Raw genomic sequence first — 144,179 nt, 5'->3', positions numbered from 1 at the left:
GGTAACCTGAATAGCTCTATAATTATTAAAAAACTGAATTAAAAATTAAATTCTTCCTCCCCCAAAACTCTTCAGTCCAAGATGGTTTCACTAGAAATTTCAATCAAATATTTAAAGAAAATTAACACTAATTCTACACAATCTTTTCCAGCAAAAAAATAGAAATGAAGGAATACGTCCCAGCTCATTTTGTGTAACCAATATTACCATAATACCAAAACCAGATCAATTAATATACAAATAATGCAATTCCTATCAAAACCACAGAAAGATTTCCTCTAGATATAGAAAAGATTATTCTAACATTTATATAAAAAGGCAAAGGATTATAATGGCTGAAATCATTTTGTAAAAGTACTGTAAGGTGGAAGGAATCACCACACCTGACTCAAAGCCTGCTGTATAGACGTTGTAATCCCAATGCCATGGTGTGGTGGAGGGGCCAACACATAGGTAAATGGAACAAAACAGAGAACCTAGACACATATCACATAAGAACAGAAACCTGATTTTTGACAAAAACGCAGTAGAAAAATGGTAGCTTTTCAACACATGAAACTTAGCACTTAGTTATTAATATTAAAAAATTAAATTAGACTTAAATATCACACCTAATACAAAAACTGACTCAAAATAAGGCTGGTCCAGGTGGCCTAGAGGTTAGGTTTGTTGTGCTTTACTTCAGTGGCCTGAATTTAGTTCCCAGGCTCAGAACTACACCATTTGTCTGTCAGAGGCTAAGCTGTGGCAGCAGCTCAAATACAAAAAGAGAGAGATGGGCTGCAGATGTTAGCTCAGGCTGAATCTTCCTCAGCAAAACCCATAAATAAATAACTCAAAAGATATTATAGATTTGAATGTGAAACAAAATTATAGAACATCCAGAAGAAAACAGAAAAGCTCAAACTCATAGAGAAGAAATTTTAAATATAATACCATAAGGATGACTCATACAGAAAAATAATTGATAAATTGGCTTTTACACATGTATTCATAGCAAAAATTTTTTGAGCTCAAATCCTAGAAACAACCCAAATATCTATCATCAGGTGGATACACAAATTGAGGTTTATCTATACAATAAAATAATTTTTAGTCATAATAGGAACAATTGTTGATAGATTCAATAAAATATATCAGTGAAATAGTGCAAAAAAATAATGAGAGGCTTACTAGTTAGAAAGGTGGAAGTAAATTTTTATTCTTTTATTCTTTTTATTGTTATTATTTACTATGTTTATTAATGGAAGACATAATTATCTACGTTAAGTAATCTTTGTGATTTTAGTGTTTTCAATATTAAAATTTAGTACTCAAAATAGATTGTTTTACAGATTAGCAGTAAAAAATAGAAAATTAAATTTTAATTATATCATTTATAATTGAATCACCAATATATAAAATACTTATGAGTAATTTTTTACAAGCTGTACATAATCACTATGCTAAAACAGTATAAAAAATTGCTGATAGAATTTTAAGAGAACCATGCATTGGAAGAGAATTTCAATTTAACCATAGTCAATGTATATACTTGACACATCACAGTCTTAATCTCAGTATACTACTTTTAACAGAAATTAACAAAGTGAGTTTCATATTTGTTTTACACACACTCAGCAACTCCATCATGAAAATTAGTTTTTTCAACAAATGATGAAATAATGACAGTATAGTCAGATGGAAAGTTGAACCTTTACCTAATATACACAAAATTTAATTTGAGGTGAATCATGCAGCTAAATCCAAGAGTTAAACTGTAAACCTTTTGTAAAAGAATAGGAGAATAACCTAGAGTAAGAATATATTGCATAAACAGTTAACAGAAAATAGAACCATAAAAAGGTGATAAATTCATCTTTATTAGTATTTTAAAAAATTATAATCATCAAAAATTCCAATAGGCCGTAGCCTGGAAGAAAAATTTTTTCAGTGCAAATACCTGAGAAAGAATCTACTTTGAGAATATAGAAATAAACTTTTCAAACTTAACGGAAGACAAACTGTTGTATGAAAAATGGGTGAATGTCTTAGAAAGTCACTTAACCAATGAGATGAAGATATATGGATTGCCAGAAACCAAATGTAAAACATACTTTACACCGTTAGTCATTGGGGAGATACAAATTGAAAGCATATTGAGACATCAGTCCGCATCAATACTGAGTCTATTACAAAAAAAAGATAAAAAGATTGTCAAAATGTGGAACAACAAGGGCTTTCATGAATTTCTTTGATAAAGTTAAATATACAACCACTTTGAGAAATATTTCCCAATTTATTATAAAGTTAAATATATTCTTCCCTGTTGAGGAAGCCATATTACTCCTAGATATCCAAGAAAAATTAAATGAAAACATGTCCACGAACTAACTACAAAAAAGTCTTCATAGCAGATTCACTCACTAAACCCAACAACTGGAAAGAGCTCATCAACATGACAATGGATCAACTAATGTATTTATATGATAGAATATTGCTCACAAATAGGAAAATTTTGAGATTACACAACAAATTTTTCTTATTCCCTTCCTCTCAGTAAATTCCTTCTCTATAGGTCACAGTCAATTTATTTTATTTCTATCACCAACAATTAATTTTTTGTAGAGATATTAAAGAAACCATGAAATGTCAAAGACTAGAAGAACAGTCTGAAGCTGTTGGAGTAGCTCAAAGAGGAAATGAAGCTCCAAATTAAGCAGTCCTTATAGTACCTAAAAAAAGAGACTGATAGAGAACATATCATCAAGTGCTGGCTAATGCCTGAGTGAGCTCGACACACGAAAGATAGGTTCCTGCCAGGATTTCCACTCCTAAAAGAATCTTGTTGTTATCTAATATTTCCTGTTAGCACCACATGTTCTTTTGAGTTGTATACTTAAGAGCCCTTTACTCTGCCGTTTTCTTTGTTCACAAAGATCATGTACAGTGGCTAAGGAAGGTGAGATCAAGAAGGAAATTTTAGGCAAGAGATAAACTCTACCTGACACACGAATTCCTTTTACCAGATTATAGGCTGGTGATTAAAATAACATGGCCTTGGAGATCTCAAGATGGTGGGATAGGAACTTATTCCCTTCCATGAACATAACCAGGTTACAACTATTTTTGGAAAAATTACCCTGGATAGAAGACTGGAAACTGGATAAAAAGAAACCCCAGAACAAGGGACAGCCCTGACTGAGGTGGAAGGGGCAGAAGTTCCTGCTGGAGAGAAAAGGTCACCCTCGGGGCCAGCCGAGTTTCTCAGCTGGCCAGGTGGGAGCCACCCTAAGTTTTGCAGCCCTCCCTGTAGGAGTGAGGTCTGGAGCAGGGGCTGATACTGCTATAAGCATCCTTCAGACTCAGCAAAACTGAGATGAGGGTCTTACTGCCTGGCTTCTAAGTGCAGCGGGGGATACCCCAGAAAAGCTATTGGACAAAAGCCAAAATGGCCCAGGTGTTAAAGGGTCCATGCACAAAATCACCCATCTCAGCAACCTAAAATCACCAGATAGAAGGCTGACAGGCCTTTGGTGAAAAGAGATTCACCTGGCAGGCTCTGGGGGCATCTCAGTGAGAGGAGGGACCTCTCTGGAGATGGAGACATTGGTGGGGTCCATTGTTCTGACTTGGTCCAGGCATGCTGACACAGACCTTAGCAGATGCCATTGAGGTTCTTCCCCTGGCCTGTTGGCCCAGGGGGCTGCCACACTCACTAGAGTGCAGATTTAATCCAGTTCAGTCAGGGCAGGCAGCCCGCTACTCGTTGGTTTGCATCAAATGGGTGCCTTGAACCTCTACAGGCAGGTGAATGTGTTAACCTCTGTGGGGCAGTGGCTGTGTGAGGACCTGGGCAAATGTGGAAGGCATTGGTGGAGAGGTGGGGGCCTCAGCAGTTGGGCATCAGGGTAAACCGCAGAAGGTTGGGAAATGTGCAGAGACTAGGACAGTGTTGACGTGACAGTGGTCCTGTGGGGAGTGAGGCTTACCAGGGGCAGAAGACCCGTGGTTCACAAATAGCCATAAAAAGGATCAACCCCACCTTCCAAAGCCTGAAAAAATTGAGTGCTCCCACACCTAGGGCCAGCCCCACTCAGCTGCACTCCTAAGAGCACTGACAACAGCCTTGTAGGCCTGAGGCCTATAACAACTGTAAGACCCAGAGGATAGCAGCCAGCTACACTGGGTATCTACCAAATTAACAGGAAAGCTGCAATAGGAGTGTGCTGTTAGACCTTGTAGCCAATGGTGCTAAGGCTCCCCAAACCATATTTACAAACAGCTGGCCAGGGAAGGAAAGACTAGTCTCTCTGAGTACCTGCAGTAAGAGCAACCCTGCCAAAGCAGGAGGACACAAGTAGCCCACAAAGGGGTCATTCCTGGATCTTTTGGACTGGTGACAAGAGGGAAGCACACTACTGGGCCTCAAAAGGCATCTCTTACATAAGGGCATTTCGCCAAGATCAGGAGAGATAGCTGACTCACCTAATACATAGAAATAAACACAGAGAAAGAGGCATAATGAGGAGATAAAGTAATACATTCCAAGCAAGGGAACAGGACAAAATCCCAGAAAAAGGACTAAATGAAACAGAAATAAGCAACCTACCCAACAAAGAGTACAAACTAAATCTCATAAGGATGCTCACACATATTAGGAGAAGACTAGATGAACACAGTGACCTTGTCAACAAAGTACTGCAAAATATTAAAAAGAACCAATCAGAAATGAAGAATACAATCCTGGAAATGAGAAATTCACTAGAGGGACTCAATAGCAGAGTAGAGGATACAGAAGAACATATCAGCGCACTAGATGAAAGACTAGAGGAAATCACCCAAGCAGAACAGAAAAAAGAAAAAAGAATGAGATAGAATGAGAACAGTCTAAGGGAACTCTGAGACAATATCACGTGTGCTAACATTTGCATTATAGGTGTCTCAGAAGAGAAGAGAGAGACAAAGGGGCAGAAAATTTATTTGAAGAAATAATAGATGAAAATTTTCCTAATCTAAGGAAGGAAATAGACATTCAAGTACAGGAAGCACAGAGAGCTCCAAACAAGATAAACACAAAGAGGCCCACACCAAGACACATTATAGTTAAATTGTCCAAAATTAAACATAAAGTGAGAATCTTAAAAGCAGCAAGAGAAATGCCACAAGTGACATATAAAGGGAAGCCCATAAGGCTATCAGCAGACTTCTCAGCCAAAACTGTACAGGCCAGAAGAGAATGGCATGACATATTTAAAGTGCTAAAAGGAAAAAACCTACAGCCAAGAATATGCTATCCATCAAGGTTGTCATCCAGAATGGAAGGAGAGATAAAGAGCTTCTCAGACAAGCAAAAATTAAAGGAGTTTATCACAAAGAAACCAGTTCTATCAGAAATGCTTGTAGCAATGGGCACAAATAGGGATTAAATTTTTTTTTAAAAAAATAACCCCACCAGAAAGAAAAACAGGCAATAAAATCGCTGGTAAAGGTAAAAATATAGTAAAGGTAACAGATAAACCACACATGAAGATAAGATGAAGGTTAAAAGACAAAAGTACTAAAATGACCTATTTTAATGAGAATAGGGTAATGAATAGACACACACAAAACAAGAGATTATATAATATTTCAAAAACATAAAATGTAGGAGGAGGAGAGTGAAAAAGTAGAGCTGTTAGAAGGAGCTTAACCTAAAGAGTCTATCAACTTCATATAGGCTGTTATAAACAAAGAATATTATACAGGTTCCTCATGGTAATCACAAATCAGAAACCTATAATAAGTAAGCAAATAAGTAAGACCAACATATTACTAAAGAAAGGCATCAAACCACAAGGGAAGAGAGCAAGAGAAAAAGAAAGGAACAGAGAAGAACTACTAAAACACCCAGAAAAAAAGTAACAAAATAAAATGTCAGTAAATATATATATATATATATCTCAATAGATACTTTGAATGTCAATGGACTAAATGCTCCAATCAAATGCCATAGGGTGGCCAAGTAGATAAAAAACCAAGACCCACGCATATGCTCCATACAAGAGACACACTTCAGACCTAAAGACACTAACAAACTGAAAGTGAAAGGATAGAAAAAGATATTCCATGCAAATTGCAAAGAAAAGAAAGTGAGCATAGCACTACTTACATCACACAAAATAGATTTTAAAACAAAAACTGTAACAAGAGACAAGGAAGGGCATTATATAATGATAAAGGGAGCAATCCAACAAAGAGATATAACACTTGTAAATATCTATTCACCTAACATAGGAGTAAATAAATATATAAAGCAATTATTGAGAGATCTAAAACGAGAAATAGACAGTAACACAATAATAGAAGGGGAATTTAACAGTCCACTTGCACCATTGGATAGACCATCCAAACAGAAGATCAATAAGGAAACACTGGTCTTAAATGGAACATTGGACCAGATGGACTTAGTGGGCACATATAGAACATTCCATCCAAAAGCCACAGAATACGCATTCTTTTCAAATGCACATGACACATTCTCCAGGATTGATTACATATTAGCTCACAAACAAGTCTCAATAAATTTAAAAAGATAGAAATAATACCATGCATCTTTTCTGACCACAAAGGTATTAAACTAGAAATCAACTACCATGAGAAAACCAGAAAAGCCACAAAAATGTGGAGATTAAACAAAATGCTAATGAACAACGATTGGGTCAATGAAGAAATCAAGGGAGAAATAAAAAATCCCTGGAAACAAATGAAAATGAAAATACAACATGACAAAATCTATGGGCTGAAGCAAAAGCCATTCTAAGAGGAAAGTTTATAGAAATTCAGGCCTAGCTCAACAAAGGAGAAAAACCCTAAATAAACAGTCTAACAGCTTATCTAAGGGTACTGGAAAAAGAAGAATATGCAAATCTCAAAATCAGCAGAAGGAAGAAATAATACAAATCATCACACAAATAAACAAAACAGAGAGTAAAAATACGATAGAAAAAATTAAGGAAACCAAGAGCTGGTTCTTTGCAAAGATAAACAAAATTGATAAACCTGTAGCTAGAATCACCAAGAAAAAAAGAGAGAAGGCTCAAATAAATACAATCATAAATGGAAGAGGAGAAATTACAACCACCACCTCAGAAATACAAAAGATAATAAGAGAATACTATGAAAAGCTATACACCAACAAATTGGATAATAGAAGAAATGGTTAAATTCTTAGAAACGTACAACCTTCCAAAACTGGACCATGAAGGAATAGAGAATTTTAATAGACCAATCAGCAGTAAGGAGATCAAAACAGCCATCAAAAACCTCCCCAAAATAAAAGTCCAGGACCAGATAGCATCCCTGGTGAATTCTACCAAAACATTCAATGACTTAACACCCATCCTTCTCAAACTGTTCCAAAAAATTGAAGAGGAGGGGAGGCTTCCTAACTCATTCTAGAAAGCCAACATTCTCCTGATACCAAAACCAGACAAAGCCAACACAAAAAAAGAAGTTAAAAGCCAATGTCACTGATAAACATTGATGCAAAAATCCTCAACAAAATACTATCAAATCGAATACAACAAGACATTAAAAACATCATACATCATGACCAAGTGGGTTTCATTCCAGGGATACAGGGATGGCTCAACATCTGCAAATCTATCAATGTGATACACCACATTAACAAAATGAAGAATAAATATCACATGATCATCTCAATAGATGCTGAGAAGCCATTTGACAAGATACAGCAAAAATACATTTATGATAAAAAAACTTTGAATAAAATGAGTATAGAAGGAAAACACCTCAACATAATAAAGGCCATATATGACAAACCTACAGCAAATGTCATTCTAAGGAGAGAAAAAGTGAAAGCTATCCCTCTAAGAACAGGAACCATACAAGGATGCCCACTGTCACCACTCTTATTTAACGTGGTATTGGAAGTCCTAGTCAGAGCAGTCAGGCAAGAAAAAGAAATAAAAGTGATCCATATTGGAAAAGAAGAAGTGAAACTGTCACTATTTGCAGATGACATGATTTTATATATAGAAAACCCTGAAGAATCCACAAAAAAAGTTTTAGAAATAATAAATGAATACAGGCAAGTCACAGGATACAAAAATCAACATACAAAAGTTGGTGGCATTTCTATACAATAATGACGAAGTCATAGAAAGAGAAATTAAGAATACAATCTCATTTACAATTGCAACAAAAAGAATAAAATACCTAGGAATAAACTTAACCAAAGAGGTGAAAGATCTGTACACTGAAAACTACAAAACATTGTTGAAAGAAACCCAAGAAGACACAACTAAATGGAAAGATATCCCATGCTCTTGGATTGGAAGAATTAACATTGTTAACATGTCCATACTTCCTAAAGCAATCTATAGATTCAATGCAATCCCTACTAACGTTCCAACAACATTTTTCACAGAAATAGAACAAAGAAGCCTAAAATTTATATGGAACAAGAAAAGACCCCAAATAGCCAAAGGATTCCTGAGCAAAAACAACAAAGCTGGAGGCATCACACCGCCAGATTTCAAAATATACTACAAAGCCATATTAACCAAAACAGCATGGTACTGGAACAAAAACAGACACACAGATCATTGGAACAGAATTGAGGGCCCAGCAATGAACCCACACGTTTATGGACAGCTAATATTCGACAAGGGAGCCAAGAGCATATGATGGAGAAAGGAGAATCTCTTCAATAAATGGTGTTGGAAAACTGGACAGCCCCATGCAAAGGAATGAAAGTAGACCATTCCCTGATACCATGTACAAAAATCAACTCAAAATGGATTAAAGACTTGAATGTAAGACCCAAAACCATGAAACTTCTAGAAGAAAGCATCAGCAGTACACTCTTTGACATTGGTCTTAGCAGCATGTTTTCAAGTACCATGTCTAACCAGGCAAGGGAAACAAAAGAACAAATGAACAAATGGGACTACATCAAACTAAAAAGCTTCTGCACAGCGAAGGAAACCATCAAAAAAATGAAAAGACAGCCTAACAATTGGAAGAAGACATTTGCAAACCATATACCAGATAAGGGGTTAATATCCAAAATATACAAAGAACTCATACAGCTCAACAACAAAAACTCCAATTAAAAATTGAACAATTAAATTAAACAACCCAATTAAAAAATGGGTAAAAGATCTGAACAGAGATTTCTCCAAAGAGGATATATAGATGGCCAACAGGTATATGAAAAAATGCTCAACATCTTTACCTCTCTGGGAAATGCAAATCAAAACTACAATGAGGTATCACCTCCCTCTGGTCAGAATGGCTATAATTAACAAGACAGGAAACAACAAGTGTTGGAGAGGATGTGGAGAGAAGGGAACCCTTGTTCACTGCTGGTGGGAGTGCAAACTGGTGCAGCCACTATGGAAAGTGGTAAGCAGTATCCTCAGAAATTAAGAATAGATCTACCACATGATCCAGCTATCCCACTGATGGGTATTTATCCGAAGAACTTGAAAATACAAAGACATAAACGTACTTGCACCCCTATGTTCATTGCAACATTATTCACAATATCCAAAACTTGGAAGTACCAAGGTGCCCATCAAGGGACCTAATGGATAAAGAAGAAGTGGTATTTATACACCATGGAATACTACTCTGCCATAAAAAGTGATGAAATCTGGCCATTTGTGACAACATGAATGGACCTTGAGGGTATTATGGGAAGTTAAATAAGTCAGAGGGAGGAAGTCAAATACTGTATCATCTCACTCCTAAGTAGAAGATAATTAGAAGGACAAACAAACACTGGATTGGTGGTTACCATAGGGGAAGGGGGGGAGGGCAAAAGGTGTGATTAGGCTCACATATGAGGTGATGCACTATAATTAGTTTTTGGGTGGTGAACAAGATTAAATCTACATAGAATTCAAAATATATTACGATGTACATCTGAAAGATATATGATGTTATAATCCAATGTTACTGCAATAAAATAAAACAAGAAAAAAAAGCATGGTTTTGTGGAAATTGCAAAAATTATTTAATTTATTTTCACTTTTTAGAACTATATAATCAGAATTCAGTATGTATTTTAACATCAGATGGAATCCTTGATGGCTGAAAGAAATAATTCCTTACTGCTAGTGTTCAGAAAGTAAATCAGTTTCTCTTTGAGGAGGTGACATTTGAGTAGAGACCTAGTAAGTGAGGAAATAATACACACTACTGAGAGCATTTCAGGTAGATAAGAGAACAAATAGAAGTTCCTTGAGACATAATTTTGTACTTTTGAGGAAACTCCAGAAGCCAGTGTGGGAAGACAGGAGCATGCCAAAGGAGAGCAGCTCTGCATGGAGGTAGAAAGGAAGCTGGACTACCAGCCATTTGCGACATAATCGCTAAGGGAATGACCTTGGAGGTTTTCCCCAATGTGGTAGAAATGCACTGGACAGTAAGGAGCAAGGAAGCATGAAATCTGCATCAAAGGGAGGGCTCACCCACGTTTTTAATCTTTCTCTTGTAAGACTAGGAAGTGATACTGGATTTTAGTAAACCAGTCTAGGAAATGCTGTACTTAGTTGGGATTCTACTTCTCCTACATAAGAGATGTCTTTTTCTTTGTCCCTAGATTTTTAGGCAGAAGCAAAATCTTCATCTGTGTATGTTACTTCACTTTGATTTTATGAAATATAGTCAGAATTTGTTCGTGAATTCACGATTGCCATTGGATAAATATATGTTTTCCAGAATGTCATACAATTGGAATCATACAGGATATAGAATTTTTATGTTGGTTTCTTTCACTTACCAATATTATTTGCATTTTATCCACATCTTCCCAAGCCTTAATAGCTCATTTATTTTTATCACTGAATAATATTCCATTGTATAGATATACCACAGTTAATTTATCCATTCCTTTCTTGAAGGATATCTTGGCTGCTTCCAAGTTTTGGTAAATATAAAAAAATGCCATATATATGTGTATTCAGGTTTTTGTGTAGGCATAATTTTTCATTTCATTTGAGTAAATACAAAGGAATCTGATTGCTGGATCATGTGATAAAAATATATTTAGTTTGGTAAGGAACTGACAAACTGTCTTCCAAAGTGGCTGTACCATGTTGCATTTTCTCCAAGAATGAATAGAGTTCCTATTGCTACACATCCTCACCAGCATTTGTTGTATTTTGAATACTAACCATTCTGATATGTGTATAGTGAAATCTCATTGTTGTTTTAATTTTAAATTCTCTTTTTTTTTGAGGAAGATTAGCCATGAGCTGACATCTGCGGCCAATCCTCCTCTTTTTGCTGAGGAAGACTGGCCCTGAGATAACATCCTTGCCTATCTTCTTCTACTGTGTATGTGGGATGCCTACCACAACATGACTTGCCAAGCGGTGCCATGTCCGCACCCACAATCCAAACTGGTGAACTCTGGGCCGCCAAAGTGGAATGTGCACACTTAACCACTGTGCCACTGGGCCAGCCCCTAATTTGAAATTCTTTAAAGACATGATGTTGAACATCTTTTCATATGGTTACTTGTCATCTGTGTATCTTTTTTGGTGAGGTTTGTGTCCAGATCATGTGCCCATTTTTAACTGTCTTTTTTTTTTTTCTTATTGTTGAGTTTTAAGCGTTCTTTGTATATTTTGAATTCCAGTCCATTGTAAGATATATGTTTTGGAAAGATTTTCTCTCATCCTGTAGTTTGTCTTTTCATTCTCTTAGCATTATCATTTGCATAGCAGAAGTTCTTAATTTTAATGTTCAATTTGTCTATTTTTTTCATGAATTGAGCTCTTGATGTTGTATCAAAAATGTGATTACCAGATCAAGATTTTATCCGAGATCACCTAGATTTTATCCTATGTTATCTTCTAAGTTTTTTGTAGTTTTGTGTTTTACATTTAGATGTGTGATCCATTTTAAGGTAGTTTCTGTGATGCATGTGCAGTCTGTCTATATAGACACTTGAAGCTGCATTTCTGGTTTTATTAGTAGTAGTAGTAGTATTTCAATTTTATAGCTAAACAAACTATACTAATAAGCTATAAACTATATATAACTATGTAAACTAATGGAGTATATCACATTCTGGGGAAAATAAAACTATGGAGACAGTAAACAGGTGAGTGGTTGGCAAGGACTGGGGGAGGAGATATGGAGGGGTGAGAAGGTTCAGCACGGGAGATTTGTAGGGTAGTGATAGTATTCTTTACCACACGGTGATGACAGACACATACTATTTCACATTTTTCAAAACCCATAGAATGTACAACACGTACAGTGAACTCTAATGTAAACTATGGACTTTAGTTAATAATAACATATCAATATGTGTTCAGTAATTGTAATAAATAACCACAATATTATAAGATGTAAATAAGAGCACAAACTGTATGTGGGAGCAGAGGAAGTTCATGGTAACTCTTTGTGCTTTCCAATTGATTTTTCTGTACACCTATAACTTCCCTAAAAATAAAATCTATTAATTTACTTCTTTTTGAGGAAAATTATCCCTGAGCTAACTGCTGCCAATCCTCCTCTTTTTGCTGAGGAAGACTGGCCCTGAGCTAACATCCATACCCATCTTCCTCTACTTTATATGTGGGACGCCTACCACAGCATGGCTTTTGCCAAGCAGTGCCATGTCCACCCCTGGGACCTGAACCAGCGAACCCCAGGCTGCCAAAGCGGAATGTGCGCACTTAACTGCTGCAGCACCGGGCTGGCCCCTATTATTTTTTTAAAGTAAAGGAAAGATTCAGAGGAAAGTGTGAAAATATATACAGCTTTATGTGAGTATTAAATGAGATTTTTTTTAATCATGCTCTTAGCCCAGTGCCTAGCACTTAATGTATATCAAGATTGGAGCTCTTTGATGATGAATATAATAACAATGATAAAACAAAGAAGGATGTCCCTCGATCAGTGTGATAAATGCCAATTTATAAACAAAGAACTTCCCCCAAATCAGAAGAATAAATGAATTCTTCTATCAGGGTGGGGGACCGAGGACAACTATGTAAAAAGTTTCAACGGAAATATGTCATTTAATCTGAGATTTGAAGAATAGGGAAATCTTATTAGACAGAGCAGAAGATAAAGTGCTTTCTTAGAGAAGAGATGGCATTTGCAAAGCAATGGATATATTATGTAAACTGACAGATTTCAGAAACAGACTAGTAAATATGCCCAAAGCACTGGATACATGGCAAAAATAGGGACAAATTAGAAATCCAGTAGTTGTTTAATGGCAAGTTACAAATTATTACTTGATTTACATACTAAAAGTTTAAACAACGAGCCTTGGATTTCTTTTACGCCAGTTAGCTATTTGCTTTACACATTCAGATGAATAAGTTATTGAAGACGGTAGGTTCATGAAAATCCCTGATTTTAGATGTGATTTAGGATAAAGAAATTTAGGACTAATAGCAGCTAGAGATAAATTACTTTATAACTATTTAGCTAAGAACTTTAGGAAATTTTTATTGATTACTTGAACACAAAAAATAGTCATATATTATACCTTGCCCATTTTCTCCATCAAGAATTTTTCTGAGTGAGGATAAATGAGCTAAATTTTATTTTACTATTGTTGTTAATGTTAATTTATAGCATAATCACTGAAGAGGCAAAAATGGGCATATTTTGGATGGGTGAATGCAAAGCAATTACCGGAAAAATAACTTCCAAGGTTTACATAACAAAAGCACTTTCTATGTATACATGTATAATCAGAAACATTGAATAGATTTTTTCTGTATTACATCAAATATTTTCTTATATTTTCTACATGAATAAGTGATAAAAACCTTTCTTAATTATATTTTATGGACTGTGTGACATACAAATTTCTGACTATAAAAATGAATGTCGATCTAAGAAATCACTTTATAAAACTGAAATATGTTATAAATTTTTACTATGCTATTTAAAATGTATTTGCTTGACCTCATACTTTGTTATTAAAATGTATTTCTTATTTACTTGACTCTTGTTGATAGTTTCTTTATTATAATATATTTCTCTAAGTAAAATGTCATCAACTTCCAAAAAGAAGAATGAAGATTTCTTAGTTTGAACAATGCTATGTATTAAAATTAATTGCAGGTATTATCCCTAACAAATTCGTTGGTTATCCTATAAATTAGAACACATAAAAGATGTTTATTATTCCCACTATATTTAATATACTGGATAGAATGTTCAATGCTTTCAGGAAAGTAACTGAAATGATTTTGAAGATTAGAAGAATAAAGAAAATAATGTTCACTTAGTTGTGGTTGCCATAATTATTTATTTATAAAAAACGACTGAAATCACGAAAATTATTCAAGTTACTGAAGGAGTTCAGGAAAATTATTGGATCTACTTACAAAGATTTACTTTCATCAACAAATGACCATGAAAAACATTCAAAATAAGATAATATTCTCAAGAGCAAAAACAAACAAAATAACTTAAAAACTATAAGTTAAGCTAAACCTTTTTTTTAATAGAATGTGGAACATTAATGAAATCATAAAATATGGAGAGATACTGCTTACTCTTGGTAAAGATATCAATTCTAACACAAATTAGTACATAAATTTAATGAAAAACATTAAAATGTAGATTCAGAATCTTTGGGAAACTTGTTTGAACTTTGTGCAAAATTTATATAGTAAAAAATGATGACTATATAAATAAATGAAGGGTAGAGTGTAAAGAAATACTAGATATTAAGATTTTCTAACACATATTTGTAAACAAATTGAGGAAGTGATGTATAGGTGAAATCAGTCAACTTGAGTAGTGGAACATAGTAAAGAATTTAGAGAGAGATCAGTATACAGAAAGATTTAAAATGTAATGTGTAAGCCACAAATCAATGGTTAAGGCTCAGTTTCTTAGTGGTTGGTGTAAATATAAAGGAACAGCATGAGGAAGACCTTTGTAATGATGTAATAATTGTGTATTTTGACTGCAGTAGCTGTTCTAGAAATCTGCACATGTGATAAGATTATTTCGAACTATGGAACACACACACAGTAACACTGTTAATTTTCTGGTTTTGATATGGTGCTATGTTTATGTAAGATGGAACCACTGGAATTTTCAGTTTTGGCATGACTGTGTGAGGAATTTCACAGACCTGCTCCCCATTGAACCTGGTGAAAATTATCAAAAATGACAAAACAGTCAGAGTTTCTGGAAATGGCTCTGAAGGAATACAGCAAATAAAGAAATATTTAGTAGGAAATTTACTAAAACTCGGTAAAAAGTGTTAAAGTCTGTGGTATTTAACCAAGATGTGTGTCTTCTTGTCCCACTTCCAGTTTAGTGAGACAGAATCTCTGCTGCAGACAGGCACAGCTAAAAACGTGGGACTTCCTCTCTCTCCAGCTCTTTGTCAAAGAGATATCTTCCTGGGAGAAGGAGGAAGTCAGAAACCCTCATCCCACCCCTCAAGAAAAGTGTAAAAGGGGTTGGAGACTCTCTTTTTTCACCCCACACCCAAGCATGGGAAGGAGACTCTGCTGAAAATACTCAGGTCCCAATTTTTCTTGTCCAAGCTCATTAAGCAGAGGTTTCACACTGAGAGAGGCAAAATGAGCAGAACTGCTGTTTTCACCATCAAAAGAATGCTCAGTTTCTAAAGTAATGACATCATAGAGAAGTGTACCATTGTCCCCACACCAACTCCAGAGGATTTTTTCAGAGATTTTTTTCCCAGAGAAAGGAGCAGGAAATAGAACAGAGAGTTTCAAATCCCTCTCTGAAGGAACTGACAGCACTTGTAGCAGAATCTGTAGATGTTCAAGCATAAGGGCACTCTCAAGAACAATGAAAGTTATGATGAATGGCAATTGGAATGATAGTGATAGAATTATTGCAGGTATAAGCTAAACTGTAGAAAAGTCATGGTAAAAATGCTAAAAACAAAAGAGAAGGCAAAAAGCTTAAAAGCAACAGGAGAAAAATGGCCTGTCATTTACAAGTGAACCTCAATATGATTAACAGCTGAGGTCTCAAAAGAAGTAATGGAGACCAAAAAGCTATAGGATAACATATTCAAAGTGCGCAAAGAAAAATATCAACCAAGAATCCTATATCCAGCAAAGTTACTTTTCAAAAAGAAGGTGAAATGAAGACATTGTTGGGTTAAAAAAAATAAATTAACAGAGGTTGTTCCTAGGAGATATGTTTTAAGTGAAAAAGTAAAGGAAGTTTTGAGGTAAAAGCAAGTGACTACATATTTTGAATCCCCTAGAGAACTGGTAAAAAATAGTGGTAAATGAAAGTATTTAATTATAAAAGACAGTGTGAATACCCAGCTTGTGTTTTCTCCTCTTAACTGATAAAAAAATGAATTTTATAATACAATATGTATATATAAACTATTATTGGGCAAATATCATATTTAAATGTAATATATTTGACAACACCAGTGCAGAGGAGGTAACAGGTAACAAAGCTGTATGGGCAAAACAAATGACTCTAGATGCAAACCACAATAGACAGGAACAAAGAAAAAATGAGAAACTAGAAAATTAATATAAAAAAGCTTTAAATATATGCTTGTTCTCTGTTCTTATCTTAACTTCTTTAAAATACATAAATCTATGTGAAATAATAATTATAACTATGTATTCTTGGGTCTTTAATAGTCAAGATGTACTCTATGTGAAAATAATTCCACCAAAAAGGAGAAGAGAGAATAAAGGAATAATATTTCTACACCACACTGGAATTAAGTTAGTATAAATCTGAAACTATTTTGTAAAAGTAAAGATTAAAGGAACTAGAAAGCTACTTTAGAATATATTCACTTAATGCAAAAGAAAGGAGTAAATGAAAAATGGTACACGGGCAATATAGAAAAAAACCCCTGAAAGTTGCAAACATAAACCCATTTATATTCATTAATAGCAGTAAATGTGAATTTATTGAGGAATCCAATCAAAAGGCAGAGAATCTCAGCTGGGATTTTAAAAGGAAATCCAAATTTACTCTGTATACTACAGACACACTTTAAATTTGAGATACACCTATGTTTCACTTCAAGTGATGGAAAATAATTTATCACAGCAACCACAAGAAAATTGAAGCAGATGTACTAACGTAAGACAAAATAGATTTTATTTTTATTTATTTATTTTGTGAGGAAGATTGGCCCTGAGCTAACATCTGTTGCCAATCCTCCTCTTTTCGCTGAGGAAGATTGTTGCTGAGCTAACATTTGTGCCAATCTTCCTCTACTTTGTGTGGAATGCCACCACAGCATAGCTGGACAAGCAGTGATCGGTCCACATCTGGGATGTGAATCTATGAACCCAGGGCTGCAGGAACAGAGTGCATGAACTTAACCACTATGCCACTGGGCAGGCTCCCTAAAAGGTCTTTAAAACATAAAATAGGGGCCAGCCCTGTGGCAGAGCGGTTAAGTTCACACTCTCCATTTCAGCTGCCCAGGGTTTTGCTGTTTTGGATCCTGAGCATGGACTCAGCATCACTCATCAGGCCATGCTGAGGTGGTGTCCCACATAGCACAACTAGAAGGACCTGCAAGTAGAATATACAAGTATGTACTGCGGTGGGGGGCTTTGGGGACAAGAAGAAGAAGAAAAGGAAGAGGAAGAGGAAGAAGAGGAAGAAAGGTAGATTGGCAACAGATGTTAGCTCAGGTGTCAATCTTTAAAAAAAATAAAAAACAGAAAAGAAATGACTAGATATAAAAGGTACATTGGATAGTTATAAAAGGGTATATCCATGAGAAATATATAAAAAGTTATAAACATGTATGCACCTAACCTAGCATAATAGAACCCAAATATATGAAGCAAAAATATATACTAATTAATTTAAAAAGACAATTCAAACAAAAACGATTGAAGACCCAATGATCTTAGTTCAAAGGTGAATATAACAAGGCAGAAGGTCAAAAGAAAATAGAAGGCTGGAACAACACTATAAACCGACTATACCTAACAGATTAAACAAGAAAAAAAAGCATCCAAAACAGATAGGAAGAAACAATCTGCTTTTGTTTGCAGATGACATGTTTTTGTATATAGAAAACCCTAAATATTCCACAAAATAATCCATTGGAACTGATAAAATCAACAAAGTTGCAGAATACAATATCAATATGGAAAAATCAGTGGCATTTTTATACACCAACAATAAACTCTCTGAAAAGAAATTAAGAAAATAATCCCATTTAGAGTACCATAGTGAAAATAAAATTCTTAGGAGCAAGTACATCCTTGGATGTGAAATTTCTGTACACCAAAACTATAAGATATTGATTAAAGAAATCAAAAAAGACACAAAGAAATGGAAAGTTTTTCCATGTTCATGGATCAGAAGAATTAATATTGTTAAAATGTCCATACCACTCAAAGGAATCTACAGGTTCCATGCGATTGCTACCAAAATTCTAATGGACTTTTTCTCAACAAGAGAAAAAATACTAAAATTTTTGTGAAACTTAGAAAATACCTCAAATAGCCAGAGCAATCCTGAGAAAGAAGAACAATTCTTTAATTTCAAGCTATACTACAAAGTTATAGAAATCATAACATGATGATACTGCTCTGAAAACAGACACATATTCCAATGGAACAGAATAGAGAGCCAAAAATAAACCCAGGCATATAAGGTCAACTAATCTTTGACAAGGATATCAAGAATACCAAATGGGGAACAGACAGTCTCTTCAATAAGTGGTACAGGGAAAACTGGTTATCCATATGTAAAAGAATGAACTCAGATACTTATATTATACAAAAAAAATTAATTCAAAGCAGATTAAAGTATTAAATGAAAGACCTGAAACCATAAAACCCCTAGAAGAAAATATGGGGAAAATCTCCATGACACTGTTCTTGGCAATTGTTTTATGTAGAGGGAACTAAAAGCAAAGGCAACAAAAGCAGAAATCAACAAGTGGGACTACATCAACCTCAAAAGCTTCTGCATAATCAAAAACATGGGCAGGGAACCTATGGGAGGGAATAAAATATTTGCAAAGCATATAGCTTTGATAAGGGGTTAATATCCAAAATATATAAGGAACTCCTACAACTCAATAGCAAAAATCAAAAAACCCAATTAAAAAATTGTCAAAGTGTCTGAATAGACATTTTTCAAAATAAGATACATATATATCCCCCAGGCATGAGAAAGTTGTTCAAGACCAACCCCATGGCCAAATGTTTAAGTTCACATGCTCCATTTCAGCAGCCCAAGGTTTCACTGATTCAGATCCTGGGCAGACCTAGGACCACTCATCAAACCATGCTGAGGTGGCCTCTCACATAGCAAAACCAGAATGACCTACAACGAGACTATATGACTAGGTCCTGGGGGGCTTTGGGGAGGAGAAAGAAAGAAAAGAAATGATTGGCAACAAATGTTAGCTCAGATGCCAATCTTTAAAAAAAAAAACAAACAGCTGTCCAATATCACTAATAATCAGAGAAATAGAAATGAAAACAATGAGATTTTTATTTTACTCCTATTAGGATGGCTATTATCAAAAAACCCCCAAGACTTGTGTTAAAAATGATGTGGAGAAAAGAATATTCTTGTATACTGTTGGTGGGAATGTAAAGTGGTACACTCATTATGGAAAACAGTATGGAGGTTCCTCACAAAATTAAAAATAGGGTGCTCTCATGGCCCAGCAATTCCACTTCTTGGTATATATCAAAAGGAAAAAAAATCAAGATTTCAAAGAGATATCTGTAGATCCATATTCACTGCAACATTATTCACTATAGCCAAAATATGGAAACAACTTAAGCATCCATCAGTGGATGATTATGTCAAGAAAATGGGGTATACAAATATACAGTGGAATATTATTCAGTCATAACAAACAATAGAATATTGTCATTTGGAACAAAATGGAAAAACCTGGAGGACATTATCCTAAGTGGAATAATTAAGATAAAGAAAGATAAATATTGTAATACCTTATATCAGGATTCTAAAACAAGTCAAAACTGCAGAAGTAGAGCCCATAAGCTATAAAATTAAAATTATACAAAATTTATAATATATGAAAATATTTGAACACAGAAAAAGTGTATAAAAACAAAATTGTTGCAAAAGGGTATTAACAGAAACAAACCATGGTGGAAGAAATTTTCCTAAAATATTATTAATCATCTTACATGTAAGCAAATTCAAACATTGTTAACAAACGTACAGATTTTTAAAACACTCCAATCTAACAATATGTTGTTCACAAGAGTTGTGTTTCAAAACACAAACATATAAAACTATTTATTTATAAAAGATATGCACATTACATGTATTTTATGAAAAGTAACTGTTGTATGAAATTAATTTGAGAAAAAGGTATAAAATAGACAACTAATGGGGCCAGCCCCATAGCAGAGTGGTTAAGGTCACATGCTCTGCTTTGGCGGCCCGGGGCTCACTGGTTCAGATCCTGGGCACAGACCTAGCACTGCTCATCAGGCAATGCTGTGGCAGCATCTCACATAAAACAAGTAGAATGATCTAAGACTAGGAATACAGATATGTACTTTACATATCTTTACATACATATATGGGCTGTAGGGAGAAAGAAAAAAAATGAGGAAAAGTGAGACCAGATGTTAGCTCAGGGCCAATCTTCCATACCCACCCCCGCAACAAAATGCAATTAAAAATAAATCCAGGTAGTATTCAAGAAGATATGAAAATCAAGAATTTATGTATATCCACAGTAACCTTCAAAGTTTTATTTTAAAAATTCTCATTAATTAAAAAATATAATTAGGGCTGGCCTCATGGTGTAGTACTTACAGTTTGGCATGCTCCATGTTGGCAGCCTGGGTTCATAGGTTTGGATCCTGGGCACAGACCTACACAGCTCATTGAACATGCTGTTGCAGTGACCCATATACAAAATAGAGGAAGACTGGAACATAGGTTAGCTTAGGGTGAATATTCCTCTGCAAAAAGTTTTTACATATGTAATTAAAAAATTCACATGGATGGAAAATTTGACAGGTTAAGTGGACACAAAATAGTAAACATATTTTAGAAGTGCATGGTGAAGTAACAATGTTAGCAAAAATATATAAAATGAATAAGCAGAGTACATTTAAATTATTTTATGTTAAAAATTCAAATATCCAAAATTTGTAGAAGTACTAAATATCTAATAAGAACATTTCAGAAATTTTGAAATAATTGATAGCATACACTCACTTTATGATGACAATGTATTTAAAATCTACAATGAAAATGCTTAAACAGAAAAACTAAGTAATTTGAAATTCAAAGTACAATGCTTTATCATTCACATTTTTAAAAGAAAAATGGATTTATGAAGCACTTAAATATAAATAAAAACTAAACAAAGTATTTAGAAGGAACGGTAAAATGCATGTAAAAATGAAAGTTAATAAAATAGAAAACAGTAGATGAAATCAAGACTGTTAAAATACGGTTCTGGAAAATCTTAACCATAGAAGCAACTAGAAAAACTGACCTATAAATAAAAGAAAGACAAAAATATATATTAGGTGCAAGGAAAATGTCAAAATACAAAGGCTATAACACTTCAGAGAGAACATATCTTTGAAATTTTTCAGACAGTGTGACAAAATTTTTGTCCAAGAACTTAACACTAAGAAATGGTTAACTTAGAGCAGTGACATCAGCAACATGGCAGAGTGAGATGTTCTCTTGATCTCTCTCCCTTTGAACTACGACTAAATAGACATTCTTTAATCAGCTGAAGATACCCACACAGCACAACAGGATGCCTGAGAGACCCACGAAGCTATACATCTGAAGGGGGATGGACTGGGCCTCTGGGAAGTAGTGGAGATAGGTGAGCACTCTCTAACTCTTCCTTGAAGCTCTGTGAAAATGCTGTGAACACCATCTCAGCAGGGAGCACCCATGGTACTGCTGTGGAACAACAAGTGGGAATGCACCTCAATGCAACTGTAAGAAGAAGTACCAGTATCCCTGAGACCATGTGCAAACAATTTCCCAGCCAACAGGTGAACTCTCCATGCAGCTATGGTCCCAACAAGTTCCCCAGGCTTGGATGCCATGAAGAAGCCCTGTCCACCAAGCACATTGGCCAGCATGACTGTAATAAAAGGAGGCAGCAGATCTACATTCATACAAACTCTCTCTTAGCCAGTGGGATGGCCCATAGTGCCACTGCAGCCCCACAAGTGGGAACACATCTCAGCGTGATTGTAAGAAGAGGCAGCAGTAGCCCTGCGCCTCAGTGCAAACACTTTTCCAGCTGAGGGACTGCCCACCATATCCCAACAACATCCAGCAGATGTTGTAGGATCAGAAACACAGCTCCTGCTTCTCCTCAGCAGTAGCAGGTGGAATCTGCAACCTGATACTACCACAACGATGCTGCCAAAGGATTTGTTCACCAAACACCATGAGAAACTACAGCAACAATTCAGAGCAGAAGGATAATAAAAAGTCTCCAGAATCCAACCCTGACGTCACAGAAATTTACAATCTAAATGACAGAGAACTCAAAATAGCTATCATAAAGAAACTCAACAGGTTACAAGAAAACTCAGAAGGACAGTTCAATGAGCTCAGGATTAAAAATAATCAGAAGAGGGGCTGGCCCCGTGGCCGAGTGGTTAAGTTCGTGGGCTCCGCTGCAGGCGGCCCAGTGTTTTGTTGGTTAGAATCCTGGGCACGGACATGGCACTGCTCATCAAACCACGCTGAGGCAGCGTCCCACATACCACAACTAGAAGAACCCCCAACAAGAAATATACAACTATGTACTGGGGGGCTTTGGGGAGAAAAAGGAAAAAATAAAATCTTTAAAAAAAAATAATCAGAAGAAGTAATACTTCACCAAAGAGATTGAAACTTTAAAAAAATCAAAGCAGAAATTCTAGATATGAAGAACACAATTAATGTGTTAAAAAAAATAATCTAGAATCCTTAAAAAAGTGACATTATGAAGTAAAGAATTAGTGACTTGGAGGCTAAAAATATAAAAATGTGTCAGGCGGAGAAGGAGAAATAAGTAAGTGTTTTTTTAAATGAAGGAACTCTTTGAGAAATATCCAGGTAAATTAGGAAAAGCAACATAAGGATTAAAGGCATTCCAGAGGGAGAAGAGGGGGAGAAAGGAGCAGAGAGCTTCTTCGAAGAAATAATAGCTAGACCTTCCCAAACCTGGGGAAAGAACCAGACTTACAAATACATGAAGCCAATAGAACTCCTAATTACATTAATACTAAAAGACCTTGTCCAAGGCACATAACAGTAAAACTGATAAAAGTAAATGACAGAGAAAAAATATTAAGGGCAGCAAGGCAGAAGAAAATAACCTAGAAAGGAACCCAGATAGGATCAGGCTATCAGCAGATTTCTTGGCAGAAACTTTACAGGCCAGAAGAGAAAGAAATGATATATTCAAAATACTGAAAGACAAAAATTTTCAGCAAAGAATACTCTATCCAGTGAAACTCTGCTTCAGATATGATGGAGAAATATAAGCTTTTCCATATAAACAAAAGTTGTGGGAATTCACTCCCACTAGTCCTCCCCTAAAAGAAATCGTCAAGGATGCCTTCATACCTGAAACAGAAAGGCAAAAGTCTATAAAGATTTGAGTAAGGAGATAAATAAACAGATAAGGTCAGAAAATTGCAGCTCTCTTTCAGAACATGATAGCAAATACTTAATTATAACGAGAAAGATAAAGGAGAAGAAAGCATCAAAAGTAACGATAAACACTTCAAATTACTCACAAACTGACAACACAAAATAGAATAATTTGTGACAACAATAACTCAGAGGGAGAAGGGGATAGGGATGGAACCTGCTTAAGCTAGTGGAGATAAGATGCTTTCAGAAAATGGACTATCTCATCTATGGAGATCTTTTATACAAACCTCATAGTAACCACTGAACAAAAAATCAGAGCAGAGCTACAATTTATAAGAAAAGAGAAACCGCCACATAAAACCAACAAAATTAAATGGAAGTCAGAAATACAAGGGAAGAGAAATGATGGAAATATAGAACAACCAGAAAACAAAAGAGAAATGGCAGTATTAAGCCCTCGTATATAAATAACCATTCTAAATGTAAATGGACTGAATTCTCCAATCAAAAGACACAGAGTAGGGGCCAGCCTGGTGGTGCAGCGGTTAAGTTCACATGTTCCACTTCTCGGCGGCCCTGGGTGTCCTGGTTCGCATCCCGGGTGTGGACATGGCACTGCTTGGCAGAAGCCGTGCTGTGGTAGGCGTCCCACATATAAAGCAGAGGAAGATGGGCATGGATGTTGGCTCAGGGCCAGTCTTCCTCAGCAAAAAGAGGAGGATTGGTATTAGTTAGCTCAGTGCTAATCTTCCTCAAAAAAAAAAAGACACAGAGTAGCTGGATGAATTAAAAAACAAGATATAACAATATGCTGCCTCCAGGAAACACATCTCAGCTATAAAGATAAACATAGGCACAGTGTGAAGGGATGGAAGACAATACTCCAAGAAAATAGCAAGCAAAAGAAAGGAGGTGTTGCCATACTAGTATCAGACAGAGCAGAGTTCAGGATAAAAAAGACAATGAGAGACAAAGAGGGGCAATATATAACGATAAAAGGGACTTTCCACCAAGAGGACATAATACCTATGAATATATGTACGCTTAGCACAGGAGTACCAAAATATATAAAGCAACTATTAAAAGACCTAAAGGGGGAAGTTAACAGCAACATGATAACAGTATGGGACCTCAACACTTCACTTACATCAATGGATAGATCATCCAGACAGAAATTCAACAAGGAAATAGTGGATTTAAATGAAAAATTGATCAGACGGACTTAATATACAGAGCACATTCTATCCAAAAACAGCAGAATACACATTCTTCTCAAGTCATATGGAACATTCTCAAAGATAGACCATATGCTGGGAAATAAGGCAAGTCTCAATAAATTTAAGAAGATTGAAATCATATCAAACACCTTTTCCAACCAGAACGCTATGACACTAGAAATCAACTACAAGCAAAAAACTGGGAAAGTCACAAACATGTGGAGAATAAACAACGTGCAACTGAATGACCATTGGTTCAATGAAGAAATCAAAGGAGAAATTAAAAAGTACCTGGATATAAATGAAAATGAAAATGCAACATATCAACGCTTATGGGATGCAGCAAAATAAGTTATATGAGAGAAATTCATAGCAATACAGGCCCACGTCGACAAACAATAAAAATCTCAAGTAAGTAATCTTAAATGACACCTAACAGAGCTAGAAAAAGAAGAACAAAGCCCAAAGTCATAAGATGGAGGGAAATAATACAAATTCTAGAAGAAATAAATGAAATACAGACTAAAAAAACTGTAGAAGTAATCAATGAGAAACCAAAAGCATCTTCTTTGAGAAGATAAACAAAATTGACAAACGCTTAGCCAGACTCACTAAGAGAACAAGAGAGAAGCCTCAACTAAATAAAATTAGAAATGAAAGAGGAGAAATTACAATGGATATTGCAGAAAAACAAAGAGTTACAAGAGAATAGCATGAAAAACTATATGCCCACAAATTGTATAACCTAGAACAAATGGATAAATTCTTAGACCCATACAACCTTCCAAAAATGAACCAAGACGAAATAGAGAATCTGAATAGATCATCACAAGTAAAGAGATTGAAACATTAATCAAAACCTCCCAAAAAGCAAAACTCAAGGATGAGATGGCTTCTCTGGAGAACTCTAACAAACATTCAAAAAGATTTAAGGGGATGGCCCAGTGGCCACGTGGTTAAGTTCACGCACTCTGCTTCGGTGGCCCAGGGTTTTACTGGTTCAGATCCTGGGTGTGGACATGGCACCACTCATCAGGCCACATTGAGGCAGCATCCCACATTTTAGAACTAGAAGGACCCACAACTAAAGTACACAATGATGTACTGGGAGGATTTGGGAGAAAAAGGAGGGGAAAAAAAGGATTGGCCACAGTTAGCTCAGGCACCAATCTTTAAAAAAGTAAATAAAATAAATAAAAATTAAAAAAAAAGACTTAATACCTATCCTTCTCAAACTCTTCTATAAAATTCGAGAAGATAGTAGGCTCCCAAACTCATTTTGTGAGGCCAAATTATCCTGATAACAAAACCAGGCAACGGCAGCACAAAGAAAAAAAATTACAGGACAACATTGCTGATAAACATAGATGCAAAAATCCTCAACAAAATATTGGCAAACCAAATACAGCAGTACATTAAAAGGATCATACACCACAATCAAGTGGATTATATACCAGGGATGTAGGGAAATTTCCACATCCGCAAATCAACTAATGTGATACACCACATTAACAAATGTGAATAAAAATCACATGATGATCTCAATAGATGCAGAGATCTCAATAAAACAGGAATAGAAGGAAAGTACCTCAATACAATAAAGGCCATAGATGACAAACTCATAGCCAAAGTCAAACTTCATGGTGAAAAACTAAAAGCCATCCCTCTGAGTAACAGTAAAGAGGGAAGAGCCCATTCTCACCACTCCTATTCAATATAGCACTGGGGGTTTTGGCCAGGACAGCTAGTCAAGAAAAAGAAATAAAAGGAATTCAAATTGGAAAGAAAGAATGAAACTCTCGCTGTTTGCAGATAACATAGTTCTATATATAGAAAACCTTAAAAATGCAACAGAAAACTGTTAGAAATAATCAACAACTACAGTAAAGTTGCAGGGCACAAAATCAACTTACAAAATTCAGTTGCATTTCTGTACACTAATAACGAATTAGCAGAAAGAGAAGTCAAGAAGACAATCCCATTTACAATTGCAGCAAAATGAATAAAACTTTTCAGAACAAATTTGACTAAAGAGGTGAAAGACCTATACACTGAAAATTCTAAGGCATTATTGAAAGAAATTGAAGAAGATATAATGAAATGAAGAGATATTCCATGCTCTCGAATTGGAAGAATAAACATGGTTTAAATGTCCGTATTTCCTAGAGCAATCCAGAGATTCCATGCAATCCCAATAAAAATCCTAATGACATTCTTCACAGAAATAGAATAAATGTTTCTAAAATTTATATAAAACAACAAAAGATCTTGAATAGCCAAAGTAATTCTAAGAAAAAGAAAAAAGCTGGAGGCATCACAATCCCTGATTTCAAAATATACTAGAAAGCTATAGTAATTAAAACAGCATGGGGCCGGCCCAGTGGTGCAGAGGTTATGTTTGCGCGTTCCGCTTTGGCAGCCCAGGATATGCTGGTTCGTATCTGGGTACGGACATGGCACCGCTTGGCAAGCCATACTGTGGAAGACATCCCACATATAAAGTAGAGGAAGATGGTCACAGATGTTAGCTCAGGGCCAGTCTTCCTCAGCAAAAAGAGGAGGATAAGCAGCAGATGTTAGCTCAGGGCTAATCTTCCTCAATAACAAAAAAAAAAAAAAAAACCCAGCATGGTACTGGCACAAAAACAGACACACAGATCAATGGAACAGAATTGAAAGCCCAGAAGTAAAACCACAAAACCACACACACACCTATTGAAGGTTAATCTTTGACAAAGGAGCCAAGAACATACACTGGGGAATGGAAAGTCAAAAATGGTGCTGGGAAAACAGGACAGCAACTTGCAAAAGAGTGAAAGTTGACCGTTATCTTGCACCATACACAAAAATTAACTCAAAATGGATTAAAGACTTGAAACCATAAAACTCCTAAGAGACAATATAGGCAGTAGACTCTTTGCATTCAGTCTTAGAAGCATCTTTTTGAATACCCTGTCTACTCAGGCAAGGGAAACAAAAAAATAAATAAACAAATGGGACTACATCAGACTAAAAAGCTTCTTCAAGGCAAAGGAAACCACGAACAAAATGAAAAGACAACCCATCGACTGAGAAAAAAAAATTTGCAAATCATATATCCAACAAGGGGTTAATTTCCAAAATATATAAAGAACTCATACAACTCAACAACAAAACAACCAAGAACCCAATAAAAAACGGGCAGAGGATATGAACTGACATTTTTCCGAAGAAGGTATACAGATGGCCCACAGACACATTAAAAGATATCAACATCACTAATTATTAGGGAAATTCAAATCAAAACTACAATGAGATATCACCTTACACCTGTCAGAATGGCTATAATTACCAAGATAAAAATAAACAAATGTTGGAACAGATTTGGAGAAAGGGGAACACTCATACTCTGCTGGTGGGCATGTAAACTGGTGCAGCCAGGTTGGATGACAGGATGGAGGTTTCTCAAAAAATTAAAAATAGAGATACCATATGACCCAGCCATCCCACTACTGGGTGTTTATACAAAGAACTTGAAATCAACAATCCAAAGAGATTTATGGACCCCTATGTTCATTGAAACATTATTCACAATAGCCTGGACATAGAAGCAACCCAAGTGCCCAGCAACTGATGAGTGGATGAAGAAGATGGGGTATATATAAACAACAGAATACTACTCAGCCATGAAAGAGGACAAAACCATCCCATTTAGAAGAACTCAGATGGACCTTGAGGGTATGATGTTAAGCGAGATAACTCAGACAGAGAAAGACAAATACTGCATGGCTTCACTCATATGTGGAAGATAAACAAACACATGGATAAAGATAACAGATTAATGATTACCAGAGAGGAAGGGGGCTTCAGCTGGGTGAAAGGGATAAAGGGGCGCATATGTATGGTGATGGATAAAAATTAGACTATGGGTGGTGAGCACGATGCAGCCTATACAGAAACTAATAAATAATAATGTACAGCTGAAATTACACAATGTTATAAACCATTATGATCTCAATAAAATAATTGAAAAAATGGTTAACTTATTTAAAATAAGAATTATGAATTTACTTCGGATAAAGGGGAAAACATAGATTAACCAATCAATTTTTAAAATATTCTGAATAAATGTACATAACTTAAAATTTGTAATGTAAACCATTTTTAAATGTACAGTACAGTCAGATTAGGTTTATTCACATTGTTGTGAAATAATCATCAATATCCATCTCCAAAACCTTTCATCATCCTAAACTATACCTCTGGACCCATTAAGCAATAACTCTTCATTGCTCTATTTCTCTAGCGCCCCTGGAGACCACTATTCTACTTTCTATGAATTTGAATATTCTAGGTGCCTCATATAAATGTCTTCTGTGACTAGCTAATTTCACATAACACAATGTATCCTAGGGTCATCCACGGTGCAGCGTTTACTAGAATTTCATGGCTTCTAAGGCTGAATAATATTTCATTGCATGTATATACTGCATACTGTTTACTCATTCATCCATTGATGGATACTTGGGTTGTTTGCACCTCTTAGTTATTGTGAATAATGTTGGTATGAACATGGGCATAGTAATATATTTTTAAATCATTGATTTCAATTATTTTGTTGTATATAACCAGACTTGAAATTTCTGAATCATAAAGTAATTCTATGTTTATTTTTTCAAGGAATGGCACCAGCAATGCACAAAGTATCCAGTTTCTTCACATTCTCATTAAGGCATTGTTTCCTGTGTTAGTTTTTTTTAATAGTAGCCATCTTAAAATGTGTGAAGTGATATGTCACTGAGGTTTGACTTGCATTTCCCTAGTGATTAGTGATGTAGAGCATCTTTTCACATGCTTGTTGTCTTTCATTTATTTGCTTTGGAAAGAATGTCTATGCAAGTCCTGTGTCCATAATTTAATTGAGTTGTTTTTGTTGTTGTTGGGGTATAGGGTTTTACAATATATTCTGGATATTAATACCTTATCAGATATCTGATTTGCAAACATTTTCTCCGATTTTCTGAGTTACCTTCTCACTGTTTTGATAGTGCCCTTTGATTCACAAAAATTTTTAACTTGGTGAAGTCCAATTTATCTCTCCTTTTGTAAGTTGCCTGTGCTTTTGGTGTCATATCCAAGAAACCGTCACCAAATCTCATTCACTGAAGATTTCCCCTATGTTTTCTTCTAAAATTTTTATAATTTTGGCTCTTAGAGTATTTGATTCATATTTGGTAAATTGTTGTGCATAGTGTAAGGTAAGTGTCCACTTTCATGCTTTTGCATGTGGACATCCAGTTTTCCCAGCAACATTGGTTGAAAAACTGTTTTTTCCCCATTTGATGGTTGACAGTCTTGTCAAAATTTATTTGATCATATACGTGAAGGTGATTTCTGGATTCTCTAGTCTATTCTGTTGCTCTACTTGCCTGATTTATGATGTGTATTTTGATTACTGTAGCTTTCTTGTAAGTTTTGAAATCAGGGTTGCTTTGGCAATTTGGAGATAATTGAGATCCTATACGAACTTCAGAATGGAATTTTCCATTTATGCAAAAAAAGTCATTGCTACTTTGATATGATTTGCTTTGAATTTATATATATATTTTTTCTTTTTAATAGTATTGACATCATAATATTATTAAGTTTTCCAATCTATTAAAAGGGAATGTATTTACATTTATGTGTCTTCTTTAATTTCTTTCAACAATATTTTTAAAAAATTTCACTGTACAAGTCTTTCATTATCTTCATTAAGTTTATATCTAGGTAATTTGTTCTTTCTATGCTATTCTAAGTGGAATTGTTTACTTAATTTTTTTTCTAGTTTTTTATTGTTAGTGTACAGAAAACCAACTGTTTTATGTGTGTTGACTTTATATTCTGACAGTATTGCATTTTCCTAGTGATTAGTGACGTAGAGCATCTTTACACATGCCTCTTGGCCCTCATTTATATTCTTTGAAAAGTTATTAGTTCTAATAGATTTTTTGAGGATTCTTTAGGGTTTTCTACACATAAATTCATGTCATCTGAAGAGACAGAAAACTTTTCTTTTTGCTTTCTGTTTTTAAACATGTATCAATTTACTAAGAAACAATGTGATGTTATTATCTGCCTGATCTTAAATCCTCCTTTTGGAAGATGATTTTTTTCTTTTTTAATAGAAACATTAGTTCATCTACTTTATTAGCCACATCAGAATCTGTATTATTACTTTTCATTTTGGAAATCTAATTGCTTGAGCCCTTCTCTAAAGGAACCAAGTAGCAGTGTGAAGACTCACCATGCAGTGGCAACTGAAAACCCAAACATCCAAAACCCAACATCACACAGACTTGTATTGGGCATGTCCAAAAATTTACACAGACAGCTACCTTGTAGGTAGCAACAGGAAATAAAAGAGCTGCAAACCCCCACTGTTTACAGGTGACATGATCCTATATATAGAAAACCCTACAGAATCCATCAGAAAACTATTAGAAATAAATAAAAACTACAGTAAAGTTGTGGGGTACAAAATCAACTTACAAAGATCAGTTGTATTTCTGTACTCTAATAATTAACTTACAGAAAGAGAACTCAAGAATACAATTCCATTTACAATCGCAAAAAAAGGACAAAATATCTAGGAATAAATTTAACCAAGGAGGTGAAGGATTTATACAATGAAAACTATAGGACATAACATAGTTAAAATGTCCATACTAGTCAAAGCAATCTAAAGATTCAATGAAATCCCAATCAGAATCCCGACATCATTCTTCATGGAAATAGAACAAAGACTCTTAAAATTTGTATGGGGTAACCAAAGACCCTATATTGCTAAAGCAATGCTGAGAAAAAAGAACAAAGCTGGAGGCATCACAATCCCTGACTTCAAAATGTACTACAAAGCCAAGGTGATCAAAACAGCATGGTACTGGCACAAAAACAGACACACAGATCAATGGCACAGAACAGAAAACCCAGAAATAAAACTGCACATCTACAGACAGCTATTCTTTGATAAAGGTGCCAAAAACATACAATGGAGAAAGGAAAGCTTCTTCAATAAATGGTGCTGGGAAAACTGGACAGCCACATGCAAAGGAATAAAAGTAGACCCTTATCTTTCTCCACACACAAAAACAGACCCAAAATGGATCAAAGACTTGAAGGTAAGACCAGAAACCATAAAACTTCTGGAAGAATATATGGGAAGTATGCTCTTTAACATCAGCCTTAAAAGGATCTTTACAAACACAGTGTCCACTCAGACAAGGGAAACAAAAGAAAAAATAAACAAGTGGGACTTCATCAGACTAAAGAGCTTCTGGAAGGCAAAAGAAACCAAGATCAAAATGAAAAAGCAACCCATCAACTGGGAGAAAATATTTGAAACTCATATATCTGATATGGGGTTAATCACCATAATATATAAAGAGTTAACACAGCCGAGCTACTAAAAATGAAACAACCCAATCAACAAGTGGGCAGAGGACATGAACATTTTTCCCAAGAAGATATACAGATGGGCAATAGGCACAAGAAAAGATGCTCAACGTAACTAATCATCAGGGAGATGAAAATCAAAACTACACTTAGATATAATCTTACACCCATTAGAATGGCTATAATTACCAAGACAAAAAGTAATAAAAGTTGGAGTGGTTGTGGAGAAAAGAGAACCCTCATCCACTCCTGCTGGGAATGCAAACTGGTGCAGCCACTTTGGAAAACAGTATGGAGATTTCTCAAAAAACTAAAAATAGAATTACAATATGACCCAGCTATCTCACTACTGGGTGTTTATCCAAAGAACTTGAAATCAACAATACAAAGAGGCTTATGTACCCCTATGTTCATTGCAGCATGATTCCCCTAGCCAAGATGTGGAAGCAACCCAAGTGCCCACTGACTGATGATTGGATAAAGAAGGTGTGGTGGTGTGGTATATATATATATATATATATATATACACACAATGGAATACTACTCAGCCAGAAAAAAAACACATAATTGTCCCATTTGCAACCACACGCATGGACCTTGAGGATATCATGTTAAGTGAAATAAGCAAGACACAGAAAGACAAACACCATATGATTTCACTCATATGTAGAATATAAACAAACTTCCAGTCCATGAGAAAAATTTAGTGGTTACCAGGGGGAAGGTGGGGAGAGTGGGCACAAGGGGTGCCGGGGCACATTTATATGGCATTTGACAAATATTAATGTACAAGTGAAATTTCACAATGTTATAAATTGTTTAGACCACAATAAAAAATTTGCAAAAAATTTGTAGTGTTAAGCTTATCGAAGGCATTAAACTTTGTCATGCCATCCCAGCCAAAAATAAACTAAAACTCCAAACCTGTCGCATAACCAGATGTGACATCTGCAGAGCCAGCCTGTAGAAATAAACAATAATTACAGGATGAACAAGCAGCACAGCAGGTGTGGTCAGTCAGGATGAGCTTTTGACACAAACTGATGACATGTTTACTTCTGGAACAATCAGAGGTATGTCCTTATGTTACGTGTTCAATCCTTTCTGTAAAACATATTTTTTAATAACAGTATAAGATCTAACCATGGTTTATTACACTATCTCTGGGGGTGGGGCTTACTTTCTTTCACCATCTAAATGTCCCTAAATAAAGAATCTGCCTGGAGGTGTGCATGTCTCCAAATTATGTGTGAAATTTCCTTTCAAGAGAACCCAACTTCTTTAGAAAATTTTCAATCCTGCATAAGGACAGTCATTTTGATTTTCAATATTTCACAATTTTTAGAAGACGGCAAAGTCTTTAAACCCTTTTGGCAAGACCTGGATATTTTAATGACAATGTGAAGAAGACAAGTCTTCACGCAAAGCATGTGGAAAGACATCTCTAGTTTACAAAACCTTCTCTGCCCTCCATATCTTATGCAGGTGTGTGCACTTGGCCACACTTAGGTCATATTGAAACCTTAGGTTCAGGGTCATCTGGAAAGTGTAATTTTTAATTGTCCAGCCTCTATAAAACAGGAAGTCCATGTGAGAATAGACTGGAGTGAGTATTGATGAGTCTTCAGTACACTCAGTTTGTGAAAAACTAAACAAATATCCCCAAGTTCTATCCATGTGACAAAGTTAATTAAACCTTTTCTAACGTTGCTGTTTCTATGCAAAGACATGGGTATTGTTCTGGTTTCCTTAGAAACTACTGAAAGCAACTGTACCATTTAGTTTTTTATGTTGTGTATATAACAGAAAACCAACTCAGATCTACTGGCTTGCAATACTGAAAGGTCCAAAGGCGAAGCTTGATCCACTTGTACTTATGTGATCAGAACCTCCAGTTTCTTTTCTTTCTTCTGTTTCACGAACTCTGCTTCTGTGGCATTGGTCCCTTTTTGATCACAGCATGTTTTTCAGCAGCTCAAGCCCCACATCCTCATGCTCTCAAGTCCAGAGCAGGGGAAGGAGCGTGCTTCTGCAGAAGCTGAAGGCAGGGCTCTTGACCATTTCTGCTTTGTAGACCCCATCAGAGTCTGAAGCCTATAGGACCCCTTTTCTGAGTAATATTTTAAATAAAATACATAACACTACAGAGAAAACCAGTCATATTAAAATATAGGTATCAAATATTTTTAAAAATTATAAGATAATATGTGCATATTTATTAAGTAATAATATTTAGTGTGGGTCTAATAATTTCCAAGTAGTGATGAACATTATCACTACTTGGAGGTGTTGTCTGCAATCAATGGCCGTGTGATAGAAAAATGCCTGTGATTTCTACTGGTGAAAAAGTGACAGATATTGCTAATATTATTGTATTCTGTTGACTGAATTCACAATAGAAGGAAATGCTAAATTTCAGTCACAGGGTAGTGAAAGTAAGTAGATAACTTTTTCCTCCTCACCTGAGTTTACCGACACTCCAAATTTTATACCTAAACTCCGTGGGGGGATGAGTTGAGCCTCAGCTTAAGAACAATTGCTGGAAGAGAATTTCTCTTCCCTGAAGGCCCAGCAAAAGTCATCTTTATCTCCTTGACTTTGGGTTATATTGACATTTCTGAACCAACCACTAAGCCAAATAAGAATATGCTAATTGGTTAGCCAGCTGGGTCTACCAGTGGAACTGGGGTCATTGCTACCCAAAGAGCATGATGGAGAGGAGTGGATGCCCAAGGGAACTTCAGGGGCTCCTGGATGCTGAGCAGCAAGTAGCAGATGTTCATCATGTCGTCCCTTGTCCACCCCCTCTCTTTTGCTCTCAGAGTCAACTGATCACCAGATTTTAGTGAATCGTTCATATGGATTTGTCTTTTCCTGATCAGTCTCTCTGCTAACATCCTAGGCCTCCAATGTGGAGTGCGTGCCATGGTTCACTGGACTGCAAGAAGAAAAATATTGGAATAACTTGTTTATTTTTCTCATCCTTTTAGTATTTATTTTTGTGTATGTTTTATTCTGTACATAAAATATATTAGTGCAGTGGTACATGTATATATGTAAAACATAAATATTTGCATATTTATGGGTACATGTTGAAACTGTGTTAAGTTATGGTGACTGGAAGAGTCAGAGAAGTTGAGAGAGCCATAGAGCAATGCTGTTCAAAACAAATATAAGGCAAGTTACATGTAATTTAAAATTTGCTAGTTAGTCACATCAAAAAAAGTAAAAAGAAACAGCTGAAAATAATGTTAATATGCTATTTAACACAATATATCCCAAACACGATTTCAGTATGCAATCAGTATAAAAAGTTATTCAGATAGTTTATATTCTTTTTTTCATGTAAAACCTTTGAAATTTGATGTGCATTTTACAGTTAAATCTCATTTCAGTTCAGAGGTGGTATTTCAGGTGCTCCAAAGCTGCATGTGGCTAGTGGCTTTTGTATTAGCATGGATTTAGACCCACGATCATTCTGAGTTTAGATTTCTGTCACTGTCTTGGTGATAGTTTTCATAAATCCATTACCGGCTCCCTTCCATCTTTCTGTACATTTTCCAGGTTACTCGGACAAAAGTTCCACTGGGATGCTGCTCTCCTGCACTAGGTTTCTGTGGCATCACGTTTAAAAGGAGCTTTTCAGACTTTCCTAAGGCCGACTATCCGATCCCTCCCTCTCGCGTGTCTCTGGGTCTGCCTGCAGCAAACCTGGTGCTCAATCAGGCAGTTTCCTCAGTCCTCCCCTTTGCATTTCTCCAAATAGAATCGTCCATTTTAAGAAGCCTGTTCCCACAAAACCTCCATGGACTCACCAGTCGGTCTGCGTTCTTTCCATTTCCCGAACACCGAGTACGTTGAGTCTTCAGCCGCTTATCGCTCCAGCGCTTCAGTGCAGACCATTGTTTATTGCTGTCTAACGGTTTCCTGTGTGTTGGTTTTATCTCCCCTACTAAATTCTAAGCCTTATGTCTATGTCCCAAAATTGTAGACACATAATTAAAGGCTTAGCCTTTTCCCCTTATCTTTAGGGACATACTTGGGCTATTTACATTTGCAGCTTTAAGTTTTTTGAAATTCTGTTTCGTTTTTGACTCTGCTGGTTAACAGACACCTTTCAGCAGATTCAGTTGTATGAATTTGTGCATTAAAGTGTTCATTTGCTTGAAAATTAAGACCTTTAATTTTGTTTGTAGTCTATTTGAAGCTGTAAAATGACTCTTGGAACTACTATAGGGAATTATTGACTAGCTGGAGTTTCTGGAGATGAAAGCTGAGTTTGAGAAGGAAGTCTCCGAGGACACATTTGCTTTACTGTCCAGGGACGAGGAGAGGCAAACTGGTTTCCAAAGCAGAGTGAGCGATTTTACTTCACGTTCAGCGTCGGGGTTACCGTCTGGAGGGCTTCCGTACCCTCTCCACGCCCTGCACTCTAGCCCTGGGGGAGGTTCTCTGGTTCAGGCAGTCTGCTGGATGCAGGGCTCCACCATCATCACGGGATTTCAGCGCCCTTGGGATACGGCTGAGAGGACTATGAAAAGGGATCCTGAAAGTAAGTCCAAAGAAGGCACATAGCTTTATGCTTCAAGAATGCTTTCATTCGGCATTTCCTTTGCCTGTGTTTTATTTAACATGTTATGTGGTTAACTTGATGAAATAGCTATACACCAACGTTTTTAACTTGTGAAGTTTCAAAGCCTGTTTAATTATTATTCATTTAATTTAAAAAATGCAGTATGCTTTATATGTCAGATATTATGGTAAGTGCATTAGTTAACTTCTGTCACCTTTTCTTTTAGCACTATTTTACAGCTCTTGTATATTCTTTGGCAAGTAGCAGTCTAATTAAGAATTTATTCCTTTGTCTTATTATCATTTAACACCTTGTGGGTTTTTCCTCCCTTTTTGGCAAATATTAATAATATTTGTTATTAAAGTCCAAATACATACTGACTTCTCTGGAAAGTTCCCTTTTTTGTTTTATTATCAGGAGGTTGTAACTTTTCCTCAAATTAAAACATAAGTTTACATTCTAGTTGCATATATTTTTAAGACTATTGTATAAAATATTTTTACACTTAAAAATACAGTATAAAACATTTTAGAACTACTGCTTTTTTAAAAAAATTGATGATCTTGAAATTTGAGTGTAAACTTTAGCCATATTAGTTATAGTTTTATTTCTGAATCTAAAAACAAGTTACTTTATTCTCTCTCTTTATTTGACCTAGGGGCTTAGCCTCTGTATTACAAATGTTCTCAATTACCTAGAAGTGTTCTTGGGTATTGTGGAGGACTGGAATTGGCCACTCCAAGATACCTCTCTTTGGCCCGAGGATTATTTTGGGCTGGCTACTTTTAAAAGCTGCAGACATGAGAGAAACTCTGAAAAGCAGAATTTAACCCTTTGTAAGAGACATTTACATTGTAAAGGAAATCTCCATCTGTAAAGGTGTCTCCCTCTGTGTACCAGGAAGAAGGGGGGTGACCTTATCTCTAGAAACTCTCATCAATGTGGAAGGCAAGGACTTAGATCTGCATAATAAACTGACTCTTATTTACTGGATTTGTCTGGCAATCTCCCATAACTGATTCTCCCCACCCCCAGCATCCTCCTTTGTCTTTAGCTGAGGGTGGTATTTAAGGTGAAAGTGTCTGCCATTTTGGCGAGTCGCTCAGTTTGCCTGAGCCATGTATACATGCTGTAAAGCTTTGTTTAATTTTCTCCTCTTATTCTGTCTCATGTGAATTTAATTCGTTGTCCAACCAGAAGGACCCAGAATGGGTAGAGCAAACGTCTTCCTCCTCTACAGTATATTACCAAAAAACTACTTGATTTTTACTGTAGATGTTATCTTGTTTTCTTTTGTGAATCTACTTTTTATATCCTACTTGAATTCTAATTATCCTATTTTAGTAGAGAATGAGGAGTTGTAAAACTTCTTTTACGAATTGTTCCTTTATGAATGTCTCATGGATTTCCCCTGCTTTTAAGCCTCATAAAAGAAGGGGAGCATGCCTATTTAAAGATATCATTAGTCTTGGAGATTAAACTCTGCTTACCAACTCATTTGTTGAACTTAAATATTACAGTTTCATTTTATTAGATGTCTTTTCATGTGTCTCCAGGGTTTGGAAGAACGTCCTTCACTAAACACTTAATGAATCTTTCTCTTGTTTAGTGGCTCTGATTTAAACACATGTTACTTCTTGACCACAGTCATGTAATCCAGTGGGAATTCTTGTTAAAACTCTTGAGATTTTGGCTTCTTGGGTGAGTCCTTTAAGGACTAGTCTGACAGTTACTAGTCTTTGTTTCCTGTAGAATCCAGTAAAAATGTGTTAGAATCAAATTTTAGTAACCCTTGTTTTATGTTTATGCTGTTTATTTAGTACTCTTGGAGAATACTATAGGAAATTAGTTTGATTAGTCCCTTTTTTCCCTTCCAAATTCATAATTTAGAAGTTAGGAGAAAATTAATCTTTATCTTTTCTTTCAAAAAATAATGAGCCTAATTTCCCACCTTTCTACTTGCAAAGGATGTTATCTTTATTGGTTTATTAAAGTAACAACACCACTATTCTTGAAGATTCAATGTGAATTCAATGTAATGTTCTCGGCAGGTACAAACCTAGTATTTTTTCCCCTTTAGAAGAAAATCATGTCAAGCTTTCATTAGTGAACCTCAGTGTAATTATTCAGTTTTCTTTAAGAAATATGCCATTTGTATTGTGTGCTTATAGAATAGACATCTTTTCAGAGAAACAAAGCTTCGTTAATTTTATTTCCTTGTGCATTGTGTTTGTTTCTAAACTGTTAGTGTTCAGTGTATTCACCAGATGTTAACTCTGCCTTCTTTGAGCCTTCTGCTTTTGAGTGTTCATTTGGTACATATTGCAAAAATTCCACTTTGTAGGATAATGCAAAGAACTGTATTGAGAAATGCAGTCTTTACCCTCAGGAGCATTTACTTTGAAGGGGTTCATGGTTATTGTCCATGCCTACTGTGTTCCAGAGGCCCCAAATGAAATTTCCACACTAGTTACCAGGAATTTCGAAAGGATTGGTGGTTTTGTTTGTAACCCCCCAACCCTATTAGAAACAATTTGATGTTTGTACTGTTATCAGCCAGAGGATGTAGGTGATGTCTCCTTTCTGGGTTTAAACATTTGTATTCTCACTTCAGACCTTGGCTGTGATTGAGGCGGGTCAGTAGATGGCTGGCGGCCTCTAGCCCATGATGCACAGAGACGTCCTCCAGCATTGGAGTGGGAAGTAAGGCTTTCTCACCAAATTACATTTTAAAAGTGAAAATACAAAGTTTTATGGATATTTCTAAAATGAATTTTTTAATTTTCTTCAATTTACTTATCATTACATAGAAATAAGTGTGTGAAAATTGAATATAAAACATATACACTAATAATACAAAAAATACATGTATCTGTAGGCCAAGTCTTGGGCAGCTGACACAAAATTAAATGGCCTGTTTAAAAGTAGATAGATTTCCAGTAACTTTTGGTTACATTGTTTATACCATGAAAAAGATAACAGAGTTTAAAAATGCAAATTTTAAAATAGCGTCAAGAAAAGAAAACTATCTAAGGTCAATTTTATAAATTTCTCAGAAATTCTCATTTTATTTCAACTTATAATCTGATTCACAGACTTTCATGTTACCATTTGTAACTCTTCCAGCAAGAAAGATCCTTTTGTATGATTGCTTCAGCTAATCAGAGAAAAGCTTTGTTGGCCTTTTGATTTATCTAGCTCTTTTTGTTTGTTCTCCATTAAAAGAAGATAATGAGAAATTAAAAGAAATATAGTACATATGTCTAGCAGTAGAATGATCCCAGTGCTTCTCTTTTTGGTTAAAATGTTTTCTTGCCTTTTTCCCTCGAAGGAAGAATTCTGAGCACTCTCCTTACTCTTTTCTCCCTTCCAGTGCTTCTTTATTCTTTTGTCACTATTTGTTTCTCGTGGTTCTTATAATCAGCTCAGTGTGGGATCGTCTTGAAACTAAAGCCGATATATAGGTCTTCAAAGCATTAAAATCTTCATATGCCAAAATTTAAAGAAAAATTAAATGGAATATTTAATAGGGTTAAAGAACATTTATCTTTTGAGTAGCTAACATGTTCACATGGTTCAAAATGCAAAAGGTGTAAAAAATGGTGTTTTCTTCTGTCTTCTGTCCCTCGGGCACAATTTTCCAGTCATTCGAGGCAACCAATTCTATTCTTCCTACATTAAAAAACATATATAGTAGCATATTCTCCATACTGTCATCTTGCCTTTTTTCTTGCTTTTTCCTTAGATGTCTGTATATGAAGCGTGTATTAGTGATAGAAAACCTAAATGAACATTGGCTTAAACCACAGTTTTTCCTTCTATAAAAGTTCAGATAGGTGATCTAGGGCTGGGATAGCACTTGTGGTGTTTCTCTCTCTCTGTTTTGAGGCATAATGAGTATAATAAAACGTACAAATATTAAGCGGACCGTTGGAGGAGTCTTGCCAATTGTACGTGTATAAAAACGCTGCTGTCAAGAGACAGCGCCTTCTAGCCCAGCTTCGCTCCTCCCTGCTTTTTTCTGACTGCCTGGCTCTGTCTGTCCTATTACTGCTGCACCCTGTGTTGCCCTCGCCCTCTGACCTAGCTGGATCTCCAGCTACTGCAGCCCATTCTAAGCTTCAGGATGCAAGAAGGGGCAAAAGTTACACACCAGCCTTTTTACAGGAAGATTTCTAGAAGCTGCTGCTTCCCAACACTTACAGTCATTTCATTATCTAGAACTTAGTGTCACGGCGGCATCTGAAGGCAAGGGAGGTTGAGAAATGGAGTCTTTACTATCTTTTTCTGCTAGAAACAATGCTGCAGTGCATAACCTTGTTCATAGGTCATCTTGTGGGATAAATTCCTAGAAGTGGACCTGCTGGGTCAAAGAATATTCACAGTTTGAGAGTACGCCTGTGTCTCACATCCTGGGTGACACGGTTTTTGTATCTACTAATCTCATCTGTAGAACTCCATGATAGAGGATAGCTCTAATATGCCTGATAGGACATGTAGGTGGACAGAGAAACTACTTCCACCCCAGCGTATGATGCTCTGAACAAGGAATGCATGGCCAGCTAATGTGACACTAAGTTGCATGACGCATAGCACACCATGTGTTAGTTTCATTTAGGGCAGTCCTAGGAGGAGATGGATGGTCAAAGTTAGAAGAGAAACCCTGCTGCCCATAAACACTTCACAGCAAACTGACAGGAGGGCACACAGTCAGATGTTCTTAGGAGTCGCTCTCTTAGTTAAAAAGTAGATTAGGGCATAAGGTTAAAATGCGTTATTTTTTTTTTTGTCCTCTGTTTTCTTTTATGTACATTCCTTAAAATGCAGAAACGTGTTTTCATCTAAAGTCCCCTCAAACCTAATTGGGGAAAAAGAAAGTAATCAACAAATATGTCTCATTTGGTTTGTTGAATATAATATTTCTTGTTCTGGTTTTCTTAACTTTCTAAAGTTTTATTCTCCAGTTACTAAGTGGGCTCAGATAAATTACATAAAATATATACTATGAAAAATGCATGGTAATTTCCCATGCATCCTGGTGGTATCACGAGCTGCAGCTCCTTTTGAAGCAGGAAGCAGCGTAGAGGGGGGTGCATGTGCACATTGCCACGTGGTGTGGTGAGCTGTGGGAGGGCAGAGACTTCTTACTCAGCTGCCAAAGCACACGACACAGCGCCTTGCACATGGTCGATTGCATTTTTTCTCTAATTGAAGTGAATCTTGGGAAAGTGGTAGAAAAAGTATTAGACTCCAAGTAGCAAGCTGTTGGCCCTTCAGGGGACGAGGGGAGAAGGTATTAATATAACGTCATTGCTGGTACTTTTCAAATGATCACCTATTTAGTGGAGAAACTTAATAAGGGGCTGATAGGTACGCTCTAAAGATAGCGACTTGGAGGCACTTTCAGTATAGCATCCTACCACTTTATCTGACGATCATATTTCTGTAAATCTCCACTGCTTTTCTTTTTAAGGAATGAAGGTCCAATAAGCCAAAGAACAGGAAAAAAGTATTTCTTCTACTAAATGAATGGGCTTTGTAGTCACGCTCTAGCTCCTTCCTGAGGTCTTCATGGTTTAGAATACAAAGTGGTGCCTGTCATTTCTTTTCTTGTTCTTGGCGTGGGAAGTGGTGCCTAGCACATGGTTGGTATTCAGGAAACATTTGCTGAATAAATGTTTATAAATAGATTTCTTCTATTTGGTTTTGTTAGCACAGGTATTTTTGGGGAAAGGGAGACGTTTTTAAGAAAGTAAGAGCAATAGCTGTTATTTGACTATATTTGACTAATAGCTATTGACAATAGCTATTAATTGTTTTTTATTGAGTTCATAATAATTTGCATCATTATGAAATTTCAGTTGTACATTATTTCTTGCCCATCACCATATAAGTGTCCCCCTTCACCCCCTGTGCCCAGCCCCCACCTCCCTTCCCCTGGTAACCACTGAACTGTGTTCTTTGTCCATAGCTTGTTTATATTCCACATATGAGTGAAATCATCTGGTGTTTGTCTTTCTCTATCTGGCTTATTTCACTTAACATGATGCCCTCATGGTCTATCCATTTGGCTGTGAATGGGACAATTTCACCTTTTTTTTTGTTATGGCTGAGTAGTATTCCATTGCATATATATACCACATCTTCTTTATCCAATCATCTGTCAATGGGCGGTTAAGTTGCTTCCTTGTCTTGGCTATCGTGAATAGTGCTGCAAAGAACATATGAGTACATATGTTACTTTGGATTGTTGATTTCAATTTCTTTGGCTAAACACCCATTAGTGGGATAGCTGGGTCATATGGTATTTCTACTTTTAGTATTTTGAGAAATCTCCATACTATTTTCCATAGTGGCTGCACGAGGTTGTATTCCCACCAGCAGTGTATGAGGGTTCCCTTTTCTCTACACCCTCTCCAACAATTCTTATTTTTACTCTTAGTGATTATAGCCATTTTAACAGGGGTAAGGTGGTATATTAGTGTAGTTTTGATTTGCATTTCCCTGATGATTAATGATGCTGAACATCTTTTCATGTGTTTGTTGGCCATCTGTATATCTTCTTTGGAAAAATGTCTGTTCATATCCTCTGCCAATTATTTGATCAGGCTGTTTGTTTTTTTGTTGCCCAGTTGTATGAGTTTGTTATATTATGGAGACTAACCCCTTGTGGGATATGTGATTTGCAAAAATGTTCTGCCAATTGGTGGGTTGTCTTTTGGTTTTGATCCTAGTTTCTTTTGCCTTGGAGAAGCTCTTTAGCCTGATGAGGTCTCACTTGTTTATTTTTTATTTTGTTTCCCTTGTCTGAGAAGACATGGTATTTGAAATGCTCTTTTTAAATTCTATGTCAAAGGGTGTACGACCTATATGATCGTCCAGGAATTTTATGGTTTCAGGACTTATCCTCAATTGATTCATTTTGAGTTTATTTTTGTGTATGCTGTAAGATAATGGTCTACTTTCATTCATTGGCAAGTGGTAGTCCAGATTTCCCAACACATTTGTAGAGGAGATTATCTTTTCTCCCTTGTATGTACTTGGATCCTTTGTCAAAGATTAGCTGTACGTAGATATGCGGTTTTATTTCTGCAATTTCAGTTCTGTTCCATTGATCTGTGTGCCTGTTTGTGGACCAGTACCATGCTGTTTTGATCACTATGGCTTTTTAGTACATCTTGAAGTCAGGGATTATGATGCCTCTAGCTTTGCTCTTTTTTTCTTCAGGATTTCTGTAGCAATTCGGAGTCTTTAGTTGGCCTCATATGAATTTTAAGAGTCTTTGTTCTATTTCCATGAAGAATGTCATTGGGATTCTGATTGGGATTGCATTGAATCTGTAGATTGTTTTGGGTAGTATGGACATTTTAACTATGCTTATTCCTGCAATCCATGTGCATGGAATCTCTTTCCATCTCTTTATGTCATCATCTATATCTTTCAATAATGTCTTATAGTTTTAATTGCATAAGCTCTTCACCTCCTTGGTTTAATTTATTCCTAGATACTTTATTCTTTTTGTTGCAATTATAAATGGAATTATATTCTTGATTTCTCTTTCCATAAGTTCGTTATTAGAGTATAGAAATGCAAACAAGTTTTGTAAGTTTTGTATCCCGCAACTCTACTGTAGTTGCTAATTATTTCTATTAGTTTCCCGACGGATCCTTTAGGGTTTTCTATATATAAGATCATGTCACCTGGAAACAGCAAGAGGTTCAATTCCTCACTCCCTGTTTGGATTCCTTTCATTCCTTTCTCTTGCCTAATTGCTCTGGCCAAAACCTCCAGTACTATGTTGAATAAGAGTGGTGATAGTAGGCATCCTTGCCTTCTTCCTGTTCTCAGGGGGATGGTGTTCAGTTTTTGGCCATTGAGTATGATGTTGGCTATGTGTTTGTCATAAATGACCTTTATTATGTTGAGGTAATTTCCTTCTATCCCCATTTTCTTAAGAGTTTTTATCATAAGTGACTGTTGGGTCTTGTCAAATGCTTTCTCTGCATCTATTGAAATGATCATGTGGTTTTTATTCCTCAGTGTTGACGTGGTGTATCACATTAATTGATTGTGGATGTTGAACCATCCCTGTGTCCCTGATATGAATCCCACTTGATCGTGATGTATGATCCTTTAGATGTATTGCTGAATTCGGTTGCCAATATTTTGTTGAGGATTTTTGCATTTATGTTCTTCAATGATATTGGCCTGTAGTTTTCCTTTTTTGTGCTGTCCTTGTCAGGCTTTGGTATCAGAGTGATGTTGGCCTCATGGAATATGTTAGGAAGAGTTCCATCCTCCTTATTATTTGGAATAGCTTGAGAAGGATAGGTATTAAATCCTCTCTGAATGTTTGGTAGAATTCCCCAGGGAAGCTTCTCATCCTGGGCTTTTATTCTTTGGGATGCTTTTGATTACAGTTTCAATCTCTTTCCTTGTGATTGGTCTATTCAGATTATCAATTTCTTCCTAATTCAGCTTTGGGAGGTTGTAAGAGTTGAAGAATTTATCCATTTCCTCTATGTTGTCCATTTTGTTGGCATATAGCTTTTCATATTATCTTATAATCAGTTTGGTTTCCATGGTATCTGTTATTATTTCTCCTCGTTCATTTCCAATTTTATTTATCTGAGCTTTCTCTCTTTTTTTCATTGTAAGTCTGGCTAGGGGTTTGTCAATTTTGTTTATCTTCTCAAAGAACCAGTTCTTTGTTTCATTGATTCTTTCTACTGCCTTCTTTGTTTCAATAGCATTTATTTCTGCTCTGATTTTTATTATTTCTCTCCTTCTGATGACTTTGGGCTTTGTCAGTTCTTCTTTTTTCTGATTCACTTAGGATTACTTTGAGATTACTTAGTTGAGATTTTTCTTGTTTGTTACAGCAAGCCTGTAGTGTGATGAATTTCCCTCTTAATATGGCTTTTGCTGCATGCCATATGAGTTGATATGGTATGTTTTCATTTCCATTTGCCTCCAGATGTTTTTTTTATTTTTCCCATAATTTCTTCAATGATACATTGGTTGTTCAATAGCCTGTTGTGTAGTCTCCACATCTTTGTCCCTTTCTCAGACTTTTTCTTGTAATTAATTTCTAGCTTTATAGCATTGTGATCAGAAAAGATGCTTGTTATTATTTCAATTTTCTTAATTTATTGAGGCTCGTCTTTGTTTCCCATCATATGGTCTGTCCTTGCGCATGTTCCATGTGCAGTTGAGAAGAATATGTATTCTACTGTTTTTGGATGGAGTGTTCCATATATGTCTATTAAATCCAACTGGTCTAGCTTTTCCTTTAATTCCACGGTTTCCTTGTTGATTTTCTGTCTGGGTGATCTATTGATTTATATGAGTGTAGTGTTGAGGTCCCCTACTATTATTGTGTTATTATTAATATCTTCTTTTATGTTTGTTAATAGTTGCTTTATCTACTTTGGTGGCACCTCTCTATGGGCCATAGATATTTATAAGTGTCATATTGCCTTGGTGAAGTGTCACATTAGTCATTATATACTGCCCTCTTTTGTCTCTCTTTACCTGCCTTATCTTGAAGTCTTCTTTGTCTGATTTAAGTATGGCAACACCTGCTTTCTTTTGCTTGCCATTAGCTTGGAATATCATGTTCCATCCCTCCAGTCTGAACCTGTGTTTGTCATTTGAGCTGAGATCTGTTTCCTGGAGGCAGCATATTGTTGGGTCATGTTCTTTAATCCATCTCACCACTCTGTCTTTTTATTGGAGAATTCAATCCATTTACATTTAGGGTGATTATTGATATATGAGGGCTTAATGCTGCCATTTTATCACTCATTTATCAGGTCTCCTGCATTTCCTTTGTTTCTTGTCCTGTGTAATTTGGCCTACCAATTGAGTTATGTAGTTTTTTATGTTGTGTTTTTTTGTTTTCTTCTGATTTATTATTTGTGTCTCCATTCTGCTTTTTTGTTTCATTGTTACCATGAATTTTGTATTCAAAACCTCATAGATAAGATAGTCCATTTTCTCATTGCCTCTTATTTCATTAGACTAAACTGATTCAGTCCATTTCATCTTCCCCTCCTAAATTGTTTTTCTCACAACTTATTCCATCTTGTGTTGTGAGTTTGTGATTAAAATGACAAGATTATCTTTGGTTTTGGTGTTTTCTCTCTCTTCATCTTTAATGTTATACTTGAGTATTTGCCATCCTGTTCTGATGTATAGCTACAATTTTCTGATTTTGTCTACGTGTTTATCTCCTTACTCTGTGCTTTGTAACCCTTTTCTCCCTTTTTTTTAGGTATGGACCTTCCTGAGGATGTCTTGTAGAGGGAATCTCATGGGTATAAACTCTGTTAGCTTTTTTTTTTATCTGGGAATGTTTTTTATTTCTCCATGATATCTGAAGGATATTTTTGCTGGAAAGAGTATTCTTGGCTGAAAGTTTTTGTCCTCCAAAGATTTGAAATCGTCATTCCAGGCTGTCCTAGCCTATAAGGTTTCTTCAGAGAAATCCACTGAAAGCCTGGTAGGAGTTCCTTTTTAGGTTATTTTTTCTACCTTGCTGCCTTTAGTATTTTTTCTTTGTCATTCTCTTTTGCTAGTTTCACTACTATATGCCTTGCAGTAGATCTTTTTACATTGACATATTTAGGAGATCTGGTAGCCTCTTTCACATGGATTTCCATCTCCTTCCCTAGGTTTGGGATGTTCTCTGCTATTATTTCTTTGAACAAGATTTCTGCTCCATTCTCTTTCTCTTCTCTCTCTTGAATACCTGTAATTCTTATGTTGCATTTCCTAATTGAGATGGACATTTCTCAGAGACTTTCTTCATTTCTTTTAAGTCTTAGTTTTCTCTCCTCCTCTGTTTGGAGCATTATGTCTATCCACAATTCTGCTGATTCGTTCCTCTATGATGTCCACCTGAGCATTCAGGGAATCCATATTTTGTTTTATCTCTTCCATTGTGTCTTTCATCTCTATTATTTCTTATTGATTCTCCTTCATAGTTTCAATCTCTTTTGTGAAGTAGCTCCTGAACACACTGAAATATTTCTCTACGTTCTCTTTTAACTTGTTAAGTTTTTTGATGACAGTTATTTTGAATTCTCTGTCATTTAGATTACATATTTCTTTGTCCTTAGGACTGATTTCTGGATACTTGTCATGAAGAAAACTGATATTCCATGTCTAGAGTGAAGGAACTAAAATTAATCTAGAAAATTAAAAAAATTAAAGTTTCACATAATAATTGTATATTCTAAGGCATCATTTTTGTTTATCTTTGTGAACCTCTCTTTTCAGCAATACTAAAGGAATGGGTTTTCCACTAACTCGTGGGCAAAGGGGCTTAACTAACATGTATAAATGAAAATGGAAAATGCATAAACATGATGCCATTCAGCATACCAGTTCTACAATTCTTTATCTCTCATAATTAGTAAATTAAGACCAAAGAACAATAAATGACTTAGGATGGACCCGATCTAATTGGAACCAAATGTTTTACTTATTTGTATAATAATTTACATTTTTTTACCCTTATTGAATGTAATTGACTAATAAAATTGTAGTGTTTTAAGTTGTGCAGTAGGATGATTCGATATACATATCCATTGTGAAACCATCACCACAGTCAAGCTAACTGACATATCCACAACCTTACATAGTTAATGTTTGTTGTTGAGAACAGCTAAGACCTAGTTGCTTAGCAAATTTCAGGTATATAATTCAGCACCATTAACTATAGTCACCCTATTCTGCATTAGAGCTCCAGAACTTTTTATCCTGCATATCTGAAGTTATATATCCTTTGACTAAATTTCCCCATTTCTGACATAGTCCATCCTCTGGTAAACATCATTTCACCCTCTGCTTCTAAGAGTTTGACTTTTTTATATTTCACATATAAGTGAGAACATGCAGTATTTTTCTTCCTGTGTCTTCCTTATATCACTTAGCATAACATCCTTCAGGTTCGTCCATGTTGTCACAGTGAGTGACAAGATTTCCTTCTTTTCTAAGGCAGAATAACATTTCACTGTATTTATATTTACCACATTTTCTTTATCCATTCATCCATCCATAACCACTTAGATTGTTTCCATGTGTTGGTTTTTATGAACAATGGTACAATGAACATGGGCATGCAGATACCTCTTCAAGCCAATGACTTCATTACCTTTGGATATACACACAAAAGTGAAATTTCTGGGCCATATGGTGGGTCTATTTTAAATTTTTTGAGGAACCTTAACTGATTTTCATAATGACTATGTCAATTTGCATTCCATCAACAGTGGGAGAGATTCGAATAGATGATATAACTTTTGACATTTTATATGCATGTCAATTAAGCATTTACTAGAACACTAAATTATTAGAAGTTTGACTTGTAGAATAGTAATTGGCTATAACTTGCTTCTCTCCAAATTTAAATTAAGTGGAATTATTTCTTCACAAGGAACAGGGTGAAAATGTCATAATAATGTGATAAAACGAGATTGTTGCTTGTTGTTGAAAGATTTACTTCATCCAACTTAACTACATGCTTCTAGAATTTGGGGAAATTTGAAAAATATTTAAAAATATACAAAAATATTAAAAAGACAATTGTTGCTTAAGACCAGTGACCAAACACTTACTAAGCACTTCACACATTGTGAGGGACATTCAGTCATATTTCAGACTAAATGGTGAGCCAATGACAAATGCAAGTTAGCATAAGCCTTTTGTTCTTGCATTACAATAAACCAATCAGTCATAAAATTTTCTAAATGTTTTCTACTTGAACATTTTTAAGATCTCTCTTCTTCAATTCCTGTTATCACTGCCTTACTCTAGGTACTCCTTCTCTCTTTACTAGACTATTTCCTAGCAAGATTTTCTAACTGAATTAAAATGGAGTTTGGAATCGAATACTATTAGCTAGGGTTCTTAAGCGGAAAAAGAGAAATAAATTCAGTCCAACATAAACTGATAATATAACACTAAAAATGATTGAAAGACTTATAGAATCTTCAGAAATAGAGGTGCATCTTGTCTAAAGACTGCAACCATGAAGAACGTCCAATATGAGCCTGAGGATGAGCCCTGTGATGATACCTCTGTTGTCCCATCTGGGTGCCATTGACAGCCTCAGAAACATGCGACGAGCTCCTCTAGAAACTTCATGAGTTTATTTCTGTTGCATCCATATTCCCTTAGAGGCTGTGCACTTGCCCTGGTTCTTTGAATGACCCATTCCCAAGTCAAATCCTGCAGATAAAGAATCTAATGCATAGTGTAGAAATATGTCTTGGCCATAGCTGTACATCAAGTAAGGAAGCAAGCATTTAGGTTCTATCATAGATATGGAAGTGTTTGCTTTGTAAGACATCTCAAACGAGCTCAGATAAAAAATGATGATAAATGATTTCTAGACTTTCTGCTTAACCAGAATTCCTGTGGCTCTTCATTTATCTATTTACATGAGCCGTGACAAGTGAGATATAGGGATATGTGAGGAATTTGTCTTAGTTACAATGTCTGGGGAAATAAATATGAGAGATTGGAAAAATAGAAAGGATTCAATCTCTACTTCCTGATTAATTCTCAAACACTTCCTATGACTCTATTTGGGTAGACACAGTGAATGGTCACAGAGAGATAGTACCTATCATGAAGTTTGTGAAATTCATATGTGACTATTGGTGCCTCTAAAGACTGGTGATCTAATGTGACTCAGAGCTGTGTAGAAAGGCCATATCTACATTTCAGTAGTGAATGTAATACGGTGGCAACAATACAGGAAGTTCTCTTACTTCCTTTGGTATCTCAAAGCTCCTGCATCTTTCATATTTTCCAGAATGGTGTCTTCTTGGGGAGGATCCCAATAACCATTCTCATAAGCTAAGAGAATCTAGAGATGATTGTGTTATTATGACTGCAGTCTCCCAGCACAAGCCTGTTTTTCTTCTATCTCCCTTTCAATCCTGACTGGCTTGAATTTCTCCTAGAATTTCTTAGCTACAATATATATTGATCATGTTAATCTCCTTAGTATGGTAAGTAATTATCTCCTTTAGCTTGTAAACCCCCTCATTTGCAGCAACATACAGTACAATGTCCTACCTAAAACTTTATCTTGTCTTCATGCTAAATTGAATGGAGTTCTCTGAAATGTTTTGACAAGTCAGAATTGCATCAGGTATACAATGGCCTGTATCCTCAATATATTATCCACTATCCTCACAAAAAGCTCTGTGACTGGATAATTCTTATTTCTCACTGATCTCAAGTTTCAGATCAAGAGTCATTTACACAAGGAAGCTGTATCCTTCCTCTCTGCTTGCATAGATCCCAATATCCTACAAATAAAACATGCCATCATCATATTGGAATCATCTTTTTCACTATCCTTCCATGGACCATTAACTGTTATTTTTCTTCTTTAAAGGCATTCTTAAAATATGATTTACAAACACTTGGTAGATTTTCATAAATAGGAAACACTGAAACAGGCATCCTGACTGGTGAGCAGACATGTCCCAGAACCTCACCAGCTACCCCTGTGCTTTCATTATCTATCACTCAAAGAGTAGTCCATTTTACAACTTCTGATTGCATAGATTAATTTTGTCGTGTAAATGTTTTATTCATATATCATGTGCCTTTTTGTTTCTGTCTTCTTTTCCTTCACATTATGTCTGTTAAATTCATTCCAGTCATTTGTGCATCTGTAGATTATTAATTCACATTGCTACTGAATACTCCATTTGGTAACTATCTTCTATTTACTTACTCAGTTTTGTTAACAGACATATGTGAATATTGTAGGATTTAACTATTACAAGTGTTGCTGCTATGAATATTTTGTACGTGTCCTTTGGAGACTTTATTAAAAAATTCTGTTGGAAAAGACCTAGGAGTGGAAGTTCTCAGTCATTGGACATGCTTATGTTCACCTTTTTTCATCAGCTTTATTAAAGTACAATTGGCAAATAGAAATTGTATATATTTATGATGCGCCACATGATTTGATATATATGAGCCATTAACTGTTAACCGTGAATGGCTTGCTTTTTTCTTTTCCATACGCCCAGCCCTTCTTACTGAGTATTTGTTCTACCTTCAAAATATTTGCACATCAAAGCATGTCTCAGTTATTCTTAGCCCAATGCATTTCCACATAATTACTAGAATTATTTTATAAATTTGCACCAAAAAATTGGGATTTTGAATGAGATTGCATACCATTTGGATGATAATTTGTGGAAAGAAAAAATCTTTTCCAAGATTACTCAATTTATTAAAAAAAACTCACCATATATATGTCAATTTATAAAGGCTTGAAACATCCATATTCTATTAAATTAGTATAGAAATTTTTTTCTTTTATGATTTTGTAGATATTTTCAAACAATTTTATGAAAATATTTGTCATCTGAATCTTGCATTTTTCAGAAAGGGGCTTCTTTTTCAAAATATATAAATTTGATTATTCATTTAAGAGCTGTGTGATTTTATGAACAATTTAACTCGACTGAATACAGAAATTAAAAAAAAAAGAGCTGAGGAGTTTATTTATGTTTCACACTCTTCTTTCTTCTCTTAACATAAACCAGATGCCATGGTAAAAAAATAGAGAGAGAGAAATGTACCAAACAGAAATTCTAGAACTGAAGAACAGTAGTACTGAACTGAAAAAACCACTGGAGAGTGTGAACACTAGACTTAATCAAACAAAAGACAGAGTCAGTGAGCTCAAAGACAGGTCATCTGAAATTACCCAGTCAGCAGAACAAAAATAAAAAAGAGTGAAAAAGGGCTACAGAACTTACAGGATTCCACAAGTACACCAATATATGCATTGTGGGAATCCGAGAAGGAGCAGATGAAGAGAAAGGGGCAGAAAGCTTATTTAAAGAAATAATGACAAAAAACTTTCCAAATCTGAGGGAAAAGAACATCCAGATCCATGAAGCCCAAAGAACTCAAAACAGAATGAACATACAGAAGTCTTCACTGAGACACTGTATAATCAAAACTTCGAATATTTTAAAAACAATTTTAACCAGGCCAATATTATTCCTTCCCAAGTAAAAGATGTAATTAACTTGGTTACTAGAAATCATGAGAAATATAAGAACAATTAGGCTATTTTCTTCAATAGCATTGTTTTATTAAATAGTTTGCAAATATAAATATACCAATGAGTATTATCATTATTTTCATTATTAAGTTGAACTGTTCATAGTTTAATGGGTTTTTCCAACAGAATGGAAATAATTGGAAAATATGTAGTAACTAAAATAAATTAAATATAACTCACATATGTGTGATACATTAAGAAGTTTTATGTATACATTTTTATTAAACTAAATTTCATTTAATTAATACATTTGTAGGCCAATATAATCAAAACTGGGAAATAATATATGCAGACACATCTTTACTGTGCACCTACTGAACAACAATGTATGAAATATATGATCCATAAAACTTTAGAGATGTAATAATATTGGAAGAATGTGAATAAATATATTTGTTTTTTTCCCCACTGAATTTACCCTTAACACACCTGTGGAAACATCTAAAGAAGTTATCAGAACTCCTTCTCCAAACGTGGCTTACAGCCATCCTGGGCAATTAGTGACTTAGCTTACATTTTCCAAGCGTCAGAGAACATACCCAAGTGAATACCAAAAAAAAAAAAAAAAAAAAAAAAAAAATGAGCATTAGACTAAATCTCCAGGTAAAGAAGCCCTACAATCATTGTTGCTGCTAAGTTTCATTGGGGGTACCTAAAATTTCAAGTATAGAGATGAAAGTCTAATATGTATGTTTGTTTGGAAAATAGTCAAGGAAATTTACAGAAAATGACTTTGTTCATTTTATGACAGTTGGACTGCTGCCAGCTAACCAAGCCAGTGAGTTTGTGAAAGTGTGGAGATAAAGGTATTAATCTTAATTGTGTGTTTATCTTTATTAGCCACTTAAGAGGAACTCTTCAGTAAGTGCTTAAGAGAGATTTATTCAGAATTAAGTACTTCTGTTTATAATAAGCCATGGATACATTCAGGCATCTCATTAACCAGGGAACTCCAAAAAGAAAATTCCATTTGAATATAGTGGGTTTGAATACGATATATAAATATTTTATCCTTAAATATAAGAAATGGATGGGCTGCTTGAACACTTGTTCACATTTTTTTCAGATATGAGTTCTTTGTAAACCTAAAATGTGGTATTATACACTTCTCAGAACTGATCTATTTGTGAACAATTGATCATGAAATGACAATAAAATATGGTAAAATTGACAGAAAGGCAGATGATGATATTGTCTATGAACTACCGTTCTGGAACTATGGTGAATAATACATGGGCCTAGATGCAACAATACCATATTCTGAAATATAATTGAAAATACTTATGATACTCTATGATACAATATACAATAAAAGTTTATATGAATTTAAGTGATATTTCAAATGTGAGAAGAGTTTATTTGGCCATAATTGGCCCGAGACATTTATAGAAAACATGAATTTGCAGGATAAAGAATATTCACTGAAGAAGAGAGGATGCATTGTGTCCACAGTCTGTGATGTATCCTCTGGAAATAGGGAAGACTGAAGCCAAGTCAAAACTGCTTGACAGCAGTGTAGGGAACATGAATTACATTCTTCAGATGTAGAAGTGCTGTCATTCAAGGACATTATGTGATCACAAAAGTATCGATTTCAATGTTAGCCACTTTGGCAGTGTTGGTTACCATTTGTATTGAAATCACTTAGAATTTAAGGTGGTGGCAGTTTAGAAATGAGTGATGTAATCCATGTAAGAGTTTTAAGTTAGGGGGCCGGCCCGGTGGCACAGCGGTTAAGTTCGCATGTTCCGCTTCTCGGCGGCCCGGGGTTCGCTGGTTCGGATCCCGGGTGCGGACATGGCACTGCTTGGCAGCCATGCTGTGGTAGGCGTCCCACGTATAAACTAGAGGAAGATGGGCACGGATGTTAGCTCAGAGCCAGGCTTCCTCAGCAAAAAGAGGAGGACTGGCAGTAGTTAGCTGAGGGCTAATCTTCCTCCAAAAAAAAAAAAAAAAAACAAAAATATGGTTAAAAAAAAAAAAAAAAAAGAGTTTTAAGTTAGGAAGCAAAAGATCTGAAATGCAGTTTGAGGTTGAGCGAGTGGCTGCACGTTTTCGATGCTGTTCAGAAGGAATTGTAGAGTATGAAATTGACAACAGAAAGTGGTTTTGGAGCTGATCCATAAATGTGCTCTCTAGATGCAAAGTGAGATGAGGGTCATGAGAAGAGGTAGGGACTACTCACATTGGAGTGTGCTTTGGATGTGCTCAAGTGAAACTTGAAGAATAAACCTAACACTTAATGGTCCACATCCTTAATAAAGATTGCAATGGATAGCCTTTTCTAGTTCCTGCTCTTTTATTATATTTTTTCCCATGAAAGAAGAGTGGTTACATGGCACCCAGGGTAATCTTAATGTTGCTTCCTACTTGCTCTTTTACTCTCCACTCTTTTTAAATTTTAATTTTTAAATTAATTTTCTGTTGTTGAGTTGTAGGAGTTCTTTACATATTCCCTGTAACAATCCCTTATCAGATGTATATTTTGCAAATATTTTTCCATCTGTGGGTTGCTGATTCACTCTGCTGATAAAATTCTTAGATGCACAGGAATTTTCTATTTTGATGAAGTCCAGTTTATCTATATTTCTACTGTTTTACATGCTTTGGCATCATAGTCAATAAAGCACAGGTAAATCCAATATCATGAAATGTTTCCTCTGTTTTCTTCTAAGAGTTTATACTTTTAGCTCTATATTTAGCTCTTCTGTTCCTTTAATTTTTGTGAATAGTGTAAAGTAATGGTACAATTTCGTTATTTGCATCTAGATATCCAGTTTTCTCACCACTATTTGTTGAAAAGATGTCTCCATTGAATGGTTTTGAGATCCTTGTCAAAAATTTGACATTTGACCGCACATGTGAGGATTTTTTTCTGGTATCTCTATTTTATTGGTTTATGCTTGTCTTTATGCCAATACTACACTATTTTTATTATAATAGCTTTTTAGTAAGTTTTCAATGAGAAAATAATGAGTTCTTCAATTCTTTTTATGGTTATTTTGGCTATTCAGAGCATCTTGAGATTTCATATGCATTTTAGGATACATTTTTCCACTTCTGTAAATAATCTCACTGGGATTACGACAGGCATTTCATTGAATCTGAAGTTACTTATGGTAGTATCGACATCCTAATAATATTAAGTTTTCCATTCCATGAACGCAGGATGCATTTCTGTTTATTTGTCTCTTCTTCAGTTTCTTTCAGGATCTTTTATGATTTTCAGTGCACATATTTTTTGCTTTCATTGTTAAGTTTATTTCTAAGTATTTTATTCTTTTTGATGATATTATAAATGTAATTGTTTTCTTATATTCTTCTTAGGATTGTATGCTATTAGTGTATGGAAATACAACTGAATTTGTATCTTGCAACTTTGCTGAACTTATTAGTTCTAACAGATTTTTATTTGTGGACAGTTTAGAATGGAAACCTTCCTGCTCTGCATGCCACCCACTTCCACCTCTTTTTCCATTTCCCATCCTTTCAACATAGTTACATACCGCTTTGGGTCTGTGGGGCAAAGTTGACAGCGTTGTTTCATCTTCCAGCATATATTGCTAAAATATGAAAATATAAACTACAATAAAATCTAATGATAATTTAGTTACTATTTCTTTGTATAGTTCTTTTCATTATTATGACTATTTACTCCGTCAAGGCACTTTTCAGGTCATAAATTTATCAGCAATGTTGACAATTTTCAGAAAGTATTTTCAAGAAGACATTTAGCTTTTTCAAGAAAATATCTTTCAATAAAATATTTCTCATTTACTTTTCTGTGTTCTGTTCATGATGTTTGAATATGGTGGATCATATATATCAATTCTGAAAAATGTTTTTTTGATAATATGAACTCCATTATTATTTTGCTAATTGCATTTCTAGGAATAACAAGCATACACTGGTTTCCCTGTATTAACTGTCTAATTATCCTAACTTTTCAAAATGGCAATCTTTTTATTTTGTTGTTGCTGTATTCTTTTAATTGTGGTAGATTTTTTCACTTTGTCTTTGAAACTTTCACTTAATCATTTGATCAATTATTATGTATTTTTTAATTTGCAAACCCTTTCTTATTATCTGACACTTTTTAAATTAATCTAATAATATATCGTGGAATAATAATGTTTCATACTTCTTTAAAGATATGAATCCTGATTTTTAAAAATGTGTTGTCTTTCTGAATGTTCCCAATCACGTGTAACTCACTTTATATTTGAGTGGGGTGTGTGTGAATACACATGTGTGTTTGTGTGTGTATGTGTGCACATTTGTGTATCTTCCTCTTTCATGTTGGAAACTTCCTTAAAAGTCTGGGAACATTGGGCTCTAAAATAATATTTAAGACTAAAACATCGCACACTGTGTGGAGCTTGTTCAATTCTGACGTCTCTGGAGGAGAATCCTCCTCCTGCCTCCGTGAAGACTGTCAAGGTGCCAAGTCCTTTTGCTCCATTTGAGTAACTGAACATTTCTCTATCCAAATTCCTTCTTTCAAAGAATCCTGAACTGTTTCATTTCTCATTGTGCCTTTTGCTCACCTGCTGTCTTTTAATTTATAACACATCCAGTTGTTTATCATCATAATAATTGGGTTTTAAAAGAGAGAAATGGTAAGTATATATGCTTAAATTCACACACTTATCTAGAACTGCAGATAATTTTAAATACAAAAAAAGGGAAAAATGAATAAGACAAAGTGTCATAAATCAATGTATAATGTTATATACATGTTAGAGAAGCAGAGAGATGGAAAACATGCTCTTGGGGAGATCTTGAGCAGAGTCATGACAGCCACAATGAGCATGTGTATAGATGTTTGAGTAAAGGGTCTTCTTTAACTGCAGCATTCAGAACCTGAGAGAGGAGGCAGAAGAGAATGACTTTGCATAAGTGGAACTTGACAATAACGATTTATGTTATATTTCAGAAGAAATGAACCAAATGATAATACCTGTCTTCAGGAAAACTTGACTTGGTATTATTGTGAAAAGAAGATGTAAGAAAGACATAAATCTCCTCAAACATGAGCTGATAGACTACTTCAATTTTAGAGGCAAGTTTTAGGGAAAAATATGAAAGAAAAGTCATCCCTTAAGGGTCATAAACATTTATTGATACTAGAACTCTATAATATATGGGTTTTCATAAATTTTGCACTTATGAATTTTGAATGCAACAACTGATTTTAATGATATCTGAGTTTGTGTAGGGCAGTAAAACATATTTATCCTAAGGAGGTCAAAATAGAAATCTTGTTTTTAAAATATTTTAATAGTTTCTTAGAAAACACTTTGGCCACAAATGTTCGCATTTTCACATTTTAATCTCTGGATCAGAAAAGAAAGTTTGTTTCTCCCAAAATAGATAAGTTCAGTTCTTCATTTAAGAGCTATAAAATTTTAAATAATACACAGTCTAAAATATTAAGTTAAAAAGAGCTTATAGTTTTATACTCAAATCACTTACTCTTGTGTCTGTCTTTAGGAAAAATCATATTAACGCTCCATGGAAAATTATAACCTAACATCAACTGATTTTATTTTATTGGGGTTGTTTCCACTGTCAAAAATTGGCCTGTTCTTCTTCATTCTCATTGTTCTCATTTTCCTAACAGCTCTGTTTGGCAACCTGTGCATGATTCTCCTCATATTCCTGGACACCCAGCTCCACACACCCATGTATTTTTTACTTACTCAGTTCTCCATCATTGACTTGAATTACATCTCCACAATTGTCCCCAAAATGATTTCTAATTTTCTCTTTGGAAACAAATCTATCTCCTTCATTGGATGTGGGGTTCAGAGCTTCTTTTTCTTGACTTTAGCAGGTGTGGAAGCGCTGCTCTTGACATCAATGGCATATGATCGTTATATAGCTATTTGCTTTCCTCTCCACTATCCCATTCGTATGAGAAAAAGAATGTGTGTGCTGATGATAATAGGATCTTGGATAATGGGCTCTGTCAACTCTTGTGCCCACACCACATACACGCCTTCCCTATCCCTTACTGTCAATCCAGGGCCATCAACCATATCTTCTGTGATGTCCTGGCCATGTTGACCCTGGCCTGCATGGATACCTGGGTTTATGAGTACACAGTGTTTGTGAGCACCACCCTCTTCCTCGTGTTTCCTTTCATTGGCATCGCATATTCTTATGGCCGAGTTCTCCTTGCTGTCCACTGCATGCACTCAGCAGAAGGGAGGAAGAAGGCCTATTCCACCTGCAGCACCCACTTGACTGTGGTGACTTTCTATTATGCTCCACTTGTTTACACTTATCTACACCCAAGATCCCTAAGATCTCCAACAAAGGACAAGGTTCTGGCTGTCTTCTACACCATCTTGACCCCAATGCTCAACCCCATCATCTACAGCCTGAGAAACAGAGAGGTTATGGGGGCCCTCAGAAGAGTGATTCAGAGAATGTGCACTGTGAAAATGGAGACAGAGCTTTTTGCATGTGTAGCCAGGACTTGGATATAAGTTCATTCATCAGTGTACAGAATTAAATATATTATTTTATGCTTAGGGTGCAAGGACCACAATTAATCTAGATAAGAAGATTATCACTTAGGTCTGGACAAAATTGTCTTGTAAATATACGTGCATGTGAGTATATATAAAATTCTAAGCCTTATCTTTTTTCTTCATGATGCTTTTTCCCATCAATTTCAAATTAATTTCCAAATTAATTAATTTTTTCCTGATATGATGTTGATGATAATTGTTTGTCATGCAGCAACGAAAGTAGAAACTAACTGAAGTTGTATTTCAGCAAACCAGTGCTACTATTTTCAAAAATATCTAAAACAAAAATAAATTTTTCCTGAATGTCAAGATCTAATTGAAAGTCAGAGGACTTCTTGTTATTCTCATAGCAAACCTGTAATTTACCATACCAGTTAGTCTTTCTTTTAATTTAAAGAAACTTATCATTACAGGTATTTAGCTGAGACTTCAAGAATTCATCAGGGGTTCAGAATTCCTTATACTACTCTGAGTGGACTATGACAGGTTTATGTCTCTAATAGGGTGATGAATCCTAAGGAAATGATTTAATTTCAGGTATACCTCAGGATCAACAATAAAAACGTGGAGGTGCTAACAGAGGTCAAGGAAATTGTGCAATTAATTATAAGATGAGTGGGTCAAAGGTTTAGTCAAATTAGTGGGGATTAATTAGTCAAGGACATTCCCACACCTATCCCTGGTTTTCTACATATACTGTTTGCATCCTAAGTAATGTTAAGAAACAAATTCAACTGAGTAAGTTTTAATGGTTGTATTGGTTTTATTGAATGAATCAGGCAGCATCCCATCTAGTAAACAGAAGGGAGCTCTGAAGAGCTTAACACAATGAAACACTCTTATAGGCAGAAGGAGGCAGGGCAAGAAAGTTACTCTTGCAAAGAGCTGATTGTTTCAGGCAACATCACCCTCCCTTGAGGGATGGCAGGGGTCCATTAGGTAGATTACCTCACTGGTGCTGATGGAGTAATGCCAGATTGACTGGTTTGAGACTCCAACCCTGGGGAAGGTTGAAATTGTAATTAAGTTTGGTATCAATTCTCAGTTTTGTGATTTGGGCTTAGCGCAAACGACTCCATTCTGAACCTGTTGTCTCTTTTTTAACAGTAGCCACTGCTACTTGTAGCATTAGATAATGTCTCTCAGATGAGATTTTATTCCCCATTACTGCATCTCATAGTTCTACTGAAATATGTTGAGAGTAGCCAACATCTATGGATCAATTTTACTCATTGATATTATGGCTCAGTCACTATCACAAACAGATCCCACCATTACATCCCATAAAAATACATCAGCTCAAGGAAACTCCCTGGGTGAAATGCTCATCAGTGATGAGTGCAGACATGCTCTTTACCCTCTCAGGCATGGCAGGAGGGGAAGGGTCATACTCCACAGAATTTGAAGGGCACAGCACAAAATGAAAATACGAAGCTTCTTGTTCAAAAAGCAGGAAAGACTACCACTATTGGTGCTAAAATATAAAGTTTCTTCCTTCAAAATTAATTTATCAGCTATAAAATGAAATACAAATTACAAACAATATTTCTGTATTATAATTTTATATATAATCAATAGATATACTTTACTATGTAATATCAATATTGGTCATAAGAGTTTTCTGGAACTCTTTTCTCCAAATTTATTTTCATCAAAATTTATAGTTTTAGGAACTTTGTTTGTTGTCAATATAATTGAAAATATTGTCAGTCACTGGTGGCAAATGCTAAGTTGCAATTAAGTTTTGGTGATTTTTAATTTTGAGAAGGATCTGCTTAAGATATCAGAGATATTAGGAGTGTTTGTGGGTTGTGCAAATTTGAACTGAATTTCTGATACCTTATAGAAAAATATAAATTACAGTAAAGATAGAGCTAATGATGCTCAAGGAGAACTTTTCATTAAAAAATTTCTCTTATGAATAAATTTCAACCTATCCATATAAGTCAATTTCATGTAAATCTGAATTTAATTTTAAATATAAATCTAATAAATGGCATTTTAATAATTGCAAATTTCTGGTAACTTGTGGACTTTGTATAAGAAAACAAAAGTGGCTTCATGTTTCAAATGCTTATTTATTCATTTTCTCCTTATATTTTCAATTACAGACTACATCGATGCTATTTTTATCCTTTTTGTTAATAATTGGTTTCTGAAACTTCATAGGAAAAGAACTTTCTATTCTATGAATAATCTTTCATATTAAATTTTAAATCTTCAAATTATCTTTAAATTTTATTTCTATTTCTGATCCTGTGGATATTTGTTTTGCAACGTTGCAGCAGCTTTGAAAACCATAAATTCTGGATTCTGATGATTTCTGATAACCCCTTTATATGCTTTAGTGCGATGACCATGTGTACACTTTCATTTAAAATAATTTACTGACCAAGTTTACTTCCTAAGCTACTAGGCTTTCCTGTCCTGACACTCAAGTGAGACAGTTAATAATGTTTTAGATGACACAGGGATGGACTCTGGACTGAAGGCTAAGTCAACCCCTGCCGCCATCATGGGCCATTGCTCCTGCCAGGCAGAGATCCTCCTCTCTAGAGGGCAGTAGCCACCTCCACCACTGTTGCTGCACCTGCAGCTGCTGCTGGCATCACTGCCACTAGTTTAGTTCCAGGTCCCAACCCAGCCACTCCCCCTGGGTCCTGTGGTGCTTTGAACAGTTGTGTGTGTGCGCATGGGGAGGCCAGGCCCGTTGTTCCTTGTGCGTGCTGCCTGAGCCCACTTGTGCAAGTATTGTTGCTGGACCAAAGCCACATGCTAATGCTGCTGCTCAGCATAGCTCCTCCACTCCCTTGCTTTCTCAGTGATAAAATTATTAAGAATTGTAAGATTTCAACAACAGAGTATTAAACAAAGCAAGGATCCTTTCTGAGTGTGAGATCCTGTGCGAGCACACAGGCCACATACCTACAAGACCAGCCCCACGAAGAGTAGAATGAGTGAGTAGGAAGGGAATGGTGTCATGCCAATCAGGAAAGTGATGAAAATGTCTGCTGTTTTCATTGTTATCATTAGAAATAATCTTAGGGAGTGTAGAATTGAGCAGAGACACCAACTTCAGACTTCTTACCCATTTCAGGTAGTAAATAATGGAGATAATCAAGAGATCTGTATCTATTTTTGGCCCTGGCACACCAGGATCTAGGGGAAACCACGCCATGTCTTTGGATTTAGTTTGCTGAAAAGCAAGATGGAGGCATTTTACCCTATAGTGTCAGTAAATAGTGTAGGAGAGGAAAAATAACTTGTCCTCTACCCTTCTAGATTTTTGGTAAAGACATCTCCTGTAATAAAAGACAGATCAACAGGGAAAAAAAAAAACCACCAAAGTTTCACAACATATATACTCATATCTACACGGGAGAGACCCAAGAAAACCAGCTTCCTGAAATGGCCCAAGTCTTCACCTTAAATGTCATCTTCAGCTAAAGACAAAGAGGTTGGGGGAATGGGAAGACCGTTATTGGAGGTTACCAGGAAAGGCACAGTAAACTAGGACATGGTTGTAATACAGTTTTAAGTTGCTGCCTTCCCCATGGATAAGAGTTTCTAGAAATTTGGTCATTCTCCACTTCCTGGTACAGAGAGGGAGACACCCTTACAAATGAAAATTTCCCTGATAAATGTAAATGTCTTTTACACAAGGGTAACTTCTACTCCAGTTTTCAGAACTCGTCCTATGTCCTTTAACTCCTAAAAATAACCAGCATAAAATAATCTTTATGCCAAAGAGGCATATTTTAGGGTGGCAAATTTTGCTCCTTTTTAATGGCATCATTGAAGTCACTTTTAATGACATTCCTACAAAAGCAAGAATAATTAAATTTTTCATGCCAACAGCTCTGAAAATGGGGAGAAAGAGATCACCAGCAAATACTGAGCACTCCATGCTACCAGAAATGACCTTCTTGAAATCTTTTATTCCAGTAGACTCACGACTCAGGAAAGCAGGAAGTTAATTTCCACCGATATTGTGTCTGCACCCACAGGCCATTCCTTCTCCAGAAAAGCTCTTAACATTAGGATGAGCAAAACAGAAATAAGACAAATTTCTCAAATATTCTACCATTTTCTGCATTTTTTATGAGACTCTACTTCAGATAATTTTCAAAATTGGAAAATGATGACTCTGAAGCTTACAATTACCCTAGTTTTCCTCCTCTCACAGGGTCACTGCTCCCTTTTCGTTACATCTCCTTTCAGCCATTCTTATTATCATCCAGTTAGTAACTAGTAATTATTATCTTGCACTTCTCATTCATTCTTTAATTGGTTCATGGCAAGAAGATGAAATTTTTAAAGCACATGGTCTCTATTTGGATGCTTTTATAATGCACACTGTGTTCCGTTAGTGTTTTATTATGTAGTAAATTATCAAAGTTTGATTTACAGAAAGGGAAATGAATATTTTTTTCCATTCTTATTTTGAGAGATGAGTATCTTTCCCACACAATGGAGTGTAGATCAATCGTGTGATAATATGGAATAAAATAATGATTCCTTTCTTGTAAAAATTAGTTCAACCCCACTACTCACTTTGTTGCATGTAAAATCTGGAGGAAAAAAGACAGCTGCTGCTTGGACCACAACTTATTAGTCATTAAATACTTACTGAGTACTTACTACATTGTAGAAAAAACAAAGGTGGATGTGTCACACAAATGGGGAGCCAATTTGACATTTAAGCCTTATTCTCAACACTTTTATCTCATTTCCACAAGACGAACAATTATGAAATCCTCTTAATTCTGTCTCCTAAATATTTTTAAATACATTTTTCCTCCTCCATCCTTGTAATCATTGCCCTTACTTTCCATCATGTTTTCTGTTTAAGCTGAAACTGGCTTAACCAGAATTTAATTGGCATTTGGAGTCTGATTCTATCAGCCAGGGTTCTAAATTGAAAGCAAAAGGAAAAAATGTGTCCCAATTGAAACAAAAAAAAATATATTAAAAAAGATTCAGTGGCTTCCAGAATCTTCAGAAACACAGAATAATTAGACTTGGTGCATGCACACTATACACAAAACCCAGTAAGTGTCTGAAAATGAATTCTGTGAAGACACTCCTGAGACAAAGTGTGAATAAAGGGTATCATCCCCCCACTGAGGATTAGCAGATTAAGTGACCTTAAACCCATATGCATGGTTTAAAGGAGGCCTTGCGAGGAGACAGGCTTGAGAATTAGGTCCTGGAAAGAACAAGGCATGTGACTGATGGCTCAGAACTGGCCAGAGGGAAAAACATTGGAAAAGATGAGAGTGTTTTCCGTAGCGGCTGCAACAGTTTGCACTCCCACCACCAGTGTATGAGAGTTTCCTTCTCTCCAAATCCTCTGCAACACTGTTTCCTGTCTTGTTAATTATAGCCATTCTGATGGATGTAAGGTGATATCTCATTGAAGTTTTGACTTGCATTTCCCTGATAATTAGTGATGTTGAACATCTTTTCATGCATGTGCCTATTGGCCATCTGTGTATCTTCTTTGGAGAAATTTCTGTTCAGATCTTTTGCCCTTTTTTTAATTGGGTTGTTAGATTTTTTTGTTGATGAGATGTATCAGTTCTTTATCTATTTTGGATAGTAACCCCATGTCTGATGCATGGTTTGCAAATATCTTCCCCCAGTTGTTAGGTTGTCTTTTCATTTTGTTGATGGTTTCCTTTGCTGTGCAGAAGCGTTTTAGTTTGCTGTAGTCCAATTTGTTTATTTTTTCTATTGTTTCCGTTGCCAGGTCAGACATACTTGAAAATATGCTGCTAAGATTGATGTCGAACAGCATACTGCCTAAGTTTTTCTTCTAGAAGTTTAATGGTTTCAGATTTACATTCAGGTCTGTGATCCATTTTTAGTTGATTTTTGTGCATCGTGTAAGATAGTGGTCTAGTTTCATTCTTTTGCGTGTGTCTGTCTGGTTTTCCCAATACCATTTATTGAAGAGATTTTTCCTTTCTCCGTTGTATGTTCTTGACTCCCTTGCCAAAAATTAGCTGTCCATAGATGTGTGGGTTTATTTCCAGGCTCTCGATTCTGTTCCATTGATCTATGTGTCTGTTTTTGTGCCAGTACCATGCCGTTTTGGTTACCATGTCTTTGTAGTGTATTTTGAAATCAGGGAGTGTGATACCTCCAGCTTTGTTTTTTTTTTCAGAATTCCTTTGGCTGTTTGGTTTTTATATATACATTTTATGATTCTTTGTTCTATTTCTGTGAAAAACGTCATTGGAACTTTGATAGGGATTTCATTGAATCTGTACATTGCTTTAGGAAGTATGGACATTTTAACTATGTTAATTCTTCCAATCCAAGAGCACAGGATATCTTTCCCCTTCTTTGTTTCTTCTTCAATTTCTTTCAACAATGTTTTATAATTTTCAGTGTACAGATCATTCACCGCTTTGGTTAAGTTTATTCCTAGATATTTTATTCTTTTTTGTTGCAATTGTAAATGGGATTGTATTCTTAATTTCTCTTTCTGCCACTTATATATATAAGTATATAGAAATGCAACTTATTTTTGTATGTTGATTTTCTATCCTGCAACTTGAGCATATTTATTTATTATTTTTAAAAGTTTTTTAGTGGATTCTTTAGCATTTTCTATAGATAAAATCATGTAATCTGCAAATAGTGACAGTTTCACTTCTTCCTTTCCAATTTGGATCCATTTTATTTCTTTTTCTGGACTGATAGCTCTGGCTAAGACTTCCAATACTATGTTAAATAACAATGGTGAAAGTATGGCGATTCCTCAAAAAGGTAAAAATAGATCTATCATATGATTCAGCTATTCCACTGCTGGGTATTTATCCGAAGAACATGATAACATGAATGCATAAAGATAAATGCACCTCTATGTACATTGCAGCATTATTCACAATAGCCAATACTAGGCAGCAACATAGGTACACATCAAGAGATTAATGGGTAAAGAAGACGTGATATATATACACAGTGGAATACTACTCAGGCATAAGAAATGATGAAATCTGGCCATTTGTGACAACATGGATGGAACTTGAGGGCATTATGCTAAGTGAAATACATCAGAAGGAGAAAGGTAAATATCATATGATCTCACTCACAAGTAGAAGGTAAAAACAATGACAAACAAACACATAGAAACAGAGATTGGATTGGTGGTTACCAGAGGGGAAGGGGGAAGGGAGGAGTATGAAAGGGGTGTTTAGGCACAAGTGTATGGTGATGGACTGTAATTAGTCTTTGGATGGTGAACATGATGTACTCTGCAGAGAATTCAAAATATATAACCATGTACACCTGAAATTTATATAATGTTATAAATCCCTGCTACTACAATAAAAAAATTAAAAAAAATTAAAATAGAAAAGATGTGAATGTAATAATACATAAGCCACTAATCCAATATGTTAGGCTTGTGATGGTAAAGCTGTGCGCTCTTTGAAAAGCAGGCAATAGGAACTGCTGAGAGCCAATTAGGCAGAGACCCCAGCAGCCACTTTAGATGTATCATGAGTGGTAACAGACAAGGAAAGATCTCCTGGAGGGTACAATCAGGGAACACGGACAATGTTGGGTCAAGGGATTTGTCCCAAAGACCAACATCCAAAACCAGAGCAAGAAATCACATCTAAGCCTGAAGGAGAGGACAAGAAACTACCCAGAGATCATGTGATTTTCTCAGGTGTCGTGGTTTGGTGGAACTTTGGGGTGTCTTTCTTAGTGGGTAGATGAATGTAATTTGATTGGTAAGAAGAAGTTTTCATACGGATAATTGGTACCAGAATGGCTCAGTGTCACACACTGTGGCAAAGACCACTTTGATTTACCAGCAATTAACAATCCTATTTATAGAGATTAGAACTGTTATTGGAAAAGTTGATTAGTCAGGAAGACCAATTTCAACCCTTGCTTCCAGAGTAGATGTGTGAACCCTTCCTTCCCCCACACCAGATTTCCAGGACTCTAGAATAAAATCCAATTCTTCTCTTTGACCCCTGAGAGAAAACCTAAGCAATATATGACTATGTTAAGAAACAAAATTTCACAGATGTTTTGTCACTGCAACAAGTAGTGGCTGATTTTCTTTCAATACACATTATGAATTTCACAACTTTTAGCTATCTAGTGAAGTTAGAAATGACAATTACAAAACTGTAATGATACTTTCCTGGTGTTAAAACTTAACTCATGAAAATAGCAACCAAAAATCAGATGTCAAATATTGACTAAATAATCTTCATTGAAAGTAAATGAATTCAAGGACCTATAGTTTGCAGAAGAAATCATTAAGCTCTGAAGAGTAGGAAGTGCTTACTTTCTCACAGACAAAACTGTTTGATGCTTATTTAAAATGCAAGTAGAAATTTAACTATGCTACTAATTTTTAAATATTTGGAGTTTATGCTCTGATTAATATCTCATAAGTTTTAAGTTTTAAATGGTCTAGCCCTATTTTTCCTAGAATTGATGTCTTCCCAATATGCAGTTTTACCATAAAAAAGTTTTTTGAATACACATATATATCATGCTGTGGCAGAACTGTTTACTTTTACATGTTATCAACTTTACAGAGAAAGACTGTGGTCAGGCCAAGTCAGTTTTGAAAACTGGACACGCGTCCTTAAGTCTGTACGCAGTTTGTTAAGTCAAGTGATCAAGTGTCTAACTGCAGTGAGGACGGCAGCTTATTCTACTTTATCTATTCGATCTTGGTTCTAACCAGTTTGTTAGTGCATGACATTCAGACATAGTATCTCCTAGGCAGCTACTATTACAATTAGAAAAATTTTTATTTATAAGATACACCTAAACAATTATTCATATAATTCAAAATGGACTGAAAAGTAGAATTATAGTTGAATTAGATCAACTTGAAATACACCTGCAAAATCCCTTCCGTTTTGACAGAACCAAATCATGACGTGCTAACCAGTCATAATCAAACTAAAAGAAGGAGATTATGCTAGGACATGGGTCATTATGGTCTATCTTTGAATTCTGATTACATTGAATCAGAAACTCTGTAACATACAGCATTCTTCTCTTTTCTGTAATGTTCATTACTGACCTACAGTTCCAGTGTGTCCCTAAAATCGGCTTTGTTAATTTAAGATGTTTATGTATATGTTGACATAAAATTTGGGTGATTTTATTGCTTTTATTTTCAGTATTTCAATTTTGGAGAATGCGTGAAGAGTTTCAGATTTAGATGACTGGTAGTTTCTTATGGAAACGCGAAACTTAGGTTTTGAACCAGATTGGGTACCAGTGACAGATGCAGACAGATGACCAATTTGACAAGAGAAGTGTGTGTAATCATCCACATCTTGAACTGGAGGTCCAATTCACTCCCATTTGCTTGGTGATACTGGCAGCCATGCTAATAACCCTTAGAGGAGATATTGAAATTTTCTCTTCATAGAAGCTGGTCAGCACAAGAAAAGAGATCCACAGGCCCTAATGTTTCAAATTTTTCACAATCAAATAGTGTCCCCACTTGAAACATATATTGGCTATATTTCAAAAAATCTTCCCTCTCGTCAGAACTTCCATTGAGTGGCTAACTCATACATATGGACAGAGAAGAATCATCAGATATATGAGGAAATCACCCTTCATGAAATACAGGCCAAAATAAAGAAAACAATGAAACTTGAAAGGAAAATACAGAGGGTATGAAGAAGAATTAACCTTAGAGAAATTACTTTTAAAAAATATAAAAGAAGATATAAACTGAAACTAAAATGGGACATAGAGAAATATTCATTCTAAAACCAAAGTATATTTTTTCTAGTTAAAATTATGAGCAATTTTGGGCCAGCGGTTAACTTTGGCGTGCTCCACTTTGGGGGCCTACGTTTGGTTCTTAAGTGCGGACCTACGCCACTCGTCTGTCAGAAATATAAAGGAACCCTAAAGGAATCATGAATAACTACAAAAACATCCAGAAAAATTAACAAAATGACAATAAGTACATATCCGTCAATAATTATTTTACTGTAAATGGATTAAATGCTCAAATCAAAAGACATAGGGTGGCTGACTGGGTTAAATACAGGACCCATGTAGCCAATTACAAGGCTCACTTCAGATCTATAGATACACACAGGCTGAAAGTGAAGGAATGGAAAAATATGTTTCATGCAAACGGAAACAAAAAGAAAGCTGGGGTAGCAATCGCTGATCTTAAGAAATAGACAGCCAGTTCATTCCTCAGCAAAATGGGTTTATTTGCCTCAAGGTGTATAACTACAGTGATCAATGTGGAACCTCCTAGCAGCAAAGGTGAGGAGAAATTCTTTTATAGAGGGGAAGGAGAAGTTGGGAGGACTTTTATAAATAAAGTGTCTATTGGAGGAATTGAGGGGTTGATGTCTGGTGGCTTTCCATTGGCTGACTTGTCGCGGTGTCTCATTGGCTCAGCTTCTTGTCAGTCAAGAAGATGAAGTCCTGTTGGGCTCCACTATCAATGTAGGATGTGACAGTTCCCTCTTTGGCCTCCTGTTGATTAATTTTCATATTTTCCCATTTTGATCAGGATCTTTCTCTGAAAGCACCACTGCTCAAGAGTCAGAGTTTTCCAGTTTCATCAAACATTTGTCCACTGATGCCAGGAAGGAGTTTTCTGCGTGTCATCTCCAACATTGGAGGGAAAGTGCACTGATTGGAAACCTCTTGTGGCCACATTTGAGTAACAAATATGGGATAGGAAGGATAACCTTCAGGCCCTTTTTTCTAAAGTACATCTGTCAAGATCATAGGCATTGGAGATCATCTGAAGTGCTATGTTGTCACCAAAGGTTTGGCAGACAAGCTTCCAAAGGCTTTATCTGGGCATCTTGGGAAAGCTGTCTCATCAGATGTCATCTGCTTCAATTCCAGAAATCTTTACTTTCAGGTCGCCAGATGACGTGCAGGTCCAGTTAGCATTTGGTGTTTCTGTAGGTGTGTCACAACCCAAGAGTCTATTCCCTGGAGTTTCGTGGCACAAGGGTCAGCTAACCGCACCATTTCAATGAGAGGCCTTTCTAGTGAGGTTGAAGAGAGTCTTTCTGCAGGTGTCTTTTCCAATAGACAGAATCTCCTGGTTACATGGCATATTGAGTAAGGTGACAGCCTAGACTTGAGAACAACATAGGTGCCTATGAATGAATAAAGAAGATGTGAAAGAGTACATTTGTTGGTGATAGATGGAAACTAGACTTTTGGTGGTGAAAACGATGTGGTCTCTAAAGAAGTCAAAATATAATGATGTACACTTCAAATTAAAAAGAAATACTTCCAAGATAGTCTATTGATCATTGCTGATGCACGTGTGTCTGGATGGTTCTCATACTGTTCTAAAAAACTTGGGACAGTCAGCAATGCCATGCTTTCTAGTCAGGCAGGAAAGAAAAGGAAGGATGTAGAGATGGAATTTCTCTCATTCAGACTTTCTGAAATGTTTACCCATTACATGGATCACAATGATTATTTCATTTTTATTATTCACTTTTACAAATTCACTTTTACAAATATTTTACAAATATTAACATGAGCAAAAATTTATATCCCACTTTCACCATCCTACAACAAAGCCAAAAGTAACAAAAAACATTCTCTTAGCAAAATGTGGCTACTATTTCTTCCTATCTATTCGTTCACTTAACAATTATTGAATAGCTTTTCTGTTCCTGATAATGTTCTGGGTGCTGGGGTAAACTTCTGATCAAGATTGACAGGGTTTGTAAATTTGTGAAGTTTGCGTAATGTGGGTGCTGGTGACAATGAACGACAAAGAATAAAGCTATCAGTTAGTGATAGATGCTGTAAATAAAATAAAATATACTAATATTATGGAAAGTAACCATGGAGTTGGGAAAGCATTAGATAGGATGTTCTAGAAAAGTCTCTGGTAAAATAATATTTTACTTGCTCCTTAATGATTTAAAGAAAAACCTGCACAAATCACTCCAGGAGAAGGGATGCCATGTTCAAACTTCCTCAAATGGCAGTGAGCTTGGCATGCGTGGAGATCATAAATACAGCCATTGTTACTAAAGTGAAGTTCTAGGGAGAAAAGAATTGGAGCTGCCATCAGAAAGGGAAAAAAGTCCTGCGTAAGGATGGTATTGTAAAGCCATGTTAAAGAGTAGAAACTCCAAGTGCAAGCATAAAAAAACGTTTGTTAGATAATGTGATGTACAGTCTTACATGTCCACTTCATCTGCTGTTCAGAGAATGGATATTATGGGACAAAAGTGGAAGCAAAAGAGCCTACGGTAGTAAATGATGGTTTGCATTAAAGAATTATCAGTGAAAGGGAACATTTGTAAGTCAGGGCAGGTTTTAGAGATCAAGCCAAGAGTATTTTCTAATGGAACTTGTGGGATGAGAAAAGATTAAAATCAAGAATAATTCCTAGGTTCGTAATTTGAGCAATTAGATAGTTACTCAAAATGGGCTCAAACCTAGCACTGTTCATCAAGCCATGCTGTGGCAGCATCCTACATAAAGTGGAGGAAGTTTGCACAGATTAGCTTGTGGCCAATCTTCCCCAACAACAAAAAATTAATATTTAGAAATCAGGCAGAGGAAGAGACGAGCAAAACATTTTAGAATGGGCAGTGTGGAAATTGTTTGCAAAGATGACTGTTAACAGTTTCTCCCATTCTATGTATATATGCTGCTTCTTCCATCCAGAAACAAGCCCTTCAATATGCTCTGGCCATGTGACTTGCTTTGGTCAACAGAGTGTGGCAATTGTCATACGGTACCAATTCTGGGCCCAGGTCATCAGAGGCCTTGAAGCTACTATTTTTGTTCTCTTGGGCTCTAGGCTTCATGTAAAGAATTTCAGACCACAATGTCGAATGATGACAGATGACATAGAGAGAGATAGGTCTCACCAAAACCCAGTCATTCCAGCCTCCAGCATTGTGAATGAGGTCATCCTGCCAGAGCCAAACACCCGGCAAATGCAGCTTTGCACGTGGAACTTACAGCCAGAACATGGAGCAGAGATTAGCTCTTCCTGCAAAGCCCTGTCAAAATTTCAGACTCATGAATTGCAACAGCAATATTGTAGTTACTCTATGCCACTGGACTTTGGGGTGGTTTGATTTGCAGTAATAAATAACAATCAACAAGTGAAATAAAAGGAAAATCAAGAGTTTTTTGTGTTTTTCAAACCAAGCTCTAGATAGTGTCATCAACTATTTGGAATGCTGCTAAGAAACATACAGGAGGATGAAGTCAGCAACATGGCACAGTGAGCTGTTCCCTTCATCATTCTCCCTTTTGAACTACAACCAAATAGACATTCACTGACCAATGGAAGAAACCCACAAAGCACAACAGAATGCCTGAGAGACACACGCAGCTGTACATCTGAGGGTGGGTGGATTGGCCACTGGGGAAGTGAGATGGGTGAGCACACCCTGCTCTCCCCTGGTAGCCCTGTGCATGCACACAAACACTTTCCTACCTGGGGCAAGCACCCGACAGTGGGAGCACACACCAGGGTGACCATAGGAGGAGCCAGCTGTAACTCTTAGCCTGTGCTTGTTTTCACTCTCCTGGTGGGGAGAGGGAGCCCACCATGCCCCTGTGCCACCAAGGGGCAGCAATAGCTCAGGTCCCAGCGAGGAAGCCCCATCCACCAAGCACAACAGTCCAATGGACTGTAAACAGAGATAGCAGCAGATCTACGTGTTGGGGCAAATGCTTCCCAGACATGCAGATGAGGGCTCACAGTGCTGCTGAGCCCCCAAATAGAGAACATGTCCTGGGCAGCTGTGGGAAGAGGCAGCAGCAGCTTTGAGCCCACTGGCGATCACTTTCTGGTAGAGATGGGGAGCTCAGAGTGCCCCTGAAGCACCAAAGCGTGGCCCATCCCAGCAAGGAAGCCCCGCCTGCCAACGACAGTCCACACAAGTGTCTGAATTCACCCCAGGCTGGGGCAAGCACCTGTAATAGGTCCACAGCTTCCAGCAGATGGGGTGGGGCCAGAAACGCTGCTCCTGCTTCCCCCTAGTGGTAACAGGGGGAATCTGCATCCTAAGAATACCACAAATGCCCTGACAAAAGATTAGCTCATCAAACACCATGAGAAAACGGCTGCAACAATTCAGACCAGAAGGAAAATGACAATTCTCCAGAAACCAACACTGAAGACAGAGAAATACAGAACCTAAATGATAGAGAATTCAAAATAGCCATGATAAGAAACTCAATGACTTACTAGAAAACACAGAAAGACAATTCAAGGAAACCAGCAATAAAATGAATCTCTTCACCAAAGAGATTGAAACTTTAAAAAATCAAGCAGAAATTCTGGATGTGAAAAACACAATTAATGAAATAAAAAATAATCTAGAATCATTAAGAAATAGAACTGATGTTATGGAGTAAATAGTCTTCTAGAGGAGAAAAATGTAGAAATGCTACAAGTGGAGGAGGAGACAGAGCTAAATTTTTAAATAGGAAGGAATTCTGCAAGAAATATATCACTCAATTAAGAAAAGCAACGTAAGGATTATAGGTATTGCAGTGGGAGAAGAGAGGGAGAAAGGAGCCGAGAACTCGTTCAAAGAAATAATTGCTGGGAACTTCCTAAAGCTGGGGATGGTTTCAGATTTACAGATAAATGAAGCTAATTGAATGCCCAACTTCATCAATGCTAAAAGACCTTCTCCAAGGCATATAATAGTAAAAACGGCCAAATTTAATGATAAAGACAAAATACTAGGAGCAGCGAGGCAGAAGAAAACCTACCAATGAAACCCTACCAGGCTTTCAGCAGATTTCTCAGGACAAACCCTACAGGCTAAGAGAGTATGGAATGATATATTCAAAATAATGAAAGACAAAAACTTTCAGCCAAGAATACTCTATCCAATGAACTTTCTTTCAGATACAATGGAGAAGTAACAGCTTTCCCAGATAAGCAAAAGCTGAGGGAGTTCATCACCACTAGACCTCCTTGACAAGAAATAATTAAAGATGCCGTCACACCAGAAACAAAAATGCAAAGGTCTACACAGCTCTGAGCAGGAGATAAATAGACAGAAACGATCAGAAACCTGTGGCTCTCCACCAGATTAGGGAGGCAAAGGCTCAATTACAACTTAAAAGAGAATATCTTTCATACAATCCTCACGATAACCACTAAACAAAAAATCAGAGTACAGCCACAATTCAAAAAAAAGAGAAAACTGAGAAATCTACCTCAGAAAACAACCAAAATGAAATGGCAGTCAGAAATACAAAGGAAGAGAAATGATGGAAACAGAGAACAGCCAGAAAACAAGAATTAAAATGGCAGCATTAAGTCCCCACATAACAATCACCACTTTAAATGTAAATGGATTAAATTCTCCAATCAAAGAACACTCACAAATAAATAGCCTTAAATCTCAGTAGAAAAATGGATAAATGGCAAGAATAAATAGTTTTACAGGAAAGAAAACATGAATTGCAATTGAGTGAGTGAAATGATATTTAACCTCATTAGAAAATCAGCAAATACAAATTATGTGTAAAACGTGATTTTCTCCATTGTCAAGAGATTGGTAAAACTGAAAGTTTGTCAATTTCAAGCTTTGGTTAGAATGTAGAATACTACATAATTTCATACACCTCACATAACTTGTTAATTTGTGATGGATAAATGCTAAAATTAGAGATTCCTAATCCTGCAGGTGTAGTTGTGAGCAGCAGTACTCACAGTGCTTTCTGTTGACATTTCGAGCAGGTTGGAGCATCTTGTCTGTGTGCTTTGTTTAGCAGCGAAGACCATGGGCCATTAAAGTCTCCCTCCCACTTTTATTCATTGAAACAGTCATGGGTCCTTCATCCATTTTTGAGGACCTTTAAAGGAGTATACTCTCACCTAAATACAAGTTATTTCATGGGTCATTGGTCCCTTAATTACTTAACTTTTTTCCTTTCTGTGTTTTGACTTCTGCTTATTGGGTCCTGGGTCATCCTGTTTTAGAGAGCTCGTGTAGGTTGCCTACAGTCTGTCAACAGATCTTAGAAGAGTATTTTTCATTTGCCTCATCTTTCCTTTCCTTCCATTCAGACCAATTTTGGCCTTGTGAGACCAAGTCCTCACATTGCTCTCCCAGTTGGGTTCAGACAATGAACAGGTCAAAATATCTTCACGTGTTGACCCCCTCCAGAGTCTGGCAACCTTAGCAATGAAAACACATCCTTTAACCCTACCAACCCAATTTCCAGTGCATCTCAGATGGTTGTTGTGTTCTATGCAGTGGCATCTCATGTTCCAAACATTCCTCCTCATACCTGAGGTCAAATAGGGTCAGATGGTACCATGGTTCCACATGAGGAATACAGGAAAGTGAGTTGTATGCCTACAAGGCCTGTGCACTAGTTACTTACTCTCTTACCAGATTCACTTTAAAGCTGATGCATTTTGAGACATAGTTAGATGAATCTTCTCCAAAAGTTAAATTTTCCCAAAGTTAAATATATAACTCTCACAAAAATTTGAAATAAATGAATGTCTATTCAAAGTTAAACTTATCCATGAGGGGACAAAGAGGGTGTTACAGCTCGTGCAAAAAGTGTTTGAGTTGAACAGGGCTTTTTATAGACCTGTGAGAAGGCCACACTGAAAAAAAAAATGCTATTTGTTATTTTCACTTTTTCTTGTTGTTTTATAACATAAGAATAATTGATCTTTGTCCTAGGTTCTTGGCACAGAACTCCTAAAAACCTTGGAACTTCCAGAGTGGTAAATGTGATAGGGCTCCTTTTTGTTCTGAGGAGACTCTTGGTGGGCCCCTATATAGCTTGACTATGGGACCTGGTTGCCAGAAGACCAAGCCGTGATTAGAAGTTTGGAACTTTTGGTCCCATTCCCCAACCTCCAGAGAAGAGAGAAAAACTGTAAATTTAGTTAATCACCAATGGCTACAATCATGAGTATGTAATTAAACCTCCATAAAACTCCTAAATGACAGTGTTCAGAGAGTTTCTGTGCACAAACACTGATTGGGAGGATGGTGCAATCCAACTCCACGAGAATAGAAGCTCCTGCACTCAAGAGCCTTCCGAAGCTCACCCATGAACCGCTTTATCTGGTTGTCCATTTTTATCCTTTATAATAAGCTGTAATCATTATAATAGCATTGTTTTGACTGTTGTGAGTCATTCTAGAAAATTACAGAACCTGAGGAGAGGGTCCTAGGAGCTCTTTGTAGCCAAGTTGGACAGAAGCATCAAAACCTGACAATTGTGATGAGCACCTGAAGGAGGCAGTCTATGGGACTGAGCCCTGCACTGACTCCAGGTAGTGTCAGATTTGATTAAATTGTAGGCTCTGTGGTTGATGTCAGAGTGTTGGAAAAGAGGTATTGGAAGACACCACACATTTGGTGTCAGGAGGAAAAAACCTTCTCACTGCTTGAGTTTTTGTTTTTTGGCTAAGTTGGTTGATTTCTTACTTTATTACCAGACATAAATTATTTGCATCTGTACTGGAACCAAATATATACACTAATATGCAAGTTCACAGATTCTTGGCCCTGATTATTAATAAATAGTAAGCCAAACACAGTTGCATTCACCCAGAGAACTAAATAATCTTTGAGCAGTCCTGTTAAACAATGACCAAGTATAACACTGAAAGGACAGACTGCTCTCCCTTTGCTTATTTACTTTTTTAGATAATTTTTCATAACACTTGGGCCAGAATCAACATAAGCCCTGCTTTCAAGACACTTTTTCCCCCATTGGAAACAATCATGGTGATGATAAAAATGAACGTTTATACCGGATTTACAAAGGGCCAGATACTCTTCCAAATAATTTACAAATATTTTATTTAATCCTTCTAATAATGTTACAAAGTAAGCAAGGTTATTAGGCATATTTTATAGAAGAGGAAGAGGAAGCTCACTTATAATGCTAATCCAAGATCATGAAATACATAAGGAATAGAAAAAGGGTTTAAAAAATTGGAAATCAATGAGTTTAGAGGCTATCAAAGCACTGAAGACCAGTTAAGGATAGAGTCAAAATTCAACTTTACATGACTTATTTAAGGACATATTTCTCAACGTGTAACTAACCATCCCTCTGAGTGATTCAAATGCTCCCTAAAGTTTGAGAACCACACACTGAGGTGACTTAAACAAAATTCCTCCATTCTGCTACCTCAGGACAATTAAATATAGGTATGGCACTTAAAAATATTAACATTGTTTGCATTCTGGTAAAATGCAGAAGTTCATAGATCAAACGGCTGTTTTAAAGATTAAATAAAATGTTTGAAATATATGTAAAATGCTGAGCATATTTGATTAATAAATAAAATCCATCATTATCATCAGTCAGTAAAATGAACAATCTATATTTCAGGCAATTAAGTCACATTTGTTCAGTTCAAGGAGTGGAACTTCTGTTTTGCCTTTGAAAAGGCCTTGCATTCGCTGTTATCCTTAGAGTGCCTCATCTCTTCACCTTCCCATTCGGGGTTATTTTGCCTTTAGGAAAACCCGGGTGTTAAATTAGTTCATTGCATCACTTACTCTTGAGCAACCGTTAAATCTGTGTTCCCCTACCAAAGGTGACTTGTCTTCGAAAGTGTCGTTGCCCCGGGGAAGGTATTTTATAAGTGTAGGAAACTTTAAGTGGTCACTTAGGACTTCGAAATAAGTACGGCCTGAGGCCAGGAGGAGAAAGCAGTGCCCTCAACACTGCTGTTAACGCGCATTTGTAGTCAACCTATTAAAAAGACCCAGCACCATATGGATGTCTCACGGATTACAACTCTACAATAGTGGTGAGTCTAATTTGAGAATTATTTTTCCTTTATATTAGTAAGTAATTTCAAGTGATTCGTATTTATGAAGTGTTTAGTATTCTACATCTGAATTTTGAGTTGCAGAGTAACCGTTGTAAGACTTTATTCACAAATGATACAAAATAAAAGTCTCCCCATTGTCCACATATATTCTGAAGACGTAAATTGTGGGCTGGTCCACCCAAAACCAGTAGGCTAATAGATCTTCTTGAATAAGCAATCAATTCATTCAAATTACTGAGCTCATAAAATAGTGGATTGTTTCAATGAACTGTGTGGCTGTTTCAAGAAATTAACCATGTTATATCAATATCTTCTGGACATAGAGGCACTTTCTTTGTTGAGGGCAGAATGGCAGAAGGAAGAGAAAAGGAGATTGTGGAAGGAAACTCCAACAGTTTATGACAATGATCTCTACTAGAGCTTACAAGTCAGTGCAATGTGGAGGAGACTGTAATCAATTTCCCTACGAGCTTCAGAAAGGGTGTGATTTTGGGATTAATAGACACAGAATTCCTCAAACATTCTCTAAATAAAGGGCCTAGAATAAATAAGAAAAATTCTGGCGGCAAACTATTTTATTACTTTAAGAATAATGAAGAACAGTTTCCCTTTCTTTCTCTGAAGGATGTGATCATGTACACCTGGAAAACTATCCATAACCTATTCCTGGAGGGGAAGTATTTCTCTCACTTCACAAAAATATATAAGTACATTTAAAAAAAAGACTTTGCTCAATTTCAGTCACCTTATTTAATAGCCTAACATTAATTTGGTCCACAATTGATGTAAAGAAGAAATACTTATAATATTCTCATAATTTGCTGAGTTAATATGGACTTTCAGTTAAAGGCTAAATGTTTCACTTAGCAAGTGAATTCATTTATATAGCCATAAAGCCAATAAATTCTTTATTAAAAATTCTATGTATGATATTTAGTGAAAAAGATCAAGCTGCATTAGTTATGTACAAGAAATTAATATATTTATATTGACCTTCCTATTAAATTATCTATTATAGTATGTTGAAAAGCCTAATTTACTAAAATACCATACATCACAATTTTTCACAATAGAGGAAGATATCACAGAGTTACTTATTTATTTACTACATTTTCATTTTAAAGAGTCATGGTTCCAAATTTACTGTTATTGATTAGAGACACACGTGTGTGTGTGTGTCCATGTGTGTATCTCTCTATCATCTATCTATTTCATCCTCACATTTCCAGAGCATTCAGTTAAATGATCAAATTGACATTTTGTGCTATGGCTTTCTAGCTATTGTTTATGTGGGAAAAAATAGCAACTAATGATATAGACCAACAAATAAAATTGAAATTAATAATTTTCTTTCAATGTGCAAAATGACTTGGGAAATTACTTCAAAATTCATTCATGCACAAAATATCTTAATTATTTTAGTAATCTGTTAAGAAACTTTGTAATTTAAAACATATAAATGCAGCAAGGTTAAGTAACTGACTCCTCATCACGTATATAGAAAGTAAACGAAATGATTCTCAAACCAGGAGTTCTGTATCTTGAGCCCAGAGTTCTTTATCCATACATCCCCACATCGATAAGATCAGTCTGAGGGTGGTTTAAAGTTATAATGGAGGTTGAGAGAGCCTGCAGGCAAGGAATCAGGGTCTGTGGCAATAAGAGGAGAAAGATATCTTAAATAATATATAAAACAAGGAGCTGAATGCACTAGATAGGAGGTAGTGCAAATCACCAAGGCTTGGCAAGGCCTCGATTAGGTAGACTGCTTATGTGTCTGGTATCAGTGGTTAAACAAGCCATCGCAAAGGTGCTGGTGTTCCTTTGTGTTGTTGTGTCTGTTCAAACGTGAATGTTCACGTGGTGGAGGTAGCAATTTAACGAGCCATTAGAACTGACTTTCCACAGGTCTCTTAAAGAGACTGCCTATGTGTTAGATGGCTCTGCAAGACATGGGTTCTGTCTGCCGCCTAATTTTTATAGCATTAGAGTATTCACAAAATCAAACCCTTCGGGTTATAAAGCATCATCACTATCTCTGTCTCTGTGGTAATCAATTACCAATCAATTGCCAGACAATTCCAGAAAACAGGCTCAGAGATTACTGTGTCTCTAAGGCTTCGGATGAAATATTTTTGGACTGTCCATGTCAGAAATAAAGAGGTCTGCAAACCCGTCCATAAACAGAAGTGGCAAATTTGTGCATTTTTCTGCTAAGGAAAAAGGAGAATTGGCTCCATGCACCTATATGCTCTTCTGCTCTTTATGAATTTACAAGTTTTGTTCTTAGTATGGAGTTTAAAAAATGTCAAACACTAAAAAATCTTACTTATGTTCAGTGTATAACAGCTCTCAACCTGTGAACCCTTCCTCAAAAGGCCGTGCTCATTTCTGTGGGCTCAGTCATTTTGTTTGTGTCTCCTAAGAAAATAGATCTGTTTTGCTAAATATTAAGCAACTGTCCTCAGAAGACAGGCCAAATATATAATTTAAGCATTTTAAAAATATTTTTCCTCTCAGATATATTTATACTTCACCTGTGACTGATAATTATGCCTCATGTAATAAGGTTGTTTTAAAACTGCTTCCTTTTCTTTTTAATCACCTTTTTAATCACGAGTACGTCGTTATAGTTATTGCTATGCTCTCCAAGCATTTACTGACATCAAAGATCCTCTCATGCTTGCCTTTCATACTCACCTGATCATTGCAAGTCTCCATGACGGTACATTGTGTCGTGAAACAATGCATAGGGCATGGCTCCAAGTCCTAGGAAGCTGCGGAAAGAAATGTGCATTTTATTACAAGTGTGATGGAAACAGACTGAAGGTTTCAGAGCAGAGAGTGATGAACTAGCATAGCCGCACTTTAAAATCAGGTAATAAAAATAGTTATTTAACGAGAGGAAGTAACATTTTCATCAATTATTAGGGATATTATGTTCCTTCAGTGGGGAAACTTTGTTATACTCATCTGTTCCCTTCTGTGGCCCTTGTAACCCGCAGTGAAACAGCTGTAATTTTTTGTTTATTAAAAAAGTAACTAATTTGAGTATGTTAAAATTTCCAAAATTTGAAAAGAATTCATCTAAGACTCAAAGAAATATAAATAGTAAATGTTTAAATAAGTGTTTATTTTCTAAAATGTTTAATTTTGGTTTCAGTACACGTAAGGAAAGCACAATATTAATAATTATTAAATAATATAATAGAAGCCAAATTATTTACAATTTTATAATCTTGACAGTTTTTTTCTACTTTTGATTCATTTTGATCTATTATACCAACCAATATATCATTGTGTGAAATATATAGACTAACGTTATTTAAAACATTAAAAGGCTGAGTTACAGAGAAGTGGAATAATAGGTCAAGCAGAAGCATCTTAACTGGGATGTAGGGCTTTGAGTCAGGACCTTGGATTCCATAGCCAGCACATGTGCAGAAGTTATGAAGCCAAACTAAGGTTTGTAGATGATGAAAGTCCCTTCCTTCTCTATTTTTCCATTTGCAGAATCACACCAGAAGAAATCATGGAGAAGAGAAACACAACATCAGACTTCATTCTTCTAGGACTCTTTAAACATACAAGACCCCACCTCTTTCTCTTCATGGTGGTGCTGACAATGGCCATTGCTTCTCTTATGGGCAATGTCGTCATGCTTCTCCTGATTTACTGGGACCCCCGGCTCCACATACCCATGCATTTCCTACTGAGCCAACTCTCCCTCATGGATGTGATGCTGATTGCCACCATCGTGCCCAAAATGGCTGCTGACTACTTGACTGGCAAGAAGTCCATCTCCCCTGCTGGTTGTGGGCTGCAGATCTTTTTTCACTCACACTGGGTGGTGGGGAGAGTTTCCTTTTAAAGTCATGTCCTATGACCGCTACATGGCTGTTTGCCATCCACTGAGATATCCTGTCCTCATGAGCCAGCAATTATGCCTGAGAATGACTTTGGGGTCTTGGTTCCTGGGGGCAGCTGATGGGCTCATGCAGGCTGTTGCTACCCTGAGCTTCCCATTTTGTGGCTCGTGTGAGATCAATGATTTCTTCTGTGAGGCCCCCATGCTGCTGCGCTTGGCTCGTGCTGACACATCAGTCTTCGAAAATGTAATGTACATCTGCTGTGTGTTAATTCTTCTGGTCCCCTTTTCCCTCATCCTGACCTCCTACAGTTTTATCGTCACAGCTGTTCTCCAGATGCGTTCTAGAGAAGCCTGCAAGAAGGCTTTTGTCACCTGCTCCTCACATTTGGCTGTGGTGGGACTCTTTAATGGAGCTGCCGTTTTCACCTACATGAGACCCAAATCCTACAGGTCAGCTGACCTTGATAAGGTCGTGTCAGCATTCTACACTATCTTCACCCCTGTACTGAACCCCCTCATCTACAGTCTGAGGAACAGCCAGGTCAAGGGGGCCCTGAGAAAGGTGGCTGGGGAAATGTGTAAATTTAAAATGACAGCAAACTTAGTCTCATTCTTCAAATTATTCAAAGAGTCTAATTTCCTGAAGTTGTTAACATTTAAACATATGGCAATTCTCTCTCCTTTAATAATGCTTGAAGAGAAAGTTAAATTCTTTGATCAGTATAATAGGAAGTAGCTAAGAATTACGTGAGACTACTGTACTAAGAGAGGCTATTTCTTGAGCACTTACTGTTTGCTATGCTCCACACCAAGCAATTTTTATACATTATTTTGCATCCTATTAACAGCTATATGATATAAGTACTTTGACACCCATCTTCTAAGTGAGAAAATGGAGGCATGGAAAACTAATATTGTTCTCAATATCACACAGCAAATAAATGTTAAAATGTGACTCCGAAGCTTGTCCTTTAAGCTGGTATATTTATTTCTGTCCAGGAATTTATTTTAAACACTATGTTCTATGTTTTTGCTCTGTGCATGTTATATTTTCACTGTTTTCGTAAGCAGTCTTTCAAAATCTGTTTTATCTGGAGCTTGAAGGCAAACCATTTTAATTCATGTAACTTTTTGTTTAAGTAATGTATATCTTTCCCCGGGCTCTCGTAATTGCAGTGGCCAATCTGTTTTAAAGTACACCACGACTAAATTCTTTCTTGGAATTAATTTTGTCCATGATGCTTAAATGTTATGTTGATTTATGATGGACATGGGGTCCATGGATATGAATTCAGATACATAAACATACTTAGCCTTAATAGAACACTTGATGATAATGAGTGAGCAAACCTGAGAAAGTCAGCCGCCTGTTTCTTATAAGTTATATGGATCACCTCACATCTGCAAATATCCAGGTAACTAGAATTATTTCTCATGCAAAATATGGGCACTCCTCCAGGGTTGGGGGCTTTGAAAAGAGAATAAATAAGACTATGTCTCTATCTGTTGGAGGAAGATGCAAGCCAGAGAAGATACAGACAGACACGGTAGAAAGATGTGGTCATCAGAGCCAAATTACAACCAGAAACTGCATAATAAGTTGGCTTAGAGAATTTTCTTATGGAGGCTAAATTTTGTATGTTTGTAACAAATTTAAGAAATAAATGAAATTTTAAACATACATAGAAAAATGAATCCAGAAAGAACTTCCAGGGAAAATAAATCTGCAATATGAGTTTCTGAGAGTTAAAATGGCATTTCAAGTCCACCTCAATTCCAACATGAAAATTTTAGAGCGACATAGGAAATTTCCAGCTTCGTGTAGTGATGCAAGTACCAATACCGTGTGCATATTTGTGGTGGTACCTTAACAGATGCATGTAGATCCTGGGTCCATGTCTAGAGAGATTATTCAGGAAACTCTACACTTTGAGAAGGAATTGAAGATGTCGGAAGAGAGTAGCCCTCTGCTCAAGACTAAGAGTTTGCTTGCCTTGTTTATCATTCTTCTCACCCAGTGTTAGGATGAAAAAAAGGAACATAATTGCTAATATTCTGTCAATTATGCCATCAATATTTTTTGTTTTCTTACAATGAACGAAATTGACACAAATAAACGCAGTCATGAAAATGTCATTATTTGTGCCAGATTCATTTGCCATCAGAAAAATAGATTTTAAAACATATGGATTTGAAAATCATATAAGTCCGTAAAATTTGGTAAGAATAAAATATTTCAACAAGACAACTGTTCAGCCTGACCTATAGGAAGAAACTCAAGCAAACAAAAGAAAATAACAGAATGGCATTATCTCCAAGCAAACACAGACATTAATAAAAGTTGACCAGATGCCTGTAAAAATAACAATACAATTCAGAGAAATAATATAGACCTGTTATCTGATCATAATGAAATTAAATACGAAATCAAAATTGAAAAGAAAATTTCAAAATAGTTTTGGAAATTCTATGTCTTTCTCTTTATTTTTTTGATTGCTTTTCAGAGTTTATACCCTTAGTTTTTAAATAAATGTTTCCGTAGAAAATTTTCAAAAGGCACTACTGATGTGTTTTTTATCGATGTCTAAAAACAGAGGAACATCATGCAGAGGCCACATGTACAAAAGCAGGAACTGTAAGAAAATCTGAAGTGGGGAGTTACCTTGAACATATCATCTTCAAGGCATAATTCACTTACAGCTGATACAGTTTTTGGTTAATGCAGTTAATACAAATCTCAAGCATACAGCTTACAAATTTTACATATGTATATGCTTATGTAACTACAACAAAGATCAAGATTTAGAATATTTCATGCTTCTAGTACTCTTGGAGTCTTCCTTTTGCTTTTTCCTAATCAAAAACTCCAAGAAGCTAATCATTATTTGAACATATCATCAATTACGCCATGCTTCTTGCACTCAATACTGTATTTTGGAGATTCATCCATATTGCTTTTTGAGATTCCACATGTAAGTGAGATATGGTATTTTTCTTACTCTGATTTTCCATTTAGCATAGTACCTACAAAGTCAATCAGTGTGTCACAAATGCCTGGGTTTCCTTCTTTATTGTGGCTTAGTAATATTCCATTGTGTGTGTGTGTGTATACACACACACATATACTTAATACACATATACATATGAAACAAGTTGTTTGCAGGTGTTTGCTATTGTGAATAATGCTACAATGAACATGGATGTACAGATATCTCTTTGAGATTCTGATTTCATTTTATTTGGATATATACCCATAAGTTGGGTTGTTGGATCTCATGCTAGTTCTATTTTTAATTATTTGAGGAATCTCCATACAGTTTTCCATAGTAGCTGTACCAATTTACATTACCAACAACAGTGCGCAAGACTCCCTTTTATTCACACCCTCAGCAACATTGTTATCTCTGGTCTTTTTCATGATTGATGTGAGGTGACCCCATTGTGGTTTTGATATGCATTTCCCTGATGATTAGTGACATTAAGCATCTGCTCGTGTATTTTTTGGTCATTCGTAAATCTTTATTGGAATAATGTCTATCCAGGTCCTTTGTCCATTTTTTCAACCAGGTTATTTGTATTTTTGCTATTAAGTTGTAGGAGTTCCATATGCATTTTGGCTATTAACCTCTCATCACATATTTGAAAATATTTTATATGTTTAGTATGTTGCCTTTTCATTTTGTTGATTATTTTATTGTAAAGAAGGCTTTTAGTTTAATGCCATCCTATTTGTTGATTTTTGCTATTTTTGCATGTCCAAAAATATCAATCTCAAAACCTACATTGAGGTCTTCTAAGACCTTGTCGTCTGAGAGTTTTATGGTTTCAGTTGTTCCATTAAATTATTTCATCCATTTCCAGTTAATTTTTGTGAGTGGTGTAAGATAGGTGTCCAATTTTATTTAATTGTGTGTGAATATCCTAGTTCAAATACTGTTTCTTGAAGAGACAATCCTTTTCTCATCAAGCATTCTTGGCTCCTTTGTCAAATATTGCTGGACCATATATGCATGAGTCTGTATCTTGGTTCTCAATTCTGTTCCATTGTTGTATATGTTTATTTTTATATCAGTACCATCTAGTTTTGATTAGCATGGATTTGTAAGATTGTGTAAAATCAAAAAATGATTTCCGTTGCTTCCAGCTATGTTATTTTTTCTCAAGATTGCTTTGAATATTCAGCATCTTTTGTGATCCCCATACAAATTGTGAGATATTTTTTCTATTTCTGTGAAAAATGTTATTGGAATTTTCATAGTGATTGCATTGAATATATAGATGGCTTTGGATAAGTATTGACATTTTAATATCGACTCACTGATCCATCATTATGGGATATGTTTCCATTTGTTTGTGTCTTCTTCAAATTTTTCTTATAGTTTATAGTGTATAGACTCCCCACTTTGCTTGAATTTATTCCTAAGTATTTTCTTGATGGTATTATAAATAAAATTGGTTTTTTAAATACCTTTTTCATATATTTTGGTGTTAGTGCAAAGAAATAAAATTGACTTATTTAAGTTGTTGATTTTGCACCCAACAGCTTTACTGAATTAATTTATGCTAAGAATTTCTTGGTTGAGTCTTTAAGATTTTCATACATAAAATTATGTTACCTCCAAACAGAAAAAAAATTTACTTTAACTTTCTGATTTTGGTGCCTTTATTTCTTTTTCTCAGTGAACTGCTCTGGCTAGGACTTCCAATACTGTGTTGAATTAGAGTGATGAAGATGTGCATCTTTCACTTTTTCATGATTTAGATGAAAAGCTCTCAAACTTTCATTATTGGGATGATGTTAATCACGGACCTTACATATATGAACTTTATTATGTTCAAGTACATTATTTCTTTACACAATTAGTTGAGAGCTTTTATTATAAAAGAAGGTTAAATTTTTTCAAGTAATTTTTCTGCATCATTGAAAGAAGAATAAGATTTTTACCCTTTATTTTACAAATGCGGTGTATCACACTTATTGATTTGCGTATGTTGAGCCATTTTTGTATCCCAGAGACAAGTGCCACCTCGTAGTGATGTGTGATCCTTTAAGTGTGCTACCGAGTTCAGCTTGGTAGTATTTTGCTGAGAATTTTTGCAACTGTATTTGTCAAAGTCATTGGCCTGAACTTACATTTTAGTGTACTTATCTGGCTTTAGTGTCATAGTAGTGCTAGCTGAGTAAAATAAATTCGAGAGTTTTCTTTCTTTTACAAATTTTTGGAAAGTTTCTAGAGGGATTGATGTTAATTCATCTTTACTTGTGAGGTAGAATTCACCAGTGACACAATCTGATCTTGGCCTTTTCTTTGCTGGGCTGTTTGATCACAGCTTCTACTGCCTTAGTCGTTATAAGTCTGCTCACATCTTCTGTTTCTTTATGATTCTGTCTTGGTAGGTATATATTTCTAGGACTTTATCCATTTCTTCTATGCTGTCCAATTTGTTGGAGTATAATTGTTTACAATAGTTTCTTTTGATCTGTGTATTTTTTTAAAGATTTTATTTTTTCCTTTTTCTCCCCAAAGCCCCACAGTACATAGTCGTATATTCTTCGTTGTGGGTCCTTCTAGTTGTGGCATATGGGACGCTGCCTCAGCGTGGTTTGATGAGCAGTGCCATGTCCGCACCCAGGATTCGAACCAACGAAACCCTGGGCAGCCTGCAGCGGACTTAACCACTCGGCCACGGGGCCAGCCCCTGATCTTTGTATTTTAATGGCATCATTTGTAATGTCTTCTCTTCTAATTATATTTATTGGGGTCCTCGTTTTTTTCTTGTTAATTTTGCTAAAGTTTTGTCACTTCTGCTAATCGTTTAAAAAAAACTCTTACTTTTGTTCATATTTTAAATTGTTTTCCTATTTTCTATTTCATTAACTTCTGCTCTATTTTTTAATACGTCCTTCCTTCTGCTAACTTTAGGCTTAGTTTTTGCTTCTTTTTCTAGTTCCTTGAGTAGTAATGTTATGTTGTTCATTTGATATCTTTTCTTATGTTTGTGTTTATATTTTTAAACTTGCCTCTTGGTATTGCTTTTGCTGCAATCCATAAATTTTGGTGAGCTGTGTTTGCATTTTTCACCAAGATATTTTTTGTGATTTCCATTTTCACTTCTTCTTTGATTTTTTTAGTTATTCAAGAATGTGTTGTTTAATTTCCATACTTTTGTAAATTTTCTTATTTTCCTGCTTTTATTGATTTCTAGGTTCGTACTATTGTGGTTGGAAAAGATACTTAATATAATTTCTATCTTCTTGACTTTGAGGAGATCTGTTTTTTGGTGTATTTGATTTACTCTGGAGAATGTTCTGAGTACATATGTGAAAAATGTATATTCTACTGTAGTTGGATGAAATGTTCTGTGTAAATATTTTAGAACATTTTTCTAGACTGTTGTTCAAGTATTTGCTTATTGATTTTATATCAGCATGTCTCTCCATTGATGAGAGTGGGATATTAAAATCCTCTACTATTATTATATTGCTGATTATTTCTCCATTTAGTTTTGTTAGTGTTTGCTATATATATTTCTATATGTAGATGCTCATATCTTCTTGATGAATTCACTTCTTTATCATTATACAATAACCTTATTTATCTCTTTGGCAATGTTTAGCTTAATATCTGATTGGTCTGATATGAGTATATCTACACTTGTTCTATTTTGCTTACCATTTACTTGAAATATCTTTTTGCGTCCCTACCCTTTCAGTCTCTGTGTATCCTTAAAGTTAAACTGTGTCTCTTGTACATAGCATATCGTTAAATCTTGTTTTCTTTATATATTCAGCCATTTTATGTTTTGAGTTTTTTTGAGGAAGATTAGCCACGAGCTAACATCTGTCCCCATCTTCCTCTACTTCATATGTGGCACTCCTGCCACAGCATGGCTTGATAGGTGGTGCATAGTTCCACACCTGGGATCCGAACCAGCAAACTCCGGGCCACCCAAGCAGAGCACAGGAGCTTAATGCCACCAGCACGACCCCACATTTTATGTTTTTTCAGTGGAGAATTTAATCTATTTATCATTAAAGTAATGTTGATAAGTAAGGGTTCACTATCACCATCTTGTTAGTTATTTTCCAACTGTTTTGGATTTCTTTGTCATTTAGATTGTAAAGTTCTATGATTTCAAGATAGGTTTCTGGAGACTTGGCAACCCAGGGATAAACCCCCGTTGATCACAGTAACTGATCCTTTCGATGTGTTCTTGAGTTCAGTTTGCTAATACTTTCTTGAGACTTTTTACATCTATATTCATCAAAGATACTGGTCTATTGTGTCATTATCTGGCTTTGGTATCAAGGTAAACCTGGCCTTTTTAAATGATGTTGGGAGTGTCCCCTCTCCTTCAAGTTTTTGGAAGAGCTTGAGAAGGATTGATGTTAACTCTTTAAATGTTTGGTGGAGTTCACCAATGCAGCCAGCTATCCCGGACTTTTCTGTGCTGGGAGGTTTTTGTTTACTGATTCAATCACCTTGCTACTTATTGATCTGTTCAGATTTCCTATTTCTTCCTAATTCATTCTTAGCAGGTTTTGTGTGTCTAGGTATTCATCCATTTCTTTAAGGTTATCTGAATTTTTGGCATAATTATTCATAGAAGTGTCTTATGATCCTAAGTATTTTTGTTTCTTTTTTTTTTTATTAATGTTATGATGGATTACAAGCTTGTGAAATTTCAGTTGTACATTTTTGTTAGTCATGTTGTGGGTACACCACTTCCCCCTCCGTACCCTCCCCCCACCCCCCCTTTTCCCTGGTAACCACCGATCAGATCTCCTTCTCAATATACTAATTTCCACCTATGAGTGGAGTCATATAGAGTTCGTCTTTCTCTGACTGACTTATTTCGCTTAACATAATGCCCTCGAGGTCCATTCACATTGTTGTGAATGGGCCAATTTCGTCTTTTTTTATTGCTGAGTAGTATTCCATTGTGTATATATACCACATCTTCTTTATCCAATCATCAGTTTCTGGGCATGTAGGCTGGTTCCACGTCTTGGCTATTGTAAATAATGCTGCGATGAACATAGGGGTGCAACGGACTCTTGAGATATCTGATATCAGGTTCTTAGGATAGATACCCAGTAATGGGATGGCTGGGTCATAGGGTATTTCTATTTTTAACTTTTTGAGAAATCTCCATACTGTTTTCCATAGTGGCTGTACCAGTTTGCATTCCCACCAACAGTGTATGAGGGTTCCTCTTTCTCCACAACCTCTCCAACATTTGTTGCTATTAGTTTTAGATATTTTTGTCATTCTAACGGGTGTAAGGTGATATCTTAGTGTAGTTTTGATTTGCATTTCCCTGATGATCAGCAATGATGAGCATCTTTTCATGTGCCTATTGGCCATCAGTATATCTTCTTTGGAGAAATGTCTGTTCATGTCTCCAGCCCATTTTTTGATTGGGTTGTTTGATGTTTTGTGATTGAGTTGTGAGAGTTCTTTATATATTAAGGATATTAAGCCTTTGTCAGATATATGACTTGCAAATATTTTTTCCCAGTTAGTGGGTTGTTTTTCTGTTTCAATCCTGTTTTCATTTGCCTTGAAGAAGCTCTTTAATCTGATGAAGTCCCATTTGTTTATTCTTTCTATTGTTTCCCTTCACTGAGAAGGCATGGTGTCTGAAAAGATCCTTTTAATACTGATGTCAAAGAGTGTACTGCCTACGTTTTCTTCCAGAAGCCTTATGGTTTCAGGTCTCACCTTTAGGTCTTTAATTCATTTTGAGTTTATTTTGGTGAATGGTGAAAAAGAATGGTCAATTTTCATTCTTTTACATGTGGCTTTCCAGTTTTCCCAGCACCATTTGTTGAAAAGAGTTTCTTTTCTCCATTGTATGCCCTCAGCTCCTTTGTCAAAGATAAGCTGTCCATAGATGTGTGGTTTTATTTCTGGGCTTTCAATTTTGTTCCATTGATCTGTGCACCTGTTTTTGTACCAGTGCCATGCTGTTTTGATTACTGTAGCTTTGTAGTATGTTTTGAAGTCAGGGATTGTGATGCCTCCCGTTTTGTTCTTTTTTCTCAGGATTGCTTTAGCAATTAGGGGTCTTTTGTTGCCCCATATGAATTTTAGGATTCTTTGTTCTAATTCTGTAAAGAATGTCATTGGGATTCTGATTGGGATGGCGTTGAATCTGTAGATTGCTTTAGGTAGAATAGACATTTTAACTATGTTTATTCTTCCAATCCATGTACATGGAATGTCTTTCCATCTCCTTAGGTCATCATCCAATTCTTTCAGAAAGGCCTTGTAATTTTCATTATATAGGTCCTTCACTTCCTTAGTTAAATTTACCCCAAGGTATTTTATTCTTTTTGTTGCGATTGTGAATGCTATTGTATTCTTGAGTTCTTTTTCAGTTGGTTCATTGCTGGAGTATAGAAATGCTACTGATTTATGCAAATTGATTTTATACCCTGAAACTTTGCTGTAGTTGTTGATTACTTCTAACAGTTTTCCAATGGATTCTTTGGGGTTTTCTATATATAAGATCATGTCGTCTGCAAACAGCGAGAGTTTCACTTCTTCCTTCCCTATTTGGATTCCTTTTATTCCTTTTTCTTGCCTGATTGCTCTGGCCAGGACCTCCAGTACTATGTTAAATAAGAGTGGTGATAGAGGGCCTCCTTGTCTTGTTCCTGTTTTCAGGGGGATGGGGTTCAGTTTTTGCCCATTGAGTATGATGTTGGCTATGGGCTTGTCGTATATGGCCTTTATTATGTTGAGGTAGTTTCCTTCTATGCCCATTTTTTTCAGAGTTTTTATCATAAATGGCTGTTGGATCTTGTCAAATGCCTTCTCTGCATCTATTGAGATGATCATGTGGTTTTTATTCCTCAGTTTGTTGATGTGGTGTATGACGTTGATTGATTTGCAGATGTTGAACCATCCCTGTGTCCCTGGTATGAATCCCACCTGATCCTGATGTATGATTCTTTTGATGAATTGCTGAATTCTGGTTGCCAAAATTTTCTTTAGAATTTTTGCATCTCTGTTCATCAGTGATATTGGCCTGTAGTTCTCTTTTTTCGTGGTATCCTTGTCAGGTTTTCTTATCAGCGTGATGTTGACCTCATAGAATGTGTTAGGAAGTGTTCCATCTTCCCTAATTTTTTGGAATAGCTTGAAAAGGATAGGTATTAAATCCTCTCTGAAAGTTTGGTAGAATTCCCCAGGAAAGCCATCTGGTCCTGGGGTTTTATTCTTTGGGATGCTTTTGATTGCTGTTTCAATCTCTTTCTTTGTGATTGGTCTGTTCAAATTGTCTGCCTCTTCTTGAGTGAGCTTTGGGAGATTGTAGGAGTCCAGGAATTTATCCATTTCCTCTAGGTTATCCATTCTGTTGGCATATAGTTTTTTGTAGTATTCTCTTATAATCTGTTGTATTTCTGCAGAGTCTGTTGTTATTTCTCCTCGCTCATTTCTGATTTTGTTTATTTGAGCTTTCTCCCTTTTTTTCTTTGTAAGTCTGGCTAGTGGTTTGTCAATTTTATTTATCTTCTCAAAAAACCAGCTCTTTGTCTCATTGATCCTTTCTACTGCCTTTTTCGTTTCAATAGTATTTATTTCTGCTCTGATTTTTATTATTTCTCTCCTTCTGCTGACTTTGGGCTTCATTTGTTCTTTTTTCTCTAGTTCAGTTAGGTGTGCTTTAAGGTTGCTTATTTGGGATTTTTCTTGTTTGTTAAGATGTGCCTGTATTGCGATGAATTTTCCTCTTAATACAGCTTTTGCTGTATCCCATATGAGTTGGTATGGCATGCTATCATTTTCATTTGTTTCCAGATATTTTTTAATTTCTTCTTTAATTTCTTCAATGATCCATTGCTTGTTCAGTAGTGTGTTGTTTAGTCTCCACATCTTTGTGCCTTTCTCAGCTTTTTTCTTGTAATTAATTTCTAGCCTTATAGCACTATGATCTGAGAAGATGCTTGTTATTATTTCAATTTTTTTAAATTTGTAGAGGCTTGCCTTGTTTCCCAACATATGGTCTATCCTAGAGAATGTTCCATGTGCACTTGAGAAGAATGTGTATTCAGCTCCTTCAGGGTGGAGTGATCTATATATGTCTATTAAGTCCAATTGTTTTAGTTTTTCATTCAGCTCCACTATTTCCTTGTTGATTTTCTGTCTGGATGATCTGTCCGTTGATGTGAGTGGGGTGTTGAGGTCCCCTACTATTATTGTGTTGTTTTTAACATCTTCCTTCAGGTCTGTTAATAGTTGCTTTATGAATCTTGGTGCTCCTGTGTTGGGTGCATAGATATTTATAAGCGTTATTTCTTCTTGATGAAGTGTCCCTTTGATCATTGTATATTGTCCCTCTGTGTCTCTCTTTACCTGTCTTATTTTGAAATCCACTTGGCCTGATATGAGAATTGCAACACCTGCCTTTTTTTCCTTGCTATTTGCTTGAAGTATTGTCCTCCACCCCTTCACCCTGAGTCTGTGTTTGTCCTTGGGGCTGAGGTGTGTTTCCTGGAGGCAACAAATTGTTGGATCTTGTTCTTTAATCCATTTTGCCACTCTGTGTCTTTTTATTGGAGAGTTCAATCCGTTCACATTGAGAGTGATTATTGATGCATGTGGACTTAATGCTGTCAATCTGTCGCTCATTATCTTGTTTTCCTGTGTTTCTTTTCCTGTGTGCTTTAGAATACTCATTTAATACTGCAATTTCTTATGCTGGGTTTCTTAGATTTTTCCTTATCTATGATTTGTGACTCTGTTCTGTACTTTATTTTAGTGTCTACCTTGAAGTTTGTATTTAGAATCTCGTGTATAATATAGTCTATTCTCTGGTGGTCTCTTACTTACCCGACCAATACTGATTTAGACCCTTTGCTCTTCTCCTCCTAAATAATTATTTTCATTTTTTATTCCAACTCGTCTTATTAATTTGTAGTTAGAGTGCTAAGATCGTCCTTGTTTTGGTAGTTTCCTTATTTTGACCCTAATGCTATAGTTGAATATTTGCTATCCTGTTCTGGTTCTATCCATCAGTCTCCCTAGTCTGTGGCTTGTGTCCCCTTTCTCCTTTTTTTCTTTTTTCAAGTATGAGAGCCTTCTTGAGGATTTCTTCCAATGGAGTGCTTTTAGTTACAAATTCCCTTAACTTTTGTTTGTCTGGAAAAGATTTAATTTCTCCCTCATATCTGAAGGAAAGTCTTGCTGGATAGAGTATTCTTGGCTGAAGGTTTTTATCCTTTAAAGCTTTGAATATATCACTCCATTCTCTCCTAGCTTGTAGGGTTTCTGTAGAGAAATCCGCTGACAGTCTGATAGGGGCTCCTTTATAGGTTATCCTCTTTTTTTTTCTTACTTCCCTGAGTATTCTTTCCTTATCATTCCTATTTGCCAACTTTACTATTATGTGCCGTGCGGTGGGTCTTTTTACATTGACAAATCTAGGAGATCTAAAACCCTCCTCTACACACATTTCTCCGTTGATCCCTAGATTTGGGAAATTCTCTTCAATAATTTCATTAAGCACACTTTCTGCTCCATTTTCCTTTTCCATATTCTCAGGAATTCCTATGATCCTTATGTTCTTACTCCTCATTGAATCCATTATCTCTCGGAGATTTTCCTCATTTTTTTTAATTCTTAGTTCTCTTTCTTCCTCTGTCTGTCCTCGATTATGCTGATTTGCTCCTCTAGGTTGTCTACACGGGCATTCAGGGAATCCGTATTCTGTTTTATCTGGCCCATTGTGTTTTTCATCTCAAGTAATTCTGTTTGATTCTTCTTTATGATTTCAATCTCTTTTGTGAAGTAACTCCAGAACTCGGCTTGTTTCTCTTTCTCTCTACCTCATTGAGTTTTTTGATTATAGCTGCTCTGAATTCATCATCACTTAGTTTACTTAATTCCAAGTCCTCAGGACTTAATTCTGTGTTTTTATTGTTTTCCTTCTGGTCTGGGGCTTTTATAAATTGCTGGATGGTAGAGGAGCGGTTTTTTCTCATGGTGGTAGAATTCAATTGCAGTTACAGCCTGTCGCCACTAGATGGAGGCCGAGAGCGGCGTGTTAGCTCTCCGCCTTTGGGGCAAGATGGCTGCACCCACTGGCTTTGTTAGGGGGGAGGGGCTGTCACTCACACGCGCCGGTCTGGGTTCAGATCAGTTCTGTTCTCTGGTCTCCCAAGGCCCTTGATTTATAGGGTCCCCGCGGACGGAAGCTTTCCCCCCATCAGCGGGTCTCCACGGAATCAGTGGCAGGAGTCCTGGATGATCCCCCAGTCATGCGGCCCCTCCCCTGCTCCTTCCCGACCAGCGTGGCAGCGATCGCAGACTCTAGGGGAGGGAGCGATGTTCTCTCCTACCGTTCCAGCACCTCCAAAGGGGTAAAGCTAGGTTTATGATCTCCACCTTCTTGGTATTGTAGGTCTCTAACGAGCTGGCATTATGTTTATTCTCTGAAATTCAGTTCTTCCAATCTTTTGTTGTATTTTGGAGGGGAGAGAATCCCGGGTCAGCTCACCCCACCATTTTGCTCCCCACAGCATAAATTTTTAATGAGTCACAAGACATGTTCATTAATAGACCAAAACATCTTTTAGTTTTTCTGTAATAAGAAGCAAAAAGTAGGTAAACCTATGTTTAATAATTAATGTCTAATATTTTATCTTATTTGGAAATGATCTGCTTACTCAATAAATTTTCATGGGTGTACATAATTTAGAAAAACTCTAATGTTTCAAGTTACCAAGAGATTTTGAAGTTATTTTTAAGTACATTTACCATAACACATAAAAACTTCACCTAAAAACTTTTTATATTTCTTATATCTATTTAGTTCACTTGTTCCTAATAATTATATTTAGATTGCCTACAAAACTTGTGAAACGTTAGACAAAATCCGCTATTATTATAAGTGATTTTTATAGCTAGCAAATTTTGTAACAAGGATAACATGAGCTTATTTCACCAATAAACCCAGGTAGAATAGGCATGGAGTCTGTATCATACCCAATGCTGATAACTCAGAAGACATGCCTATCTCAACCAAACCAAGGAATGTAAATAAACTTTCATTTACCAAAAATTATTCTGTATCACATTTACTTGAAAAACACATATGGGTTAGTTTCTGTTATATTTCTGAGAAGAGTAAAGTGCTCAATTCTTATAAGTGCTTCACCTTCAATGCAATTAAATAGAGCTCTTAAATTTGATAATACCATCTAGAGGTAGAAAATATGTAAAATATTTACAACATACATATATAGACACAGACAGATGTAAACAGAAATCTTATAGCCTCCATTTAAATTTTTTTCTTAGATTTCCTAGGCAACTAGCTATACAGAGAGTTAAGTCTCTTCTATGCTGCATGAGGAGTATGTGTCAATGTAATGGGTTAGGTAGAGAATTGTGCAAGATAGTCCACATATAAAGATGCACTATTCATATATGTACATAACAAAGTGCAATGTTCAGTGCTACAATGAGCGAGACAAATGTAGAAGCCATGGTGGAACAAGTTCTGAGAGGAAGGAATTCAGAATTGGTTTCTTTTCAAAATTGTCAACTTAAAATAAAAAATCTGAATGAAAATAAATTTAAAGGTTTCAAATGATGGTCTCACTATTTCAATCATGCTTATTGCTACCTAACTTCAATAAAAAGGACACACCCTGACAATTATTTCACGTTTATTCTTTATAAATAAGTGAACCTACATTGTTGATTTGACTTCCGTATGACTTTCTTTGACAAGGAAGAGAGCTTAAGAGAGATCGTCATCTATGAGCTTAATGTCAAAGAAGTGAGAGAGAAAAAAGCAGACTCTGACAGTTGTCTACTCAGCTTGTCTGATTAAACAGCTAGGTCACGGGGTCCTGTTGATCATCACTAACTGGAGTTGGGGAGACCTGTAGGGGGAGCTCTCACACCTTGTCACATGTCATCAATTACTCCAAACAAGAAGACACAGAAGCTTGAACGTCTGACAGAAAGTACAACTATTTCACTACTGAAGGGAGATTTCTCTCTCTACCTTCCAGTAGCCCAGCCAATAAGAAACGCCGCAGCTCAGCCAACGAGAAGTTGTTGCCACCCTGAACTTCTACTTTCCCCCAATGAACTTCGTTTAGAACAGACCATCCTTACTCTCTTCTTTCATTATAAAAGCTGCATTTGTTGATATGCATCTAGAAGATAGAGTAAATATTAGATATCAAATTGTAATTAAAGTATTGAAACACTATACACTAAAGCTATCCAAATATTTAATAGTTTCACTTCCTATATACATTTATTTTATATATAAGATAAAATATTTTACATATATTTATATGTAATGTGTATATTATCTATATTATCTGTATACAATTACATATATCTTGAAAAAGGAGGATTGTTATATATGCCTGTCAAAACAAATATGTAAGGACAAAATGAAAGTGGTGGCTGTACAAAAAGAGTGGAAACTAAGAAACCCTTAGACGAGGCTTTCAATATCCACAAGGAACCCTCTGTTCTGTGAATGTTACAAAGTAACATAGATCACTCAGGTGCACTGGTTGGCCGGTTGCTAAACCACAGTTGTGTGTGTGGTCTGACCAGTAATCAGTTATCTAAGTATTTTGCTCTGTGTGCTGTGATCAGTCTTTGTTTAAAGGGAGTTGGCAGGAAGAAAATATGAAAGAGGAGTGGGGTATAAGTAGATTATAAAATCAAAATTGATTTTCCAATGATGATTGGGCTGATAAATGTTAGTGTCATTTCTCCTGAGGCTTGTGCGTTAACGGAGGACTCAATAATGTATTCTGTCTGCTTTTCAAAGGTGAGTTAGGGGGTTTATGGAACAACAAAAATAAAACCAAAAAACTTTTATTTGGGAACAAAGAAAAGGCATCAGGATTACCCAGTAATTGGAATTCACAGTGTGATTGCTTTGTTCTCACGGACACTGTTCACAGGGAGTTTCCAGTTCGTGGTTTGGTTTCTCCAACTTGAACATCACCTGGCCTCCCACAGAGACTATTTACTAAAAACAGGGCAGGTTAAAAGCTCAGGGACTGAGTAAAGATTTACATTGTCTCTCACATAACATGAAAAAAAGGCTTGAAAGCAGCTTTGTTTCCTTTGCTAACCAACTTCCGAGAGCTGGGAGCCCTTCCAGTTCAACTCCTTCCTGGACAGGCCAGGGCACTTGTTAGAGTCTACACTATAACAACAACAATTTATAACTAAGTAGAAGAAATTACAAGCACTTGCACCTGTAGTTTGGATCCAAAAAGAAAAGCTTGTTAAAACATCCCTGGGGTTTCTAACTCAGCTTTCCCAGGCATTTTGGAAAGTAATGAGGTCCCACATGGACATAAGGAGAACTTGGCAACAGTGAGATAAAAAAGAAACTTTGAGAACAAGTTTTAGGTTTGCCTCATGCAATTCTCATACACAATGCATGGACCTTTCGCGTCTCATTAAACTCGGTGTGTCTGTGTTGACAAGCATATTGGAAGTGGAAGGGCAGCAGTGTGCTCAATTTAAAGTAGTAGAACATCAAAATGAGCTCCCTGGGCAGTTGTGGGCTCATTTAACAACTATGCTCATGTTTCTTGAGGCTCTTCCGTACTTGATGATTGGCGGTTGGAATAACTTCATCATTCCAAGGATGCACTGTTTTCTCCAACATTACCACTTCTTTCAGTATCTTGAAGTCATCCTCCAGATTCATAACAGCTTTATTTTAATATTTTGACCATGTCGCATTTATGCCAAAACTATCACTGAAATAAAAATATACTTGGGTATATTATTGGATGTAGAAATACATATTATTCAACTCTTTTACTTCATAAGAAGGTATTTGATTGTTTAAAGTTTACACACATTTCACTTATTCATAAAGCCCAAGAATGGAGGCTAGACTATTCAAAAACAAAATCCAACAAATGGTATCAATTTGGTAAAACATTCAGTCAAGTCAGTAAAAAATACAAAAATCATAGGATAGGATGAATTGACTTATTTCAGTCAGTACTTCAATTTCAGCACTCATGGAAGGAAAATTATTTATTATCTTGGAGAACTTCTAGGATAAGAAAAGTGCCGTTAGCTGTCTCTCCTTCCTACTGCTCTGATAATGCACCAGCGCAAGATTATATTCATCATCTTCTACGTAGGCTTCTACCTTCCCAGCTACTTAAAGACAGCGTTTGGATTGAAACATGTTTGAGGCCTCCCACAATCTCTGCACCCCCATTTTTTCTTGTGCTAATTTAAAAGAAAGTATTTGGATCCAATAAATGTTTAAGATAATAATAACATAATTATCATTATTATAACATTATATAACAGATGTTAATACTTCAGATAATTAATTATGATTTGGAAAGTCATACAATTTTCTAACATACTGTATGGCGCTTAGTCTTTGTGTATCTTATTAAAGGTTGCAAAATTCATAGCTAATTTTTTTTACCCCTTACCTCCATGCGCTCTTCATTTTCTCCATATTATAACAGCTTTTTATATTTCTTACCTTCTTTTCTTTGTCACATACTGGGCAGATATCTCATTATTGTCTTCTAGTAAACTAAATTTTTATTGGGCTATGTTGATTCTACAATGCATTTCATTTATTTTATTTTTTATTTCAGTGCATGTATTTTACGTTTCCAAGATTCTGGTTTTATTTTGCATTCACTTTTCTCCTTTCATCCTTCCTGATTTGTTTCAAAATTTCCTGTTCTTTTAAAATAGAAGTTATACTTCTATTTCATTAAATTTTCAAGTGTGCATGTGTATGTTGCAAGACTTTTCTTATCCGCAATATAAATTCCACCTGTAACAAGTTCCTATTTCTATGGTAGTTTGGGGTTATTTTTTTTTAACATTAGACTTAACTATTTGGATCTCTCTCTCTCTGTGTCACACAAATAAACAGACAAACTCATTTACACATTATATTCTGTCTCACACCATCTGTCTCACACCATCTGTGCTTACCCTTTCTGTCTAGCAGCTTATAACTTCCTCTCAGCAGACGTCTGGGCTTCAAACTCAAAACTGGTTCCCATGATTCATGACTTGAGTTTTGTTCCCCATTCAGATATTGTGGACATAGCAGGTCCACAGCCGGAAGACAGTTTGTCTTATTTCCTTTGCAGTAATACTGAGCCTTTCTCCTCAAATTCCTGACCTCAAAACTTCCCATTAAAAGCTTAACCACAGATATCAGTTTGATTAATATGTATTAGCCCTTTGAATAAGGCAAAAGCCCACCACGTCCTCCAATGTCACATAAAAGGTCTTGCTCCAGTTCATCTTTATCTCTGGGAAGTTGCTGCCCTCTGCCCCAGTGACAGAGCCTGTAGTTCAGATCCACCCATTCTGCAACATTTCACCTGTTTCAGATCTGCAGATATATTTAACTAGAGTTTGTCACAGAAAACTTTTCTCCTAACATGTAAATACACATGTATTTGATATGCATACTATTAGTCTTTGGTGTGTGTCTGGAGCAGAAATTGTTTAAGATTCTTCCACAAGTTGGTCCAGATTTATGCACTTTTTTTGTCGCATCTACAGTAATATGTCCTCCATCATTTTTTTGCTTGTTTTGGATCCCACAACCATGATGCTAAGTTTGTCATCATCCTGGTGAGAATAAAGTAATATTTTATTGCTGTCTATGGATTAGGTATGGAAGTGATCATCTCCTCCCGTATTTGTTAGCCATTAGACTTCCCATTGCTGTGAATGTTCAAATCAACTGCTGATTTCCGGTCTACTTTAGTGCAAATGTTATTGAGTGCTTGCCATATTTAGGTTATTTCTGGAACGCAGTGAGTGGATCATTTGCTTAACAGAAGCAGATCTGTATTTGCAAGTATATCGAGAGTGGGATGACAACAGTGTACTCATTAATATGGTGTAGTAGAACCACAAGGTGAAGTCTCCTTAGTGGTTTTGTGCTGATTTTTGAAACTTTTAAAATTAAAATTATTTTAATTCTTATTATAAAATATATTGTACACACAAGAGAATAATCTCATTAATATTAGCACATTTAAAATAAAATGTAATAACCAGTGATCATCACATATATAGGAAATATACATCAGCAATCCATTCAAACCCCTGGTGGCCTCTTCCTACATTTCCCAGAGAGCTACATTTTTAAATTTGTTTCAGTCAATCCTTTGGTTTCTTTATAACCTTATCATAAGTGTTTGTATCTTCAAATATGTGTGTGTCTCTTTTGAGCTTTATATTCAAAGAATCACACTGAAAGTGTTCTTTTGTCTTTTCTTTTCTTGCCTTTTGTCCTGGGATATGCTGATGTGCTGATGTTTATAAATCACTTAAAAGGATAATAACTTCTGTATAGTTTTACGTTGTTTAAACACAATCTACTCAGGTCTTTTTCCTCTAATTTTCTGCAATTACAAATAAGAGTTCAATGAGTGTATCTGGACAAGTCTCCTTGTGAAAGTAGAAATTGTTTTACAGTGAACACTTAAGACAAAAATAAATGATTGTAGAACCTTTACCAGGTAATTCCTGATTATTTTTCACAGATTTATACTTCTACCCCCAATGCATCCGAGTTCACTGTGCTTCACATCATTGTCCAAACTTGGTCTGTTCACTCAATGAAGTATTTGACAAAAAATAGCAAGTGTGGAATACTACCTAATGCTTTCATTTTCATTTCTATAATTATTAATTATACTCAGTGGTATTTGATATGTTTATTGGTCATCCACAATTTCTGTTACACTATTGTTCATTCCTTTTGCACACTTTTTTTCTAGTGGGTTGTTTGCCTTTGTTTTGATGGTTCCTAAAGATTTCATATATATTTGCTTGCTGATTCAGTCACTCATCTACCTGTCTAGGTGACCTTTCCCTTTGAATGGCTCTTAAACATCTCCGACATCATAAGTCCAAACCTGTATCCTGATCCCCCATCCCATACTGCCCCAGCACCTCCTTCCTCAGTACTTTGAATGGCAGTGACGTTTTTCAGCGCCTCAAGCCCAAAGCTTTGAGGTCACCCATGAGGATTCTCACTGCACACGCTCTGTGTCCCGTCCACCAGGTTTTCTGTTGGTTCTACCTCCAAACACACCGAGAATCTGGTGACTTCTCAGCACCTCCACAGCTACCACTCTGCTCTGAGCTGCCCATAACTTTCACTCAAATTTCTGAAATGTTTGCCTAATCTCCCTTCTTCAGTCCATGTCCCTCAGCAACCTACCCTCAACAGAGTAGCCCGAGTCCTATGTGAGAGTCATATCATGGCACTCCCCTGCTCAAAGCCCTGCAACAGCTTCCCAGCAACCTTGGAGCCAAAGCCATGGTCCCCATGCAGGCCTCCAGGACCCTACCAGTGTAGTTCCTACTTACCCTCTGACCTCATCTCTCACTGCTCTCACCTTCTCCTCTTCCTTCCAACCAAACAGGCATCTGTGTGATTCTAGAACACACTGTCCACAGTCATGCCTGAGGGCTGGTGCACTTGGAGGTTTCTCTTACTAGACTGCTCTTTCTCCAAGAATCTATGGGGTGAATTCCCTCATTTCTTTCCAGTCTGTGCTCCAAAGTTAGCTACTCAGTAGGGCTTAGCATGAGCTCCCCACTATCACCACTGTCACTCTTGATTGGCCTCACTTTTGTCCCACTTTTCCTTTCACTGTAGCACTGATGATCTTCTAACATACAATAGAATTTACCTATTTATTATGTTTACGTTTAGTATCTGCCTTTCCCACACACACATGCACTCAACCTAAAATATAATGCACCCATAAGCATTTTTGTCTTTGTTCTTCACTGATGCATCCAAAGTGCTGAGGACGTTGCTTGCCATATTGTACTTGCATTCAACTGGGTAGATACTAGTTGAGGGATAAACGAAAGTCATGTATATAGAGCAGCACACACAAGTGTATATGGTGATGAGTATAGGAAACTCAGGATCCAACTACTTAGGAATAAATTCTGACAACATTGACAGGCTCTCCCATTTGCTGTATTTTTGGGAAAATAACTGAAGCTTTTAGTTTCCTTATTGCAAAATTGAGGATAAAATATATCAGTGTTGCCACAGAATAGTCAGATGAGACCATAATTATTTTGTTTTGTAAGGCATTCTTTTGAGAAAGGTTAGAATTTTCTCTTTACCTTTCATGGTCTTAAACTTTACAAATATGCCCATGTGTAGATTTTTTTTTACTATATTATGTTTGGCATTGCATATCAATTTTGAGGGGGAAATATAATCTTGCTTCAAATGGGAAAAAAATTTCATTATTTTCTTCAAATATCTCCTCCTGTGTATTTACTTATTTACTTTATTTTGGTGATGCTTATTATGTTAAAGCAATTTGTTTATCTGGATGTTGTCTGAGAGTGTTACACTATATGACAATTCAGCAGAATAATCAGTAACTGGTTATGTCTGTTCTGTTAATTAGCACTTTTGTTAGTTATATATTCTTTAACAATTAATTTTTGTATCTAGCATTTTCATCCAGTTTTCCTTATACTTTTTTTCCCTTTGTGTTTCTTATAAAATCTTCATCCTTAACTTCCAGAACCTGTTTACTGTTTGTTTTAAATTTTACTTTATGGTAAATTAATCATTTTTTATATGGCACAAGACTTTTGTTTTACTTTATTTTTAGTTTGTTTTTCTCGGATATCTCTTAATTCCCCAGATATATTGCCTAACATTCCTGTAAATGTATTTCTGTGACTAAATATTAAATGCAGGCCACAATTTATGTCCCTTCTACAATATGTCTTCAGTCATATCCTACAAGTTTGAAAAGTATCTCCTTCTTTTTCATACATCTTGATATATTTCTTTTTACATCTTCCTAAACCTATAGCAATTTAGAAGACTTGTTCTCAATTTCTAAATGCATAATTCTTTCTTATTTTTTCCTTATAAATATTTAATCTATTTTAACTTATTTATGGGTTGTAATCAATAGTCACTTAATAAATTGTGTATTTGTGTAGCTGAGTTATTCAAAATCTTTACATCTTTTGTTGTTGTTTTTTTTTTTTTTTTGCTCTATGAAGAAATTCACTTTAACACTTACAACTTTAAGACTTTGCATACGTTACAACAGTGCATTAGGGATACAAGCTGTAAAACACTTTCCATTCCTTTGGATTTTGCATATGATGGGTTTGCATCAGTCACTGCAGGTAGATTGAGCAAGCTTTGTTTTTGTGTTTGTTTTTTTAAACATGCATTCAACTAGATATGATTCTGAATAGATTAATACTCCCTTTTTATCATTATAGTTAGCTAAAAAATTGCCAGGCAGCCCACAAAACAGGATTTTCTGTAAGAACAACCCAGAGTCAGCTGGAGAATCATGGCGCTGGGACCTGCTGGGTGGGCCGCAGGAGTGCTAGCTAAGTGTCAGAGCATTAGGAAGAAAGTCCGGGCTGGAGGCGCCAGGCCTGCAGCACCAGCTGTGGAACCTCCATTATGTGAACGCACAGCTCCATCCTCAAACATTTGCAGGGTGATCACCACGGAGGGGGCACGTAGATGTAGGTGGGTGTTCCGGGGGCCCGATATGAGGGCACCTTCACTCGGTGAGGGGCGACAGGAGTTGGGGAGTGGGCAGTCAGCAGGGTACCTGCTGACATCGCCATAGTGGTCCCAGCCACCATGCCCATGGTGACCCCGTTGCCTGTAGGTGGAGGGATAGGTGCAGGGTACACAGTCGCCGGCATGCCATTGGGTTGCACCACCGTGGTGTGGTGGACGACGTGAGGACGTGCTGCGTACAGGGATTGTGTGCAGTATGTGCCTTGCTGTGCATATGGGCTCTGCTGGGGGTAGGCACTTCACACGGGGTACACGGCAGTCTGGTAGGGGTTGGGGGAGGAGGAGTATGGTGGCACTGCCCCACTGGTGGGGGAACAGGACACTTTGTAAGGTGTGCCAGGAGTGTAACCTGTTTGGAAGGTGGGGTTCGCTCCAGGGTACATGTTGGGGGAGTAGGTGGGAGCCGCTGCTGCGTAGCCCATGGGGAAACCAGCTGGATAACCAATTCATTTGGCATTTGCATAGGGAACCACAGAAGAACCAGGGCTATAAACAGGATTCATGATTTCAAGAACATGACATCCACAACCACGGCTAAGACAGAGGTCCAGATCAGCGCTGTCCAACAGCACTTTCTGCAGCGATGAAGCTCATCTCCATGTGGGCTGTTCGATAAGCAACCATCAGCTAAAAGTAACAATCGCTCCCCGCGCCGCCGCGGGCGGCCTGGGCCTCGCTGACCAGCGTGCCGGCCGGGGGAGCGCCACCAGGCCTGCTCCGATGTGAGGGCCGAGCCGCGAGGGCCAGTCTCCGCGGCCACCGCGGGCCTCTCCCCTGCTCCGCGCCCGGCCCGCCTCTCCGCAGCCCGCCCTACCCGCCCACGCTGCTACATCTTTCGTTTTTATATGTTCTTTGATATTTTTGTTTTTCTCCCAACATTGGAGTATGAAAATTATTTTATAAATGAATAAGTTGAAAGACTTATATACAGTCAATGCTCATATTTCTATCTTCATTTAACTGTTTTTATTTGTTTTATCACATATCTATATATTTATGAATGCCTTTCTCCATTTAGTCCATTTTATTTATTTATTTTATTTGTTTCAAAGTGAATTTCAGACACTGGTGCACTTTAGCCCCTGAACATCTGAGGATAGATATATAATATTAACTAACTAGAGTTGTTTGCTTATTTTTAAATTTCATATCTATATTTTCAATTAAAAAAATTGGTATGTAAAACTACATATGCTATATTTTTACTTAAATACAGTCAGATACACAAATTTAAGTGTACCACTCAATGAATTCTGGCAAATGCATACACCCACTTAGTGTGTTGAATTTATCCTGCAGAAAATTTCTACCTCCTACGCCCATTCCCGTTAATCCTTGCCCCAAACCCCAGAAGCTTCAACATTGTTCTGACTTTTTACCACCTTGGATTAGTTTGTTTTCTGGACGTTTATACTAGTGGAGTTCTATGGCATCCAGTTTTGAGTAAGAATTCTGTCATTCTACATGTTTTTGAGATTCACCCATGTTGTTGTATGTATAAATACTTGATTTGTTGTTGTTGTTTAATTTAAACTCTTTTCTTTTGAGAGATAATCTTAGAGTCATATGCTATTGTAAGATATAATGCAGAGAGATACTAAGTAACTTTTACCCATCTTTCCTCAAGGATGACATCTTACAAAACTAAAGTACAATAATTATAACCAGCACAGAGACATTGATAAAATTTCTCAATATTTCTCAGATTTTCCTAGTTTTACTTTTCTCAAAAGTATGTGTGTGGGTGTGTGCGTTTAGTTCTATGTAAGTTTATTATGAATGTAGGTTAGAGTGTCCTCCACTGTGGTCAAGATACAGATCAGGTTCATTACCATGAGAGTCCATCAGCTTGCCATTTACTGCCACACCAACACACCCTCCCCTAATTCGTGGAAATCATTAATTTATTCTCAACTCTATAATTCCATCATGAATTACATGAATTTATGTATATTACATAAATATTATATGAGAGGAGTTTTATACACTATATAATTTTTCAGGATTGGCTTTTTTTCACTCAGCATAATTGTCTGGAGATTCATTCAAGTCATTGAATGTAACAATTCCAAAAACTTAGACCATTTTTAATTTGTTTTTATGTTGGAAATGGAAACATCTTGTATATTTTTTAACACTAGAAAAGAGGGGACTGGTGAAAGAGAATGTTGACTAATATAAAGTTATTACCATGCAAGCTTTAGTTGAAATTATTCTGCTTAATATAATAAATTTATAGAATAAATTTAAAAATCTCAAACTACGCTTCAACATACTAAACTTTTGAGATGGAATGAAAATAGTTAACAAGAGAAATTTTATAGGAGCTAATGTCTGCATTAAAAAAACCTTAAATAAACAACCTAACCTTGAAGTTTCCAAAGAACTAGTAAAAGAATAGATTAAGTCCTAAGTTTGTAGTAGAAATAAATAAAACTGAGACTAAAAACAATAAAAGAGATGAATTAACCTGAGAAATGCTTTGTTTTAAGGTAAACAAAATTGGCGAAAATTTGGCTGGACTAATCAAGAAAAAAAAGAAAGAGGGGTCAAAAAATACAATCAAAAATGAAAGATTACACATTACAAATGATACCACAGAAATAAAAAGGCCCATTACATATTATTATGAACAACTATATGCTAACAATTTAGATGATCTGGAAGAAATGGATGAATTTCTAGAAATGTAAAATCTACCAAGACTGTCATGAAGAAACAGAAATGATACCTACATATACAATGTAATATTATTCAGCCATAAAAAAAGAGTGAAATCTTGCCATTTGTGACCATGTTGTTGGACCCTGAGAACATTATGCTAAATACAATAAGTCAGACAGAGAAAGACAAATACTGTAGGATCTCTCTTATATGTGGAATATATCTATACAAACACACACTATTTATACACACTATGTACTATACACCATGTATATACTCTATAAGATGTATGCTAGATATGTATGCTATATACTATAGATAGATCGATCGATCGATAGATAGATAGATACAAGCTCATGGATACAGAGACCAGACTGGTGGTTGCCAGGGGTGGGAGGAAGGAGATGGGAGAAATAGTTAAATTGCTGTTTGTTTTTGTCTAGTTTAAATGAATTGAACAAAAAAGTAGAAATAAAAAGAAGTAGAAAATCCAAACAGACTAATATCAAGGAAGAAGATTGAATTAGTAATCAAAAATCCTCCAACAAATGAAAGTCCAGGATCAGATGGCTTCACTTGTGAATCTGACTAAACAATTAAAGAAGAATTAAAACCAATCCTTCTCAAACTGTTTCAAAAAATGGAAGAGAAAGGAACACTTCCGAACTCATTTTATAAGACCAGAATTATCCTGATAGCAAAGCCCGATTAGGACACTAGAAGAAAAGAAAATTACAGGCTAATATTGCTGATAAACATAGATGCAAAAAGTCTCAAACAAAAATTAGCAAACTGAATTCAACAGCGTATTAAGAGGATCATATACCATAATCGAGTAGGACATATCCCTGCGATGCAAGGATGTTTCCATATGTGTAAATCAATAAATGTGACATTAACAAAATGAAGAATAAAAATAATACAATCATTCCCATAGATACAGAGAAAGTATGTGAAAAACACTTAACATCATTTCAGGATCAAACATGATAACTATACTTCCCACTGCTGTATGATATATATGAATGTTAAGAGAGTAAATTCTGAGTTATCACTACGAGAAAAAAATATTATTTTATTTCCATGTATTTTTATTGTATCTGTATGAGATAATGAACATTAGCTAAATTTATTGTGGTAATCACTTCTCAATATATGTGAGTCAAACATTTATGCTGTACACCTGAAACTCATACAGTGATGTATGTTAATTATATCTCAATAAAACTGAAAAAAGACCTCTCAAACTAGATATAGAAAGAATGCAATTCAACATAATAGAGACTATGCATGACAAGCCCACAGCTAACATCATACTCAACAGACAAAGGGGAACACTTTCTCTCTGAGATTAAGAACAAGACAAGGGTGCCACTCTTGCCACTTCTAATTAACATAGTACTAAAATCCTAGCCAAAGAAATTAGGAAAGAAAAATAAATAAAAGGCATCAGAATGAGAAAGGATGAAGTAAAATTTTCTCTGTTTGTAGTTGACATGATCTTACATATAGTAACCCTAAAGACTCCACAGAAAACTGTTAAAACCAATAAATGAATTCAATAAGGTTGCAGGATATAAAATTAATATGCAAAAATAAGTTACATTTCTATACACGAACAATATACTACCTGAAAAAGAAATTAAGATCTCATTTACAATAGCATCAAAAAGAATAAAATATTTAGGAATAAATTTACTAAAGGAGGTGAAAATCTGTACACTGAAAACTATGAAATATTGGTAAAAGAAACTAAAGAAGACTCAAATAAGCTGAAAGGTATCTTGTGCTCAAGCATGGAAAGAATCGATGCTGTTATAATGTCTGTTATACCCTAAATGGTCTACAGATTCCAAGCAATGCTTATCAACATCCAATGGCATTTTTCCAAGAAATAGAAAAAAATCTTAAAACTTGCATGGAACCCATAAGACCCCAAATAGCTACAGCAAACTTGATCAAGAACAAAGCTGATTTCAAGCTGTGTCACAAAGATATAGTAATCAAAACCATATGGTAATGGCATAAAAAAGACATAGGCCACTAAAAAAGAAAAAAGAGAACAGAAAGAAACCTGACTGACCTTTTTACAAAGGCACTAAGAAGGGGCTGGCCCCATGGCCAAGTCATTAAGCTTTGGTGGCTCAGGGTTGTGCCAGCTCAGATCCTGGGTGCAGACCTAGCACCACTCATCAGGCCATGCTGAGGTGGCATCCCACATAGCACAACCAGGGGACCTACAACTAGAGTATACAACTATGTACTGGGGGATTTGGGGAGAAAAAAAGAAGATTGGCAACAGATGTCAGCTCAGGTGCCAATCTTTGAAAAACAAAAGGCACTAAGAATACACAGTGGGGAAGGGATTGCCACTTCAATAAATGATGTTGAGAAAACACAATATCTGCATGTAAAAGAATGAAATTAGACTCCATATTATACCATGTACAAAAATCAACTCAAAATGGATTAAAGACTTACAAGTAAGACTTGAAGCTAACAACTCTTAGATGAAAACAGAGAAAAACTCCTTGACATTGTTCTTGGCCATGACCTTGTGGTTTTGACACAAAAAGTATAGGCAAAAACAGAAAAATATAAACAAATGGAACTACATCAAAGTGAAAAGTTTCTGCATGGCAAAAGAAACAATCAACAAATAAAAAGGTAATCTATTGAATGGGAGAAAATATTTGTGAATCATATATACCATAAGAGATTACTATCCAAAATATATAAGAAGCTCATACAACTCAAAAGTTAAGTAAATGAATAAATAACCTGATTAAAAAACACTCAAAAGACATAAATAGAAATTTTTCCAAGGAAGACACACAAAAGGTGAACAGACATGTGAAAAGATGCTAAATTTCACCAATCATAGGGAAAATGAAAGTCCAAACCACAATTAGACATCACCTCAAATCTGTTAAGATGGCTACTATCAAAAAGTCAAAATACATCATATTGATGAAGATCTAGACAAAAGTGACCACTGGAACACTGTTGCTGGGAATGTAATTGATCAGCCGTTATGGGAAACACTATGAAGTTTCCTTAAAAAATTAAAAATGCAACTACTAGGGGGCAGCTCAGTGGTGCCGCAGTTAAGTTCACATGTTCTGCTTCAGCAGCCTGGGGTTTGCCAGATAGGATCCCAGTTGCGGACCTATACATTGCTTGTCAAGCCGTGCTGTGGCAGGCGTCCCACATATAAAGTAGAGGAAGATGGGTATGGATGTTAGCTCAGGGCCAGTCTTCCTCAGCAAAAAGAGGAAGATCGGCAGTAGTTAGCTCAGGGGTAATCTTCCTCAAAAGAAAAAAAATCATTAAAACTCAAAAAAGTAGCACAAATCTCCCTGGCAATGGTAAATGTATAGCCATAGTTAAATCTGCAATATGGTAATAGTGGTGTATAACTCACAACTCTAGTTTACAAGGTAAAAAAGTCAACATGGCAAAAATAACCAAAAATTCAATAATCTGTCATTAGTTACACAATACTAAAAAAATTTCAATTGTAGCAGCAAAAATCTAAAATTTGAGGAGGAGAAGAAACCAAAATATAAACAATGTAAAACATATTGATGTTAAATTGTTAACAGTTCAAAATAGGATGTTATAAGTTTAAGGTATTTTATGTAAGCCTCATGGTAATCACAAAGAAAAATCTCACAGTAATTCTTCAAAAGAACATGATAAAAAGTCAAAGCATACAGTTACCAAAAACATGAAAACACAAAAAAAAGGACAGCAGGAAAAGGAAGAGAAACAAGGAACAATGGATATATAAAACAGCCAGAAAACAATTAATAAAATAGCAATAGTAAGTCCTACCTATATATAATTACTTAAAATTTAATCAAATTAAACTCTTCAATCAAAAGATAAAGAATGGGTGAATGGATAAAAACGAGACCCAGTGATATGCTGCCTACAAAACACTCATTATAATTCTAAGGACACACATAGGCTGAGAGTGAAGGGATGAGAAAAGACATTTCCACAAAAGTTAAACAAAAAAAGAAGTGGTAGCTATACTTATCACAGACAAAGTAGACTTTAAACTAAACATGATAAAAAGAGAGAAGATTATTACATAATGATAAAGGGATCAACACATCAAGAAGATATAACAATTGTAAATATTTATGCACCCAAGATCTGAGTAGCTAAATATATAAAACAAAAACTAACAGACCTAAAAAGAGAAAGAAACAGCAATACAATAATTATTGGGGACTCTAATACCACATTCTCAACAACAGATGGATTATTCAGACAGAATCAATAAGAAAACAGTAAATTTGAGCAACACTATAGATCAAATGGACCTAACAAACATATAATGAACATTCTGTCCAGCAACAGGAAAATACAAATTTTCTCAAGCTCATGTGAAATATTTTTCAACATATCGTATGTTAGGCCACAAAATAAGTCATAGTAAATTTAGGAAGATTACAATCATCCAACTATCTTCTCTGACCACAGTGGCAAGAAACCAGCAATCAAAACAAGAGGAAAACAGGAAAATCCAAAATCACATGGAAGTTAGATAACATTATCCTGAAGAACCAATGGATCAAAAGACAAATCAAAGAGGAAATAAAAAAGTTTCTTGAGACAAATGAAAATGGAAACACAACATACCAGAATTTATGGGAAGCAGCAAAAAGAGTTCTAAGAGGGAACTTCAAAGCAATGAGCACCTACATTAAGAAGCAAGAAAGATTCCAAATAAATGACCTAATTCTACATCTTTAGGAACAAGAAAAAGAACAAATTGAGCCCAAAGTTAGCAGAAAAAAAAAGAAAATCATAAAGATTAGAGCAGAAATAAATTAAAGAGAACAGAAAAACAATAGAAAAGATTAACCAAATTGAGTTGATTCTTTAAAAAGATAAACAAACTCTTAGCTAGATTAACCAAGGAGAAAAGAGAAAGAACCCAAATCAAGAAAATTATAAATTAAAAAGGAGTTAACCTAGATTCACCAAGAAAGAAAAAGGCTCAGATAACGAAAATCAGAATTAAAAGAGAAGACGTTACAACTGATACCACAGACATTCAAAGGATCAAAACAGGCTACTATGAATATCTATATGTGAACAAACTGGACAACCTAGAAGAAATAAAAAAAATTCTTAGAAACATACAGCTTACCAAGAACGAATCAGGAAGAAGTAAAAAATCTGAATAAACCAATTACTAGTGAGGACATTGAACCAGTACTCAAAAATCTCCCAGCAAAGAAAAGCCCAGGATCAGATAGTTTCACTGGTGAATTGTACCAAACTTTAAAAAAATCCTTCTCAAATTCTTCCCCAAAACTGAAGAGAAGTAAACACTCTCAAACTCATTTTACAAGGTCAACATTAACCTGATACCAAAACCAGAAATAGATATTACTAGAAAAGAAAATTACAAGCCACTATCCCTGATGAATATTGATGCATGAATTATCAATAAAATACTAGTAAATTGAATCCAGCAGCACATTAAAAAGATCACTCACCGTGTTAAAGCTGGGTTTACCGCTGGGATACAAGAGCGTTTCAACATATGCAAAGGAATCAATGTGGTGCCTCACATTAATAGAATGAAAGAAAAGAATCCTGTAATCATCTCAATAGACAGAAAAAGCATTTGACAAAATTTAGCATCCATTCATAATAAAAACTCAACAATTTATTCATGGAACATATCTCAACATATTAAAGGTCATATATGACAAGTCCACAGCTAACATCATACTCAATAGCAAAAGGGTGAAAGATTTTTCTCTAAGATTAGAGACAGGACCAGAGTGCTCACTCTCACCACTCCTATTCAACAGAGTACTGGAAATCCTAGCTAGAGCAATCAGGCAAGAAGAAGACACAAAAATTATTAGAATTGGAAAGAACGAAATAAAATTGTTCCTATTTGCAGATGACATGATTTTATATAGAGAATATTTTAAAGATCCAACCAAAAATCTGTTAAATCTAATCAATAAATTGAGTAAAGTTATAGGATACAAAGTTAATATACAAAAATCAGTAGCATTTCTTACGCTAACAGTAAAATTTCTGAAAAAGAAATAAAGACATTGATCCAATTCACAACAGCATCGAAAACAATAAAATACTCAAGAACAAATTTAACTAAGAAGGTGAAAGATCTCTGCTGAAAACTACAAAACATTGATGAAGGAAATCAAAGAAAGCAAGTGGAAAGGTATTTTGTGTTCATGAATCGAAAGAATTAATATTGTTAAAATGTCAATATTATCAGAAGTTATCTATAGATTCATTGGAATCACTATCAAGTTTCTAATGGCGATTTTTACAGAAATAGAAATAATACTCCTAAAGTTTATATGGAATGACCAAAGACCCCAAATAGCCAAAGAAATTCTGAGAAAGAAGACCAAAGCTGGGAGAATCTCAGTTCCAGATTTCAAGATATAGTAGAAAGCTATAGTCACCAAAATATTATAATACTGGCATAAAAACAGACGAATAGAAGAGCATTGAGAGCCCAGAAATACACCCAAGCTTGTGTGGTCAACTAATATCTGACAAGGGAGCTAAGAATGCTCCATGGTGAAAAAGTCTCTTCAATCAATGGTGCTGGGATGATTGCATATTCACATTTAAAAGAATGGAACTGAGCTCATATCTTACACCACTTGCAAAAATTAACTTGAAATGGATTAGACTTAAATGTAGGACCTGAAACAATGAAATTCCTAGAAGAAAACTTAGGAATAAAGCTCCTTGACACGGATCTTGCAATAAACTTTTGTATATGGATTTTTTTTGACACATAAAGCACAGGAACAAAATAAAAAATAAACAAGTGGGACTACATCAAACAAAAAAGCTTTTGCATGGCAAAAGAAACCATCAACCAAGTGAAAAGATGAGACTTGGAATTGGAAAGGATATTTGCAAACCATGTGTCTGATAAAGCATTAATATCCAAAACGTAAAAACTCATACAACTCAGTGGCAACAAACAATGAAATTAAAAAGTGGGCAATGGATCTGAGTAAACATTTGTCCCAAGAAGATATATGAAAGGCCAACGTACATAAAAATATGCTGAACCTCACTTGTTATTAGGAAGATGCAAATGAAAATCACAATGAGATATTATCTCATGCCTGTTAGAATGACCATGGTCAAAAAGACAACAGTTAAGAGATATTGACCCGGAAGTGGAGAAATAGGAGTGCCTGTGCCCTCTTGGTGAGATTGTAAATTGGTGCAGCCACTGTGAAAAACAGTATGGAGGATTCTCAAAAAATTAAAAATAGAACTACATCATAATTCAGCAATTTCACTTTTGATAATATATCCAGAAGAATAAAAGCATAAACCCAAAGTTAAAATAATACTCCAAAGTAACCCCATTGTTAGCCTCCAATATGGTTCTTTTTGCTTATCATCACCTAGAACATCAATACAGATTACAAGATATCCTGCTAAACTGTGTGCCGCTTAGTTTCATGTTTGGAGATTTCTGATAAATGTTATGGCAATAAAATATTCTTTTATATTTTGATTTTAATACTCAACTTCAAGTTCGTGTTCTTCGTTTAGGTTCATTAATGCTGCTCTGTTTGTGATTATCAATTTTATAGAACATTCCATTGCACGTTTTGGACTATTCCTTGTATTAAACTAAAAAGTCGAATCTGGTACACAAGGTATCAAGTCTTGAGGCAAATTATTCCCCAAAATAGTTCTCTCCAATTTACACAAACTCCAGCAGTGTTAGAATTTTAATTGCTGCTGAAGTAATGTGTGGGCATACTTGAATCCCTCCTTGTTTGTTCACATTTGCATCACCTTGACCTCTAGTAAGCTTGACATGCTTTTAGAATTTGATCTTCCTCTTCTGTGAATTGCATGTTCACATCCATTTCTCTTTTCCTATTTATTTAGTTATTCATCTTTTCCTATTGAATTTTTTGGAGTTTTAAAAGGCTTGTTCTTTATACCAACCCTTTTTCCATCACATATGTTGTATATATTTTCTTCCGTTATGTCTTTTGTGTTTTGACTTTGAATATGTTGTCTTAGTTGTTATTGCTGCTGATTGCAATGATTATGTTAATATGCACTTAAATATTGAGGGAAAACCTCCTCATCTTCAGCTCTCTGCCAGCACCATGAAGCCCATCATAAACATCACTCAGCCTACCTGGGACAGACACCATGACCTGAAAAAGAGATGGTGGTGGGGAGGGGGTGAGACAGGAAATGGAGTCCAATTGTGTTACTAAGCCCCGACTTCTGAACCAGTCTTCTCTGTAGGGATTTTAATTCAACTTGGTAGTTTGGGCTCATTCATGCCCCTCTTCTCACTGGTCACACTCTGGCATACTGCCTTATGAGGTTCACTCAGGGGTGGAATTTCCTTCTTTAGGTTTAGAATGACAGTTCTTCCATCCTGGGAAAAAATGAAGACTATTAAAGGAAAATGCCACAGATGAAATTATTTTTGTGGCAAAAAGAGGGGCGATCATGCATGCACGTGTGAATACCTGCTAATGTACTCCATTCACGTGTGGAGATTCTGCCCAAATCTGAGCCCTTTGGTTGAACTAAATGCTGTGGACTGGATATCTGTATCCCCTCAAATGAATATGTTGAAATCTTAGCTGCCAATATAATGCTATTGGGAGACACTAGGCACTTTTGTAGATGATTATGTCATAAGGAGGCAACTCTTAAAAGGGATTAATGTTGTTGTAAATGAGATGCCAGAAAGCTCCCTTACCCCTTCCGCCATGTGAGGACACAAGACTATGGTCATCGATGAACCCTCACCAGACATCAGATCTGCAAGACCTGATCTTGTAGTTTTAGCACCCAAAACCGTGAGAAGTAAATTTTTGTTATTTAAGCCACCCAGTCTGCGAATTCTTGTTATAGCAGCTGAATGGACTTACACCAAGGAAAGCATCCTTTGACAGGTTGGAAAAGATCACAGCCCCCAGTACAAGGTAGACGTGCAGACAGGGAAACTGTGGAATGCAGAAATTCTGCAATGTCAACAATTTGCTGCTTTGGGGCCTACTGTAGAAACAGTTCAGAGCTGGGAATGTCTGGGTCATAAGGAGAAGGTCTCTCTGATCGCTCACCAGGGGAAGCTGGTGATAACGGCCCCAAATATGCCGGGACACTAGACAAGTTCTTTCCTATGCTAAGGAAGGAGAACTCACCACAAACCTGGAAACTATTCAGTGTATACTCCAGCACAGCTCCAAATGCAAATCTTGTCTATGGTCTTGTTTCACTCTTCCTCAAAGCTTCTCTGAAGAACCAAAGATTCCCTCAAGTTTTGAGGGGAGGGTGAATGCAGGGTGGTAAGCATCTTATATAAGCTTCTCTCCCATAATCAACTTAAAAACTAGTCTCAGAAACACACCCAAACAGAGACAGTGGAGAAGGCAGACCCTAACCCCCCACACAGGCTCTCTGACCTCACGTAGCAGCTTAACATCTGGTTGTCCTGGCCTCTCTCACATCACAGGACAAAGATAGTATGATAACAAGCAGGAGACACTGCTTCAAAGTCCATTCTGCAGACTGCAACTCTGTCTTCCTTATAATCTGGCTATGAAATCAACTAAGGCATAATGGGAAGTGGGGGAGAAAGGTGATACATAGGTGGGGGGATTTTCCTGTTGTTGGATCTTTGCAAGCCAGTTGTCCCAGTCTGGTTCAAACTCGCTATAAGCACAGTATTCAGTCAGCAACCATAGCCACCTGCACAATCTTCTGGGCCACCCCTTGCCAGACCCCTTCCCTCCCATCCCACAGGGACTTAGTGGAGGGCTCTCCCTTTTCCATACAAACGTGGCCCTCCTGGCTCAAGAAGTAATTGACTGTGCCCCTCTTCCATGAAAGAATGAATTGTACACAGCAACTGCTCACCCTTCTCTTGAAGGGTGTAAAAACACCACAGAGGACAAGTGAAGGAAACAGAGGAAGGTGTGAACTGTATGTGACTCCTTATGACAGGCCTGCTTCCCCTTGGCTGGCGAACTCTCCATTTAAAAATGATGTGGTATTAAACATGGCAAATCACAGAGAATCAATGTGAAAACTAATGCCAACAGTTAAAACATCCAATGGCGTAGCAGGATGTCAAACTAACATGCAAAAGTCAGTAGCTTTCATGTAGCAAACAGTAGCCACAGCATATAATAGATGAGTAGACTTGATTTACAATAGAAATAAGGAAAGATAACAAAAAAAGGTTACCAAGAAATGACCTGGACCTCTATGCAGAAAAGTACAAAATAACCTATAAATGCATAACAAACACAGGGACAAGATGGTCCTCTCTGCTAAGTTCAACCATAAAACCTGGACAACCATAAAAGAAGAAATTTAGTGAGAACTCTGAAAGGTGGTAAGAAGAAGGCAAACTGACTTGGGACTTCAGGACTGGAGGAACAACACAGTGACAGGGTGTCTTACCCCCCAACTTTAGAAGGAGACCCAGATTCAGTAATCTCAGATCCTGATCTGCCAACAGAACTCAGCCCAGGTAGGCTTGTCTTCCTCCAGATGCAATGAGTCTTAGGAATTGTTCCAAATTAGCACAGCAACACTCCCAAGGGGGTCTTTGGAAAGTGTCACTAACAAAGGAAACAAAGAGAAGATTCTCCTTCCCTGTCACCCATGAGACTTTCCTCTTTCCCCTGGAGGTACCAAGCCTGCTGGGCAGCAGCAAGAGGGACTTTGCCCACTGGAGGGGACAAAATGACTTCCTCCTAGGTTTTTAGGTTCTGTGGCTGCTCTGAAGATTAAGTTTGTGTGAGACAAATTAACAAAAGAAAATAAATTGATTACACAGTAATTTAACTATGGCTTGAATTTCATAAAATATAAGACTCAAGAAGGTAGCCAGATGATTCAGATTTTTTTCAATTTTTACCAATTTATTAAATTAATGTTTTTCTAATAAACACTAACTGCCACTTGAGTGAGGTTCATAATCATTCTTGTGATTGTGTTCACAAATTAGAGACAGTTTACTTACCCCTACTGCTGTGAATAAAATCAATTTTGTCAGTGCTGTTGGCACGTCATAACTGAAAATTCTGTAAAGTTGAGATTTGGGCCTACAAAACAGTATTTAAGAGAGCAGGTAGGTCTTGACAGTAAAGACAGCATCAAAAGCTTCATCCAGGCAGTTTGCTGTGACAAAACTTCAATGCTATCGTACGTCACCTGGGATTTCTTCAAGGTCTTTTTCATTCCTCTGAGAAATGATGATTCACTTCTATCCTGCTCTGTGTGCTGCCAGAACTTTTTCCTTAATTCACTGGAAGATCAAGACCCCTCTGAAATTTCTCCAGTCATAACTACATTTGAATGTAAAAGCAGCCCACTAAAAGGTGAGGCAAGACAAGTCACTGTGATAACTCCAGCATGGGGTCTATCTTTTGTGACAGTTCCAGCTGGAAAATGCACATGGATGTCTGTGTTGTTAAGATCAAAACTTCCAGAAGCACAGGGCAGATGGTATTTCTTGGCATTGTTGCAGAGCCTGCTAATAGCAAGATGGGCAGACTCTTCTCATGATATCCCCTAGCTGAGCAGTTAGAGTTAAATGACCTTCACCATCCATTCAACTTGCCTCCACAAATATGATTTCTCCACCTAAGGGAGTCCAAGCCAAACTTATTGCCATTCCTGGTTGACTCAAATGCCAATTTTATATATCTGGAGCCCAAAGATGTCTTTTGGAGCATAGAAATCAATCAAAATTGGCGTTTCAGGTGGTAGGGCCAAGTAACTGCTGTCATTGATAGATTCAGATTTTGTGTCTTCTAAGATGTTTTCTCTGTAAATTTCTTTCTCATTCACACCAAAATGGTCCAACTTGACTTCCTTATATTGTTCTTTTCCCACCTTCACAGCAACAGCTGGGCAAATGGCCCCAAACCAGCTATCCAGAGAATGACCCCCTGCCTCTCTGGTACACCTGGTGAAGATATGAAGAGGAGTAACCTGAGAGATCTGAATCTGCTAAGGACTCAGCCCATGTTGCTCCAGTTGCTTTGGGATCAATTGCTTGCTGGCAATCTATCTTCTCTTGTGTATACCCTGGCACCTGAATGTCCTCATTCTGTCCAAGAGGACAGGTGGAGTAGTAGCATTCGTATTGGCGATAGTTATTAAAATAACTTGGGAGAGGTTAAAGCCCACATTTAGAGAATGATTTGTGAAGCTATGGTTTTGTTCATGATCCAATACCTCAAGCAGAGCTGCTGCAGGATCACTTGGACACAATTTTTTCTAATTTGTCAACCTCATCTAATAGAAACACCAGATTGTTAACCTCAGTGGTCTTCAAGTCATTGATTGTATGACCAGGTATACTGCCAACATAGGTGTGCCTGTGTCCTCAAATGTCAGACCATTCACGTTCTCATCCAAATACAATCTTGTGGAAATTTCGATCTAGAGTCTTGGCCACAGACTTTCCCACATTGTTTTGCCAACTCTAGGAGGGTCAGCAAAGCAAAGAATGGGCCCCTTCAGATTGGTTTTCAGCTGTTTGACAGCCTAATATTCCAAAATTCTGTCCTTCAATTTTTCAAGGCAAAATGCTTGTTATTCAGAAGAATTTAGGCTTCTTGAATGTCTGGATGGTCAGTTGTACTTTTGTTCCAGAAAGTTCCACCATAAATTCTAAATAATTTCTAATCTGAACATATTCTGGCATTGCTTGCAGCATCTTTTTAGTCTTTTTCTCTTTTTGACACAGACCTAATGGGCTTCTTCTGACATATTGGATGCTCACTTTTTTTCTAGCATGACAATATCATGATTATCTTCTTCCTCATGTTCGTCTTTTAAAGTACCTAGGATGCGGGCCAGCCCAGTGGTGTAGCAGTTAAGTGCCCACATTCTGCTTCAGCAGCACAGGGTTTGCAGGTTCGGATCCCGGGCATCGCTTGGCAAGCCGTGTTGTGGTAGGCATCCCACATATAAAGTGGAGGAAGATGGGCACGAAGGTTAGCTCAGGGCCAGTCTTCCTCAGCAAAAAGAGGACAATTGGCAGCAGATGTTAGCTCAGGACTAATCTTCCTCAAAAAAAATAAAATAAAGTACCTAGGATGTGTGAAATCATATTGAGGCATATTCATATAATGCATTTATTATCATCCTTCTCGCTTTTTCTGTTTTATTATTATTATTATATTTTTAGGAAGATTAGCCCTCATTAACATCTGCCACCAATCCTCCTCTTTTCGCTGAGGATGACTGGCCTTGTGCTAACATCCATGCCCATCTTCCTCTACTTTATATGTGGGACTCCTGCCACAGCATGGCTTGATGAGTGGTGCGTAGGTCTGCACCCAGGATCTGAACTGGTGAACCTTGGGCCACTGAAGGAGAACATGCAAACCTAACCACTGTGCCACCAGGCTGGCCCCAAGTTTTCTTAAAGCAATTTCAATTCTTGCTTTTGTTTCACCAGCAGTGGTATCATCATCTTGGACAGTTCCTCCAGAGTCACAGTATCTAGAATTTGGAGCATTTTTGTTGCTTGTTTGGATAAGTGATGTCAGAATGTCTAGTAAATCTTCCCTAGGAGAACTGTCTAAAAGACATCTCAATTTAGCAACTACAGGGACATGTATATTCAACATTTCAATCAATAGTAGTTCATTTTTGTAGAACTCTTCTGATAATTCTCCTAGCTTCTCTTTAGTTTTACAGGTGTTGAAGAATTCCTCAAGGCAGCCCAACAGTTCCACTTTAACGACAGGATATGACTTATCTTTTAAATCCGTACCATCTGCAAACAGCACAGGCATGTGGTCAACAAAAGTGAGTGGGAATTGGGCTGGGTACTGCCCACAATCTGAACCATCAGTGCAGATGCCCCAATCCTGTGCAGTGGTGGCAGATCCTGAGTATTGCTGGCCAGGTAGGTCATGCTGGGGATGAGACTTAGGATGGTGCTCTGCAGCCCTTGAGCAGGCAGCTCCACACCAGCTGCCAGTTGCAAGTCCAGTCCACACTGGGTGCACATGGGGGAGCTTGGAAGCAGGAAGCCATCTGGGTGAACAGCAGCAGGAAGTGGCTGAAGAAAAATTATGGGAAGATGAGGGGAGAAAATGTATAATAAATAAAGCTTGCCTTGTTGTGCAGATAAATCTCTCAGTTAAAAAAATTCTCTAGGGGTTGGCCTGGTGGTTCACTGGTTAAGTGTGCACGTTCCACTTCGGTGGCATGGGGTTCCCCAGTTCTGATCCCAGTTGCAGACAGGGCACTACTTGGCACACCAGGCTGTGGCAGGTGTCCCACATATAAAGCAGAGGAAGATGGGTGTGGATGCTAGCTCAGGGCCAGTCTTCCTCAGCAAAAAGAGGAGGATTGGCAGCAGTTAGCTCAGGGCTAATCTTCCTAAAAAAAAAATTCTCTAGGGGCTGGCCTGGTGGCACACGGGTTAAATTCACACATTCTTCTTTGATGGCCTGGGGTTCACCAGTTCAGATCCCAGGTGCAGACCTACACTACACTTATTGAGCCATGCTGTGGCAGGCATCCCACGTATAAAGTAGAGGAGGATGAGCATGGATGTTAGCTCAGGGCCAATCTTTTTAAGCAAAAAGAGGAGGGTTGGTGGGGAATGTTAGCTCAGGGCTAATCTTCCTCAAAAAAAAAGTCTCTAAGAGTCATTCTCTTTCTGGTGCAGATGCTTTTACTAATGGAAATTTCCTTTATAAACATAAATTTCCTTTCCAAAGAGGAAGTCTATCCTTCATTTAAAGCAGTCAAGGTGGAGATCAAGAGTTTTTCCTGCATCTGCTGGCTCTTGATTGCTTTTGGCTCAAAATAATTTGTATGTCAAAGTACCATACTTTGGGGATCTTCAGCATTCCTTCAAGAAGAACCAACTTGTTCTTGGAAGTCTCTGTCTCCTCCCCAACCCAGATGCACTCAAGATGTTAGGGGCCAACAGCAAACAGGGTTCTGCCTCAAAAAGTTTTGGGGAAGCCTCTTCACCCTCAAAGGCCTGAGACACACTATAGGGATAGATCACTGCAGGTTCTTCAGCCATTGAAAATAACATAAACAGCTCCATTCTCATAAATTTAACAACTTGAAAACAAGGAACAATTTACCAAAAATTTCAAACTAACAAGACTCAACCAAGATGATGGTATTTTCCTTGATCGGGTGCTGCTAGCCAAGCTTTTTGCCACAAAACTCAAGACTTGGATTCATGCAACACACCTGAAGAAAGCACAAACCCTGGGGGAAACTGTACATCATTTGGTGACTTAAAAATAAAGATTTCTCCAAATGGAAGCAGACAGTATCTGATGCGAAGGTTTCCAAGGTGTCTGGACCAGGTCTCTTGGAAGTTTGTCTGCCAAACCTTTGAGGATGACATGATACTTCAGATCATCTCCAATGCCTATGATCTTGATAACATGCAAACTTCAGGTAAAAAATGCCAGAGAGTTCTCCCTCCTCTCACTCCGTGTTCCTCAAATGTGGCCACAATAGGTTTCCAATCTGTGTGTTTTTCCTCCAACCTGGGACATGACTCCCAGAGAAGGTCCTTCCTGGCATCGAGGGACGAGAGGCTACTGAAAGTGGAAAAATCTGACTGCAGATCAACAGTGCTTTCAGAGAAAGATCGCAATCAAAATGGGGACATGTGAAAGTTAATAAACGGAAACGTAGTTGAAATAGTGTTGGAAGGCTAATAGAGGGAGTTCTCATGCCCTATGTCAAAAGCACAGTGAAACAGAAAGAATAAAGACTTTTTCTTCCTGACCAGTCAGAAACTAAGCCAAGGCGAGACTGTCACAACTCTGCCAATGAAAAGCCACTGCCCTCAAGACTGTGTCCAATAGCCCCCACAGTTTTCCCCACTCTGAGATAAAAGAGCTTCTCCTCTCTTCCTTGCTGGGTGCTCCTGCATGGCTTGCCATGGTTGCTCACTCCAAATGGCTATTCTTTGCTAATCCTAGATAAACCAATTTTTGCCAGAGAAATAACTGGCTGTCTATTTGTTTAAGGGCAAGACTTGTTAATAAGCAAGAGATGTAGAGAAAACATTTGATAAAATCCAACTCCTGTTTGTCATAAAATTTTCTAGCAAGTTTGAAATACATGGAAACTACTTTCACTTGTTGAAGGTCATCTACAGAAAATGCACAGTTGACTTCATGCTTAACAGGGAACGACTAAATGATTCTCCCCATCATAAGGAACAAGGAAAGCAATACCACTTTCACTATTCTTATTCAACAAAATACTGAAGCTTCTGGCAATAACAGAAGTAAAGGAAATAAAAGCCATAGAGTTTAGAAAGGAAAAAATATAACCATTCCTAGTTTCATTGTTGTCTGTGTAAAAAAACTCTGGGAATCTACAAAAAAAAAAATCAGAACTAATACATGAGTACAAAAAGTTCACCAAGTACAAGATCAACACACAAAAGACAATTTTATTTCTACAACTAATGATGAACCTGCAGATGATAAACTTGAAAATGCTGTATTATTTAAAACCACTCCGAAGAACATGAAATATTCAGGCATATATTCAAGAACATGTGTACAGGATCTGATGCTGAAAATTATAAAATACCGATTACAGTAATTAAAGAAGATGCAAATAAATTGAGAGACTTACTATTGTCAAAGACAAATGCAGCAGAAATTAGTTAAAGTGGTGAAAGCAGATTTTATTCAGTAACGGCTCACAGAAGCTGAGCTGCACTCAGATTTGTACGGAGGTGAATTTAGAATTTTAAAGAGGGAATGAAGGAGGAGGGTTCAGGGGCTCAGTAGAGTCAAAGAAGTGAAAAAGGACAAAGGTTGGTCAGTGTAACTGTGATTAGACCCACTGTGTTCGTTACTTTGCAGTTATCAAAGTTAGGATTCTATCCTCACTCAGAAGTTGAGAGAAAGAGTCTCTATCTGTCTTAATGATCGTATTTCAAAGGAGTGGCTCTTGGGTCCTTTAGAGAATTGTAAGAGATACATATCGACAGTTGTAAGCCCTCTTTAGTAAATACCCTAAGAAGGGGGATCAGAGGCCTATAATTGGGTGTTGACTAAAATAAATAGCAAATTTTTCTGTCAGCTTTAAGCTCTCAGGAAGGCATTTTAATGGTGGGCTGGAGTTATTCCGGTTACACAGCCTTATGCTGCTAGAAGCCACGCCAGAGTTTGGTTGAGTCTCCTCCTGGTGTGGGGGTTTGGAAGGAGTTGTTATGTGCTGAGAATTCTGCAGTCCTCACCATGTTACTGGATAGAATAATGAGTACAGGTCTCAATTATCCCCAAATTGATCTAAAGGTCTAATCTTATTCTAATACAAATTCCACCACAGTTTGTAGACAGAGACACCTTTTTCTAAAATTTATATAGAAAGGCACATAGCTGAGAGTAGCTAAAACAATCATGACAGGAATAATAATGAGGCAGTAAACACTTTAACAATATTTAGTATTGCCTTGTAGATAGTGTAATCACTGCATCATCATTTTCATTGTAGGACAGCTACAAAAATCAATGGAATAGAGTAGAGAATCCAGAAATGGGCCACAGAGTTATACCCTAGTGATCTCTGACACCAAGAGTGAACCTTAATGTAAATTATGGACTTTGAGTGATAATGGTGTGCCTATGTATGTTCATCAATTGTGAAAAGTATACTACTCTGATGAGGGGTATTGACAACAGAAAGGTTATGCATATGTGGGGGCAGGGACTATATGAGAACACTGTATATTTCATTAAATTTTGCTGTAAACGTAAAACTGCTCTAAAAAATAACATCCATTTATTTTTTAACAGGCAATACAAGAATACCTTGTGGTGATAAAATTAGTCATGATTTTAGCTGTGATGGATACACAAACTTGCACATCTGATAAAATTGTACAGAACTAAATACACAGGAGCAAATTAGTACAAGTAAAACTGGAGAAATCTGAATAAGATAGTGGATTGTATCAATGCCAACAAGCTGGCTGTGGTATCGTCCTATAGTTTTGCAGAATGTTATCATTGTAAGGAACTGGGTAAACTTTTGGAGTTATTCCTTACAACAGTGTGGAATCTACAATGATCTCACTATAAATATCAATTAAAAATAGTTGGCAAATGGAAAGTCAGTCTATGTTCTAAGTTAGGAAGTTTCATTAAATGGTCAGTCCCATTACTTTATAAATTGAATATAATGCCAATAAAAATTTTAACGAGCTTTTCTGTTGAGTTAGATAAATGATCCTACATGGAAAAAATAAACACATAAGCTAAGCTAGGAAAATATGGACCAGGAAGAACTCTGAGGGAGGAACTGTTCTATCACAAGTTAAAAATATTGCAGAGACTGTAATGAGACAGGAGAGTATTGTTGCATGTACAAGAAGAGGAGAGAAGGGAAAGGGAGGGGAGAGGGTGGCAGAGGTCAGGGAAGTTGGGGAGGGGTGGCCTGATTGGAAGTTGTTGACATGGGGAAGCTGGAGGTCACTAAGTAGAAGGCAGGCATCCTATGCGATGGTTTAGGGAGCATACGTGGCTTTCTCTGGCAGTCCTGTGTTGAAAGCAGAACGAGAGTTTTGGAAACTGGCAGTTACTGACCAAGTGCTGACTGTTCTGTGCTGAATGCTGCAGCGGCTGTGACTTGGCTTCTTGGGATGTTTGCTCCCCACTTTGGGGGTCAGAGTTATACTGTCATATATGATCTGGCCTTTGTCCATTTGTATATTCAGTCTCAAAATAACAGTCGGTGCACAAATTCATCAGTTAGCTTGTCATTAAAAAATCGTCTCTTGGACAGTTAAACCTTCGAAAGTTAAAAAGATGAAAATGTTAAAAAGATGAAAGACGCCAAATAAGTTTTATAGATGAATAGGAAGAAATTGAATAAGAATCTCAAAATTATCCTTCAACAGATTAGGGTGTCATGAAACAGGTTTCTCAAACTTAAAGTCCTATATTAACATTATTTTCTAAAAAAGAAAGTTGGCAAAATGAATTAAAGGACTTAAAACGTCCTTAGCGTTGACTTCATGTTACACTTCTAGTAACTTACAATCAGGAAGTAATTCTAAATAGCAAACGTTTTATCTCCTAAATTGATTTTTTTGTGTAAATTATTGATTAAAAAAAGAAAAAAAAGAAATCAAATCTCCAGCAGTGAAGTATATTTACTTGAGAATATATCATGCAAACTATGTTTCAGTAGAGTGTCATTTTTATTATCAGCATAGGAGAAAAGATGAGTTATGGAAGGGATTCTGCTCATGCTCAGTTATTTCCTTTACTTAACATTAAATCTTGAATAAAGTATAATGTCAAGCTGACTCATTTACTCCTTCATTTTAAAAGCTGAAGACTATTTCCTTGGTTTTTAAATAATGAGGTGTAAAGAAGGGGGTGAGGTGTTGAAAATAACTTCCACTGAGATTGACAGTAGCAACTGCTCTTGATTTTTTTGAGAGTTGTGGGGTCACCTATCAAAGCAGGAATGCTATTTATGTTCAGAAATTAACAATCTGAATTTTATTAGAAATTTTGACTTTTATACACCCTCAAAAAGTAAACTTAGGAATTTATTTTAATTTTTATCTCTGTTGAGGTATGAGTAATAGACAAAAAATGCACACGTTTTCTATATGTGTATTGATTAGTTTGGACATATGCATACACCCATCATATCGTCACCACAACCAAGTGCTGAACACTCCATGACCTCCAAAACTTTCCTTGTGATTTTTGTGTGTTTTTTTAAGCTTAGGAATTTCATGGATTTTAACCTTATGCTCAGATAAAAGAGGGAGAAGATGAGGTGTACATTGTTTCATTGTGGTACCTTAAGACATAGACTTTCAACATACACATGACTTCTGAAAAGCAATATTTATTACTCTCAATGAAATATTTTCTTCTATTTCCTTCAAATATATGGCCTTCTAATTCTACCCCCCACCCACTTCCTTTTTGAGTAGGGGCTCAGGAGAAATTTCCAATGGTGCCAACAAACAGGGTCCAAGGGGTGGCTGCCCCTCAGCCCAGCAGGCTTTTCCCCTGTGAGAAGCGCCCACTTTGCACGTGTGTGAGCCAGTGTGGAACAGGACAGAGTATGTCTGCAGACTGGTTCAGCCTGCTAAGCCCCTTTGCTGCTTCTAACCTATGGCCACAAAAAAGGCTAAATGGAGGGAAATTAAACTTTGATGTGTTGATAATTGAAAAGGAAAGTGCCTTGCTCTCTAAGGGATAAAGTCATTTGGAGGAAAATCAAATAACTATCATAGTTATTTTTTCCTGTCTTATTTTTCCAATGAAGCCACTAGATCTTTCAATCTTTCTGACTTCCTAACAGAATCCAGTAGTACTTTCCTTTTCTAAGGCCAATGAACTGTTATGTAAGGGGCTTCTATTGCTTTTTCCAAACCCTCCTGGGATTCTGTTTATCTACAGTTCGTTTTTCACCCCCTGCTTTTCAGATTGCTTTGTTCACTGTCCTTGTAAAATAAATGTGGCTCATTAAAATAACCAGCATTAATATGTATCTCTTTCACTGCATTTTATCTAATAAATATGCTGAAGATTTTCTGTGTTCCGCATGTGAATCCTTTGTTGAATATTGGAACTGGGACAATCTCTTTGCATCCTGTGACTTGCAAATTCCCTCTTGTAATGTGTCCGATGATGAACCGAAAGCCTAAATTTTAATGAATCCTAGTTTACTGATATTTCTTTTATGGAGTGTGTGTGTGTGTGTGTGTGTCTTCTTTGAGAAGTTTTTTCTACCCTGTGGTCCCGAGGATGTTTTCTTATTTGTCTTCTAGAAGTTTCATTATTTTACCTTTCCCCTTTAGGTCAAAGTGTCCAGGAATTGAGTTTTGTGTATTGTGAGGATAGGGGTCAAGGTTTCTTTTACATCCATATGCTCATCTCTACGAGTAATAACAGGTAGCATTGGGACAGGTGGACACAAGCCTGGGAGTTAGGGGTCCTGTATTCTCAGCCTTAACCTCCCTTTAAAGCACCCTCTGAACTTGGGCAGGTGACTTTCTCAGTTCTCCCTCCTCTCAGACTCCTTCCTTCCTCTCTTCCTTCTATCCTTCATTCCTCCCTCCTTCCCTCCATTCTTTCCTTCCTTCCTTCCTTCCATCTATCCACCCGAGCATCTGTCCAGGTATCAATCTGTCCAACTGTCCTCCTGCCTGTTCGCCTGTTTGTCCTTCTTCTCTCCTTCCATCCTCTTTCCTCCCATCTCTCCAACTTCTCTTCCTTGTCTTTGTTCTTCCTGCTTTCCCTGTGACCCTCCATTTGTCCGCTCTTCCTCTGTCCATCCAGGTATCCCCTCTATCTGTGCCTCTACCTATCTCTTTGTTGCGTCTCTCTCTTCTTCAAGCACACTGTCTCTCTTGGGTTCATCTCACTCACAGGCTCGAACATCCCTCTACTCACACAACCCCTCCTTCTGTCACTCACATTTATGGCTCACCTGTGAATGGTTGTCCTGGGACAGCCACTGTTGGAGTGCAGATGAGCCTGTGGGGCTTCACCCACTTTGTGGGGTCTCTGTCTCTCCCAGACGACAGCCCTTTCCACAGCTCCTGAGCCAGGCAGCATGTTCCTGCCTACTTCCTCATTGCTTGAGCAACCAGAGGACACCACAGGCCTAGGGGGCCCCTCTTCCTTCCCCAGAGGAGCTCTCCAGCCCCACACCTCAACTGACCAATTCTTACTGGGCAGGTGGGAAGCCAAGGTGTGCAATTCTGCTTTGAGGGCAAGCATGCTGATCACAAGGATTATACCAATATTTCAATCTGATGCAGCCCTCAGAGAGCCCCTGGTCTTGTGAAAGTCACAGAAAATTCTAATACAAGGTGGGATGTTTTGAGGAGAAGCACCTGGCATCCTTTGGGTGGGAAGGGCTCTCTGGAGGAAGTTTTGCCCAATTGGGGTCTTTAAGAAGGAGTAGGAGTTATATAGGGAAATAAGGTGTGGAGCATGTTCCTGGGAGAGGAAATTGCATGAGCAATGGCCCTGTCGGCAAAAACAGCATAGTGGATGGGAGAATTGACAGGAATTTGGTTTGCCTGAAGCACAAAGCCAAACTCAGAGTGAATGCATCAATGAGGCTGAAGAGTCAGCAGGAGCCAGATGTGCAAGGGCTTTGAGTGCCAGGTCAAGAAGTTTGAACTTAACTCTGAAGGCCTTAGGGAGCCATGGGTGATGCTAGAGCAGTAGTATTCTAGTGAGATCTTCATTTCAGAAAAATGCTTCTAATGTTCAAGGCAGAGAACATCCTTTAGACAATGCATCCAGTGAGCATGTTAGGGTGTTGGTTCCGGTGAGAAAAGATAAGACCTACCTGGGACGTGAATGAACAGAAGGAATGCATTGAGGAGCAATCTGTAAGTGCAATTGGTGTTACTGGCAGGTGAGGGAGGAGGAGCTGAGAGATATGCTGGCTTCAACTTGGATGAGCACAGCATTGGGTGGTGGTTCCACTGGGAGCAAAGGCAGCAGATGATACTGAGTTCAGGACTCTGATCTGGTCCCAGGCCAGCTCTCAGGGATGGCTGTCTCTCTCCCTCTCTTCTTGCAGCCAAGGGGCACGACCTGAAGGTCCTCACACTCAGTTCCACCATCTCCAACATCCAGTATTTGACAGACATGAGCAAGGGCTCAGCCACATTGAACTCCACCGAGAGAGTCCTGCAGCACCTGATGAGACCCTGGTGCCAGCAGCTCCTGGTAGGATGAGTCCCAGCCAGCCGCACCCCACCTGCTGTCTCTCCTGCTCGTCCTCCTCCTGCCTCCTCCCCTGCTTGGATCCTTGTTCAAGAAGAGCAGCCTGGGCCCCTTGTCTTGGGCTGTAGACTGATCTCCCTCAGGGAAGTCCCTTTTTCTGAGCATTTGAGAGTCATGAACACTTTTGGTGACCACCCCAGTTTTCACTCTTCCCACTGACTGCCAATTTGCTCCTCCCTCCCTCTGGCCCCCATTATCAGAGGATTCAGGACATCTCTCTAGAGTCCTCACATTCCTCTCTCCCCAGGCCTGCAGACGATGGGGCAGCCACCAGCGTGGAAGCTGTCTGCACCTACCACCCTGACCCCATGGCTCGTGATGGAGAGTATGACAGAGACACCAGGTGACAGCAGCATTCCTGGGAGCTTAACCAGCTGACTCACCGTGTCACCCCGAGGGGCCTCTACTCCCTGCTCAGGGACAGCCATTTTGTCAGTGGTGAGTGTTCATGCTGAGCTGGATTGACAGTGATCGTTACTTATGCCTGTTCTGCTTTATTTCCTCTCTAACAAGTCAGCCCAGGTTCTGATTTGGGGGACACAGAAACTGAATATGTAGAAAATTTCAATTTGCAAATGAAGACTGTGCTGTAAATGGATTTTTAGATCCCAATAAAAAAATGTGAACTATCTCACTATTAATTTTTATATAGATTGCCTGGACAAATGGTAATATCTTGGTTATAATGGGTTTAAATATACCATTAAAATTAGTTTCACTTGTTTATTTTTACTTTTTTAAATGTGAGTATTTTAAAAAAGTTTAAATTTCATAAGATAGAGTGTGAAATTCTACTGTTGGACAGCACTGTTCAAGCCATGAAAATAAAGCCCAGAGAAAGTAGTTAGGGACAACTTTTCCAAGGAAAGGAGTCAATCTGACCCACGTGGCAAGATGCAGAAAACAGTCTCATACACACATACATACACACACACACACTTAGAAAGTAAGACCAACATCATCATAGAGTTGAACCACTACTTCTCAAGTAGCAAGAGGTTGCAGTCCTACATTGTTCTAAGTGGACGAACCTCAGGAAAGGAGTCAGGAGTCAAGAAAATTTACCAATCAGGAAGATCTAAAACCAGAGAGTAAAGGTCAGAATCTTTTGTGAAGTTCCCAGCGGTGGATTCTGTTAGAGACTCAATACGTTAGTGAGAACTTTGCAAGAAGGGTTGTTACAGAACTCACCTATCCTTTCCTATGTGAAAACACAAAAGTTTTGTAAAGAATACTAGCTCCTGCCAATCAACGAAAAGATGGTAGAACACAAATATCCCCCTTGTAAATCACTCCTGGATTAGTGAGCCAGTCAGGGAACAGATGACAGTAGATTGAGCTGGACCTCATTAGGCTGATTCTGACTTCATGACCATCCTGTGGATTGTCTCATGCCAGGACCTCTAAAACATGCTGCCCCCACCACTCTTTTGCCACCAAGGTCCACCAACCAGACCTTGCTGACAAATGCCCTGGCTGGGCCCCTTCTGACCACACCTGGAGGACTCTCTCCAAATCCTACTCTGTCACAGCGCTCTTCCACCAGCCGCTGGCCAGGGTGGCATTTCCTCCAAGGCTGACACTCTGTGTGCCCAGCTCTGGGAATGGCATGTCTCCCTCAAGTGAAGAAAAGGATCTGAGTTCAGAGCCTGTGGGCTGCAGCCATTAGGACAAGGCCTGGGGTTTGCTGCCAGAGAGAAGAGAACCTGTGGTGGGTGTGGGTCCCAGGGTTCAAGAAGCCCCCGTGATTCCTGGATAGAATCCCAGAAGATGATGCAGGACAGAGGAGGGATGCTTGGGTGTGATTGTGCTTGGGAATGTCCATAGGGAGGCGGATGTGCCATTGGTAATGCCATCAACAGTGTTGTTCATTCATCGATTCATCCTGTCTCAGGGAGTGCTGTCTACATCCTTCCAGCCCCTAGTCTCCTGTCTGGAGCAAACAGATAGCGTCAGAGGAACATTTACATTTCATTTATAATGTATGCGTGCAGGGCATGCAATGTGCTGGATGTTGCAAGTGTTTTGAAACATTGACTCCTTTAGCACTCTCCATATCCTCACAAATTAGGTACGCTTATCCTTCTTGCCAACAACAGATGAAGAAACTGAGGCACCAATGAGGTAAGTACTTTGCCCTTTACCAATATCTAGGAAGTGATTGAGGTGGAATTTGAACATAAGATGTTGGCTCCATATTCTCTTCTCTTAATCATGTTCTTTGCTCTCTAAGACTTCACACCATGAAGACGATGGCTCAGCGTATCCATTTTCTTGTTACACCCAGTAGCCCCACTCTTTGATCTCTGTCTGAAAAAGATGCTATCTGCATCAAAACTCTTGCACATACACAACCAAAATGACTTCTCCCCATATCCCATGTCCTGGAAAATACATAGAGAACATTTCAAAACATTTCTTGCCCAGGCTGGGAGTGCTTCTGGGAAATCCCACTGTTCCTGTAAGAAGCCAAGGGCAGGCTGGGAGCTGTGTCTCAGGGGAAAGGTGAGCTCAGGAGTTACTATGTGGTTACAAAATGGATGGGGGGCCTCAGCAGGAATTGACTTCAGGATCTGGTGGTGTTTCAAGCTGGGTGCTAATTTTCAGGCTTTGGTTGTAGGGGCTGGTGCCGTATTCCAGGGAGATGGGAGTCTCCCTGTGTTCTTGGGGAAACCAGACCCTTGAAAGCAAGGGAATGAGAGTTTACTTTCACAATAGACTTGGGAGGGGAAACATTCAGCCCAGAAGAGACAGCCATGATCCTGATGAAACCGGAAGAATCTACCTCCTCATCCACCAATCAGAAAGCCCTCCTTCATGGACTCACTTTATCCAGATGAGACCAAGAAGGAGGACATCATGAGATGCCCTTGCAGGTGGGAGACCTGTGACAGTGGAGCCTGTGCCTGGGAGGCTCTGAAAGGCATCATAGGGGTGACATTTGCTGTGAGCAGGGTGCCAGATGAGAGGCACGCCTGCCTGTGTCTGGGAACAGTTTGAGCGTCAGGGAGAAGGCACCACTGGCGCAGAGGCTCACAGGAAGAAGTGGGTCTGACCAGACAATGTCAGAAAGATGGCAGTGTAGCTGGAAGGAGCCTGAGAAGAGAGAGGAGGGTAGATGGGGACAGGCAGGGCCAGAGGGCAGGAACTGACAGACTGTGCTTTTCCCGTCGCTCTCTGATGACACTGCTCTAAGACATTGCACCTAGAAAATACAAATCCTTAACATCTCACAAATTCTGTGTGCCAGGAATGGGGCACAGCTTAGCTGGGTGCCTCTGCCTCAATGTCTCCGTGAAGCAGGGGCTGCGGCTCTATTGCAGCTCAACTCGTGGAAGGTCTGCTCCCAAGTTCACTCACATGCATGTTGACGGGGTTTGTTTGGACTGAAAGTCTGAGTTCCTGCCTGTCTGTTGGCCGATCATTCCCTCCATTCTCTCCTATGGAGCATCTTCATAGGACAACTGAAAACATGCACACTTGCTCCCCCAGTTCCAGAGATATAAGAACTGGAGAGAGAGATGGAAACAGAAGGAGAGAAAGAGGGAGGGGACTAAAGCCAATGAGTAAGAAGGAAGGGCCAGGCTTTTTGTTCTTAACCCTGGGTTGCAGGCCATCCCATGACCTTGGCTGCATTCTATTCAGAAGGCAGTTCCTGACCACTTGTGGTTCCACAAGGACGTGCACAGCAGAAGGCAGTGAGCACCAGGAGCCATGGTGGAGGCTGCCCACCACATAGGCCGACACGAGGCACTTGGGTCTGATTCTAAGTCAAAGAGGAGACCATGCAAGGTTTCATGCCAGTGAATGGAAATATCTGAATTTCCCCTAATTTCCACCTCTTAAAGGTGCAGAGCTGGAAATGAGGTGACATTTGCTGTGAGCAGAGTGAAAGATGAGAGGCATGCCTGCCTGTGTCTGGGAACAGTTTGAGTGTCAGGGAGAAGGCACCACTGGTGCAGAGACTCACAGGAAGAAGTGAGTGTGACCAGAGAAGGGCAGAAAGGTGGGGGTGTGGTGAGAAGGAGCCTGAGAAGGGAGCAGAGGGCAGATGGGGCCACGGCAGGGACGGGTCCTGGGATCTGGTAGGCTGTGCTTTTTGCCATCGCTCTCTGACGACATTGCTCCAAGAGCTTGTGCCCAAAAAGTACAAATCCTTAACATCTCACAAATTCTGTGTGCCAGGAAGGGGGCACAGCTTGGCTGGGTGCTTCTGCCTCAACGTCTCTCTGAAGCAGGGGCTGAAAATCTGAGATCCTGCCTGTTTGTTGGCCAATCATTCCCTCTATGCAGACCTGGAAAAGAGGCCCAGAGGGGCAGTGACTTTCTCAAGGTCACACAGCTGGAACCCAGGCCTGTTTTGAGGGGTACTCCACACTACATCCCATCCCTTCTTGTCATTCTTTCATCTCTAAGAGTGTGCATCAGACACAAGCAAACCAGACCACAGGTGTTGTCGCTATTGTCTCTTCTACACCTGAGGACGTCCTGAGGGAGCTATTTCCAGCATCGTCCCCATCGTGCAGGTTGGGTGATTGAGGAGGCCCTGGGAGGCACAATGGCGTTTCTAGGACACAGAGCTTGTAGGAAAAAAGAGGTTGGAACTCAGCTGCATGTCCTCAAGCTGGAACCCTGGTTCCATCTCAAGGTCCTGTGTGGGGCACTGTGATGGGTATTTGTGTGCAGTCATGGAGATGACATGGGCAAGGAGGGTGAGTAGCCAAGATCCCAGAGGGGTTTTGGGTGGGTGTGATTGAAGAAGGGGCCAAGGTATGGGAACTCAGAGGAAGTGACCTCACTTCCTTGGAGATAGACCCCAACAGAACTTAGCACACTGGTCTCCAGGCGCCCACATTCTAGACATAGCATCCTATCGAGCTCACTTGAGTGGAGACGTTCAAGAGAACAGCATGTTTTCCTGTTGTCTCCCGAGTTGTGGAGGCTCTGTCTTCAGGAAAGCCAAGACAAAGAGCCTTTTCAGTCACTATAGACACTGGCTTGGCCCTCACCTGCACCGCGTCTGGTCATTTGTCAGGATGAGCTCTCAGGTAACACAGGGCTGGCCATCGGGGTTAGGTCAAAACTGGATGCCACCCCCACACCCCTTTGAGCCTACTTGTGTGTCAGAGGGGAGTGAGTGAGGGACGGCGGGGCTGAGTGGGGAGCACCCTGGGTAGGAGCTGTTTGCTCAGTGTTGGAAGCCTGGCAGTGTGTCATGTTCCCAGCCTAGGTGGTGGCTAGCAGGATGGGAGAGTGGGTGCTGGGAACCAAGCTCCTCTACCCATAGGTTAGTCCCGAGCCATCCGGGTGTCATCTCATTCCCTCCCTGGCTGGAGGTCTATGCAAATGCTGCTCGGTACCTGATCTGTGCTGGGGTTTCCTCCTGTGGCCAAGTCGAGGCAGGCCCCTCAGACCTCCCGGCCTGCCTCTTGGGCACTGTTTTTGCAGAGCTGCACACAGGAGGTGGTCGAAGAGCTGGCAGATGGCTTCGGGTACTCCATCTCCCTGGACAGGGACCAGCTGCACCGCACCATCATCAATAACCAGGGCTGCTCTGAGGTGAGAGTGGGCACGGAGGGGTCTTCCCACCCAGGCCCCTGAGATGACCAGGGTAGGCCCAGAATCCAACCTCAAACTGCCTTTCTCCTGGGACCCTAACAGGGCTGTCCCCCATGAGTGTCCCACAGTCCCATTCCCAAAGGAATCTGGACTTCCGCTTCTCCCCACCAGCTGCATAGGAGGATAGGAGGGCACTCTTTGCATTTTCCTAGGAAGATTAGAGAAAACGTTGATGTCGTTGTCACTTCCCAATAGGCCCTGAGTATCTTTGAATTTTGCCTTTTTTGGAAAATGGAACCTCGATGATGAGGGTCTCCAAACTTCCTTTAATGTAAGAGAGATAACCATCAGCGTGTTTTGGAAGTCAAAGGGATTCTCAGAACGTGTCACTGCCCTGTACACTGTTTCCAGACCTGGGATGGGTGAGGTGGCCACATAACATTTCCCTCCGGGTCAGGGTCCGATGAAGCCTCAGGAAGTTAGAGGGGATGTCCCTCAGCCCCCAGTTTGGGCGGTTCTCAGTTCTGACCCACTGGACCTAGAGAGGGCCCCAGGCCTACTCAGACACCTGGGGTGGATCTGGTTGGAGTTCATTTAACAATGTCTATGAAGGACATACTGTGTGCAGGGCATCTGGATACACTAAGTGTCACTCAATAAATGAAGCAGACAGCCTCCCTGGGCCTCCCCTCTAATCTGAGTCAGTCACACTTGACATCATTCCTAGGTCCCATCTACCCTCCATCCTGGGCGATGCCCTCATCCCCTTTGGGACACATGGAGGCAGCTTGGCCCATTGTGTGCGGGATGCTGGAGGACAGCACCACCTCCCAAAGTGAGCGGTCTTTGAGTGCAGACGGAGGGCCTCCTGTCTCTAGCAAATAGGGTGAGGGGAGAGGATGGAGGTTGTGGCCGGGTCAGGCCTGGGAGACCCCTGCATCTCACCCATCTTGTGATTCCCATGGGAAGGCTGAGTTCTGGTGGCTTCCACTCCAGCAGGACTGGACTCAAAGAGAGCTATCTATGGGTCCCAGGCCCCCTGAGAACCGGTTGGGAGGCTGGGCTGAGTTGCTTCCTAGAGACCCAATCCCAGCAGAGTCCCAGCTCCTTGTGCCTCCCTTTCTCCACATCCACCACTTGTGAGCGCCACCAGCAGGTCCATAGTAGGAGGTGCGTGAGCAAGCTGCTCACAGATCTGCTGGAGTCTTCATTCCAGTGACTCACATACATGGAGGGCTTGGGTGGGCTGTGTCCAGACCCTTGGGGAGGAGAGTGTCGGTGGGAACAAGAGACTCTCACAGACTCTGTGTTCAGCCTGCTAGGTGAGCAGGCCTGCCACTGCCAGGTCAGCCAGCCGGGGCTCAGGGCTGGGATGGGCCCCTCCTCTGGAGGGGGAGGGGATGGCACAGGGGCCCAGATGCTAACAAGAGTGCCTTGGGCGGGCAGTGTTTAAGGAAAGGCCGGGCCACTGACTCTCTGGCCCATCTGCCTCCCCGCAGTGCTATTTCCTGCTGGGAACCTGGCTGGGCCAAGGGCAGGATTGCAGGGAGCCTCTGCGGTTTCCATGCTGGACCCTGCAGCTGGCCACTCTGCACGTCAGCTTTGATGGCTCACATGTGGAGGGCCATGCCTACCTTCTGCCAGGCCACCTGGAGCACCTCAAGGCCATTGAGGCTAAACAGAAAGGTGAGGGGACTGGAGTCTGGGAAGACTGTCTGTGTTGAGGTTCATGGGCTAGAGTTCCCTTAAAGGCAGTGGAGTCCTTCCTGTCTTTGGAAAGGCACAGAAACTGTCAGGTGTGTGGGTGAAACTTTCTCCTTATCCTGCTGCAGAGCCAGCTCCAAAGCTCCTGCCACATCCAGAGCCAGAGCCAGAGCCAGAACCAGCCCCTGGGCTAGAGCCATCTTCAGCTCCAGCCCCACCACCCATGGCAGAGCTGGAGCCAGCATCACCTGCATCGGACCCTACAGGGCTGGAGGAAGGGGCACCATTAACTTCAGCCCCAGTGCCAGCTCCTGAACTAGAGTCCACTGGACCCTGGGCTGTGACCACCGAAAACCAGCTGAGGGAGGAGAAGTCAAATATCTTGGACTTCCCTCCCCGGCTGGTGGCAGAGCAGCTGACAAGCATGGAGGCGGTGAGCAGCGGGGCTTGCAGGGAAGGGGGGCCCTGCCTTCCTGTGCCATGAGCTGCCCCACACCTGCCATTCCCTGATCCAAAATATGATGATCTGGGTCCACATTCCTGCCCCTGCCCCTTACCAACACTGTGACTTGGGCACTTTCTTAACCCCAAGCGCTCGCTGTCCACACGTGCACAGCAGAGCCAGACACTAAGGGCACCTGCTGCACGGGGTGGCTGTGCCGATGAATGAGGTGGAACAGAGAGGAAGTTGGGCAGGGTCTGGCCCTTTGGTGCAGGAGGGAGCTCACGGAAGTGCTGCCAGGTCCTTGGGCCTATCACGCGTGTGCCCAGGGGGCCTTCAAATCCTCAGCACACATCAAGCATGTGATGTGTACTGACTCCATCGGAGACAATCACATAAAGCCGATGCTTCTCCCTGCCTCGGGGGAATGTGCATGGGAATGGGGAGTGGGACCCGAGGGGGACTGCGATGGGTGGAAGATGTCCCTTGGGGTGGGCCGGTGAGGGCTGTGTTCCAGAGCTTGGAGGAAGTGAGATGGGGCTGGGAGCAAATGCCCTCCCTTCTGCACAGCACTGTGTCCCGGGTCATCTTGTGCTGACACCTTCAGTGGACATAGACAAAACCCAGGGAATCCCACACACCTCAGAGATCACATCCTCTGCTTCCTGAGCTCCCGCTCTGTCCTCAACCCACCTGGGACTGTGGGGGACCATGGATGCCGGGCTGGGGTGAGGCAGTGTTGGCAACACTCTGAATCTTCCTCAGGAGCTGTTCAAGAATTTGGTGCCTGCCCACTGCCTGGGCTCCATCTGGTCCCAGCGAGACAGCAGGGACCACAAGTACCTGGCACCCACCATCCGTGACACTGTGGCACACAGGAACACATTGGCCAACAGTGTCATCGATACGTGCCTCAGGGCCCTGGGCATGACAACGCAGGACAGGGCCAGGGTGGTGGAGCTGTGGATTCATGTGGCCGAGGTAAGTCATGGGAGGCCCATGGAGGCCCTGTCTGGAATCATGGGAATTGCCTCTTGTTTCTCAGCTGTCGATATTGAAGTCTGTGGTCTGAATCCCTGCACTGGTCCTAGACACTCCTGCCAGGGCCACACTGACCTTGACTTGAAGTCCTGGTGGTGGCAAGCTCACTTCTTTCCTGTGCTCCTTCCTTGTGTTCAGCTAAAAATCCTTGTGCCTGGCAGTGTTACTCCTCAGGTCCCAGGTGTGCCCTCCCTGGGTTTCCTGGGCATCTGTCTCATCCAGGACAGGAGAAGTCCATGAGGGGACAGAATCCAGAGCTGGAGAGCTCCAGCCCCCACTCACAGCTCAATCTCTTCCCTTCCCCAGGGGTGCCTAGGCCTCAGAAATTTCTCATCGTTCCACATGATCCTTTCTGCTCTGCAGAGCCCTGCCATTAAGCGTCTCAAAGACACCTGGGGACAAGTATCCAGGTGGGTAGGCTGCTCTCTATCCAAGCACCACGAGGGGGAGGTGGACCTGGCAGCCGGCAATGGGTCGCCATGGCCCCCGCAGTCAGCTGAGACCACCTGGGAGACAGTGAATGCCTGGGACACAGACTGATCCAGTTCCTGGGTCTCTGAGCCTCTCAGGGCCCTTAGGCCAGCGGTTCTGCCCAGGAACTCATTTCCTTCAATATCAGATCCTGACTTGAGCCCAGTTGGAGATTCTCAAGTGTTTCCTTTGCAGCAACAGAAATCTCCATCCAACTGAAACCAAGAGTGTTCAAAACAGATCTGTGTGGTAGATATGGGAATGGAGGCCCCAGGTGACAACAGGAGAGGCCCCTCCCCAGTCCCATGGGGACCTCGGGGCTCAGAGCAACCCAGTGAAATCCCTCATCCAGGCCCCAGGCTGTTTGGATCTTTTGGGATCTAAAACAAATGGGATTTGCCCTTCAACCATCCCATAGTCTTTCTTTCTTTCTTTCCCCACTCCCCCAGGGAGAGATCCTACACCTTTAAGAAGTGGTGCAGGGGAGAGCAGCACGTGAGCATGAGACTGCTCCTGAAGGTAACCTGGGGCTGGAGATCTGGGAGGAGGGGTGTGTGAGGGAGCCGGGAACATCCTGAGGGCATCCTAGGAACTGAGGCTATGGTAAGGCCATCCTGGGGTTCAGAGACCCCTGTGGATGGGGCAGGAAGGAGATGCCACACGGCCACCCTCTGCCCTCTCCCTCCACATCTCAGTTTGGCTATTGTTGGGACACACTCTGGGAGTGCAGAGGTCAGGACCGTGGTCAGTGGTGGGGCAGGGCGAGGGGTGAAGGCAGTGGGGACAGGGACTCTGGCTGGGACGGAGAGTGGCCTCTCCTCAGTGGGTCCTTGAGCAAGTCTCTGCCCCTCTGTGGCCTCGGTCTCCTCCTCTGGGAAATGGAGGGAGATGACGTGGTGCAGGCCTCACGGTGGGGTGATACCGTCCAAGGGATGACAGGAATGGGAGGAGATTTGTGCTGGCTCCTCCTCGAGAGCTGAGGGGAGAGCAGTGATGACAGTCAGATGACAGGAAGTCCTAGGAGAGCGCTGGAGGCAGGTGGAGTTCTCCTCACTCTTTCCTGATGAGGAAAGAGGCTCAGGGAGGCCTGGGCAGGCCCAAGGTCGCACAAGAGTGAGTCCTGGAGCCAGGACTGGTCTAGAATCAGAGCACTCTGGAGGTGGAAACAGCATAGGCAGCAGGGGACTGGAACCTGATGGCCAGGGTCTGAGGTCAGGGGCCTTGGGGGACATGTGGAAGGGAGAAGGACCTCTCTGACCCTGTCCTCAGCACTGACAGGAGGCGAGCTCCGTGTTGGCCACTGCACAGAGGGCCCGCCATGGAGCCCAGTAGAGGCGGTGGCAGCAGGTGAGGGTGCCTGTGGTGGAGGTGCCCAGGAGTCAGAGGAGAGGTGGCTCCCCCTCCCAGCTGGAGGCCTCCCTCAGGAGAGGGGCCTTCCTCCTCCAGGGCGTCTCCTATAGCCACAGATCCTGAAGTGCCTGCATTGGCAGTGAGCAGGGTGAGGCCTGGAAGGGCTGGCAGCAGGACAGATTTGGGGTGGGGAGGGGCAGGGGCCACACCCCCTGGCGTTGACCAACAGCCAGCCCTGGGACATGACTGGTGGGGTTTGGTGCTCCTGGAGGGGAGGGCAGGAGGGGATTGTGGATGTTGGGGTGTCCCGAGGATCCTAGGCTGCTGTGTATGGGAGTGTGGGGTGGGCAGGAGGCAGGTGAGGGGTTTCAGAGGAGGGTTCATGGGGGTACCTGAGATTGGGAGCTCATCACCATGCCCATCCCGATGGCGGCACAGGGTGTTGTCCCCTCCCTGGTGACATTCTTCAGTTCCCTTGAGCTGCTGGACACTACGATGGAGGATTATGTGGTGGTGAGTGAGCCTGGAGGTGGGTCCAGGGGTTCAGGCTCCTGAGGGTGGGGAGAAGAGAGTCCTGCCCTGAGCACTGAGCTGTCTGCATTTGGCAAAGGTCCTCTCAGCAGTGCCTCCAGCCTCCTGTGGCAGCCGAGGCATCAGGCCCAACACAGTGATGAGTGATGCAGGCTCCGCGTAAGTCACCGTCCATGTTCCCTGGGCTGTTGAGGCCCTGAGCTGCAGGAGGTTGTGTCTGAGCTGGACTCAGTCCCTCCCTCTAGCCCTGCTGATGTGGAGAGAGAAGTTGGGCCCCTCTGAGTCAGGAAGCACATCACTTTCTGAGCTTTTCCTTCCTGCCTGAGGTCTCCGTCTCCCTGTCTGTCATCAGAGAGGGTTGGGTCATGAGGTCGCTGGCGTTAGCTCCTCTGTGCCCCCCATCACAAAGCCCTGTTTCGTGCACACTTCCTGACTCCCTGGGATGTACCTGTCACCCCACTGCAGAGGTCCCCACCTCTCCAACAGTGCCCCCCACAGTTCACCTGTTCCTCACACAGTCCCTGCCCCATAGAGGTGGACACACTCTCCTACCTGCAGAGGATCAAAGCACCCAGTCTATGCAGGCTGACAAATAGCCTGAGGGCTTGCTCTTGTGTAGGGCAGTTCCCTAGGGCAGGCTGCCTGCCCTGGCTGATCTGGATTATTTCTGTGCTCTAGTTGGTTTGGCCGACCCCCGGGCTGTCGGGCAGGGGAAGAACTTCAATGCTGTCTGCCAGCACCTGTCAGCATGCCTGTACTAGGTCACAAGAATGGCCACCACCAATGTCTGTCTCTGGAGACGTCTCACCTCTCACAGAGACACACCCAGAGCCTACCAGGTGAGTCTCTTTTCACCAAAGGACTGTGCAGCTTTCTTTTTGGTGATTTTAGGTTTCTCTCTGATATGGCTGAATTTGTGCCTGGGCCCTTTAAGACCCTGTGTTTTCCTGCTTTCATCTGATAGCTTTTCTGGGGGTATTGCCCCATTGCAGTTAATAGACAGCCAAGCCAAATAGTAGGGCACTCATCTCAGTTGTGCTGAGTCTGAAGCATGCTTATGGCAGTAACGGGCCCCTGCTCAGGTCCCCACTTCTCCAGGGAGGGCTGTGTACCTTAGGGTGGCTCCTGCCCTACTGGCTGTGAAGGTCTGTGGTTTGTGAAGGTGGCTTTTTCTCTCCAGAAGGAATTTCTGCCTCTTCTGCCTCAGTCAGGACTGTCCCTTATTGTGGGGGTTCTTTTCATCCAGTTTCCAGTTTTCTCTCCAGGGTAATTTTTCCAAGAACAGTTGTAACCCAGTTCTGTTTGTGGGAGGAGGTGAGTTCAGAGTCTGCCTATGCTGCCATCTTGATGAGATCCCTACTGCCTCATCTTGATTTACAAGCAAAACCTGGAAAACCTCCCCAAACAAGTGTTTTTTGGTTTCTGTAGGAATAATACAGAAAATATTGGGGCCAGCCCCGTGGGGCTGGCAGTGAAGCTCACATGCTCTGCTTCTGCTGTCCAGGGTTTGCCAGTTTCAATCCCGGGTGCAGACCTACGCACTGCTTGTCAAGCCATGCTGTGGCAGGCGTCCCACACATAAAGTAGAGGAAGTTGGGCACAGATGTTAGCTCAGGGCCACTCTTCCTCAGCAAAAAGAGGAAGTTTGGTGGCAGAGGTTAGCTCAGGGCTAATCTTCCTCAAAAAAAAATATGAAGAAGAAAATATTAATGTTACCTTTGGTGCTGAAACTCAATTTTGTGGAGTAACATTCAACCTCAATGTGAATTTCGCCATGTTTCTTTGGCTTTTATGGCACTGAGAGCTGAAGCATCAGATCGGAAGGTAGGACTTAGAGGCCGTGGACTACGTTTCCCAAAGGGCAGGAGGCAGGGAGACTGGCCTCTTACTTTTCATGTAAAGAGACTCCATTTCCCATCAGGCAGCGGGTGGGAAGATCATGGCTCCTGATTTTCCTTGGCTGGCAGTTGACCAGTACAGTCTCCACCTCCTGCTGGTTGATCCTGTTTGCCACGCCTCCCAGCTCGCCCTGCCTGCCCATGTGCAGTGCAGTGGCACGTGACTGCCCCAGCTCCTCTGGCGCCCCAACTCCCTGCTGCCAACGCCTCCACTCTCGCCAGCCTCCCCACTCGCCCCGCCCTTCCAACCGCCCCTCCCCTCCAGCTCGCCCCACCCCCCCGCTCGCCCCGCCCTTCCAATCGCCCCTCCCATCCAGCTCGCCCCGCCCTCCCCTGGCTCCTCCTCCTCACTCACTCGCCCACTCGCTTGCCCCCCAACTCCTGCTCTTCCTGAGCCAATGGGGAGGCCGCAGACTTCCGGGTCAGGCGGGGCAATGCCGCCTCCCCGTGGAGTAGGCGAATGTGGCGGGAAGTCCTGCCTGTTGCACAGCGATGCGCCTGAGGCAAGCGGTAGAGAGGGCGCGGCCATCCCCTCCAAAGCGGTCCCCCTGAGCCCAGTGCCCCGCGGTGCTGTCCCGGCCAGGCCTCGTCCCTCCTGGGCGGGAGCGGCCGGTCCAACGCGCGCCGCGTCGGGCGCTCCGCGGGCGGAGGGCGGTTTGTGCCGCCCTGGCCCGCGAGGCCCTGGCGTCCGGGCGTCGCTTCCGCGGGGAGCCCGGGCGGGAGCGCTTTGACGGGGCTCCGCGGAGACGAGGAGCCCCTCGGAGGACGGCGGGCAGGGCCGCAGCGGGGCGGGAGGGCCGCTCCGAGGGGAGACGCGCCCTGAGCCCGGGCACGGGTCCCGGACAGCCTTCCGGGCGGCGGCGCGGCCCTGGCCTGCCGTGTCCGCTGAGGCCTGCGGGGCGCTGTCCTCGAGGGCCGGGGCGCGGGGCTCGCG

At 38.4% G+C, this 144,179-nt stretch overlaps 2 pseudogenes; both read left to right on the top strand.

The window, feature by feature from the left end:
• The first annotated feature begins 58,423 nt into the window (after positions 1–58,423).
• On the top strand, positions 58,424–59,403 carry LOC106833814 (olfactory receptor 2L5-like; annotated as a pseudogene).
• Positions 59,404–81,738: 22,335 nt separating this feature from the next.
• LOC123275645 (olfactory receptor 2T8-like) lies at positions 81,739–139,535 on the top strand (annotated as a pseudogene).
• The last annotated feature ends 4,644 nt before the right edge of the window (positions 139,536–144,179 follow it).

The sequence above is a fragment of the Equus asinus genome, chromosome 23, assembly GCF_041296235.1.
Source record: "Equus asinus isolate D_3611 breed Donkey chromosome 23, EquAss-T2T_v2, whole genome shotgun sequence".
NCBI lineage: Eukaryota > Metazoa > Chordata > Mammalia > Perissodactyla > Equidae > Equus > Equus asinus.
This window is presented reverse-complemented; position numbering and strand designations above follow the sequence as displayed.